Raw genomic sequence first — 144179 nt, 5'->3', positions numbered from 1 at the left:
TTGAACAGGGTTTGATGTCCTGTTATCAGACAAAACCTATTATGTTATCAGACGCACTGATGAATATAAAGAAATGTATATACCATAAACGCAATGGCACTATATGTAAATCAAATAAGCTAAGACAAATTACCTATAAACCTTGAGATCGTGGTCTGGAGCTGGTCACTCAAAAAAATAATAGACAAGCTGAGATCGATAACAGTAGGAGCAGAATGAAGGAACATAAAGATGTAGTTTCTTTGTTATGTTCCATATATAACAGATGCATTCATGATGACCGTTTTAACCAAGAAGGCCTGCTTAGATAATTAAATGGTCAGGAACATAAATTTAAAATTTAAATCTCTGGCTTAACCTTAATTCCCATCGCACTGACTCCATCGCTCGGTTGCTCATCTCTGATCCAGGGGTTGTTAGGTTAATGTAACCAAATGAAATGATCATGCAAATAGGCTTACGTTTCAGAATACGAAGAGCTATAAGATGCACGTTTCACAAACCTCAGGAAAACCGTCGCTCAGTTGTTCATCTTTGATGCACGCGTCGTTAGGTTAATGTAACGAAATGAAATGATCATGCATGTTTCATTATTTATTTTCATAAATTTTGCATTATTTATTTTCTTAAATTTTATTTGTTCTAATCTTTATACGTGTCCATAAATAATAAATACACGTGTCCATAAATAATAAATACAGTAAATTTTTAATCATGTTTTGTAAAAAATTAATTTAAGTATGGTTTAAGTATGTGTTCAGACATACAACGGTAGCAAATTTTATTCATTGATTTATTGATAACTACAAAAATACACTGGCATCTTTCAATTGAAAACCTCTGATCAAAAAAATTAATTAAAAAAATGGTTAACTTGCCGATTCTGATAGGGAGTCAGGCCTATCGGCTTAACTAGCCAGTACTAGAACCCTCTTCTCGAATTTATACTGTCTTTAAGTGATTAATACAAAAATCGCCGTACATATCCAATTAGGGATTTTAATATATTTTTCTCTAAAACTGTTGAGAATCCCATTAGGGTTATAGGAGCGGCCCCAGGCAAGAAAAAGTGGACTTCGGGCCACACGTAAATTTTACTGTATATTTCTTTTAAAGGAAAGGTTCTCTCCATTATCGTCAGTTCTTGCCTTCGGACTACGGAGTTTTCTTTGTAAATTGATTCTGGTTGAAATTTTCTTGCTTGTAGGTGGCTCTTTACATTGTACAACGCTTTACTTTGAAAAGAGTACTCCTTAAGAAGTGACTTCAATGTGGCCACTAGGTTCTAAAAGCATATTCTTATTTGCTTTACAGGATTCTTATCTGGTAGCTATGAAATAGGGTTAAATACTGTCATTTTACTTGGAAAATGAATCTTAAAGGTTTTCTTGTTTGATACAGAGGAAAATTAACTACCTATAGTTACAACCTTGCATTTGTTGTAAATGAATTTTTGTTTAAAATATAGTTCTGTCCTCACTTACTCTTTACAAGGATAAAACTTGGTCAGTCGGCCCTTTTAATAACAAATGAATCCTTTCAATATCAATACACGATGTCATTTTGGTTTAATGATTCCACGTGGACTATCGATGTGCCATTGTGGATGCAGTCGTTTCTTAGGTTATACAAATAATTTTTATTTTTTTTTGTAAATACATTAAATGATGCATCACCAACCTAACCAAATCTGCACACTATTTTCCAGACTACTAGACTGTCTTACAACCCCATTAGTTTCCTTGTTTATCTCACAGATTTCTATTGATATTTTGTCAATTTCACACTACGACATAGTTCTTGAAGATAAAGAAAGTTTGTTTATTCTTTTTGGTAGTTAATACCAAATTTTCGATTATCTATTCATACTCTCAACTTATAGGTAGTTGTATAAAATAACAAACAAAACTCTTTATCTTCTATATTAACCCACTACTTCTAAAAACGGTCTATAATCCCTTACGAGACCTGTCATGAGATCTGTGACCTGTCATGAGATTTGTAAGACTTTTCTGTATCAAAATTAACTAATGTCGGGGATTGTACCTGATGAATAGGTGTTTCTCACAATTCCTTACACGGTCTAACCCTAGTTTTTTTTTTTTCTTTTCACCTTTACTTTACAGTTTAATAATTTATTAACAAACAAGTATATTCTTTCTCGAAAACAGAGTTTGTTAAGAGTATATGTAACACAACTTGCTCTGTATTTTTGTGGGTCAGAAACCCACCGACCCTTTATTACTTGCCCCTTTTACTATATGGTTACCAACATTATCCCAAATTTGGTCTTATAACAGTCTTCCACAGACATAATCACTACCTACACACTTACACATTCACGTTGATATTTGTGTGGACACATATTTTCATGTTTCCTTTTCCTTTTTACACTAGTCATTTACAAAATTTGAACTCCTACACAAATTCATATTTTTTCGAATAAGATCTATCAAAAATTTGGGAAATATGCAAAGGGCTCTCACGATCTACCGAATCGTAAGCTGGCTTCTCTCCTAGATACACTCGAGCTTCATCTCTTATAGTCAAAAAATGAGTTTTCTAAGCAATTTAGTAAATATGTTTTTATAACCCCAAGTAGTGTGCTACTTTGGTTTGAGAGTTTCACCATTTACTCTTTCTTACTAGTGTTGTTTGGTAACTATTGTTTTTCTCTCATAATTATTCCAATTTGAAAAACGAGACTCATGGCATTTATCTCCAGTGATTTACTTTTGATTTCTATGTGATCTTTTAGACTAATGGCATTTATCTCTAATCATTTACTTCTAGTTTCTATATAATTTTTTGGAATTTATCTCTAGCCATTTAGCTCTGGTCTTTGTCTAATTTTAAAGACTATTGGGATTTATTTTTTGCTATTTTCTCTAGTTAGCAATTTCCTTAACTTTTCTAAGTTTTTCCACTATCTTCTCTTTTTGTCCATGAGAATAGGAAATAGGAGGATTTTTTTTTTTTTTTTTTTTGTCATTTCTCATTCTTGGGGTATAACTAATTCTGCAACAGCTTCTCTGACTATAAGGGATTAGTTATACCTGATATCCCTTTAGATATTCTCAAGAATATTAGCACAATAAAAAATAATTTATTTTTTCATTTATCAAAAAAATATAAATATTTAAGACAACCAATATTTTTATACATTTAAATTTTTAGTCATAATTAAAAAATAAAAGTCAACTGTGATTACCTATGGTTTAATATTAAACCTAATATTAAAAACATTATATTATAAACTCAATATTATAAACCATAATATTAAAACCAACAGTACAATATCATCATGGTTGGCTTTTTAAAAAATGACTATCAAGGTTGATTTTATTTCACTATGTTCGCTAATGTTGTTGAATATGTTTGACTATTAATATTAATTAATGTTAATGAGATGAGATTATGTTTGATGAAAAATGAGGAGTTTTGAGCTTATGTTTGAGAAAAAATGAGGAGTGTTGACCATCAAATATATTGAAACATAATTGAACATAACATACTTAACAACATTAGTAGATGTGGTTGACTATTTTTTTAATGTTGCAACACAACGTTGAATAAATTTCAATATGATGTAACATTGCGACAATGATTGTAACATTGCAACAATGATTGTCAAAATGTGACATTGGATAAGTTTTTGTACCATTCCAACATTGCGACGTGTCTGATTATTAAAACGTTAATATTAAAAAACAATATCAAAATTATATACTAAAAATATGGTAAACATAGGTAGACCATGTTTGACGATGATCAAATATTTAAACAACTATCAAGGTTGACTTGATTTGGCTATGTTGTTTGATGTGGATTACTATGTTTGACTATTAATATTATTAATAATAATGAGAGGAAATTTTGTTTGAATTGCATTGAGGGTGGAATGTTGAATAATATTATTATTATTATTATTATTAGTCAAACTTATTAACATTAGTATGGTGGTTACTACATATTTTTAAATCTTTATTGTGACTAACCAAGGATGGCCTAAGATCGCTTGGGTTGACAATGTTTTATTTCGGTGAACCATAGTTGACTATAATTGAATATGATTGAGTTATGTTGGATGGTGACGAATATGATTGAACAAGATTAACTTATTTTAAATATAGTAACCATAGATTTTACCAAATTTGATCATGGTCAGCGATTTAGACAATGATGATAAAAATTGACATTATTTAAGTTTATTATAAACCCAATATTAAAATATCTAATATTATAGGCATTGTATCATAAACCGTTAAAATAAACTCAATATTATAAACCCAAAAATTAAAAACCAAATATAATCCAATATTAAACCCCAATTTGGTAAACCCTAGTGCAAACCCTACATTATAAATATAAATATAAATATTAAAAAATCTAATATTAAATCTTAATATTATAAACTCAGTAATATAAACCTCACACCTCACAGTAAACTAATCTACAGCCATTTATATCCAACTGTAATTATATACTTCACTAAATATGCTATGTGATATTTAATATAAAATAAGTTTATATTAGATAAGCATAAAACCCTTACTCAACTTTATTTTGAGCATTCTAATTCGGAATAAGAAATAAGTGAAGTGAGTTTAGAGAAGTCAAGAAGATGTATCAAACATATAACTATAATGGAAGGATCCTTTTAAAGACCAATCATATAACTCTACTATATAACAATTATACCAGCCTTATGTGATAAGAGTAAACCCTCGAGCCATAATATATTAATTCTTTGAGACGGATGTACTCTACTATCTGGTGTAGTTTCATCGTATTTAAAATATCAACTTAAAATTCATTAATAAAAAGCACATATTCATCTAATTTATGTAATTAGAAATACTTTCTTATACATGTGCATTTTTGGGGATGTAGTTTGAACGTCTAATTTCAATATCTCGACCTGCTTCTTATCAATCTATATTATTTATGAGAGGAAGTTTCAATTGCAAATTACCATATTATACATCTAAATATATCGAATATAGATAGCTAATTTGAAGTTTTCCACACATATTGCTTTCCTTTAAAGAGAGTAATAAAATATTTCAAAATTTTATTTGAGAAAAGTAAAGTATGCGTGGTGTCATTTATGCTGATAGTCATTTAATGTTTAATTATATTATTTTTGTCGAAATAGTTAGCACCTGTTATTAGTTTATTAATTTACTGTTTAACATTTATTTTTATAGGTAAAATGAAACATAAACACGAGCATACTAATAAAGCAGTTCGAAGAATCGAACACGGAAAATTTAAGGCAAAGAAAGTGCAGAGTTCACTGAACATAATGTTGCACGGAGCAATATGGAATCTCTGTGAAGGTGTTTGTAATCAATTTTAACTATTTCTTAAAATACCTTTTAGAAATAGTTTTCTAAAGCTGATTGCAAATTTTAAGTGAGTAAATTAGTGACCTTAAATTTAAACACTTTCTTATACCTATAAATCACATGGGAAGACTTCAATAGCGAGCACAACGATCTATTACAGTAGAATCGGTATGCAAATCAGTTCTATTTCTTTTTACTTTTATTTTTGGGTAAATTTGATATTGGTGAAGCTATCTCATCTACGTCTAAGAATATCATATAATTGTTATGTCCGGGAGTAAAGCCAAAAATTAAATATCTACAGCATTCTATCTTAATAGTATTGCAGAGATTCTGTCCCACCAGTAATATGCAGATAGCTACAAGTATTCTAAGCTACCATCACTACACAAATAACTGTAGATACTTCAGGGTTTCGTTACTTACCTGGTCACTGCTGATAGGGTAATTCTTTAGCAATCCTCCTGCAAATTCCTGTGTCAAGCTCGTTAACCACCCATCCGTGAGACTTGTCCTCCGGGACCTGAGTCTCCCCCCGAGCTTCTTCTTACCAGATCACTATCCTCAGTAAGACAGCACCTGGTGCTCGACTATCTGGTCATTACCAGACTTAGTCCATACAGGGTTTTTCTATTTCCCCCCTTCTTTTCTCTCTCCCCCTTTTCTTTTTACCAAGATCCCCTTTTCTTGATTTCCCCAAATCAGTTATCAAGAATTAGTTACCAACTAATTCGTAACTTATTTTACGTTGAGTTAATTACGTGAGGGATATGACATACTCCCCCCCTTAACAAGAACACCGTCCTCGGTGTTCATCTTTCATCGAAACTTGATATTTTACTCGTGATATACCATCTAAACCCCACAAAATTTGATCCTTTCTCTTTGAAATCAATGATTTCATTCCAAGGAAGGACGACAAACAAAATAGTAATGATATAGTCATAAGAAATATCATTAGTTATAAGCATCAGTAGTCATAAGCGTTCGTAATTGCAAGAATATGCAACTTCTAATCGCCACCACTTGGCCTTTATTCATTCATAATAAACAATTCTCTATGTCAACTTACCATTACTTACCATCTATTCTTGGAAATCATGAATACTTTCATGTAAGCCTTTTAATAGTGGTTGGACAATTCTTCAACCCTCCATGGTAAGTAATTCCTGTAATATATGACTAACAAATTCAATTGCATTAGTCACTATATTTGAGTCAAATGAAATACTTTTGACTATCAATTCAACTGTGCAATGCTAGATGATTTCGAAATCACAGTACTTTTACAAGTACTTAAAGAGCATTAACACTAATCATCAAATGATAAACCACTGCTCACGTGCACACTGAACGAATTCTCACTAAAGACATCCGCAAAGTGCTTCTAGATGTACCAAAAGAGCACCTAGCTCTCTAATCATCAAAACAGTCTATCACTGCATCAAGCAAAAACTGTCTTAGCTCCCACTAAGATGTTCACAAAATTAATAATACAATAAAGGAATTAAAATTTCCAATTACTCCTTATCGAGCACTAAGCTCATTTCTTGTTAAATGTGCATAACATATTTTACACAACTATTTGTAAAATTCATTTCTAACATAACATATAGCTGATTAGTTAATTCCTTTAGCCATGAGACCACAATGGACTAAAGAATTCCCAACCCATGGGAACTGGTTTCCACAACCAAACCGAGTCATTTTCACATCCAGACAGTTTCTTTGATAGAGACCTTACCAGGTCTAACATGGAATTCCACTGGCCAACCAGCTCAAGAATTCCAGGGAGAGTAAATCTGGGCAGACAAGTACCATCAACCCCTCCGGGCAGGTAGCTGCCATCAACCCAAGGCATTCCAGCCTTTCACAATCCGGGCAGACAAGTACCATCAACCCCTCCGGCAGGTAACTGTCATCAACCCAAGGCATTCCAGCCTTTCACAATCCGGGCAAACAAGTACCATCAACCCCTCCGGGCAGGTAACTGTCATCAACCCAAGGCATTCAAGCCTTTCACAATCCGGGCAGACAAGTACCATCAACCCCTCCGGGCAGGTAACTGTCATCAACCCAAGGCATTCAAGCCTTTCACAATCCGGGCAGACAAGTACCATCAACCCCTCCGGGCAGGTAACTGTCATCAACCCAACTATCCGCAACTGTCTGGCATGTTAAATTTCTCTTTTATTATTCTTTCTCAAAGTAATTTACACAATGAACCATATGAACATTGTCATTAGCACAACAAACATGCATGTATACCATGCATCTACACTTAACCCTCAACATGGGTCCATAACATCTAGATTGATGGAAACATATCTATCATACACGTTGTATGCATGCAAATTTCCAAATAACATAATTCATGCATATCATATAACATCAGTCTTCCTCATTTATGATTGCAATCCACATTGCAGCAATTTATGTGATGAATTTTCTTGTTGCCATTAAGCTACCACTACTTAATCCCATCAGCAACATTAGTTATAAATATGCATCAATTAACACGTATTCAATTCCCAAGAATGTGCATGCATACAATATTGTCATGTATAAGAGCATATGCAAATACTCATTAATGTATAAATGTCAACAACAGTTGAGTTAATACTCTCAGCATTCCCAATTTTGCCATAGTCTGTTGTTCCAATTCAAATCATCATTAATGGAGTATTATCTCACGTTTACTATGGCTAGCTTGGGTCATGCATTGTTAATGTAATTAAACATAATCTCTCTAACATACAAAGATCATAACTCTATATCATAATGACTAATCTTTGTGCATACCATTGCTTATCATATAAACCTTATTTAATGTATGCAACACATATTCCCTTCACTAGAATACTACCATCATTTCATACAACAAACTACATACCTCTTTCTTAAAGGAAGTCATTTTAACCTCCTTCTTCCATCTTCCTATATGAGGGTTTCTCAAGATTCCCTTTCAAGAAATCATTAAAGATATGCATCTTTACGCATAAAAATCAAGATACAAAAACAAGGTTTACTTATCCTTTATGCATCAAAATCAAGCAATCAACACCACTCATCCAACAAGACAATCTCTCCAAGAGATTATTATTTTCAAGAAAGCTAACATGACCACTTTCTCTAAGTACACACAGACTCATACTACCCTTATGTGCATGCAACATGTGTTTTCTCCTACACAATTATTTTTACTTCAATGCACATAGTTCTTTTCATGAAACAAGTAAGGATTTTGTTTCTTGCATGAACACTATTCTAATGTGTCTTTAAGGAAAGAACCTCTATTTTTATTTTTAAGAGAACTCTCATAAAATCCTTCATCTTCATACATGAAGTATGCACACTCTTCTAGAATGAGACTATATTTATGTATATATGTAATATACTCTTTCCTCAAGAGGTTAGAAATGAATATCTATGTGCCTAGAAGCACATCCTTAGCTATCTTTTATCATGCCTATAATGCATAATCATTTCGCTAGAACTTAGAAACTAACTAGAATCATAATGCAATTGGCATATATATATATATATATATATATATTTCCAGGAAGCTTATATCAAATAAAGGTACATATTTTAATTCAAGAAAACTTGGCCACCTTCCATGCTATGTCCTCAGGACATTTATGTACCTCATCCTCTTTTCTCAAGAAGATACTTTGGCTACATTTAACAAGGATTTTATAGACAAGAGACAAGCATTTCACACACAAGACTCACGTGGAGTCTTTCTAATAGGTACATACAAAATAATCAATCTTTAACTGCATGCCTTAACACATTTTCTTTACCAAGAAAATTTATAAAAGAACCATTCTTTTATTGCATGCATTCAAATACTTTCTCTACTAAGAAATCATATAAAACATTCATACGTGCTCTTCAAGTAAGTGAACAAGACACTTATCTTATCCTTGGATCAACATGCATAACTAACAAGTTAAACCACTCTTACCGGAAGCAATTGCTCTACTTATGCAATTAGAAGCATAATCTCCTAAGTGTCACGCATGCACCAGAGTTACCGCTTGGTGCTATATGCAACAACTATCATAGCACTACTATGTGACCATTTCAGAATAATGAGTTCAAGGAGACATTATGAAAATTATTAACATCAACACACTATAGTTATCATTTTCCAACTCCTTAAGCATGGTCAAGGGAATACTCACATGCACATCGAGCGCTATCTAGTCATCCCCAGACTTAGAGTCTTCTTGCAAGATTCTGACACTCAAAGCTTGCGCTATCTGGTCACCACCAGACTTAGCGATTTCTTTTTTTTCCATCTCCGTCTATCCCTATAGTACGGTCTTCTTCCTTCTCCTTGCTTCCTTTTCCTTTGGAAGCATCTATAGTTGGGGAAGGTAGTTAGAGTTTACTGACAACTGCATTAGCACAAGTAGTCTACTTATGAATAATTATCACATATAATTATACCAGGAATGGGTCCTAGAAATGTTACCCACTGAACATGCCTCTCCAATTAAGTTCACACTGGAATGCAACATGCATAAGAAATCCATCATTCCCATAGTGGAGATAAATTCAACCATCATTAAATCGAGGCTCCAATGGTTTTTACCTCTCAACAAGTAATGATAAACACATACCATGCTAATGGATTTCACTTAATTAGAGGGTAATCATCATTAAATCTATTAAGACATAAGCATATACTATTCATCATGCATTCTCATGGTGAATAAAATCAAGAACTCTTCTCATGAACAACTGGACTATAGCACAGAGAGTGTAAAAATCTTCATACACACATTCCATGCATGTAACATCAATCAACCTTCACTTATTTTCGAATTTGTAATAATCTTAAGTCCAATTGAATTAATGCATATAAGTTCTATGGGTTAGTCATACAACACTAACCAATCTCAACTACCAATCGTCTTCATGCATCCATGACAAGACTGAATCAAAAGTTAGTTATGACAATCAAGTCTCGCTGCTTGACTCATTGCCTGTTTTCAATATCTAAAGGGGTTTTTTTTTTTTTTTTTTTAAAACAATTTTTCATCCTATTCAAGGATGTTCCCCTAATTTATATTCATGCATTGGCTCATTAAGTTTTGTTCATTGTAACTTCAATTTTGTTCATTAAATGCATCATTGTTATTGCCATATTTGCAAATCAAAACTTGGTAGTTGATTGTCACTTCCCTCAATGAGTGTTCAATATTGTTCATGAATGTAATGAGTACTCAATATTGTTCTTAGGTGTGACAAAAGTTTCATTGTCTTTTATCCTCATCAGGAATCTAACGTTATGAACGTAGTTATGCAACAACTTTATTACTTACTACTCAAAGCAGTTATAAATACGAATCACACATATCATGCCAAAATAGTGTACTATGTAAATCAATATGTGAATGATTAAACTCATACCTGAGTTAATGTCCACTAACAGCGTACCTCGATTTCTTTTCCGCTTACCAATTCCCAAAGGCGCCAGTACTGCAACCTTTAGCTCTGATGCCAATTGTCACATATCTCCCTGCATTTTATAGTATGTAAAAAAATTTTACGGTGACTGCATCATCTTTATATATTTACATAGACTATCGAAGAACTGATATGGATATTTCCATAACAAGTACCAATGGTTTGATTTAATGTATGGTTTAATTGTCAAATTCCAAATGGTGCATCTCTATATTGATACTATATCATTGATAACTTCAATATAAAGCTATCAAAGTGTTAAGGCTGACCCGCCCTTATTTGCTGGCGCCACCTCCACAGGACACTTGGACTGGGCATTAAACCCTGTCTGCCTGATCACGTGCTTGGGCATGGCTTCCAGGTTGGAACTTTCCCGCTCTCTGCACTTTGGTTTTACCGCCTTGATCTACGGCGTAAGGGCTCCGAGGAAGATCAAGGGTGGAGGTCGCTCCACGTTTTCAAGGCTGGAGCTTCGCGTTTATAATGTTGATACTCCGGATTGTTCGAGATTTCGCTGGCTCTATTCGGTGCTCCATAGCTCTTCACACCTTACCGCCACAACTGGGAGTCTGTCCCCTAACTCGGCGCTGAATCTCTTCCGGTGTGTTCCACCAGCATGCAACCTCGCCATGGCGCTACCGCTTCAAGGAGGTAAGTCATCGGCTGGCTTGGTAAGTTTTCTGTCTATTAAAGGTTTTTAATGTTACCTATGTTTATCTGAAGGAACGAACAACGTAACTGATTCCTCCATTGAATGGCAGGTTATGATTGTCTGCCACCGTGGTTCTTTCGGCGGTCTGCTCTTTCTCCAGAAGATAATTTGCCGAGTTTCCACAGGTACACATGTTGTTTCCCCTTGCATTCCGGGTGGACGTTCTTGGTTAAAATACTGTTCGTTTCTCGTCAGAGGGTTACTCTCTGAGCTTACTCTGAAACCCCAACCTTACTCCCTCACGGTTTGCGCAGATGGCGATGAATGGATGAATATGTTCACGTTCCATATTTATTGGGGTTTGATCGGTGAAGACTGGGTTTACCCCTTTTTGCCTACGGCGGTTTGGGTATAAGTCTTTGGTTCATGAGGCTGGGCTACCCGACCGCTGCCTATGTAGCTACTGTACAGCATTTGTTATGGTTTAACCGTATTCGTGATTTAAGTTAAGCACTTATTGTGATCTTTCCGACTTATAGAATCTGGGTCTGGACCCATATTAGAGTGACGGCCTTTTGCTGATACAGAGCTATATTAAACTACTCCTGTTGTTTATTATCATACTTCTTATCAAGTTTTCCCGTAAGGGTCGAATTCTAGACATTACCCAGATTGCATAATATAAATTATCGTTTTGGAAATCATTCGTGTTATTTATAGCTTTACAGAAGGTTTGGTTTATGGTTGCTTTCACTTCTTCCCAGCCGGTCTTGAAACTACCAGGAGAAACCGCTCCTGCATCTTGTCCAATGGATGTATGGTTGATTCGGCTTGGGTTCTTTGCAATAAGAGACCAATAGGTCCTACATGCTGGTTATGGATATAAGCTATGTTTCGCTCCTTTGCTGTCAAAAACGAGGGAATTACTCTGTCTGCTATATAATTGTCTGTTCTATAATTCTCTGTTGTGATAATCATGGTTTGCTGTGCGTTTATTCATTTACCATAGCAGTGCTTATTCTATTGCCTTTACAGCGTTTAGCAACATATCTTTCTGTTTGATAAAGATAATATTGTCGTGTACTCAGGTTTGATACTATAGATGTCTTTTCACAATCTTACTGTTCAGCTTTCTTGACTATTTAAATTTAAGGACCATGCATAGGATTTCAGTCCTGTATTCGACTTTGTTTATTTTCCAAGAAGAAAAAGAAACGAGCGGCGGCTATCAGGCTACTGCCTGCCGCAAGGTAACTTCCCGAACCTTACCTGCCACGGACTTGATCCGGTTCGAGACTTAGATGGACTCCTTTTAAGGTTATAAATCACCCGGATAGGGAGGTATTTGCTTTCTATGAGTATGTTGTGTTAGGGTATTAATGCTGCTACAGGATTCTGTTTACTCCGCATGATACCCAGCTCTTCATGTACAAACCCTAACTTCTGAGAACGTGTTTATACTGCATTGATAAATTATCTTTCCCGTTACAGGTATACTGTTTTACAGCTGTTACTCAGACAAACACGAAGGCATAGATTCCTAATATCACTTAAATATCTACAGCATTCTATCTTAATAGTATTGCAGAGATTCTGTCCCACCAGTAATATGCAGATAGCTACAAGTATTCTAAGCTACCATTACTACACAAATAACTGTAGATACTTCAGGGTTTCGTTACTTACCTGGTCACTGCTGATAGGGTAATTCTTTAGCAATCCTCCTGCAAATTCCTGTGTCAAGCTCGTTAACCACCCATCCGTGAGACTTGTCCTCCGGGACCTGAGTCTCCCCCCGAGCTTCTTCTTACCGGATCACTATCCTCAGCAAGACAGCACCTGGTGCTCGACTATCTGGTCATTACCAGACTTAGTCCATACAGGGTTTTTCTTTTCCCCCCCTTCTTTTCTCTCTCCCCCTTTTCTTTTTACCAAGATCCCCTTTTCTTGATTTCCCCAAATCAGTTATCAAGAATTAGTTACCAACTAATTCGTAACTTATTTTACGTTGAGTTAATTACGTGAGGGATATGACAATCCTTCACATTCATTGCTGGGGAATTACGTCGATCCATGGCGGAAACAACCAGAGGGGACCACGGGGTTGGAATTGTTTGAAAGATTGGTAGTTTGCCAGTGATAAATTAATTGCTGGATTGGTAGTTTGCTAGTGATAAATTGATGGCTGGAGGGAGGCTAATCTATGTTGACTCTCTACTATCCTGAGGGGCCTAAAACCCCATTGCCCATATTCATTCCGAAGATAATGTACCAAAATTCTTTTCATAACAACTATGAATTTTATTGCAGCTTACAGGTTTGATATCCTCCGTGCAGATTTCATCTAGTTATTGAAATTTATTGTGTCAAATTAGATAACATATTGTAGGTGTGATACCTGCCATCGAGATTTTTATTTATTTATTGCTTTTATAGATAACGTAATCATGATTAAAAAGTTCATCGATTTGCGCAATGAGCGAGTGAGTAGTGATGCTGGTGCTAATTTGTAAGATTTTTGAGATACACAGATCTAGATCTGCAAAACAATAAACAAGCTTGCAAGAGAAGGAAGGAAGCGAGCAAGAATTGAGAAAAGAATGAAAAATTGATTCTACAATATTAGTTTTAGAATAAATACATAAAAGCAACTAAGTTAATCTTATTTGTACATGCAATAACTAAAAGTAACTAAAGCTAAGTGTGCTTTATCCTATGTGAATGTGTATATGTGCCACATGCAAGCAATAAGTTAATCTTATTTGTACATGCAATAACTAAAGGTAACTAAAGCTAAGTGTGCTTTATCATATGTGAATGTGTACATGTGCCACATGCAAGCAATAAGTTAACTGGAGCTAATCTAGGTGCATGTACACCAACACAGCTAGTCTAAGTGCATATACACCAACACAACTAGTTTAAGTGCATGTACACCAACAAAAACCAAACATGAAGAATGTCGATCAAATTTGGGCGTCATCTGAATCAAATTGTGAAATAACTTGGCCACCGTTTCAGTGCATGAATATATATGTTAGTCCCACAAACTAATATTAAAGTAAAGTTACACCGTGGTTATAATATTACCTTTTAAGGAGATCAACTGGCAGTCCCTGCTCATTGAATCTCCAATCCATGTATGCTTTGGCCGAAATTTCCATAGAATACTTACCTCTCGTAAAGCATTGCTCGATTATGACTCCTGTATTTATCAACGATTGACGAGCAAATCGATTGATCTCCATAATATTGCGAAAGTGAGGGATAAGCAACTTGTCAAGTGGGTGCAGTTTGCTCAAATGTCTATGGGCAGAAATGATAAATGGCTCCACCACAGCATGAGTCCTGAGCCCTATGTATATTATCTGTTGTATCGCCGAAAGCCTCTTACATAGAGAAACTACGCAAAACCATTAAGTGGATCGATATAACAGACTTGAAAATTTATGCACGAAAGTTTTGGGTTATATCGGGTTCGGACTCATAATCGCATCGCACCATGGGAGCGGTGTATGACAAAAGGCCTAGACCCGACCTTTTGCGATTGCCGATTGGGACATATCGCATCGGGGTTTTGGAGTGGAGGCAGCATATTATAAAGTGGCATATTGCGATCACCGATAGCGATTAGCCATAATCGCATTGGACCCCACCAAAGGATAGTTCATTTTGAAAAATTCATAGTCGGGAGGACAATGTCAGTAAGGACTGCCTCCATACTGAAAGCTACAATCGTGCAGATGACCATAATAATTTCCCAGCGATTCTCTATAGCGATAATTAAGGTTCTGTCAACAGCGCTGAAATTGGCTGGGGTCATGGTACATTTGGCAGAACCTAGTAATATGGAGGATAGGCGTGTGAGATGGGTTCGGCATACGCGTACATAGGACTCATTTTGCAGCTTCAAAAAATCAAGTGGCACTTTGTCCGCTAAATTAGGGTTCAAAGAGCTGTAGCCTATTCTGAACAGCATAAAGACAAGGTTCTTTCCCAAATTTCTGACAAATTAACCAGAGACTGTACTTCTGAATCCTTGAATGCATTCTGGAGTAGAGAAAAGTATTAGGTCTCTCTCCCTTCTCCATGCGCTTTGTTACGGCACTAGTGAAACGCATTGGTCATGATTTTGATTTTGGAGCGTTTAGTACCAGCTCTGAAAATCGCAAATAAATTAATTCAAGTTAACATTTAACTTAAATTTAAAATTAATTAATTATTTACTATTTTTAAATATATTTTTATTCACATTCATTAACGAATGAACGATCAAATCTGTTCAGGTTAACATGCATACTTTGCATGAAAGGCTCACTAAACCATGCGATGATTAAATCTTTAACCGTAGCTGGTTAAATCTTTAATTACCTAATTTATAAATGGTCCTAGACTCCAAAATTTTTGAAAATTTATATATATGAGTCGCGGTATATAACAATAAATTAATATAACAAATAAAGGTGATATAACAATAAATTAATATAAATTTAAATGCGAACCTGCATAAAACCTACAATGCAACACAAAATAAGGTCCGTATGATCCCAGTTTGACTCTCCCTCTCCTACATTTCTTTGCACGCCCTCTAAATATATCTAGTATCAATGCTTCTAAATTCCAGAGATAGTTATAATAATCCGAGCACCAAAGATAGAAGAAAAATAAGATGAATATAAATTCAAACTCATGATAGCCAAATAATTCTAATAAATAAAAATAAATCAATCCTACACACCTATACGCAAATGTATACGATGAAAACCTGCAAATGTGATGAAATGAATCTGAATCTGTGTAAAATCTATAATGAATCTGAATCTGTGTAAAATCTATATTGATGAAGAGAAGAAAAAAAAAGAAAATATATACCTAAATTAATTCATTCAAGAACAACGAGTCGAACATGAAGTTGAGCTGATTAAATATAAATTTACGAAGGTCGATCTCATGCATAGAATTTAAGTAAACATATAAATCTGTCCAAACCAACAAATCTATCCGGTGAGGAGAAATACACCTAAATTAATTCATCCCTGAGGAGAAGAGGGCATGAGCAGACGATTAAATACATCTATCAATCTCTCTCCGTGTAAAGATTATGCTACTGTTACTTATTGAACAGGGTTTGATGTCCTGTTATCAGACAAAACCTATTATGTTATCAGACGCACTGATGAATATAAAGAAATGTATATACCATAAACGCAATGGCACTATATGTAAATCAAATAAGCTAAGACAAATTACCTATAAACCTTGAGATTGCGGTCTGGAGCTGGTCACTCAAAAAAATAATAGATAAGCTGAGATCGATAACAGTAGGAATAGAATGAAGGAACATGAAGATGTAGTTTCTTTGTTATATTCCATATATAACAGATGCATTCATGATGACCGTTTTAACCAAGAAGGCCTGCTCAAATAATTAAATGGTCGGCAACATAAATTTAAAATTTAAATCCCTGGCTTAACCTTAATTCCCATCGCACCGACTCCATCGCTCGGTTGTTCATCTTTGATCCAGGCGTCGTTAGGTTAATGTAACCAAATGAAATGATCATGCGAATAGGCTTACGTTTCAGAATACGAAGAGCTATAAGATGCACGTTTCACAAACCTGAGGAAAACCGTCGCTCAGTTGTTCATCTTTGATGCACGCGTCGTTAGGTTAATGTAACGAAATGAAATGATCATGCATGTTTCATTATTTATTTTCTTAAATTTTGCATTATTTATTTTCTTAAATTTTATTTGTCCTAATCCTTATACGTGTCCATAAATAATAAGTACACGTGTCCATAAATAATAAGCACAGTAAATTTTTAATCATGTTTTGTAAAAAATTAATTTAAGTATGGTTTAAGTATGTGTTCAGACATGCAAAAAAATTACGGTAGCAAATTTTATTCATTGATTTAATGATGACTACAAAAATATACTGGCATCTTTCAATTGAAAACCTCTGATCAAAAAAATTAATTAAAAAAATGATTAACTTGCCGATTCTGATAGGGAGTCAGGCCTATCGGCTTAACTAGCCAGTACTAGAACCCTCTTCTCGAATTTATACTGTCTTTAAGTGATTAATACAAAAATCGCCGTACATATCCAATTAGGGATTTTAATATATTTTTCTCTAAAACTGTTGAGAATCCCATTAGGGTTATAGGAGCGGCCCCAGGCAAGAAAAAGTGGACTTCGGGCCACACGTAAATTTTACTGTATATTTCTTTTAAAGGAAAGGTTCTCTCCATTATCGTCAGTTCTTGCCTTCGGACTACGGAGTTTTCTTTGTAAATTGATTCTGGTTGAAATTTTCTTGCTTGTAGGTGGCTCTTTACATTGTACAACGCTTTACTTTGAAAAGAGTACTCCTTAAGAAGTGACTTCAATGTGGCCACTAGGTTCTAAAAGCATATTCTTATTTGCTTTACAGGATTCTTATCTGGTAGCTATGAAATAGGGTTAAATACTGTCATTTTACTTGGAAAATGAATCTTAAAGGTTTTCTTGTTTGATACAGAGGAAAATTAACTACCTATAGTTACAACCTTGCATTTGTTGTAAATGAATTTTTGTTTAAAATATAGTTCTGTCCTCACTTACTCTTTACAAGGATAAAACTTGGTCAGTCGGCCCTTTTAATAACAAATGAATCCTTTCAATATCAATACACGATGTCATTTTGGTTTAATGATTCCACGTGGACTATCGATGTGCCATTGTGGATGCAGTCGTTTCTTAGGTTATACAAATAATTTTTATTTTTTTTTGTAAATACATTAAATGATGCATCACCAACCTAACCAAATCTGCACACTATTTTCCAGACTACTAGACTGTCTTACAACCCCATTAGTTTCCTTGTTTATCTCACAGATTTCTATTGATATTTTGTCAATTTCACACTACGACATAGTTCTTGAAGATAAAGAAAGTTTGTTTATTCTTTTTGGTAGTTAATACCAAATTTTCGATTATCTATTCATACTCTCAACTTATAGGTAGTTGTATAAAATAACAAACAAAACTCTTTATCTTCTATATTAACCCACTACTTCTAAAAACGGTCTATAATCCCTTACGAGACCTGTCATGAGATCTGTGACCTGTCATGAGATTTGTAAGACTTTTCTGTATCAAAATTAACTAATGTCGGGGATTGTACCTGATGAATAGGTGTTTCTCACAATTCCTTACACGGTCTAACCCTAGTTTTTTTTTTTTCTTTTCACCTTTACTTTACAGTTTAATAATTTATTAACAAACAAGTATATTCTTTCTCGAAAACAGAGTTTGTTAAGAGTATATGTAACACAACTTGCTCTGTATTTTTGTGGGTCAGAAACCCACCGACCCTTTATTACTTGCCCCTTTTACTATATGGTTACCAACATTATCCCAAATTTGGTCTTATAACAGTCTTCCACAGACATAATCACTACCTACACACTTACACATTCACGTTGATATTTGTGTGGACACATATTTTCATGTTTCCTTTTCCTTTTTACACTAGTCATTTACAAAATTTGAACTCCTACACAAATTCATATTTTTTCGAATAAGATCTATCAAAAATTTGGGAAATATGCAAAGGGCTCTCACGATCTACCGAATCGTAAGCTGGCTTCTCTCCTAGATACACTCGAGCTTCATCTCTTATAGTCAAAAAATGAGTTTTCTAAGCAATTTAGTAAATATGTTTTTATAACCCCAAGTAGTGTGCTACTTTGGTTTGAGAGTTTCACCATTTACTCTTTCTTACTAGTGTTGTTTGGTAACTATTGTTTTTCTCTCATAATTATTCCAATTTGAAAAACGAGACTCATGGCATTTATCTCCAGTGATTTACTTTTGATTTCTATGTGATCTTTTAGACTAATGGCATTTATCTCTAATCATTTACTTCTAGTTTCTATATAATTTTTTGGAATTTATCTCTAGCCATTTAGCTCTGGTCTTTGTCTAATTTTAAAGACTATTGGGATTTATTTTTTGCTATTTTCTCTAGTTAGCAATTTCCTTAACTTTTCTAAGTTTTTCCACTATCTTCTCTTTTTGTCCATGAGAATAGGAAATAGGAGGATTTTTTTTTTTTTTTTTTTTGTCATTTCTCATTCTTGGGGTATAACTAATTCTGCAACAGCTTCTCTGACTATAAGGGATTAGTTATACCTGATATCCCTTTAGATATTCTCAAGAATATTAGCACAATAAAAAATAATTTATTTTTTCATTTATCAAAAAAATATAAATATTTAAGACAACCAATATTTTTATACATTTAAATTTTTAGTCATAATTAAAAAATAAAAGTCAACTGTGATTACCTATGGTTTAATATTAAACCTAATATTAAAAACATTATATTATAAACTCAATATTATAAACCATAATATTAAAACCAACAGTACAATATCATCATGGTTGGCTTTTTAAAAAATGACTATCAAGGTTGATTTTATTTCACTATGTTCGCTAATGTTGTTGAATATGTTTGACTATTAATATTAATTAATGTTAATGAGATGAGATTATGTTTGATGAAAAATGAGGAGTTTTGAGCTTATGTTTGAGAAAAAATGAGGAGTGTTGACCATCAAATATATTGAAACATAATTGAACATAACATACTTAACAACATTAGTAGATGTGGTTGACTATTTTTTTAATGTTGCAACACAACGTTGAATAAATTTCAATATGATGTAACATTGCGACAATGATTGTAACATTGCAACAATGATTGTCAAAATGTGACATTGGATAAGTTTTTGTACCATTCCAACATTGCGACGTGTCTGATTATTAAAACGTTAATATTAAAAAACAATATCAAAATTATATACTAAAAATATGGTAAACATAGGTAGACCATGTTTGACGATGATCAAATATTTAAACAACTATCAAGGTTGACTTGATTTGGCTATGTTGTTTGATGTGGATTACTATGTTTGACTATTAATATTATTAATAATAATGAGAGGAAATTTTGTTTGAATTGCATTGAGGGTGGAATGTTGAATAATATTATTATTATTATTATTATTAGTCAAACTTATTAACATTAGTATGGTGGTTACTACATATTTTTAAATCTTTATTGTGACTAACCAAGGATGGCCTAAGATCGCTTGGGTTGACAATGTTTTATTTCGGTGAACCATAGTTGACTATAATTGAATATGATTGAGTTATGTTGGATGGTGACGAATATGATTGAACAAGATTAACTTATTTTAAATATAGTAACCATAGATTTTACCAAATTTGATCATGGTCAGCGATTTAGACAATGATGATAAAAATTGACATTATTTAAGTTTATTATAAACCCAATATTAAAATATCTAATATTATAGGCATTGTATCATAAACCGTTAAAATAAACTCAATATTATAAACCCAAAAATTAAAAACCAAATATAATCCAATATTAAACCCCAATTTGGTAAACCCTAGTGCAAACCCTACATTATAAATATAAATATAAATATTAAAAAATCTAATATTAAATCTTAATATTATAAACTCAGTAATATAAACCTCACACCTCACAGTAAACTAATCTACAGCCATTTATATCCAACTGTAATTATATACTTCACTAAATATGCTATGTGATATTTAATATAAAATAAGTTTATATTAGATAAGCATAAAACCCTTACTCAACTTTATTTTGAGCATTCTAATTCGGAATAAGAAATAAGTGAAGTGAGTTTAGAGAAGTCAAGAAGATGTATCAAACATATAACTATAATGGAAGGATCCTTTTAAAGACCAATCATATAACTCTACTATAACAATTATACCAGCCTTATGTGATAAGAGTAAACCCTCGAGCCATCATATATTAATTCTTTCATATGGATGTACTCTACGATCTGGTGTAGTTTCATCGTATTTAAAATATCAACTTAAAAGTCATTAATAAAAAGCACATATTCATCTAATTTATGTAATTAGAATGACTTTCTTATACATGTGCATTTTTGGGATGTAGTTTGATCGTCTAATTTCAATATCTCGACCTGCTTTTAACCAATCTATATTATTTACGAGAGGAAGTTTCAATTACAAATTACCATATTATACATCTAAATATATCGAATATAGATAGCTAATTTGAAGTTTTCCACACATATTGCTTTCCTTTAAAGAGAGTAATAAAATATTTCAAAATTTTATTTGAGAAAAGTAAAGTATGCGTGGTGTCATTTATGCTGACAGTCATTTAATGTTTAATTATATTATTTTTGTCGAAATAGTTAGCACCTGTTATTAGTTTATTAATTTACTGTTTAACATTTATTTTTATAGGTAAAATGAAACATAAACACGAGCATACTAATAAAGCAGTTCGAAGAATCGAACACGGAAAATTTAAGGCAAAGAAAGTGCAGAGTTCACTGAACATAATGTTGCACGGAGCAATATGGAATCTCTGTGAAGGTGTTTGTAATCAATTTTAACTATTTCTTAAAATACCTTTTAGAAATAGTTTTCTAAAGCTGATTGCAAATTTTAAGTGAGTAAATTAGTGACCTTAAATTTAAACACTTTCTTATACCTATAAATCACATGGGAAGACTTCAATAGCGAGCACAACGATCTATTACAGTAGAATCGGTATGCAAATCAGTTCTATTTCTTTTTACTTTTATTTTTGGGTAAATTTGATATTGGTGAAGCTATCTCATCTACGTCTAAGAATATCATATAATTGTTATGTCCGGGAGTAAAGCCAAAAATTAAACCTGTATGTGTAAGCCTGTAAGGTCAGGACTCCTGATCGAAGCTATTCTAGACACCTCTCTATTTCGGGTGCAACTATAAAATCCATGCTGCAACGGTGGGAACAAAAATCCTTCGACTATATTGATGCATCATAATCTTTAATTTCTTAATCATTTGTGACAATGAATCAAATGTGGCCGCTAACACGCGTCGCTCGCTACTGAAAAGGCTGACGAGCATCGGTCTCGTTGGCTTCCCAGAAATGGATCCATACAGTGTTCCCAAGTATGTCCACTCATTTCCGTCCGTGCAAGAGTCGGCGCCGTGGCCATCAGATCCATGTTAATCAGCGCAGCATTACAAGACTCCAAAGCCTCCGAACCACTGGGAATTGTTTTTGGCAAAACCACCAATGAAATCTCCCAACTCCCACATCAAGTTATCATTGGCCTGTAACACTCACAGGTACAAATTTTTGGTTTCTGAGGTGCCATCAGATCCATGTTGATGAGTGCACCACTACAAGACTCCAAAGCCTCGGAACAACTAGGAATTTTTTTTTGGCAAAGCCACCAATGAAATCTCCCCAACTCCCACATCAAGTTATCATTGCCCTGTAACACTCAAAGGTAGAATTTTTTGGTTTATGAGGTTGTGGTACAATAGTCACTTGTGGAGGTTTAGTCTTCACAATTCTTACTATTCAATTTTGAGGAGGACTAGGGAAGGGATGCCATTACCTGTGAGTCCTCTTGTCCACTTCACCTGCTGACGTGGAGACACCATAGGTGTTGTACGACAGCTGGCCAGTACGACATGTGGCCAGTGGTTCCCGCCACGTGTTGCAGTAGGTAAGTGCATTGAATACTTGTAGTTAACTCGGGTTTAGGGTTTCGTCTATCGTGTTTTACCCCATGTCTTCGCAGAGCTGTGTTATTTCTCTCGGGTCCGGTCTCTGGGCAATCCGCTACATCGACGATGGCTTCTCTCGGCGCTAATACTGGATCGCTTTGTCCACCATTTTGGTGCTTCTCACTAGGCGAGTTTGCAGGGGTTCTTTAGTCGTTTAGGGTTTATTTTGTGGTTGCTTGACCGTGCCTGGCATTGTTGTTTGCAGTGGTTCGTTTGTGGTTTACGGTTGCTGGTGTGGTTGCTTGACCTAGTTCAAGGGGGGTTTATGGTTACCACTGTTGTTGTTTGTTCTACACTGTCGGGGGTTTACAAATACCTGCCATGTTGTTTCATCCTCGCGGCCTGTTGTTTGGGAAGGAGCCAGTTGGAGATTCTATGCAGTTTGGTGGTCGACATGCAGGTTTCGAGGTCAATGAAGGTAACTTTGCAAAATCATGGGTTTTTTTTCAATTTTTTTTAGGTTTTTTCCCTGTGTTTGCAAGTTTGTGTTGCAGGTGGTTGTTGTAGAAGAGGTGTGGCGAGGTCTGGGGGATGTTTGGACATGCTGGTGGCTTCTGCAGCTCTCCCGGTAGGATTCTAAATCCTACCAGCCACTGTGTTCTTCAACACTTAAATTCGCTGTCTAGAATTTGGGAATTTAGCTATTGTGTTCTTCAACACTTAAATTTGTTGTCTGGAATTTGTGAATTTAGCTCTGGTTGCACTGTTGTTGTCTGGAATTTGGGAATTTAGCTATTGTGTTCTTCAACACTTAAATTTGTTGTCTAGAATTTGTGAATTTAGCTCTGGTTGCACTATTTCTGTTTGGAATTTGGGAATTTAGCTATTATGTTCTTCAACAATTAAATTTATTATCTAGAATTTGTGAATTTAGCTCTGGTTTCAATGTTGTTATCTGGAATTTGCGAATTTAGCTATTGTGTTCTTCGACCATTAAATTTGTTGCATGGAATGCGTGAATTTAACTCTGCTTGTGTTGTTGCTATATGGAATTTCGGAATTTGGGAATTTGAAAGTTTTCCCCTGTCTAGAATTTGGGAATTTGAAAGTTTTCCCCTATTTTGAATTTGGGAATTTGAAGGTTTTCCCCTAGATTAATCAAGAAACATTTAAATTTTCTGTGAATTTCTGTGAATTTTTTTCCCTTTGTTACGATTTCTTTGCTTGCTTGTAGCTTATAAAGTCTTGCTTGTAGGGTTTAGGTTTTGTTCCTTTGTTCCTTAGGGTTTAGGGTTTGTTCCTTTAGTATAGTTTATTAAGATGTTTACCTCACATTTCCTCGATACTATACCCTAGCTATTTTCATTTCCAGAAACTCTTTTCTTGTTGTTTCCTGTTTCCTGTAATTGGAGACAATGTTGTAGATGTATCTCTCTTATTTGGGGGTACATTGACCTAGAGCCTCTTTATAGCGTGAGTTATTTACATGTTCTCTTTGCATAGAAAAATAAGTTTGAGCTAAGTTTGATTATTAATTTTACATGCCTGGTATGATAGGCATCGAGATGTCCTTAATACATATCATTATTGGTATCTCTTTATAAAAGTTACATCCAAGCTATCTACATGTTTTCTGTGCAGAGCAAAAGATGTTTGAGCTAAGTTTGATTAGTAATTTTACATGCCTCGTATGATAGGCATCTAGATGTCCTTAATAAATATAGTTATTGGTATCTCTTTATAAAGGTTACATTCGACTTATCTACATGTTCTCTTTGTAGAGTAAAAGATGTTTGAGCTATGTTTGATTACTAATTTTACATGCCTCATATGATAGGCATCTAGATGTCCATAATACATATATTTATTGGTATCTCTTTATAAAAATTACATCCCTTTCATAAGGCTTGTTCATTTCAAATTATTTATATTTTAATTAGTAATGTTTATGCCCTTTGGTGTGGGCTCTTTGCAGCCTTTTCACTTCTTGAAATTTTGTCCTTGAAATTAACTCAGGGGTGGCAAGTTGTCTCTACCCCCCTTCTTCCTGGGGGAATATTGTAATTTGTCAGGGAGCATTGAGCCCCTTTCTATGTACCCTCATGCAAGGCATCCCCCTACAGATCATGTTTGTAGCAAGGTAGTGGCAGTAGCAAGTGGATCAGTGAGCTTGTTGATGATATTTGATGGCTTAGTTTACAAGTTGTAGATTCATGCTTATAGAGTTATTTGTGAAACTTATAGGCAAGTGAGAGCTGGGTGGAGTTAACAAGTAGCTTATAGTGTGGCCAATGGGTGAAGTCTTTGCTGGAGTGCATACCAAGATAATGGGGGTTATTGTCTATGTTGGTCAAATGTCACAAACCAAAGATGTAGGATGTTTTTTAATGTAATAAAAGTTTTTCCTATATTAAAAAAATATATTAGTGCATTGAGAGAAGTGAACTGGTCTTGCAATGCAAGGTGGATGAACCTTCGTGTCTGTATGACATATGTGGCTAAGCTAATTAAAAAAATAACATCCAACATGTAATATTTCAAAATAAATAAAGAAATGACCTTCCTTGTTCAGAAAGGCACTGCCAAGGATCTATAGAGTCAACCCCTCATCTATTATTTTCTATTTGGTTTTCTTAAAGTATTGTTTATCTCTTAGGAATTAACACAAGTTGTTTCAATCAATAAGTGAACTAACAATCATGTCTTTTATGTTATTGAGAGCGAACTAACAATCATGTCTTTTATATGTTATTGAGAAACAAAATCATTTATCAAGTTTCTTTTATGTTATTGAGAAACAACATCATTTATCAGGTTTAAGTAATCCTCTAAAAACATTGTTTTGAAAAGGCACCAACTCGTATTATGAAGTAAGTTATGTTGTTTTTTAATCCTCCAATTGAGTTCTTGCATACCCAAAGCCTTCCTTGGCCATTGGGGCACTCTACTTTGTTTACACTCATATTTAATCACAAGCATGACTTAGGAGAATGTCATCAATCTTATCTACATAACTATTTTATAAACATAATTTATTCATTATCAATTTAATTCATGGATCACACAACAGATTACAAGCATCAAGAATTCCATACAAAGATGAATATGAATACCATTTAAAATCAAAAGAAGTCTTCCAAACCAGTTACTGAGTGTTTCACTGCCCAACTGTTAGAATCAACAATGGATTGCACCTCCAATCAAGACTCTGATGTCTAGTGCAAAGGCAGTTACTGAGTGTTTCACTACCCAACTGTAGGAATCAGCAATGGATTGCACCTCCAAACCATGCTTTGATGCCACAAGTGAAAAGGAAAGCTACTATACATATTTAATCTCATTATTCATTGCAATACATCTTTAAGCTCATTATTCAGTGCAATTCATTTCTCATGATTAAGCCAATCTACTCTACATAAATTCTTTTAGCCCTTGTCCAACCATCTAATAGATATGGCACTCTTTTCCATTACCCTACACAACAAGAACTATTCTCTCTATTTAAAGGTTCCTTATGAATCTCCTTACCTTCTAGTGTTGTCAACCATATCAGCAAGAAGCATCATTGACTGTGCTTGCATCATGTATCATCAACTCCAAATGATGGGTTCATGTCACAGTCAACGTTTATACATGATTTGGTTGACAATGATGCAAGAACAATTTATACATTTTTTTACATGAAAAGCTTTAAAGAAGCAGGAAGCACATGCACTATGTTTTTCTTCTAAGTTAGCTTGAAGTAAATGAAATTTCATATGTGGTGTGAGGTTAGGTACTTTTACAGTTCACTATTTTATGGACTTTTCATATTTAAATAAGTGACTTGTTCAGGATTTCATTGTTCATTTGTTCGTCATCATATTTACAACTCAATTATAAATGTGTTATAAATCATTTGGTGTGTAGAGGTAATACAAAGCTTGAAAGAAGCAATATTTGTTTTGTCTTATGTTCTTGTTTTGAACATGCAAAGCTTTAAAGAAGAAAGAAGAAAGAAGGACATGCACTCTGTTTGTCTTCTAAGTTAAATTGCAATAAATGAGGTTTCATATGTCGTGTGAGGTTAGGTTCTTTTATAGTTCACCATTTTATGGGATTTTCATATTTAAATAAGTGACTTGTTCAAGATTTCATTGTTCATTTGTTTGTCATCATATTTACAACTCAGTTGTAAATGTGTTGTAAATCATTTGGTGTGTAGAGGTAATACAAAGCTTTAAAGAAGCAATATTTGTTATCTCTTATTTTCTTTTCCTGAACATGCAATGCTTTAAAGAAGTAAGAAGAAAGAAGCACATGCACTCTGTTTCTCTTCTAATTTAGCTTGCAGTAAATGAGGTTTGATATGTTGTGTGAGGTTAGGTACTTTTTTAGTTCACTATTTTATGGAATTTTCATATTTAAATAAGTGGCTTCTTCAAGATTTCATTGTTCATTTGTTTTTCATCATATTTACAACTGAGTTATAAATGTGTTGTAAATAATTTTGGGTGTAGAGGTAATACAAAGATTTAAAGAAGCAATATTTGTTAGTTATTATTTGCTTTTTTTGAACATGCAAAGCTTTAAATAAGCAAGAAGGAAGAAGCACATGCACTCTGTTTGTATTCTAAGTTAACTTGCAGTAAATGAGGTTTCATATGTGGTGTGAGGTTAGGTAGCTTTATAGTTCATTGTTTTATGGAATTTTCATATTTAAACAAGTGACTTGTTAAAGATTTCATTGTTCATTTGTTTGTCATCATATTTACAACTCAGTTATAAATGTGTTGTAAATCATTTGGTGTGTAGAGGTAATACAAAGCTTTAAAGAAGCAATATTTGGTAGCTCTTATTCATTTTTTTTAACATTCAAAGCTGTAAAGAAACAAGAAGAAAGAAGCGCATGCACTCTATTTGTCTTCTAAGTTAACTTGCAATAAATGAGGCTTCATATGTGGTGTGAAGTTAGTTACTTTTACAGTTTGCTCTTTTATGTAATTTTCATATTTAAATAAGTGACTTGTTCAATATTTCATTATTCATTTGTTTTTAATCATATTTACAACTCAATTATAAATGTGTTGTAAATTAGTTGGTGTGTAGAGGCATAACATAAAATCTGATTTGCAGTCTCAAGTAATATTTCTACATTATAATAGACTCTAGATGTTCTTTCTAAAATGGATTTTGGTTACAATGCCACAAACAATATGAAATAAAACAACATAGGTTGTAAGCCAAATCTTCTTGTGACAAGAAAGAGAGACAATCCATCCAAAATCCACACCATAATGTGGTTACAAGCAAACACATATGACACCCCTATTATTTATGGCATTGAGAATATTCAGTGCCAAAATTCCTTGAGTTACCTTCTTGAGCCAAGTAGGTTGGCCTACCTAAAAAGGGTTTATTAGGAAATGGTTGGTTTCTTCCATATGATTGAGCCCAATTTGCACCTTCCAGCCATGGCAGAATTGAGTACCCATACCTCACATTTGTACTACTAACCCCTGCATTAAGTGGAGTTGTGTGATGAGCATACATAGAATTCACACCTCCTCTGGTAGGAATAAGACAAGTGGGTAATCACTCATTTTGATAGTGAGGAACTTGAATGTTTATGAGGTCTTGGAATAATGGTGTATTATCTGCAATATTGTGTAATGTGTTTGACATAATTCTGGTTTCATCAGTTGTGCTTGCATAATTGTTAACCATATTTATCATCCCTTGTTCCTTTTTAAGCATTTGTTGTTCCTTTCTTGATTCATTTTCTTATCTTTCCATTTATTTTTATTGGTCCTTCTCTTGCCTTGCTTTATCTCTTTCAAGCCTTTCATGTGCTCGACATTTTATTGCAACAATCCTTGTTGCCTTCTTCTCTTTGGCTAGATCCTTCTTTTTCTGTTTTAATTCCTGCATTTCAAATTTCTTTTTGTTCAGAATCCAATAACATGTTTATATAGTCTTCTCACGTGAGTAACTGTAAACTTTGGTTCAAACGAAGACTATCCAGTGTACCTTGTTTTTTCTTCATTGATACTCTCTCTACTGGTAGCTTTAGGAACTGACCAACTATCTTTTCCACCCCTCCCACTTGTATGTCATTGCTTGGTACCTCCATTTAAGTATCTAAGACAATTAATTGAGTTAAATTGTTATCTTCATTTGATGCCTCATTATGTGCTTCATCTTCATCCATTGATCTATTGTCCACAAAAAATGAATAATTTCACTGTTCAATTCTACTGGTTGTGAAGGTAGGTTCATGATTTTTTCATTGGTTATTGAGACACTATGTTCATTAAAATTAATCATGGCTTCTTCCAACCATGATGGTGGGTTTGCATGGCTTGCAATGTCAATTGGTCATTGTCAACTACATGCTCAACAATGTTGTTAACAATATCAACAACAAAAGTTTCATGTTCTTAAGTTGGTAGAACAACCTCCATGTTACTGTGAATTTGTTCATTATTATAATTTGTTTCACATACAGTTTCATCATCTTCACCATATAAGTGTCATTGAGAGAGTGAAATCATATTTCCAGCTGCAACCACATCATCTTGTTCATTTTCAACTTGCACTTCAACCCTTGTTTGGACATGCCCTTCTTCTTAGCCATCCACATGAAGCACCTGGATAGAACTAGTATCATGCATAAGAACATCATAATTCAGTGGCCAAATTCCTATCCTCCTAAATCCAACCTTGATATTTAATGGTGTTAAAGCCTTTTTAAATGATTTACTTGGAAGCTCTGCTAGTTCGAACCTTTTCACCTCAACCCTTGGATTCTTTTCCATCCATGCATCACACTCTAACTTGAAATAGTTCTTGAAAGGGCCAAACACACTAACATCAAGGGGTTTCAATCCATGAGTGGTATGAGCAGGAAATGTCAATAGGTCGATGCCAATTTTTTTTCTTCCTCAATTATTTGTACAACCATGTAGTTTCCATGGCCATCTAATATCAATAGGTGTATTTTATTAGGTTAGACACCACCTGGTGCATATGCAGCAAAGTGGTGGAGCCAATTTAAAAATAGTTCTTTAGTCATCCATGCATGGGGATGTGCAACCATGCATGCACATGGTTCACAATGTTGTATATAGTTTTTCAGTTGAACTTTACCTTTGAATAGATAAAATCCTGGGATTGAAGTACCAATTGGATTGACACAACATAAAATAGTTATTCACTCCTTGCTCTTAGGCAACCTATTTGGCACATTTCAACTCCCTCTCTTGGAAATTACGTGCATGCCACAGTTTCTCCTTGCTTATAAACTTGTTTCATCATAGTTCCATATATAGTCTGCACCATAAGAATGTTTATCCTAAGCACTAGAAAGAGTGTCATAGAACTTACATACAAATGCAGGGCGAAAATTTAATTCTTTGTCTTTGTCAAGGCCCTCAACTATATGCAATACAAGGTCTGGATGCCTTTTTTTAAACCCAAACCACCATGGTTTACGAGGAAACCCATCTATGGACGAGTTTGGCCTCCCTTAATAGATTTGAGAAACTATGGATTTGAGTTGTATCAACTCTAGCCCATGTCCCAATTGGGCCATCTCTTTACACCAATCAACCACCTCGACCTCCTCCTCTTTAGTCATAACTGTAAGAGGCCCTCTACATTTTGTATGATTCAGTCCATTTATCCAATAATGTAATGATGAGAGAGGAATATCATGTTTTTTTGCAGATGCCTGAACTCAGTATCCATTAAACTTTATGTCTTCAATTGCAACTAACATTTATTCTTTTTTTTTCGATCCTCTTATAGCACTGTTATTTTTAGTCGAAATTTCCCCTTGGACTGTTATTGACGATGGCTCTATGGGTGATGGTTTGACAACATTAGCTTCAGTCGCATGGTCATCCTCAACAATAGTTCTTCGATCATTGCTGAAATTTACATCACCTATCTTGTCCTCATCTGACGATGAGAATTGCATCTGGGCATCCCTTGTCACTCTCCTGCCACTTCTCCTTATACGAGAAACATAACTAACTCTGCCATAGATGCAACCTGTAGAATTATTTCATGCATTTAGTTAATAATATTTGAAAATTATGCTTTCATACAAGGCAAAAAAACTTATGCTTTATTACAGGCAATTATCAACATGTAGTTAGTATCCTTGAAAATCAAATCTACAGAATGAATTTGTTGTATGTATTCAAAATTATCAGTGATTGTTGTTTTGATAAGTTTTTTTACACTTAAAATACCATGACATTATTTGTACTTGGAGAACTACTTTCAGTTTCCAACTTCTTCTGTTACTATGAAAATTCCCCTCTACTTATTGTTGACTCTAATGCTTCATAAACTTCTGAGTGAGGCTTGTTTTCTATTAGCACTATCCTAATTAATTTTCTGGTTAAGATGTTGATCTAGTAGTTATTGTTGTTTGAATTTATTTGTTTCACCTCATGTTTGTGATTATTGTTATTCATAGTGACCACAAACATCCTAGTTTTGGATTGGGAAGACATGGTAATTCTGTAGGTTGTTTGGCTGTTGAGGGTACCCTTAGCTATGTTCTTGGACCTAGCTATAAAGTGCATTGGCTTACTATTTTTTCAATTAAATTTAATCCTTAAATGTTGAAAAATGTAAAGTCTGACACTTTTGGAGACACTCACATACATCCTAGGAATTTCAACTATTATTTTATAAACAATTAGTTTAGTTCTTTTTTTATAAATTTTTATTTAAATTAAATTGTTTAGCCTCATGTTTGTCAATATTGTTTAGTTTCATTAGGTCTCTAAGTACCATGTCTGCCTCTATGCACATATTTGTATTCTTTTAGTATCGAATTTTCCCAAAAGATCGTTTGGGTTTCTTCATTCTTGTCATTTGAGCAAACCCATCTATTTATTGTTGATTGTAATGCTTCATAAACTTCTACATTTCTTGTTTTCCATACGTTTCCACCTTCTGGTACTATGAGCAGTCCTCTCTACTTATTTTTTACTGTAATGCTTCAGGTACTTCTGCGTTGCTTCTTTTCATTGGGGCTATCCTTGAATGCTCATTTGTGTTCTTTGGAAACTTAGATACATAATGTCAATACTATTGTTATTCCTATAGATAAAACTCTTTAGACAAGAAGGAAGCTCTAAAAGGAATTTGAACTATAAAAAGTGTCACCCATTCATTTTTTGGTTAAGGTGTCGATCTGGTAGTTACTATTGTTTGAATTAATGTTTTTTTACTCATGTTTGTCATTATTGTTATTCGTTGTGACCACATACATCCTAGGTTTGGATTGGGAAGAGATGGTAATTTTGCAAGTTGTTTGCCCGTTGAGGGTAGCCTTAGTTGTGTTCTTGGACCTAGTTATAATGTGCATTGGCTTACTATTGTTTCAATTAAAATTAATCCTTAAATGTTGAAAACTGTAAAGTCTGCTACTTTTGGAGACACTCACAGACAACCTAGGAATTTCAACTAAACAAAGTATTCTTTTTGGTTAAGATGTTGATCTGGTTTAATTATTTTTTATAAATTGTTTTTCTTTTTCCTTGGATATTTGTAAAGGTAAACCACATAAACATTCATTTCTTTGAAATGATGTAGCGTTGAAACTGTCAAACTGTGTTCCTAGTGGGATTATTCTATAGAGTTCATTAGATGAAACATCCAAATAACCAACACTTAAAACACTTAATTCATTCAAAGTTGCAAGGTAGCTAGGTAGCTGATCCGTTAATCTATTTTTTCTTAAATGTAGCAGTTGAAGTTGGGTACATTGGGCCAAATAAGTTATTAGAATAAGCAGAAAGAACTTCCATAGAAATTGAAAATATTATTTCTAGATTTACACTTAGTTTTTTTTTTACACCTTTAACCTTTGTAAAATAGTACATTTAGTTAAAGTTGGTGGTAATATCTGAGACAAGATGTTTTGGTGCAGTAACAAATTCCTCATAGATTTAAAATTGCCTAAAGATAAAGGAATATTTCCATTGAACTTGTTTTTTGACAAATCTAACATTTATAATCCCACACATTAGCCAATATAATCTAGGATTGGTCCCTCTAAATTGTTTTCAAATATATCTAATTGTTGAAGTGAAACCAAATCTCCAATACTTTTAGGAATGCTCCTAGAAATATTGTTTGAATTCAAAACTAATTTTGTAAGAGAATGAAGCTTTCCTATGCCTTTTAGAATTGTAGATGTAAAATGATTGCCCTTTAGAAAACGTTGTTGAAGATGGTTCAAAGTGGAAATGTCGTCTGGTATTTTTCCAATTAGATTCTTTTCCCCTAAATTTAAGGTGCCCACCTGTCTCAATTTTGTTATGGTTTCATGTTTGCTATAAGTAAAGTTATTTTGAGAAAGATTTAGGTAGATGAGCCCAGTCAAATTGCCAATAGCTTTAGGGATGGTATCAATCATGCTATTTTTATCCATATTTAAGGTAGAGAGGGGATTGGACCAGTGAGATCATTGTATCCAATGGATAACACCTGGAGAGAAGTATAGTTGCTCAGAGAAGTTAGAATAATTCCACTATGATTATTGTTTCTCATGCGGAGTTGTTCTATTATTTTTCATCTATATTTAGCCATACTAGCCAATACTCTTCATTATGGTTGTATCATATTTTCTAATCAACTTTAAAATTATTTAAAATATAGAAAAATAGAAAAAATATATATTTTCATGGAAATGAAAGTGTAAGAACTGAAATAAAAACTATGAGAAATGAAAATAAAACTGTAAGAAAAATGTGTTGTAATTGAAATAACTAACCTAAATACACTATCAAATGTTCTCTGATGGTTTGTCTCGAGGGCTCGTGAAGAATTTGAATGTTAAACATGCAACTTCAATAGTGGTTGAAATTCTTTTATAGTTTTCTACACTTGAATTTATGTAGTGGTAAGGATGGACATGGATTTCAATGGCTTCATTTTGAATGTGTGATCTGGATTTAATTGGATGTGATCCAATGATTGCGAATTTGTTTTTTGTTGATCCATGTGCTTTGATCTATTTTAATGAGAAATAGAATGGATTGGGTGCCATTTATTTAATTTGTTGCGTTGAGTGTCATTTATTGAGCACAGTGGGTTTAAATATTGAAAAACACATCATTTATGTCTGACATACATTCAATTTTATTATGTGCAGGTATGCATATTTATTTGTACTACATAGCTTCAGTTCTGATGAGTGGAGGTTGAAGTGATTGCTACTTTGTACTTCTAGAATATACCATTCTCGAAGGATTTATGGTTTTATCTGTTTTCTAGTTGGTTCAATATGATTTGTACTCTTAAGTATTAAGATACTATTTATGGACAATTGTGGGCTGAGTCAATTTTTGAGAAATTTTAGACATAAAATAAAACATATTTGCACTTAATGTTATTTATTTTTGTTTAAATATTTGTCACACAGAATAAGTCGATCTTGCGGACAAGATAGACCTTCCTAGAATCTAAAGAAGACCTAATGATAAGCAAACCAACCAGACACTATCTTTCTCTAAATATGCTTTTATAAACAAAGGCAAACAAGTGTTTTAGGGCCTACCTTAGGTCCAACGCAAGTTTGTGGATGCCCTCGCTCCTTCGATCCAAATGAGCTCCTTTATCGCGAATCTGCAAACACAAACAAGCAAACAAATTAAATAGCACCTGAAAAGCCAATATAATAAAACATATTTAACATGAAATTCAAGGAGTTCATGAAACAAATAACATGAGATACTTGTTGAGAAAAATGAGTTTGATTGTATTAATTCAAAAGAAGAAGAACTTTACAACCTGTGCCTTGACGCTGTACAAGCTCCTCCCAGGGTCCAGCAAGAAGTCTCCTCTACTTTGACAAGTTTCACTCACTTCCCAATGAAGCCAAAAAGGTATGTGATCTCTCCTCTTAAGATCAACTAGGAAGTCTTAATTTCACCAGCATTTACCCTCAAAAATGTTCAACTTCTAACCTCCTTAGCAACCAGCCCAATCCCTGAATTTATAGTGCAATGGAGGGAAGTTACTAGGTCCTCCTTCAAAGGGATAAATCCCTCCTTCAAAGGGATAGCTCCTCTCATCAAGGGATTAGCTCCTTCTCTTTTGGGATGCATGAACCACCTAAGAGCGGCAAATTGACGTCAAAATTTCTTCTAGAATCATCTAGAATTAACCCAAAGTGAGTTTTTTAGAATAAACTTGCGCCTTTTTGACTTTCACAGGGGTCCGCACCGACACCTTTAGGGACAGAGCGAGCAGGTCCGCAGTTTTTGTAAACAGAAGGTGCGGGACCACAGGTAACAGTGAGAGAAAGTGCAGAACTAGAGTTTCATTGATTTTTAATGTCTTTCTCTTATTTTCAAAGCTTGACTTGAAGAGATGAGGTCCGAGACTTGGCTAGGAGGACAGTACAAGTGATGATAGACCCATACTGACTGCAAATAATCATGGTGACGATATTTTTGTTTAACAGATTGCCCCCTAAAGTGCGAAGTCTGTAATAGATGAGGATTTCATTTATCATTTAGGAAGAGTGAAGTACTTTATCATTTCGAGGATCATCTTGTGGAGAGCCCGGTTGGAACCTGTAAAAACATTTAATGCAAGACATATATATGAGATCATATCATCGCTGAGGTAGGCATTCCCATACTCAGATCAAACTGACTTAGAAAACTAACTACTGCTCTGATACAGGAATGATCTTGTAAAACATCACAAGTATAGACTCATGTGGACACAGTATGGATGCAGCCATCTGTTTATGAATAGTCCATTATATAATGAATACAAAATTCCTCACAACCTGCATTGTGGAAACTAGATCCAGGGTCTTCATTTCTACTTCCTGAAACAGTACAATTCTATCCATGCGAATGAATGTGTTGATGTCGAACATGGTAGAAACCACTTTATTACCAGTCAATGATGTAAATTGTTAACAAGTGTGAGAGAAACCACCAGTGATGTCAATGGCTCTCAAAGTACCCAGTACAATCCATGAGATGTGAATAAAAGTGTTGATGTTGAACATGTCACGAAATCCTTTGATCGAAGGTCAATGACGCAACATGTCGTCAAAGGCGAGAAACCTTCCATTGAGGCATGCAGATCCCAAGGTATTGACGATTTCTAGATCATCTTTCTAGGTAATGAGTTGAAGTCGATAGAAAGCGATCCGTCACAGGCAAGCCCACAACATGAAATCATAGATCAAGTTGAAGAAATTTAGTTGCAATGACTGACTCAGGGATGGTCAAGATGGATGACAGATATTTTGTAGATGAATGGCTTATTGGCAGTGACCTCTTGAACACATAACGACACGACAAATGGCTTGGTGACAATTGACCCAAAGTTAATACCCAAAAACTGGCTGAAGACTTTCAATGTGGTTTGATCAACTATTAGGCAAAGGATTTCCCAACCCAGGTGAATAAAAGTGTCATGTTCAAGAGTGGTTACAAAGTATGACAAGCAGGCTCATTTTTCTCTCTTTTCCCCCACCATTTCTGGCAAGTACCTCTTTATTTTTGACAAGCTTGAGGAGGATAACATTTGCTTGGTTATAAGCTCATCCTTCGGATGAGTCCAACTTAGTTTAAATTCGAACCCTAAGAAGGAGTGGTTCGTTCCTGTTTGTAATTGAACAGGTCCTTTACTGTGAAATTTTAACGAGTCCAGTATAGGAGAAACTCGGCGTTTTTCAATTTTAGAGAGTCTGAAAAAACTTAAGAAAACTCCAAGGTTGACCTTTTTCGTAAATTTGTGTCTCCCAAGCCCGAAAAAGTATAAAATAATACTTGAGAGAACTGATTGATATTTTACGACCAAGGAGTACTTTCCGTCATTAGTGCCCTTGACCCGAAAAACTAAAAAAACGATCAACGACATGTCGTTTTATAACCAATATCGAATTTGAAACGACAAAAATCCGGCAATCTTTTCATGTTTTTACGGTCAGAAAAGAGTTGTAAGTAGACCGTCTTTTAATTCTGTTTTAATGAGTTTAAAAGAAAAACTCGGCAATATTTTCATGTTTCAGGAGTCAGAAAAGAGCTTAAAGGTGACTCTAAATGTTTTTTCGTCGAAAATGATAGATTTCGCCTGAATAATCTGTTATCCTGAACAAAACGCAAACATTACTCATACTTGTTTGAAATGGATAAAAATGTCGCAAAAATACCTTTTCAAAGTGAAACATAAACAAATTTGCAATTTATTTACTCAAAAAACTTATAAAAAAGGCCTTTGTCAATTCATTTTTACCATTTGAGTTTTGGGTGAGAAAATAGTGCTTTTGTTCAGAAAACTTCCCGTGAAGATTGCAGAAAATCCAACCGTCGGAATCGAACGCCGTCTTCTCCAGGTAATGCACATCATCCTACTCTTCATTTTTAACCATTTCATTTTTTGTTTTAGGCATTCATTTCATTTTTGGGAGGGTTTTTAGGCTTAAAACCTGCGCACGGGGGCCCGCAAGTGTACCACTGCTGGCCTGCGGACCTCGACTTTTTCTCCATTGGGAAAAAGTCAGGGGTCCGCACCTTCCATGTAGACAAGGTGCGGTCCCACGCACTATGTCTAACCCGGAGGGTGCGGTCCCCACCGCAAGGGTTTCTAACCCAAAAATTCTCAAAATTGGACCAAACAAAATAATTTCTAACATTTTAATTTATCTTTTTACTTGATGCAGAGAGTACATCATGCTAGATTGGTGTGAACGAGAGCATGAGGATGTGGATGCTGCCGCATGGAACCATCAACCTTCACTTGATGCTTTAAGGGTGTGCGGCTTGTACAAATTCTAGGCCATTCCTGGAATGAGGGCTCAGGTGGATTTCTTACAGTGGCTGGTTGACAGATGGAGCATACAGGACCAGTGCTTCTTCATTGGTGGCCACCAACTCGAAATTGAGCCGGCGGACATATATTTCTTGACTGGTTTGCCTAAGAGAGGTGAAGACTTGACTCTGTTTGGCGCTAGGCCAGGTGGCCAGTCTGTCGATAGCCTCCAGCTAGAGTTCTGCAACAGCCAGGCTAGAGACAAAGGGATAGACATAAATACCATATCCCGTCCTGAACTCATGGTGATCGCATTTACTGTCACCAGACTTTGCAGGAGTGCCGCATTACATATTTCCACCGGATCCCAGATGCGTATGGCAGTTGATTGCTTTCGAGGCACCATCTTCAACTGGTGCGATGCTGTGTTGGCCAATGTGAAAGGCCAACTGACCAGGGCCAAGAACGGACAACTAAATACCTTTGGTTATGGGGCTTTGGTTGTGAGTTTTGGTCTGGAGAGGGTTCCCATGTTGATCCCGCAGCACCTTACTGTTGGAGCTGGGCTTCCTCGAGAGCCCAAACTGATGCGATGGGTCGCAGTTATGGCCCGTCACCCGGACGAGAGGATAGAGGTTGCTCGATTCAAACCTGAGTATTTCCAATGGTTGGAAAACTAGGTCTTTTCTATTCAGGACTTCCCTTACGCTGGGGTAGATTTTCGTGGTGACCCAGACATGGCTCTTCCACCAGGAGAGTAGTGGGATGACTCAGGTAAAATCATTTTCAACATTTTTCCTATTTTATTTTTTTTTATTATTTTTCCATCGTCCCAAAACTGATAGCAAAAGTTTCAAATGTAGATGTGGGTCCACAGCGACCAGCCGCTCTCCGGCCTTACGAAAGGAAACAACCAGTTGCAGCTGTGCCAGCCCCACAGGACGAATCAACAGAGGTTTTGGCCGAGTTGGAGGGCCATCTCGAGCACTTGACAGGAGATATTTCAGAGACCACTATAGATGACATTCCTCGTCGACTTCAGCACTATGTGATTGGGGTCCTAGGACATTTTAGGAGGTTCCTTTGCAAGGTGGCCCGTGCAGTGGTTTCTTATCGAGATCATCACCAGTGATAAGATGATCGCCTATTGTGGGCACATATGACATTTTTGTTTTTTGTACTTATCATTTTTGCCGATCATAAGGTGTTTTTCAACCTATGATCGAGGACGATGTATTTTTTGACACACTCCTATATATATATATATATATATATATATATATCACTATTACTGACTTATCTTGTAAATCATGTTATGGAATGGTTTTAAATTTACATGTATGATTATTGCAAATGTCTACTTAACATTCGAGAAGCAATTGCATCTGCTAATGTATTTAAAGATCTTGGAATATGCTGACATTCAATATAATCAAATTCACGTTCCAAGAGACGCACTCTCAAAAATAATCTTAATAACACTGGATTTCTAATGGCATACACTCTATTAAGCTGTAATACAACGAGTTTAGAATCTAACCTCACTATCAAACTCCGAATCCCAAATGAAATAGATTCAGATAATAACTCAATCACTGCACTATACTCGTCAATGTTGTTCATTGTTTAACCGAGGCTTACCCCATGCATAGATACTAACTCGTCAGAGGGCAAATAAATAACCCAAGCTGCGGAAGAAATGTTCCGTGTATTACGACAAGCACCATCAGCGAAACCAATGTATGTTCGGAGAGGCATCAACATTTGCAATATCAAGAGTAAAACCAAGATAAGCAGGAATAATGACGAAAAAAAACTCTCTAAGCTAAGCACACTTTTTAAACTAAAACACACTAGCTAGAAAGAAAAGCTATCCTAACTAAAAATCTCCGTACCCATTCTTTAAGAATAATACCTCTTCAAGTAAAGACCATTTCTGGGTTTACCCAAAGAGTCCCCGTCAAAGTCTACCAATTCATAGGCCCCTTTTGCTAGCTTTCGCTTGAGAACATAGCGACCATGCCACATAGGAACGAATTTTCCAGCACCTAATTTATCATTAGCTTGATCGTAAACTAAGACTAGATCTCCTTACGAAAAATTTCAAGGGGTCACATTTCGATCATACAGAGCTTTCATACGTTTTGCGTGAGTTTCGATCGCCAATGCAGCATCATTTCGATTCTCATCTAATTGGGCCAAGTATAACAAACGCTTTTCCTCTTCGGAAGTGGCTGGAAGTAACTCGATGGCCATTTGTAGTGACAGGATTTCGCATTCAATGGGTAGCATAGCTTCCAGACCATAGACTAGTTGGAAAGGAGTGAACCCTGTTGATGTTTTTACTGAAGTTCGGTACGCCCAAAGCGCTGAAAATAGCATGTTATTCCAATTCGACCGATGAATCCCAATGATTCGTCGGATCATGATGACTAAAACTTTGTTAATGGATTCAACCAGACCATTAGCTTGTGGATAATAAGGGGTTGAACTATCGTGACGCAAACCAAGCTGGCTTGTAAGTTCGGTCATCATAACTATTCGAAAATGATGCCCATGATCAGTGATTATCGCTTGCGGGACACCAAACCTAGCAATTATATGATTGAACACGAAAATTGCAGCTTTCTTGCCGTCTGCCTCAAATGTAGGCATCGCCTCGGCCCACTTGGTAAAATAATCCACCGCAAGGATGATATACGCATGCCCCCCAGCCGAGTGAGGGTTACATGTAATAAAATCGATACCCCATTTGGCAAAAGGACCAACGACAATCATAGGGTGGAGAGGAGTAGGTGGAGCGCGCATCTTTCGATCAAATATTTGGCAGTTGTGGCATTTTCAGACCGCAGTAATACAATCTTTAAATAAAGACGACCAGAAGTAGCGAGCGCACAATATCTTTTGGGTTGTGGCATACCCAGACATATGACCGCCACATGCTCCAGAGTGACAGTCATTTAGAACCCTTTCAGCTTCCTCGTGACTTATGCAACGTCAGAAAACAGAGTCCGCCCCATGGAGATAAAGAGTGTCTCCAATAATCCTGTATTGTTGGGACTGGAATCGTATTTTCCGACGTTCTGACCTTGAAAATTCCGTCCGAAAGGATTGGGTCTGGAGATAAACGATGATATCCCCATACCATGGATCTAAAGTACTGATTAGAAACAAAGATTCGTCCGCAATGGGCTCCTCCGCCACAGTTTCCGTATCAATACGTGGGAAATCACACATTAACTCCGCAAAGACTAAAGATTTCTTAGACTTAGATTTCTCAAATTCCAAGTCGAACTTCTGCAGGATAACAATCCATTTAGAGTACTTGCCCCCTAGCAATTGTTTGGTCAAAATGTAGATCATAGGGTTGCAATTTGAAATTACTGTAGTTTTACGTAGTAAAATGTAGTGACAAAAACGTTGGACAGCTTGAACAGCTGCCAATGCCAACTTCTCCACATGTGAGTATTTGAGCTCAGTTGGATTTAAAGTTTGACTAAGGTAATATATCACATGCTCAGTACCGAATTCATCTTCCTGAACTAATACCATTCCAATGGTGGAATGAGAGGCGACGAGATACAAGAAGTAATCCTGGTTGTAGTTTGGAGGATGCAATAATGGTGCATGGGTCAACGCGTGTTTGAGTGCATCAAAAGATTTCTGAGCTATCTCATCCCAATAGAATGGAGTATTCTATTTCAACAACTGGGTAAAACCCTTTGTAACCTCGGCGTAGTTAGGAATGAATCATCGTAAAAAGTTTGCTTTCCCTTGCAAACTTTGGAGTTGGCGAAGACACGAAGGAGGAGGCAATTTGACAATAGCTTCAACCTTCGAGGGATCGACGCGAATGCCGGCTTTCGAAACTACAAACCCCAGCAATCGAATCGTTTCTATACAAAAGACACATTTGTGTGGGTTCAACCGAATCTGATAATGGCTACACCTCATAAAGATTGCTCGTAAATGGACGAGGTGATCAGCTCGATGTAATGAATGAGCAGGCAAGTCATCGAGATAGGGTTGCACAATGTGCTTGATGTCATGAAACGCATAAGACATGGCCCTTTGAAAAGTTGCTTCGGCATTCTTGAGCCCAAAAGGTAACTTGCAATAAGCAAATGTCCCCCATGGACAAATGAAAGCCGTTTTTGGTTGATCGGCAGGTAGAATATTGATTTTATTGTATCCGAAAAAACCATCCATGAAGGAGAATATTTCGCTGCCGGCACAATCATCAATGATTTGATCGATATAGGGAGTTGGGTAATTGTCCTTTGGACAGGCTCGATTGATGTCCCTATAATCGATGCATATTCTTATTGTTCCCTGCTTTTTGTTAACCAGAACAATATTCGATACCCAATCCGTTAACGGGATCGGATAAATGAAACCTGCTTTGAGTAATTTTTCAACTTCTTCTTTAATTGCAGCAACTTTTCCTGGGTGAATCTGATGCAAACGTTTCCAGACGGGTTTAGCGTCCGAGTAAGTCTTAATCTCATGAAAAACAATCGTGGGATCAATTCCTGGAATTTCCTCATAGTAGCAGGCAAACACGTCGCGGAATTCTTGAAATAGGGCCTTATATATTTGAATTTCGTCATCCATACACGAGGCACCTATATGAATGTTCTCAACAATTCCAGGCTTAACCGAAATGTCAATAGGAAAAGTTTGAGAGATGTTTCCCAAATTTAACTCTGAATCTAGATGTTTCAGTGGATTCTGAGGTTCCTTGACATATTCAGTCGTAAAAATTGATGAAAAATCATTTTCAAAACGATCATTCTCGGGTAAAAACGAAGATCTGTGATGGAGATCTTCCCATGGTAAATCATCTACACATAGGATTTCACAAATTTGCTCATCAGAGTGAACAAGTTCAGAAAATGTGATTAAATCCGAGCTTGATGTGAAAAGTGATTCCTCATGGACCACATTCATGAAGTCATTTTCGGTTGAAGATGGGTCGGTAAACAATTGCACGGCCTCATACGCAATTTCATATGGACTCAAAGGCATGACATCACCAAATGAGTCTATCACAGATTCAGAAGGAATGATACAAGGATCATCATAAACAATGGTGTCTGACGTAATCATATGAATGGTTGCAAATGAAGACGATGCGTTGATCGGAGGAAAAGGAAAAGTTCCCAGTAAACCAACATCTTTAACTAGTCCTACTCCAACATCCTTATACGGGATAGTAGTTTTACCGACATGCTGAATACTTTCAGAAGAGGCTGGGTCGGATGAAAAGTAAGCCAGCTGGTCTATTGTTACGATCTTTCCATTATGAGGGAACTTTATAACCCGAAAGACCGATGAAACGACCGCTGTCATAGCGTAAGAGCAACTTCGACCCAAGAGAAGGTTGTAATCTAGAGGGGCATCAACCACCTCCACATCTAGATTAACGGTTTTTCCTTCAACCCCTATAGGAAAATCCTGTAGAATGCCAAAAGGATGAAACCCATGGCCATCAAAGGCCTTTAGAATCGTCGGGGATTGATTTAGTGAAGGAGAACCAAGCGATCTCCAACATTGTATCGACATAATACACGTTGAGGCTCCCTCATCAATTACAGTCTGGTGAATAGGCCTGTTTTTGACAATCACTGGAATTTGGAAAGCCATTTGATGAGGTAAGCACGGTGTACTATTTTCTAGATCGAAAATTATTAGGTTCGAGTCCTGAACGTCAACAACTCCTATAGCCGACAAAAGTAATTTACGTTGTGCTGGACATGACTGCAGCACTTCCAAAGCCAACATTGCTGAGGGTGAAACAACTAAATCCTCAACAATGTTATAATTCTGAGCCGCTCTCGCTTGTGGATTGAAAGCTGACTTTCGAAGTATACCCTTGGCGGGCGGTTTGATTACCAAGTCTGGATTAGGTTTCTCGATCTGTAGTGGATCGGAACCAGGAGCTGAGGTTGATGGATTAGAATGAGAAGATTCTGCTTCTTTACCATCAACAGGACTTTTACTACCATAATCTTGCGATCGAGTCACAATCCTAACATGGGACATCATCAGTATGGGTTCTTCATTGGCACTCGAGGAAGAACCTATCATCTTACTGTCTTGAGCTGGAAAAGGATCCTTCAAAACAGTAGGAGTTTGGGAACATTCGACAATCTTCGCAACCTCTGCACGATGAGGGCAGTCTCTTGTAAAATGTTCATCATCACAAATGAGACAAGGATAACGAGGTTTGCGCTTTTCATCATTGGATTCCGATTTTTCAGGTTTCTCCTTTGAATTTTTGTCCGTTTTATTCTTCTTCTTTCCTTTCTTCTTCCCACCGGATTTTGATTTGGCTGCAGATGACTCTGCAACGTGAATATCGGCGAAAATCTCTGCAGAAGAATGTCCTGTTGGGGAATCAGGCAAGGTTATGATAGGAGAAGAATTCTTGGAAGACTTCTTCTTACTTTTAGTGTTAACCATACCAATCATACCATCGGCAGCATGAGATCCCGAAGGAGCTACAGTGATTTGATTTCTCTTGGGAAGATCGGGGATTTTCTCGTGTAACGTACCTGACTGAGTATAGACCAAGTCAAGGTACTATGCTTGAGCAATTACTTGCTCCTCATAAACAACTCCGGCTTTAGCTACATCTTTAGTGATCTTTGGCAACAGAGATTTTACAAACCACTCAGCCAAGATCTGATCCGGAATAAAAACCTTCACTAAACGCTGTCGACATCTCCACTCATGAATATGGTCTGAAATGTAAGTGGACGTCGATTGTTTTAACGAAGTTAACAATTCCGTGCCATTTTCATATCGAACTGGCAACTGAAAATGAGTTAAAAACGAGGTAGCTAACTGACTAAAATTATAAAAAGTGCCTCGTGGTAACTCAATGTACCATTTGGCCGCAAGCCCAATTAGAGTGTTCTGGAAAAGTCTAAGACGGATCGAATCATCTGAAATGGAGTTAGACGCACACCAGAGGTGGTAAGTCATCACATGGTTCGACAGGTCCTCTCCTGATTTACCTTTGAACTTAGGAATGTCACTAGGCAACTTATTCGGCATTGGCGGCCAAAACAGAAGATAATTAATGGGATCATTCGTTAGGCGCGACAAGTCAAGTAAGTCCAAAGTTGTGATAAACGGTAACTGACGATTAGGGTGCCTAAAACTCTAGGTCATGAGACCAGCCCCAGGAGGAGGATATCGAGGATAACTAGGAATAGGAATTGCATTTGGGATATTGAATCCTCCCAGAAAACCAGGATTAACTGGACCGTATTGGGGTTGTTGATAAGTGTACCCAGGGTACGGTTGATACTGATAGACTGGCTGCTGCACAGCAGGACCGAATTGGTACTGTCCCTGGTACGGTTGATAAGTAAATTGTGGTTGACTTGTGACAACCATACTTGAACTAGGTTGTCCTACAAGCATCTGAACCGAAGTTTGAATCGTGGATCCAGACGGTGGTAAAGATGTCTGAGGAGTAGATACAGGAACAGTAGAAACCGGAGCTGTCGATACTCCAGAAGTAGGTGGGGTAGATTGAATAAATGTTGCGGCAGTTGTAGCAGTCGTTTGAGGCGGAGTACGAGGTGTACTAGGCCAAGGCTGAGAAACTACCGAAGGTACAGAAGTTTGAATGTTAGACTGGACTGGTTGCTGGGGTGTACCAGAAACTAAGGGTTGTCTAGTTTGAGATGACAACTATACATTTGGCTGCAACACCTGTTGAGTTTGCAATGGATCCCACACTATATTCATTTCGGGGTACGGACCCATAACAGGTTGAGAATATTGAGGACCATAACCGGGTTGAGGGTAGGATTGATAATTTAAAGGTACATTTCCCATTCCTTGAACATATGTTTGACCGGAGGGTGGTTGGAAACCTTGGTTCGAGTACTGACCTTGGGGTTGATATCCTTGAGGCACGTACTGATACCGGAGTTGACCTTGAGGTATAAATTGATACTGGGGTTGACCTTGGGGTACGTATTGAGTCTGGGGTTAACCTTGAGGAACGTACTGTCCCATAGGTATGTACTGTCCTTGAGGTTGCCCCCCAGACGCAAATTGGGTACCTTGAGGTTGCCCCCCAGGCGATAATTGAGGCTGCCCCCCAGGCGGTAACTGGCCACCTTGAGGTTGAGGATTGGGAATAGAACCTGACATCATGAGAATGTCTTCTACGCTCAATGGCTTAGTACCATTGCTTCCAGTTAATAACCCTTGCTCAATGGGTTGAGGAGATGCTCCCGAAAAAGTACCAGAAAGTGACTGATACCCAGAGGGAACAGAAGGACCACCGTACAATAAGGATTCGGGCGATTGAGTAAACATGGACGATTGTCTTGACATATTTAACGGAGGGTAATAACCTCTAGGTGTTGGGTGATAAGGAACGCGAGGTGGTGAGAAACTTAACCCTGGGTTTTCTAATAAATTAGTCAAAGAAAGATACCAAGTACTGCTCCTATGTGGACTGTAAAAAATTGATTCACGCTCCCTTAGCTCAATAACAGGTTGATTTTCAGGGATAGGGATGCCTACTTCTTCTTCTGGAGTAGCAAGTTCTTCAATAGCTATAAGTCCAGAAGGAAGATCTTGGGTGATTACTCTTTCTACCCTAGGTGAACCAGGACCACTAGAAGTTGGAGAAGCAAACCCCGATGTTGGAGTAGCAGAAAATTCACTTTCAGGCTCGGATATTTTAGGTTCTTCACCTATATCACTAGTAGATGAAAAGCTACCAGTAACTTCGGAAACAGACACTGACTGTGGATTATAATCTGCTACTAACACTTGAAAATCAGGATGTACTATTAAAGAAGACTCTCCTTCTTCAGGTGACCCAACTCTACTCTCTCTAGGAGTTACGAGGACTTTCAAGCCTTCAAGCTGGCTCGGTGAAAACTTAGGAGGTTGGCCCCGAAGTCTACGAGACTTCCTCGGTAATTTAGCCACGGTTAAAAACTTTTAACTACTTCACACGCAAACAAAGTAAAATCTCAATGAAAACCACCTAAAGCCTCTAAAGAACCAGACAAATTTGAATCACACGCCTAAAGAATCTAGGAGATCAAACACACACAAACAGTAACTTTCTGTACTGAAAACACTAGTTGGTGATGCAATCCAACGTCGCAGAATTCAATACAGAAATGGCTGTTGGAACAGTTACCCCGGCAACCTGCTTAATGAATAGACTGGCACAAGTTCCTCCACTTAACCGTCTCGAGTGAAGAGAACCCCCCAGAAAATCCAAGTGAGTCTAGCCGACGTCTACTCCAGGTACAGTGGGATCTTCCCACCACTGTCACCTCAGGAAGAATCCTAAAGAATATGGCCACTAAGGTTACCAACTAAAACAAATATACCTGGGGGAACAGTCTACGATCCGATACGCACGCAAGGGCAGAGTAGCAAGCTCAATCCCCTTGAAGGCTCCTTGACATAATCTAAGGTTTACCAACAAGTGACCCCAGGCTCCTCGACAATGGTTAATCCGAGGTTTACCATTTTTAATACGTGAATATCTGGCATCGTTCCCAATGAGGAAGGATTGATTCCCACATTGGTTCGAACACGATCTCGTGCTTCTCCTTTAAGAGGAGCTTTCCCAGAGCATAAATGCAACAATTGGATTTCTTCCCTACCACAAGATATAGCTACTTGTTTGTTTTTACTGTCTTGGAGAGTTAATTACTCTCCTACTCCAAGACACTAGCCTAAGCTAATTTGGTGTATCAGAGCCCTAGAAATAAAAATGTTGCTAGATGAATTTTACTTTAAGCGTTATCTTAATTGGTTTTTGTTTAAGTCAAAAGGTGCGGAGATGAAACTCCTGGTATGAAGACTCGGCTCAAAATCACTAAAAATGCACCTAAGATGATTTAAACAATCTTTTCTCTTCGATGAACTTCTAAACTAAGAAAGAGTTTGAGAATGCAAATACTTTGTAAACACAAATCGTTCTTAATCAATCAAATTAAAAGAAGATCTTTTGTCCTTTCCAATGCACTCAAAACGAGACAACTAGTTATTTCACAAAAATTTCCCTTTTTCGTTTCAAAGCACTCAACCACTACAAAAAACAAACTTTTTTCAAAAGAGATTTTTTATTTTTTATTTTTTATAAAACACTCAAAACTATGCAAAGAACTAACTTTGAGATCTATAAACTATAAAAACCTATTTAAAGTCAAAGCCTACAAGATGTCTTTTTTAAGGATGTTTTACTTAGCTAGATGTAAGCTAAGGACCAATTTATGTAGAATCACAAATCAGTCAAGAACAACCAATTTTGTTTTCTTATTAAAAATGAAAATCCAAACTTTTAAACACAAGCTTTTCGAAGTTTTGTAAAGAGAAAACTCAAAGCAGATTCCTCAATAAGGGGAGATTTCATAAATGGTCAGACTCATAAGAAGGCTGGTAGACACCAAGGTGATCTGAGGTCCCTACAGCTTCTAAGCTCAGAGCCACTACACAACCAAAATGAAAAACAAACCCAACAAGCAAAACTCCTAGGAATTTCACCTAAAACCCTGACACTAATGAAATCAACCTAAGGAAAGCTTCTGACAAGTTATATGCAGGTCTGGGCAGTAGATATTAACTTCTAAACAAAAAGTAAGCTGACTAACAGAGGAAACCTTAGGTTTTTCAAAATTTTGACAGGGTCCGCAGGCCCACAGTTAACACAGGTGCGGTTATGCTCTGTGCTAAAAGCAAAGGTGCAGATAGGTACGCACTATGTCAAAAGGCTAGGGTGCAATCCTCTCCCAAAGCTATGAAAAACAAAAAATAACCGTGGATCTACAAACTCTACACAATTTTACACACAACAAGCCAAAAACAGAAACAAAAACACAGTTTCTCAGGTCAAAGTAGAAACAAGGAAAACAATCAATTCCCCAGTGGAGTCGCCATTTTGTCACACGAAATAAGTCGATCTTGCGGACAAGATAGACCTTCCTAGAATCTAAAGAAGACCTAATGACAAGCAAACCAACCAGACACTATCTTTCTCTAAATATGCTTTTATAAACAAAGGAAAACAAGTGTTTTAGGGCCTACCTTAGGTCCAACGCAAGTTTGTGGATGCCCTCGCTCCTTCGATCCAAATGAGCTCCTTTGTCGCGAATCTGCAAACACAAACAAGCAAACAAATTAAATAGCACCTGAAAAGCCAATATCATAAAACATATTTAACATGAAAGTCAAGGAGTTCATGAAACAAATAACATGAGATACTTGTTGAGAAAAATGAGTTTGATTGTATTAATTCAAAAGAAGAAGAACTTTACAACCTGTGCCTTGACGCTGTACAAGCTCCTCCCAGGGTCTAGTAAGAAGTCTCCTCTACTTTGACAAGTTTCACTCACTTCCCAATGAAGCCAAAAAGGTATGTGATCTCTCCTCTTAAGCTCAACTAGGAAGTCTTAATTTCACCAGCATTTACCCTCAGAAATGTTCAGCTTCTAACCTCCTTAGCAACCAGCCCAATGCCTGAATTTATAGTGTAATGGAGGGAAGTTACTAGGTCCTCCTTCAAAGGGATAGCTCCTCTCATCAAGGGATTAGCTCCTTCTCTTTTGGGATGCATGAACCACCTAAGAGCGGCAAATTGACATCAAAATTCCTTCTAGAATCATCTAGAATTAACCCAAAGTGAGTTTTTTAGAATAAACTTGTGCCTTTTTGACTTTCACAGGGGTCCGCACCCACACCTTTAGGGACAGAGTGGGCAGGTCCGCAGTTTTTGTAAACAGAAGGTGCGGGAACGCAGGGAACAGTGAGAGAAAGTGCGGAACCAGAGTTTTATTGATTTTTAATGTCTTTCTCTTATTTTCAAAGCTTGACTTGAAGAGCTGAGGTCTGAGACTTGCCTAGGAGGACAGTACAAGTGATGATAGACCCATACTGACTGCAAATAATCATGGTGATGATATTTTTGTGTAACAATATTGGTTTCACAAGTCTCAACTTTTGGTGGTTTGGTGGGACTAGTACTATAAAAATCACTGGTCCCTGCACAACATTAGACAACTCTCCCCTATATATGCCTGAAAAGTACTCCATGGTGAAAAAAAATCTTGAGGAATGAAATAGCATGGATTTCTATTTGTTGAACATTTTTTCTCTCTTGGTTTTAGAGCAAGATCAAGGGAGCTTTGTCAAATCGCTATAGCAATTGCGCTTGGTGGCAGAGAGCCCATGGAAGAATAATCTTGGGTTTAGAACACTGCATCTTAGTGTGCTAATTCATTTCCCTACGGGATTTATAGATGCCACTAGACAGAGACGAATGCATGAAACTCATGAATTGAATAAACATACACAAAATCAATAAGATGTTGTTCAGGTTGTTTTAAGCTCTTCATTAAAATTTTACCTCAATTAAAAATGCTCAATATCTTAGTTTTTGAACAAATATCAACCCTGGATCCTGTAATACGGCGATACCTATGTTACACTGCTGAAGGGAAGAAATGCGTGGTATGGTCAACGGATTGCAAAGGGAGAAATTAAGCCAGACATGGGGGACAACATACAAGGAAAAGGAATGATACAGGTTTAAATCCAATTTTGAGCTCAGGCCATATTTTTATTTTTCTCTTTTATTTATTGCCGCAATACATGTTTCATAGTTTAAATGAGACATAGCAACCACAAAGTGGGAAAACTGCTTTTGGAAAGCTTCCAAGGAGACCCATAAGCTTTTTAGCAGTCCTTGGCATGCTTTAAAAGTAAGTTCATAATCCAAAGATGGCAGAGTATTTATGGTTGGAAATGCAGTATCAAATACCATATTGCAGAAACATACTTTTTGTTTTTGATAATATAGGGTGTATCAGTGGTGGAAGCATTCTATGAATTGCTTTGGATGCTTAGTCATATTGATTTGTGGAGTGGCACTTCTCCAAGTAACAGATATTAGTCTCATCTACCATTTTATCAGAGGACAAGGCCATTTCAGTGAAATATATGGAGGCAGTTCTCTGCGAAGCACAACATCAGTTGGAAATGATAAAAAGAGACAGAGGGTTTACAATACAATGTTCCATGTTCCCTGGAGATGTGAATTGCTTATTGATGTAGTATTTTTTGTGTGCCTTGATTCCTTTCTATCATTATTGACTATCATGCCAGCAAAGATATTGGCATTCACATGGAGATGCTTGATGGTCAGTTCCAGAGGCCGTGTGCTAATGAGCTTTCTGACATAGGATGCTTAGTCATATTAATTTGTGGAGTGGCACTTCTCCAAGTAACATATATTAGCCTCATCTACCATTTTATCAGAGGACAAGGCACTGTCAAACTTTATGTGGTGTTTAATGTAATAGAGATATTTGATAAACTCTACCAGTCATTTGGAGGGGATGTGCTTCAAGTGTTATTCAATTCAGTAGAGGGAGTTGCAAGTAGCTCTAAAGAATCTATGGCATTTGAGACTGCACGTTTCATTATGGACCAAATGATAGTTGTTGTTGCATTCATCCTCTGTCATTTTAGCCCAAGCAATTACTCTATCAGCTGCAATCATATCTCACAACAATGTCTTGTTGGCACTACTTGTGTCAAATAATTTTGTGGAGATTAAGAGCAATGTTTTCAAACGTGTCAGCAAAGAGAATCTGCACAAGATGGCATATTATGATACTGTGGAGAGGTTCCATATCACGGCATACATCATATTTGTATTGGCTCAAAACATTTCACAGGCAGAAAATGCATGGGTTTGGAGTTTCACAATGAACGCATGCATGATTTGGTGTTGTGAAATTCTCGTGGATGTTATCAAGCATGCATTTCTTGAAAAATTTAATGAGATAAAACCGTCTGCTTATTTCATGTTTGTAATTTTCTTTTAAACCATTAAATAATGATGAATTAGTGTTTCCATGTTCATGTTCAAACTATGTTAATACTTTTTAGTTCCTGTACAGGCATGGTTGCAGCTTTGACAAATGAGAGTGCTACAAGCAAGTCTGTCTATTTTTCTCACTGCACATCAGAGATGATCTATATAACGCATTTTTTGGCAGAAGAGCCTGAGAAATTGACAAGCCCACTTCTGGATGATACATATGTTACACTGCTGAAGGGAAGAAATGTGTGGTATGGTCAACGGATTGCAAAGGGAGAAATTAGGCCAGACATGGGGGACAACATACAAGGAAGAGGAATGATACAGGTTTAAATCCAATTTTGAGCTCAGACAATGTTTTTCTTTTTCTCTTTTATTCATTTCCGCAATACATGTTTCATAGTTTAAATGAGACATAGCAACCATAAAGTAGGAAAACCGCTTTTGGAAAGCTTCCAAGGAGACCCATCAGATTTTTAGCAGTCCTTGGCATGCTCTAAAAGTAAGTTCATAATCCAAAGATGGCAGAGTATTTATGGTTGGAAATGCAGTATCAAATTCCATATTGCAGAAACATGAATGACTACTTTCTGTTTTTTATAATATAGGGTGTATCAGCCATGGAAACATTCTATGAATTGCTTTGGATGCTTAGTCATATTGATTTGTGGAGTGGCACTTCTCCAAGTAACAGATATTAGTCTCATTTACCATTTTATCAGAGAACAAGGCACTTTCAAACTTTATGTGGTGTTTAATGTACTAGAGATATTTGATAAACTTTGTCAGTCATTTGGAGGGGATGTGCTTCAAGTGCTATTCAATTCAGCAGAGGGAGTTGCAAGTAGCTCTAAAGAATCTATGGAATTTGAGACTACACATTTCGTTTTGGACCAAATGATAGTTGCTTTTTCATTCATCCTCTGTCATTTTAGCCCAAGCAATTATTCTATCAACTGCAATCATATCTCACAACAATGCCTTGTTGGCACTACTTGTGTCAAATAATTTTGCGGAGATTAAGAGCAATGTTTTCAAACAAACAATGCAAACTTTGAAACGGGAACTATAAACTCAAAACGGGAACTCTGGCCAAAAAACCCCAAGAAAACATCAAAATCAGTGCTAAAAACGAAAAGTGTGTATACTGGAATGATGTTTTTTTTTTAGGTGTCAATTTTGAACGTGTTTTAAAAATGGCAGTGACTACGAAATTTACTATGAAATTTTCGTGCAAAATATAGCTTCAAAATGAAAGTGATGCTACTGGAATAACGTTTTTTTTTTTTAGGGTCAATTTTCAAACTTTTTAAAAAAATGCTAATAAAACCAAATTTTTATGTCTCAAACAAAGTTAATTTTTAAGGAAAAAGCACATTAATGTTTCTAGTAGAATATCATTTTTCTTTCCTAAGTATAAATTTAACATGTTTTCGACCACACCATGCTAGATACAAAAGAAATTGAAATTTTTTCAACTATAAAATTAAAAAACCATGACATTATGAACAAAGTATATCACTGAATGAAATCAAAAGTCTTTATTTGTATATTGAATAAAACAGACATTATATCTCTAATTTGATATTGCATTGTAGATATTTAAACAATAAAATTTATCATACTTAAGACATAATCCAACAACATAAAAATGCTTCATAACTTCTCATTTAACAACATATGTAAAACATTAATTTTATTTGAAAATATGATGCATACATGAGTTATATAATCTGTCTTAAACAATTATTCAAAATCACTCATATTTTCTTGCACACCATGACAATTCACATCTTCAGATGAGTGACTGGATGCTGACGAAGATGTTCCATATTCTTCTCTTTCATCAACTAGTGCCCCATCTGAGTCCACATGCATGCCCAACATTCTAGGTTTCAAAAGTCTTCTAGATCTACGACTGGTTTCAGCAGACTCCTGTCAACACTATTCCTTCTGGTAACAACCTTTTCAGAATCTCTATCGTCTTGAAGCAAAGAGTTCCTCTCTTTGTTAAATTGAAGTCATAAACAAGTATGTCAACATCATCCAATTGTAATATGTCTGTGCCGCGGCGATTTATATTTGTACGCTTTCTTTTTCTTTTTCCACCATTTTTTTTGTCAACTACCATCTCTGGATTATACACACCATTGAATGGGTGTGTATTTGTGGCATACCAATGTACTTCAACACTTGTAACATCCTCATTTTCTGTAAAGACCTTTATAGCTTTAGCAACCCAAAATGGATAGCATTTGGGATCTCCATCTGCTAGCACTGCAATCATGCAACCCTCCTTAATATCATGTACTGAACCCCTATAAAGGTCTTCCATGGCTTCACATTGTGCACGAGATCTTCTGGAACCAATATACATCTCTCTTTCCATTGCCTGTGAAGAATTAATAATACCTTGAGTTTGTTGCTGTTCAACAATGTTTACTTCCTCTTGTTCATTCGACACATTTTGTGGCCAAATAAATGGATTTTTCAAAGGTATATCTTCATTGGTTGTTGTTGAAATGATATCACTTTGATTATTGAAAAATGACTCCCACCAAACTGAATTAGCAATGTCAAAGTACTCATATGTATATCTAATACATTTTTTAATTTCTTCTAGGCAATCATAATAATTTATATGTCTATTCTGTCTGTGTGCATTTTGAACTTCACCAACTGATTGTAATAACAATATTTTTGATGCAAATATTGGACGATCTGGAATGAACTTCAAAAATTACAAACCTGATGATGGTGCCCATTCTGTAGTAGTTGAAAACTTCTTGCCCCATATTAGTGTTTTCCCATCAATTTTTTTCATACGAAATTGATGTTGGAAGCTAATATCATTAAGTTGTTCAATGCATTTCCCCTCACCATATGATCCTAGAATAAACCTTCGCATGTCAACAGTTTCTTCCAACACTTCAAAAGCAGGATCTGGCATGTATGATTTCTTAATACATTCAATTAGTGATGGCAAGCTCCCAACTTCTTTCCTCCTCAATGTGACTGAAAAACGACTAAACATCTGATCAATATGGTCATGAGTGTGCCCAACAAGAAGGAAACCAACCTTTACCTTTTGAAAAATTCTCAATTCAACAAGCATGTTCAGATACCCAAAAACAACCTGATTTTTCTTTTCATGGCAAGTGTTGTCCAATTGTAGATACAAAACTTCAGGAAGATTACCAGACCAATGAGAAATCACATCATGAATTATGGTTATGGTCAGATTTGCATCATTATGAATATTTGGAGCTGTGATGTACACCCTTGGAAACATTTTCCCATTGAAGACCATACAACCGACCAAGTGAAACTGAATAAAATTTTCCTCTTGTAGATTTTTGGGTGTGCGAACAAAATGTGGTAAAAGTGTTTTCTTCTGGTCCATACCATCAATTATCAAACCCAAATATTTATTTGGATTATCATAACACTTCTTTCGATGCTTGTACAACTTCTTCCTTTCATTTGTTTGTTGTTCGCGATGCTCCTGAAGTTCTTTGACAATTAAATCTACACAACATAAAAGAAATTCATTAAGAAATATGTTTTCATAGTTGATGACTATACAATTTTGAAAGTAAAAGTTATGAACACTTACCTCTTTCTGAGCCTTCACATTTGTCCCTTTTTTATTTAAGAGAAGCACATGTACTGCAAATCCCCATCCTTGTCTTCTTAGGAATACGAACATTATTGAATTCTTTCTTCCATATCTTCACAAAATATTGATATGTAATAAATTGGCCCTGTCCCTCAGCACTTTCTGCATATTCTTTGTATAAGTTTTAGATTTCTCGTCTTGAAAAATTATCTGGAATATGTATTGTCTCTCTATTTGGCATACACTCTCCATGCTTTGAAAAGAAATCTTTCATCCATGACATTGCAGTATTTGATAATGGCCCAAACTGTCTTTTATAACGTACTTCTGAATAAAATGTGGGATCCTTTTCCAAATTTTCTTGAATTCTCGAGAGACGAAAATTCCCAATTGAATGAAACATTTTGAAAGCTTTTCTACACAATAATAAATTCCTAATATGATAATCATAACCTGACAATGTAGATTGCATGCAGCCAACTAAATATGAGTTTTGCATGCTTTTATTCATTGACAAATATCTCTTCCTGCTTTCTAATGCAAATGTGAAATCCATACGTTTCAAGCAATTTTTTTGGCAACATTCACTTGAAATGAGAGCGCTGATAGAACTTCTTCTCGTCAGATATTCTGCTCTACCCCTTGTATAACTAGAATAGTTTGCATTGATACGAAAAGGTCTGCTCCTACTCCTCGATACAATATTTGCTGGCAACATCTCCATCATTGGATCATCACTGCTGCTCTCATCCTGCTCTTCATCATTGCTTCTCTCATAGTCCTTAGAATCAGGACTAAGAGGACATTGTGATACTCCAATCTTTTGAAAATCATCATCCCGCGCTTCATCACTGCTGCTCTCATAGTCCTTAGAATCAGGACTAAGAGGACATTGTGATACCCCAATCTTTTGAAAATCATCATCCCGCATCACTGCTGCTCTCATAGTCCTTAGAATCAGGACTAAGAGGACATTGTGATACTCCAATCTTTTGAAAATCATCATCCCGCGCTTCATCACTGCTGCTCTCATAGTCCTTAGAATCAGGACTAAGAGGACATTGTGATACTCCAATCTTTTGAAAATCATCATCCCGTGCTTCATCGCTGCTACTCTCATAGTCCTTAGAATCAGGACTAAGAGGACATTGTGATACTCCAATCTTTTGAAAATCATCATCCCGCGCTTCATCACCGCTGCTCTCATAGTCCTTAGAATTAGGACTAACTGGACACTTTGACACTCCATTCTTTTGAAATTCATTATCACACAAATCATCACTGCTGCTCTCATAGTCCTTAGAATTAGGACTAAGTGGACACTTTGACACTCCATTTTTTTGAAATTCATTATCACACTTTTCATCACTACTGCTCTCATAGTCCTTAGAATTAGGACTAAGTGGACACCGTGACACTCCATTATTTTGAAATTCACCATCATGCACGTCAAAACTGCTGCTCTCATAGTCTTCAGAATTAGGACTGAGTGGACATCGTGACCCTCCATTCTTTTGAACTTCACCATCACACTTTTCAAAACTGCTACTGTCATAGTCCTCAGAATTAGGACTAAGTGGACATCGTGACACTCCATTCTTTTGAACTTCACCATCATGCTCTTCATCACCGCTGCTTTCATAGTCCTTAGAATCGGGACTAACTAGAAGAATTGACTTTCTATTCATAGTGGAAGAATTCCCGCTATATTCGTCAATATGAATAGAGTTGTTACGCGATGAAGATGTTGATGGTGTATAAATCGAAACCTCACCATTAGAACAATCCATCACTTTCAAATAGAAGATGTTGAATGATACAAATGGAGTCTCCTAAGAATATTATATAGCTTAAAGAATGAAATATTCCCTCCAAAATTATTCCCTCCAAAAATTTTCGCGAAAATATTTCCCTCCAAAAATTTTCGCGAAAATATTTCCCTCCAAAAGTTTGTTAGATTTATTTACCTTTATTATTTTATTCTACAATTCATTGAAAAACATAAACTAAATTTTTTTATGAAATCAATCACTGAAATTCAAATTGTAAACTACAACTTCTATATTAATTATTCTAATAGTTAAAGTATATAATATTTACTAAACAACTAATTTTTTTTTTTTAATTTTTATAATATATTCTAAAACAAATTAATCCCACATTCAATCCATTGTAAAATAACTCTACAATATTTGCTCTATAATAATTTAAAACAAATTATCCCACATTAATCGTACAGAAAAACATCTTCGTAATTTCACTTATATATTAAATTTCGTTATCACTATTACTTACCTCACATCCAGGTTTTCTGAAGTTCGTTGAAAGACGTGAATTTGTGGAGCAGCTATATTGCTATCAAAAACATATTCAACAAAGAATTATCGCAATTGAAAGGTAAGTTCAATTTTTTTTTCAAAATTTTCATATTAAATTAATTTAACGTCGAAGAAGATTTTTTTTTTTAAATTAATAATTTTTCCAAGCCAAAATAACAATTATGTCAATCGTGAGCATGGTGGGCCCAATCAAACTCAATCACCCAATAACCGTGGGTAGGCCGTCGGCGTGCCCCCTTCCCCTAACCCATTACCGATCTTTCCCATTCACCCATGCCCTCTTCCCCCTTCTACCCTACCCATGCGCCAGCCCTTGCCACCCCTAACTCACCCAACTATGCACCCTTTCCCCAACTCTTCCTTCCCTACCCCACAACTCTCCTCCCCATAAGCCCACCCCCTAACTCCCATTCCCCTCCAATCTCAACTCCTCCCCCCCTTCCTTAACGCCGGCCCCATGGGCCCCACCCCCTAACTCCTTCCCCGTGCCCCATCTCCCTCCACCCCCTTCTGCCCCTACCCATACTCCCTAACCCCTACCCTTACCCTGCCCCCCCCCCCCCCCCCCCTACCCCCCCCGCCCTACCCTACCCTACCCTAACCCCCCTACCCCCCCTAACCCCCCACCCTACCCTACCCTACCCTACCCCCCCTAACCCCCCACCCTACCCTACCCTACCCTACCCTACCCCATCCCCCTACCCCCCCATTTCCCCCCCTACCCTACCCTACCCTACCCTACCCCCCTACCCCCGCCCCCCATTTCCCCCCCCCGCCCTACCCTACCCTAACACCCCTACCCCCCCCGCCCCCTACCCTACCCACGCCGCCCACCCCTCCCCGGCTGGCCCCTCCCCTACCCCTCCCCGGCCCCTCCCCCTCCCCCGCCCCCTCCCCGGCCCCTCCGCCCACCCCTCCGCCGCCACCTCCCCTGCCCCTCCCCGGCCCCCTCCGCCCACCCATCCACCTCCCCCGCCGCTCCACGACCCCCTCCCCCCCACCCCGCCCTCCCCTCCCCCTCCGCCGCCCCCTCCCCGACCCCTTCGCCCACCCCGCTCTCCCCTCCCCTCCCCCTCCCCCGCCCCCTGCCCGGCCCCTCCGCCCACCCCGCCCCCTCCCCGGCACCCTCCGCCCACGCAGGGCCACCCCTGGGCCGCCCCGCCCCGCCCGACCGACGGCGGGTCGATTCCCGGGCGGGGCGGGGCGGCCCGAGGGTGGCGCTGCGCACGCGGAGGGGGCGGAGGAGTGGGAGGTGTGGGCGGAGGGGGCTGGGGAGGGGCCGGGGAGGGGGAGGGGCGGCGGAGGGGGCCGGGGAGGGGCGGCGGAGGGGGAGGCGAAGGAGTGGGAGGTGTGGGCGGAGGGGGCCAGGGAGGAGCCGGGGAGGGGGAGGGGGAGGGGTAGGGGTGGCGGAGGGGGCCGGGGAGGGGCAGGGGAGGGGGAGCGGCAGGGCGGGGTCGGCCGTGTGGGCGGGGTGGGCCGGTTAGGGGCGGTGCGCCGGGTGGGTGGGGTGGACCAGGGAGGGGCGGGGCGGGGGAGGCGGAGGGGGAGGGGGAGGCGGAGGGGCGGGGGAGGGGGAGCGGCGGGGCGGGGTCGGCCGTGTGGGCGGGGTGGGCCGGTTAGGGGCGGTGCGCCGGGTGGGTGGGGTTGGCCGGGTAGGGGCGGGGCGCCGGGTGGGCGGAGTGGGCCGGGTGGGCTGGGTGGGCCGGGTAGGGGCGGGGCACCGGGTGGGCCGGGTGGGCGGGGTAGGCCGGGTGGGGATGGGGTGGGCCGGGTGCGGGGGAGGGGATGGGGTGGGCCGGGTGGGGATGGGGTAGGATAGGGGGCGGGGGGGTGGGGGAATGGGGTTGGGTAGGGGGCGGGGGGCGGGGTAGGGTAGGGGACGGAGGGGGGAATGGGGGGGTAGGGGTAGGGCAGGGGGGGGTAGGGAAGGGGTAGGGTAGGGTAGGGTAGGGGGGGGGGAATGGGGTAGGGTGCGGGTGGGGAATAGGGGGGGTACGGGGGGAGGGTAAGGGTAGGGCGCGGGTAGGGTGTAGGGGTGGGGATAAGGGATGGGGGGGGTAGGGGGGGTAAGGGATAGGGTGGGGGGGGGGGGGGGGGGGGGGGGATGGGGGAGGGGGGGGCGCGGGGTGTGGGGAGTGGTGGGTGCAGTGGGGAGGGGCGGCCGCGGGGAGGTGTTGGGGGGTGTAGGGGGTTTGTGGGCGGGGTATGGGGGGGAGGGGGTTTTGGGGGCGGGGTGTGGGGGACGGTAGGGGGTAGGGTGGGGGGGGGGAGGGGGGGGGGCTTAGGGGGTTGTGGGGGGCACGTGGGTAGGGGCTCGCCCATACTTGCCTAAATGTCTACTTAGCCTCATTATCCCTCACCTGACCTCCCGCTCGCCCATCGACCCGCCTGCCCGTTAGAGGTGGCTGGGCAATTCTGATTATACAAATAAAAAATTTATGGTATATTTTTGTTATTAATTTAAGTTAATATGTTTTTTTATTTACTAATTTATGTGTTTTTTTTAGGAAAATGGCATCAAGAAAAATTTCTCTGAATCTTTCTGGACCAAAGAGTCTTAAAGGTGTATCTTCAAAAAACATTCGTGAACGAACTCCACCTGAGCTCATGCCTACAAATATTTCAAGTGCTTCAAGTGATAAGAAGCTAATCTCAGATTGGAAAAGTTCAAAAGAGGTGAAATTTCCATCAAGAGTCTGGTATGTGAAAGAAAGAGAGAGCACAACTGTGAATATATATCTATACATTGATATACCCCAAAATAATGAAAATTTGGAGGTGATGGGAAGAGTCATAGATATGTGTTCGGTACCAAACACTGAAGTTGTTTACGTACTTACAAAAGCTCGCAAGTCACATGAAAGGATTAAATACCGACTATCATATTCATTATATGACACGAGAGAGGTATCTACAAAGTTGTGTAAACAAATCGTAAATGAGATGACACAAAACATCGTAAGTATTGTTATTTGTATTTTTATTTTGCGTTTTGAAAGTGTCTCGCTATATTTTTTAACTTTGTTTATATTAACATATGATATTTTGTTTGGCAAAATTTTTTTGAAAGCTGTTCAATTAGGTTGGGAGGCATTCATTTCATAGAGCATGATATCATGAAAGTTGTCAGCCATTTTTACTCAGTGTCAGAAGAAGATATGGAAAACATGGAAAATGTAGTAATTGATGATGCTACAAAACTACATCCAAAGAATCAGAAAAAAAGGCCTCTGGTGGATAAATCTAGCAAGGGTAAACAAGTTACTTTTGAGGACGATGAAGTTGAAATTGACAATGAAGCATATGTTGCCATTACTGAAGATGACATTGGAACTGAAGAAGGTCGTAAAAGACCAAAAGTAACAATGCCCAAGAATAGATCTCTTGAGAATGTTATGACGAAAAAAAGTAGAGTTGAAGATCTTGAAGTAGTCATTACCAGCAGTCAAGAACCTAGTGAAACTTGAAAAGAAAGCAGAGAAATCATTACAGCAGGAGTTGATTTAGATGATGGCATAATCAAAACAAAACAAAATGCCATTCGACAAAATTTGACAAAGAGAAACTTAATTGATGGTGGTCGTACATTTCAGTTAAATGTCAGACAAACCTATAAGGCAAGTGAAGGACAATGCCAATATCAAATTAGAAAGCCACATCATCTGCATGTTCACAACTTGAAGACATTGATGAGGTACAATCCATATGCTCATGTGGTTAGTTATGTGCTTCTTGTTGATCCACTTCAATTTCCCAACAAAGAAGCATTTGATAAGTCAAAATGTTTTGAATACAATTATTATGTGCTTGGGGGGAACCATTCTGTTGAAGCTCAAAGACAATTGATGGAGGAATATCCTAATAACCCACGTTTTGAAACAATGAAATGTATCATTTATGCTGGTTTAAATGAAACAGAAGCAAAGTTAGTGGCATTGGATCATAATTCAGATAATGAATATAGGATGTCTATGACTTTGATCCATAATGTTAGATTTATTCATAGTGAATTCCTAGAAAAATGTGGTGGGGATAAGATAAATATTACTGCAGATTTCCGAAAGGAATGTTGTATGGAAATAGGCTATCAAATTGAAGAGAAAACCAATTCAAAAGGTGGAAAAGACAGCAGATATAGCGATTTATTCAGAGGTATTGATAACATTTTCCAATTAGCATTTAGAACTGGAGATATTTGGAATTTGATTGATGACATTTTTAGCATGTGGGAAGACATTGGCATTAAAACCAGAGGGTCAAAAAGTCTAAGCCATTGATATGTAGCAACAATAAATCAGCTCCTGAACTAAAGCAACTTCCAGATGATATGACCATCACGCCTTGGAGGGCGATGCAAGGAGTGAAAGATGAAAAAATTGTCAAAACAATATTATCTCGTGTGAGGTCAGGGGAATTATCATTGGGAGAAATGTCTGAAAAATTTCAAAAGTAAGTTTGCTGAATTATTTTTACTTATTTCCAGGATTATAGTTATCTTTTAAATAAAACATGTTGTTATTGGTAGTATTTGTTATACATAACATTATATTAACTTTTTCTTACTTTATCTATGCAGTCACAAAGTTTACATGAAAATTCAGGAACAAATGGTTAAACTGTTGAATGAAGATAGTTGGGATGATGTTGTACGCAACTATCCAGATTCAAGTTCTACATCAACATTAAAAGCTTTTTATCTTGCATTTAAAAAGGTAACTTGATTTATACATTCAGTTTTAATCATCTGTGTACTATTTTTAATTTAAAACTTACACATACATTTGTTTGTTTGGTAAAAGATGAAGAAAGAAGATAATGGAGCACCAGACAGTTTCAAGACTTTTATTGAAAAAATAAAGATTGAAAGACTGAGAAAGCAACGTATTAAGAATGTTGTACTTGATCCAACTCTTAATCATTTCATTTGGAATGGGCTAGACACTATTCAATATCAAGTAATACAAGGCGACTGTGAAGACATTGCTAAACTCGTACCAAAAAGGGATTATGCCCTGGTTATTGCAGATATTCCCCATGGTTTCAATATTCCAAACATTTACTATGATAGTGACCCTTATACTTATCAAGCTTTTAATAAAGTGGTGGCGGGATTTATGGAAGTGACGTCATCACCATTATGGAGATTTGTGACATTTCATTCAGACACACAATTGGCAATGGTATTGTCAAGCTTCAAGGGGAAAACAAATTCAAGGATGCAGCTTACATGGTAAGATGTTTAAAGGTATATTTGATTAATGTTAAAAAATTCATTTATGTACAAGTTAATTGAACTTTTACTATTTTATGTTACAGGCAAAAGTCAAATCTTCTTAACAATGAAGATCAACAATTTATAAATGACTGTGAGTTCATTCATATTGATAGTTGGGCAAAAGATGATAGCCATATGTCTATGATTTTTAATCAGGTGGAGAGAAAGAGTCATAGCCAAATACTGACTTATGATGCTGTTGTGAGAAAACTAACATATGAAGACAAAGAAACGAAAGGAGAGATAGTTAGCATTTATCATAAACCACAATTATTGATTAACTATCTTATAGACATATGTTCAAATGAAGGAGATTGGGTTCTGGATTTATTTTCTGGCTCAGGTAGGTTTTGCCACATGGAATTGAATTTCAATATGTTGTTTTTTTTAATTAATATGTCATTGTACTAATTTACTTCATTATTTTTTTGTGCTTGATAATTAGGTACAACACTAGTATGCTGCCTTCAAAAAGGAAGAAATTGCATTGCAATTGAGAAAGATCCATTACAATGCAATTTCATTCAGCAAAGAATTAATGCTCTTCAATTTCTTCCAGATGAAATGCAAGAAATTGGGTTGAGGAAAGGGGACTTTAGTGAATCACGTGTGGCAAAAAGGCAAAGGAACCCCAACCACCATTACATGGAATGTTTGGAAAGACATATATTGGGAGATTTGCAGACATCAAAGACCCATTAGAAGAGGAAATTGCGCAAAAGGAAGCAGAAAATATTGTGGAAGATGACAATGATGAAACTCTAGAGGACGAAGAGTTTGGATTACGTGACATTGTTGATTAAATTTAAGTTATACCTAGAAATCAAGCTTTTCAATGTTTTGACTCTGACATTTCATGAAAAGAATAATCAATGAATTAAAGTTTTTATGTGTTCAATATTTGTAATTTTTGATTTTCGCATTGATTTTTAAGTTAATTATTATTTTTTGAAAAAAAAAATTGTTATTATTATTTTTTTGACATGAAATTCATAAAAAAAACTATTATTTGACCATTTTTAGTTAATATTTTTGTATAAAAATTGTGATTTTGACATGTTAATTCTAGCAAAAAATTATCAAAACGTTTAGTTTTTTTGTTATATTTATGTTAAAAATGGTTATTTTTATGTCCATTGTTAAAAAATGTTGTTTTTTAGAAACAATTATTTCATGTGGATTGAAAAATTAATTAAGGATGTATAAATATGTAGATTATCTAAAATTCAAACTATCGACTTTCTAATTTAAAAACGCAAAACAATAAAAACCCCCCTAAAAAAAAAAAAAAAAATTAAGATAGAGAACAAGAAAATATGAATAAAATGACGACTTCAAAAACTATCAAATTTAGAAAATAATTTTTTACATTTCACACACTAGAAAATTAAAAGTAAAAAAATAGGTCTTTTAAAAAAAGGGTGTGATGCAGAATACTCACTTTTTAAAATCAGCATGAAAATCACTACCATTCTAAAACTTGATTTCATCCTTGAACATGAAAAAAATTAAAGTTCCAAAAACCATGTTCTAAAAAAAACGTGTATTCTGCATCACCACTTTTGAAAATCGGGTCATTTTTTTGCTATCTCTACGAAACGGGTAACAGTATCTGTTCCCGTTTCAAAGTTTACATTGTTAACATGTGAGCAAAGAGAATCTACATAACATGGCATATTATGATACTATGGAGAGGTTCCATATCATGGCATACATCATATTTGTATTGGCTCAAAACATTTTGGAGGCAGAAAATACATGGGTTTGGAGTTTTGCAATGAACACATGCATGATTTGGTGCTGTGAAATTCTCATGGATGTTATCAAGCATGCATTTCTTGCAAAATTTAATGAGATAAAACCATCTGCTTATTTCCTGTTTGTAATTTTCTCTTAAACCATTAAATAATGATGAATTAATGTTTCCCTGTTCATGCTCAAATTATGTTAATACTTTTTAGTTCCTGTACAGGCATGGTTGCAGCTTTGACAAATGAGAGTGCTACAAGCAAGTCTGTCTATTTTGCTCACTGCACATCATAGATGATCTATATAACACATTTCTTGGCGGAAGAGCCTGAGAAATTGACAGGCCCACTTCTGGCTGATACATATGTTACACTGCTGAAGGGAAGAAATGTGTGGTATGATCAACAGATTGCAAAGGGAGAAATTAGGCCAGACATGGGGGACAGCATAAAAGGAAAAGGAATGATACAGGTTTAAATCCAATTTTGAGCTCAGGAAATATTTTTCTTTTTCTCTTTTATTTATTGCCGCAATACATGTTTCATAGTTTAAATGAGACATAGCAACCACAAAGTGGGAAAACTGATTTGGAAAGCTTCCAAGGAGACCCATAAGCTTTTTAGCAGTCCTTGGCATGCTTTAAAAGCAAGTTCATAATCCAAAGATGGCAGAGTATTTATGGTTGGAAATGCAGTATCAAATTCCATATTGTGGAAACTTGAATGACTACTTTCTGTTTTTTATAATATAGGGTGTATCAACAGTGGAAACATTCTATGAATTGCTTTGGATGCTTAGTCATATTGATTTGTGGAGTGGCACTTCTCCAAGTAACAGATATTAGTCTCATCTACCATTTTATCAGAGGACAAGGCACTTTCAAACTTTATGTGGTGTTTAATGTACTAGAGATATTTGATAAACTTTGTCAGTCATTTGGAGGGGATGTGCTTCAAGTGTTATTCAATTCAGCAGAGGGAGTTGCAAGTAGCTCTAAAGAATCTATGGAATTTGAGACTGCACGTTTCATTCTGGACCAAATGATAGTTGTTGTTGCATTCATCCTCTGTCATTTTAGCCCAAGCAATTACTCTATCAGCTGCAATCATATCTCACAACAATGCCTTGTTGGCACTACTTGTGTCAAATAATTTTGCGGAGATTAAGAGCAATGTTTTCAAACGTGTGAGCTAAGAGAATCTGCACAAGATGGCATATTATGATACTATGGAGAGGTTCCATATCACGAAATACATCATATTTGTATTGGCTCAAAACATTTTGGAGGCAGAAAATGAATGGGTTTGGAGTTTTGCAATGAACGCATGCATGATTTGGTGTTGTGAAATTCTCGTGGATGTTATCAAGCATGCATTTCTTGCAAAATTTAACGAGATAAAACCGTCTGCTTATTTCCTGTTTGTAATTTTCTCTTAAACCATTAAATAACGATGAATTAATGTTTCCATGTTCATGTTCAAACTATGTTAATACTTTTTAGTTCCTGTACAGGCATGGTTGCAGCTTTGACAAATGAGAATGCTACAAGAAAGTCTGTCTATTTTGCTCATTGCACATCAGAGATGATCTATATAACACATTTGTTGGCGGAAGAGCCTGAGAAATTGACAAGCCCACTTCTGGCTGATACATATGTTACACTGTTGAAGGGAAGAAATGCGTGGTATGGTCAACGGATTGCAAAGGGAGAAATTAAGCCAAACATGGGGGACAACATCCAAGGAAAAGGAATGATACAGTTTTAAATCCAATTTTGAGCTCAGGCAATATTTTTCTTTTTCTCTTTTATTTATTGCCGCAATACATGTTTCATAGTTCAAATGAGACATAGCAACCACAAAGTGGGAAAGCTTCCAAGGAGACCCATAAGATTTTTAGCAGTCCTTGGCATGCTTTAAAAGTAAGTTCATAATCCAAAGATGGTATAGTATTTATGGTTGGAAATGCAATATCAAATTCCATATTGCAGAAACACGAATGACTACTTTCTGTCTTTTATAATATAGGGTGTATCAGCCGTGGAAGCATTCTATGAATTTCTTTGCCAACAGGCATAGAAACTAAATTTCAAGAATCTGAATTTTAATCTTGATCTTAATGAGTTTAATTACGGTGTTTTTGATCACAGAAACCAAATCTCAAGAACACCCGAGTTTGATTTTTATCTTAGTGAGCTTCATTATGGCATTGTCAGGGGAATGGGTCTGTGGGGGATACATTGGGGATTCTCCTGTTCTTTATTTTGGGTTCCCACTCTGCCCCCAGTTTTGAGCAAGGTGCCCATTCTGTCTACCACTTGGCCTATCCTGAGGCAAAACTTTTTAAAAATTCCAATAGATAGAAGGTGCGGAACACCTGGTTCAAACCATGATAAATCAGATTTGTTTCAGAAATATCACTGTTGTCTATATTCTGTGTGTTGATTTCTTGCCTGCAAATTTGATTCTGTTGTAAATATTCCTGAAAATCTCCACAGTTATAACTCGAACCCTCACGTTCTCCGCGGCGTTCAGCGCCTTCACGAACGAGGTCATCTGGCTGATCGTCATTTCTTTTTTCTTTGCATGTGGCTTTGTGAAGACAGGGTTAGGCGATCGAATCGCCACATATTTTGTCAAATGGCTGGGGAAGAGCACTCTAGGGCTTTCCTACGGGTTGACTATAAGCGAAGCTCTCATTGCCCCAGCAATGCCCAGTACGACTGCTAGAGCCGGGGGAGTGTTCTTGCCCATTATCCAGTCCTTGTCTCTCTCCGGAGGTAGTTTGCCCAACAATAAGTCGTCGAAGAAACTCGGTTCCTATCTCATTCAGTCGCAATTCCAGGTAATTATTTTCGTTGCCTATGATCTTTTGGAGCATAATGATGGCATTTTCAATCACAGAAACACACTGTTTAAAACGGGATGCTTTCGATTAAATTTTGATTTTGATTTTAATGAGCTTTATTATGGTGTTTTCTATCACAACAACGAAACCTTAACATCCCCATGCTTTTGATTTTGATCTAATTAACTTCGTTATAGCGTTTTCAATAACAGAAACCAAATCTTGCGTTTGATTAAAGTATGGTTTTGATCTTAATGAGCTTAGTTATACCATTTTCAATCACAGAAACAGAATCTCAAAACCCCACTTTTGATTAAATTTTGATTTTGATCTTATTGAGCTTAATTATGGCGTTTTTAATCACAGAAACAAAATCTTTTTCTATTAAATTTTGATTTTGTTTGTAACAAGGTTAATTATGGCATTTTCAATCACAGAAACGAAACCTTAAGAACCCCATGCTTTTGATCAAGCTTTGATTTTCATTCCAATGAGCTTAATTATGGCATTTCCAACCACAGAAATGGAATCAAACGCCTGCTGTTGTTTCAGTTTTGATTTTGATCTTAACGAGCTTCATTATGGCATTTTCAATCACAGGAATGAAACTTTAAGAATCCCATGTTTTTTATTAAACTCTAATTTTTTTTTTTATCTTAATGAGATTAGTTATGGCGATTACAGGCATAGAAACTAAATTTCAAGAATCTGAATTTTAATCTTGATCTTAATGAGTTTAATTACGGTGTTTTTGATCACAACAACCAAATCTCAAGAACACCCAAGTTTGATTTTTATCTTAGTGAGCTTCATTATGGCATTGTCAGTCACAAAATCAGAACATCAAGAACCTCATGTCTTTGATGAAATTTTTGTTATGATCTTAATGAGCTTATTTATGGTGTTTTAAATCAGAGAAACGAAATCTAAGAACCTGATGCTTTTGATTTCAATGTGGACACACAACATGCACATCTACTCCCTTCTGCATCAGCATCATAGAAAGAAAATCTTAAAACCCGATTATTTTTTATTATAACAACCAGATATTTTTATTTGTATTAAATTTGATATTTGATTATGGGAGAATAGGCTCTTTTGAAACAGTTGCAACGTAAAGTTTATTTCAATTACCTTTGAGGCTTCGTTCTTAATGAGTTCCGTTATGTTGCTTTCAATCACAGAAGAGGCTCTTTTGAAACAGTTGCAATGTAAGTTTTATCTCAATTACCTTTGAGGCTTCGTTCTTAATGAGTTCTATTATGTTGCTTTCAATCAAAGAAGAGATTTAAAAGACCTGAGATTTTGTTTAAAATTATTTTGGAATAGGCTCTTTTGAAACAGTTGCAATGTAAGTTTTATTTCAATTACCTTTGAGGCTTCGTTCTTAATGAGTTCAGTTATATTGCTTTCAATCACAGAAGAGATTTAAAAGACTCGACGTTTTGTTTAAAATTATTTTGATTTTATTGAGCTTAACTACGGTGTTTTCAATCACAGAAATGAAATCTTAAAATCCCCATGCTTTTGGTTAAATTTTGATTTTATCTCAATGAACTTAATTATGTTGTCAGATATGGAATCCTAGGAACTCTAGGCTTTTGATTGATTTGATTTTGACCCTAATGAGCTCAGGTATGACATTTTCAATCATAGAAACAAAATCTTGAAAACACATTGTTTTTTATTAGATTTTGATAAAAACCTCATGTTCTTTATTGCATTTTGATTTTTTAATCTGGGAGAATAGGCATTTTGATATAATTGCAATCTGAGGTTTATTTCAATTACCTTAGGACACTTCGATCATAATGAGCTCCATGCTTTCTTTCAATCACAGAGAAGAAAACTCAAAATCCTGATGCTTTTGAGTAATTTTTGGTGAAAAGCCATATTTAAATATTTTTTATTAAACACAATATTTGATTCTAGGAGAATAGGCTTTTTGTTTTGTTTCAATCACAATTCCAGGTTTGTTTCAATTATAGCTCTGACCTTAAGGCAGTTTCAATGACAGGAATGTTACACACGGAGATATAAAATAGAAATGGGTAATATTTGTATTAGAAAAAAGCCACAGCTGAGCTGGGCAGCTTAGTGCAATACAAAAAAAAAGATGCTGTTAACAAAAACCACCATATCTATCTAGCTGTATGTGTTGGGTATAGAATATCCAAATCATCATTTCATAGAGTATTTAAAAAAGTTTTTGCTAGGATGAACTCTATAAAAGACACCTAAAATTGACATTGTTTTACATAATATGAAACACTAATGAAAAACATGCTTGCTAAGAGCTTCATCTTGACCGGTATTAGTGGGGTGAGATTCCTAATAATCGAAGTCCATCTCTTTGATAAGAGCACCTAATTCACTCACTCTTGATCTCAAGTTAACTCCACTGTCCTCTCTGCCTTATTTAAACTTATATGAAGACATTGACATTATGAACACTCACTTAGCCTTCTTTTGGAATTAAATTGGCTAGGGAATCATGTGGTTTGGTGAAGGAAATGCTTGCGGACAACAATCTCTTGATATTGCATGCGATCTTTCCCTTTACCTTCGACAATGTACTATATTCTGTTAGTTGATTTCTTGCTGGAAATACTATTCTATAAGAATACTTGGTACAACCCAGTGTTATCTGTCTAATTATGTAGTCTGAAACAACATCATTCATAAACAACATTGTGCTTCCTTGTGCTGTTTGGCTCTTGACCTCCTTCTCATGTTCGCCACAAATGCCTCTTGATAGTCTAAGGAGTCTCAGACGGAGAATCCTCTGCATTTGCATTTGTATTTACATTTGCAATTACATTCGTATTTGTATTTCTCTCAGCTTGCTTTGCTTTGGGATTGGATTTGATTACCACAAGGTCATGTGAAACGCCATGTAGAACTCATCCTCATTGTGATCAACCATTAAAACCAACAAAAAAAATAAGAAAACTCTGACAAAATTCTCATTATCTGCCTCCAAAATGCACACGTCTTGACCTGCTAAGACCTAGTCTTGAATAGTCCGATCAGATTGATAGCCTTTAAGATTTTAATACCTTGGATACCTTGGATTTTATTTGTATCGAAGTGTTTGTTTGGATTTATTTAGAATGGAGTTGTGTTGAATGCAACTGACATTTCGTGCTAAATTTCTTGATGTCTTCCTTATTCTCAGGCATTAATGCTCAAAATATACAATGAAACTATCAGAGATCTTTTGGTTACCACTAAATTTGGTAGTGTAGTAGTTCTTGTTTTGCAACGAGTGCCCTAGCTACATCTTTCCCTAACTAGGTTTTTGAGGCCACCCTTTCAGGACACTGATTAAAAAGAATAAGAAATGCAGATCCCTTCATGGAAGGGTGCAAAACTACACCATCATATGGTTGGTTGAATGTCCTTAGACGATGAGAATGGGATGGTGCACAAAGTTCCCCCACACTAGGCACACCACACCAAGGCAGTTCAATTTACTAGCACAAGAGCACCTGATTCACTCACTCGTTGATCTCAAGTTAACTCCACCATTATCTTTGCCTTATTTAAACTTATATGAAGACATTGACATTATGGACACTGACTTAGCCTTCTTTTGGAATTAAATTGGCTAGGGAATCATGTGGTTTGGTGAAGGAAATGCTTGCGGACAACAATCTCTTGATATTGCATGCGATCTTTCCCTTTACCTTTGACAATGTACTATATTCTGTTAGTTGATTTCTTGCTGGAAATACTAATCTATAAGAATACTTGATACAACCCACTTTTATTTGTCTAATTATGTAGTCTCAAACAACGTCATTCATAAAAAAACATGGTGCTTCCTTGTGCTGTTTGGTTCTTGACCTCCTTCTCATGTTCGCCACAAATGCCTCTTGATAGTCTAAGGAGTCTCAGACGGAGAATCCTCTGCATTTGCATTTGTATTTAAAGAATGCTTTGTCCTCAAAGCATAGTAAATTGGATGCTTAGTAGTTAAGAATATTTTTTGGTGGTATCATCTTTTTCTGGTTGTAGGGTTTTGATTTGAGTGTTACCAAGGTTCATTTGTTGTGTGTGCATCATAGTCTGAAGTCTTTTGACCTGGTTATTTAACGTGAAACCTTGATACCCGTTAAAATATTTTCCCTATTTCCATCATTCTATGTTTCTCTGTGTATCTTGCTCCTTTTTTAGTAATTGTAAATCAATTCTTTGAGACTGGAACTTTCAATGCCATGTTATTTATAACACTCTCCTTACCAATCAAATCCCATGAATTGTTCTTTGCGGTTGGAGGTACAAGTGCCAGTTGAATCAAAGATTCAACACTCAGTACCGTACCCATCTAATTGATAAAGCATCCAACCCTATTTGTAATTTCAATTTTTGTATCTGAATAATGATTTTAGGACATCTTCATACTTTTTTGACATTCTATTGGTGATCATAACCATGAGATCCTTGATGGGATACACAAAATAATTAAGTTACTTAGCAAAATTGATGCTTAGACAATTATGAATACCACTGTAATCTACAAGTATATACTATAAATACATCACTATCCTTTTATGATTCCTTTAAAGTTTAAACTTTATTAGTGTTTTAGGTTGTAATTTCCATGGTATATTTACAAGTGAACTATAAGTTTGCTTCTCCTTTTTGGGTACGTGTTGATGAGTGGGGTATATTTTGTAGTGTATTGACGAGGGTTTAAAATAATCTCATACATCTATAGATATAATTTATGCTTCAGGTTTTTTATGGATAAAACTTAATATGGATATATATTTTACCGTTCTGGTTTTTTATGGATATATATTTTATAAAAATTAGTCTAGTGGCCCACATTTTTAAGAAATATTTTTTTGACTTTATCTAAAAACGAGGGAAATTGTTCTGCTGGTACCTATAACTTCATGGCCAATTTTACAGATATTATCACTTCACATTTGGCTTTCCAAAAATTCAGGAAGGTTATATTATAGAGGACATTATCAAAGGAAAAAAGCATAGATAAGAGTGTGGAAAAATAAAGAAGAAAAGTTTAAAAAAGCAGAAGAGTATTGTGAAGATACCTGCTGTTCATAAAAGGTAATATTCAATGAATCGATTTCTCTGTTGAATCCTTTGAAAAGGATCCATCCAATTTGCAGACCATTATAGGATGATCCACATAAGCTGTGTTAATTAGTTGACAATTTTTTTGGTACTACCGTTATTTGGACAAAATAGGATGCACCGAGAACTTGTTTTTGATCTGTGTATTCTGACTGCAATTTTGATAGGCAGCAGGAGGAAGCTGACCTAAGGGTGTGAGGAATGACCAGTGGAAATTAACAATCAATTACTGCCTCTGTTCCTCTTCATGGGCATCTACGTTAGACTGTGACATGACTGCAATAAATGTGGTCCTCGTCCATTCTGCTAGCTCCTTTGGGCTGCCCTTAATAAGATTTCACATTTCCATTTTTAGAATTGTGCTGTACGAGGTAACAGTCATCGTTAATCTAGATTATGGTTCACCAGTCTCAACCTGACACACTTTGCGGCGAATCAAAATCCATTCCAAATGATAAAATTTTATAAGGTCTAGGGTAAAGAATCATGATTGTCTTAAATGGGAATAAGTTCTAGAATTAAGTGCATTTTGAAAATTGAAACAGGTATGAGAGCTCAGGTGTTATGTTTAATTTTCATAAGGGAGGTTGACTAATATTCATAAGAGAAGAGGTAGTAAGGGAAAAGAATTGTGTAGCTACCTACTTGGAAGTTGTTAAATAAATTTGAAAATTGAAAAGAAGTGAGAGTTCGAGAGCTTATCAAGTGATAATGGAAATACAGTAAATTAAATAAGAGTATGAAGGGGTGATGGAAGGAAATTAAGTAAAGTTAGATAGGAGGTGAGGATATTTATATATTGAGTGTGACCCATTATAGTTAATCAAGTAATTTAATGAAAGAGGTAGGAAAGTTGGGCTTAAAAAGTGGGGACTTGTGCTGAGGTGACAGTGGGCACTTGTCCTGTATGGTGTCACTTGGTGCTTCGTGAGGACCTTGACAAAACCAGTAAACCGGTTGGCATTAGATTCTTTAGGGTACAAAGCTAGGGCAAGAACAGGGCTCAAAGTTGTTACAACAAAATATTCATTGTGAGTTCAACATGTCACTCAGGAAAACAAACCTTGGGTTTGTAGGATAACTTACATTCCACAACCAGTTGGGTAAACCCAATTGAGAAAGTAGTGTTTTATATGGAACAATCAAAACTATATTTTTTCAAGATTAAAGTTCTGAGACTTCTCAGGACATGTTTAATTTTGATAGGAGCATGTTCAAATTTGCAGAGTCATACCCCTCTCAAAGTTGTCATCTATGAGCTAGGGCAAAGTTATGATCTTGGCATGAAATTGGGAGTGCTTTGCCTTTAGTTTTGAGTAAATTTAGTTTCCAACCAAATGGCCGTGCTCCTAGTAACAGTTTAGCAAGCTGCATGTTTCTTACAAAGTGCCAACCAACGTTACTAGCAAGGTGTGGAAACTGCATTTTCCTAACAAAGTACGTCGTAAACATTACTAACATGGTGTCTCAACTATATTCTGACTATCACACGACTTGTCTTTTTATACATCCAGAATAGAGCACCCATCTCTTATTCTATGGTTATCAAGGGTTTAGAACCTTTAAAATCCAGAAAATAAATTGGTCTTGTCGCAACAAAAAAAACTTATAATGAGGATGTGACTCCTACCTCCAATCTTCTCGTTTTGAATGGAGCAACCAGCTCTTATTCTATGGTTATTAAGGTTGGGTTTAGAACCTCTAGAACCCAGATAATAAATTGGTCGTTTTGCAACAAAGAAAACTTACAATAAGGATATGACTTGTGCGTCCAATTTTCTTGACTTTGAATGGTTCTTCATGCCTTTCTTAACTGTCAGACATCTTTATTTCTTTCAATTTTTCCTCTATTGCTTCAAACAATGTTATTATCACCTCACATTTATGATATGCCATATTCAGTAAGTTACTAATGGCATCAAAATTTGGATGTTAATGTTGGTAAGTTGTGATTGTGGCAATAGTTTAGGATTATGTGTGAAAATTTCTGGAGCTCATACTAGCATAAGAGCACCTGATTCACTCACTCATTGATCTCAAGTTAACTCCACCATTATCTCTGCCTTATTTAAACTTATATGAAGACATTGACATTATGAAAATGCTTGCAGACAACAATCTCTTGATATTGCATGCCAACATTTGTTGTCGTAGATTTTCCCAAATATATCGGGCCTCCTTGGGATGAAAGAAACCCCACTCACTTGCCTAATCCAGCAATAAAAAGAAATGGACGTGCACAAATTCCACTGAAGATGGCTTGGGCTTTAACCATACATAAATCTCAAGGTATGACACTTCCAAAAGCAACAATTGACATTGGAAAAACAGAACTTCAAGGTCACAGCAATTTCAAGAGTACCTTCTCTACAAGATCTCTGGATTAGCCTCGCATTCAGTTTCGAATGTTACAGTAAAATGAAGGACAACAAAAACATTACTCGCAGAAAACACACGGAAGAAATTCTCTGTTCAATGCCACCTCCAGATAATCTGCTCCAACCCATACTTTAACAACACCAAAAGGTTTCCTCTATTTATTTAGCTCATTCTATTTCATAACATACCTTTCATATCTTTCAACAACAACCAAATTTAATCATTATTAATAATTATGCAAATATTAGAATGTCCTTATATTATCTGTACATCTCATTCTAACATTTTCTTTCTTTTGCAATAGGACATATGGACTCAGAAAAAGCACACCTATGCAACTACGAGCAGAATAGCAAGCAAGAAATATGCGTCTCCAACTACGCATAAATCTCCAGTGGTGTTCAGTTTGCCATCATTCACCATGCATTTTCCACTAACAATATATAAATCCCCATGGCAAAGGTAACTTCATTTCCATTCATTCCAAATTCATTTTAACACAACTCACCTGCAAAGTATTACTAATAAATTTCCACAACTGATTTACATATTACAACTTCTAACAAAATATACATTTTGCAGGTTCATTACTACTTCTTCAGGTCTTCGATGCCTCCAACAAGTTTTGATACAACTTCAAATATGGAATGACAAGCACAATGTTCTTTAGAATATTATATTCACTATTTCTATTTTCCATTTGAAACTTGAAAAAGGATGTTTCAAGATCAAATACCATTTTGATAGTTTATGTCTTCACAACCGATTCATTATCAATGGGTTTTAACATATTTTGTTAACAAAATCAATTTATTTCAATGAATATAATACATGTTTTAAATATGTCTTCATATTAATTAAATTTCCCGTTTGAATAATGATTTCTTAAATAACCCCATCCAAATCGATATGGATACCCAGTTCTTGTTCGTGTTTCGTGTGAATTCATTCCTTTACCTTCACCTTCAACTACACAATTTTAATCCAGATACGAAGGTGTCTAAACAAGTTCAATGGAGATTTAAGACTACTTGCATTCCATTTTGTAGCCACTTTAACCCCCAAATACGCTTTTCGACATGGCTTCCTCAAATTAAAACTCAAATACATCGACCCTTGCTTTCAAAAAAGCCCGTAAAAGCCCATTCACATTTCAATATTCTTCCACACACTATACCTTACGGCGTTTCCTTTACAACATTAAGTGCAAATGCTAGTTCATTTCCCAACGGGATTTATAGATGCCACTAGACAGAGAGGAATGCATGAAACTCATGAATTGAATAAACGGACACAAAATGAATAAGATGTTGTTCAGGTTATTTTAAGCTCTTCATTAAAATTTTACCTCAATTTAAAATGCTCAATATCTTAGTTTTTGAACAAATATCAACCCTGGATCCTGTAATACGACGAAATATATTCAACTAAAGTGATATCTCAACCCTCCATTTAATTTTTAAGCCTACATTTAATATCTTAATAACAAAATTAAAATTCTTCGAGGCACATCCCCGAATTGACCATGCCTTGTAAGAATGGATTTATTTTTGTTTAGGTTTAAAGAAGATTCAAATTCCATTTTTTTTATTATAATTGGAAGAATATTCAAATTATAATGTTTATAAATATGTCTTTTCTATATACGTATAAATATTTGCATAATTATATTTTAAAATTTTAATTTATTAAAAAAATAATAATATGCATTTACATTAAATAAATTATAAATACATATATTAAATAAATTATAAATACATATATTTGAGTATACAAATTATATTTTTTTTATTTAATTTTATTTAATTTATTTATTTTCTAATTATTTTTATTTTTAAATTTTTATAATATATATTTTTAAATATTTTATTTTCATGTCTTTTTTACATAATTATCTTTGAATTTTATTTGTTTGGTTATTTTTTTATAAATAATAATAATAATATTTTTTTAATAATTTTTAAAATTTATCTATATTTTTTTTTATTTTAAATTTATTCTTAAATTTATTTTTTTTTCTAAATCATTTATTATTTTTGGAAAATATTTTATTATTATTATTTGCATTACATTTTTTAAGGGTGTTTTTCATGTTTTTATGTACATTAATGTTGATTATATACACAATAGTTAAAAACATTGCAATTTTGGTGCCCAGTTTAAAACGAGCCAAGTTGTATTCAGATTAAATGTCAAAAGAACTATAATTTTAACCTTTCAAAAAATATGGATTTTAATAGAGTTATTCTTTTATTTAGGTGTTTAATTTAAAGGTTATTTTAGTCATGATATTTGGTTTGTAACGCTATGATTGAAAAATGTTGAAACTTTAATATTTTTTGTACTCATAATATTTGGTTTCAATTTGATGGTTGAAAACTATCAAAATTTTAAGGGTTTTGGAATGATGACATTTTATCTTTAATGTCATGACTGAAAATAATGGGGTTTTAAGTTTTTTCATGATAGTGATTTTGGTTTCTAATGTCACCACCCAAGAATGTTGGAATTTTAAACCTAAAAGAAAAGGTGATGCAACATCCACACATTTTATTTTGGGGTGTTTTTCATGTTTTTGCATAAAAATGGGGCCTTTTTTGGGCTACAGATCATATTTTGAGGTCACATTTCTTGTTAGTTGGTAGCATTGTCATTATGTAGCAAAATCAACACTGATATTAAAGTTTAATTTTCACCATTTTGTTACCTTAGTCATTGTGTCCTAATTTACACACATCCCAATAGATATGGGCTAGGAAGATCTTGAACCCTTATTCATTGTTTATTTACAAGTTCTATTGTAATGAGATTCACCTATGATATGGAGTTCAATAGAACATATATTTTTGTTTCCTTCACCTATATGTTTATTTTGAAGGGTTTGATCATATCTTATCTTCTTATTGTTGAAGACTAGTCAAATCCATCCCCCTAAGGCATAGGTTTCTAGACAATATTATCATCCATGTCAAAGTTGCTTTCAACTTGATTTCTCAGATATGTGGCTATTGTTGGAGATAATGGAGAAAGCTAAAATTAGATTACTGTTATAGTGATGATAGGATTGAGACTCTAATTTTAGATCTCGGATCCTAATATCCAAGGAGTGGTTCAAACCACCCTGATTTTGAGAAAGCCTATATATACTAGGTTGTTCTTTTGATTGTACACAATGTGTATGTGTGAAGTGCTTGGGCACTCTCCAGGTATCTTACCTAGAGAGCCACTTAATTAATAGTATATCAATTTTTATCATGGTATCCGAGCTGCAGGAAGGAGAGGCCTATACACTGAGTTTTGAGCTGCAGGAAGGAGAGGCCTGTACACTAAGTTTTGAGGAACGTGACATCATCACTTTGGAGCTGAAGAGTAGTTGCGCCTTTGTCAAAGAGATTTGATCCTGTGTATTTTTTCATTTTTTGCATCATCGTAGAATTTTGGTGTACCTCCGCGACTAGTCGCGGATCCGAGGTAAATCACTGTGACGACTATGCTAACTGCATTTTTCTGGCTGCGTATGCCTCGAAGCTGCGTACATGTGCCTAGTAGCTGTGCGGAGACTCACTGCATGGTGACGGGTTGCTTGGTAGACTCACCAGCAATGCTGCGTGGAAAAAGGCTGCACATTACCACCACATGAATACCTGAAGAGAGAGCATGTTAGTTTGACAACGAATTAGTAAACTTAGGTAAATGTAAATAGACAGTTTTGTATACCGAATAAATCAGTTATGTAACGATAGTTGGGGATATAAAAAACATTCAAATGCCCATGATTCACGATGCGGAGAATCATTGTTAAATAAATTTCATTCAATTCAGTTTTGTGATTCAGTTTCTCATCTTGGTCATTTCTTTTTTCTATTTTTCCTCCCATTCTATCACCAATTGGTATCAGAGCTCGAGGGCCGAGCGATTGGGCGCGTGACCTTTGCTGAGTAGAACGTTGAAAAAACTCCAGACCTGCGCTGAGCCCTGCGTAAATGGGCGTGACCTTTGCTGAGTAGAACGCTGAAAAAAGTCCAGACCTGCGCTGAGAAGAGTCCAAACCCTGAGCGTAAGGTAGAGTCCAAAACCTGAGCGTAAGGTATCTGATGCGTGCTCCTGCGTGAAGAAGAGTCCAAAACCTGAGCGTAAGGCTGTATCTGCGTGCTGGCCGGTGGTGCTGTATCTGATACGTGTTGGCTGGTGGTGCTGGGGGCGTGTGGCTGTATCTGCTGCGTGCTGGCCGGTGGTGCTGGGCGTGTGGCTGAATCTACATGAGACCAGTGAGGCGTGAAGGGCTGTAATTGCTCTGCGTCAAGGCCGAATCTTGCTGCGTGTATCAGTGTGAGCCTGCGTGGAGGAAGGGTGGTCTGCAGTGGCTGCCAGAACCTCGTCGTGTTCGCTGCCAGTTGCTGCAAGTAGGATCTGCGTGCTGGATCCGGGTATTATTTTTTTTAAAAGGAAATTTTGTTTCAAAATTTTTTTTTTTGAATAAAGTGGTGAATGTGAGAAAGTCAGGAAAAAGAAGACAGTTTTTTTTTAAGGAAAGGAGAACAAAAGTTTTTTTTTAAAAGGGTTTTCTTTGAGTTGAAAAAAACAAAGGTTTTTCTCTAAAAAATTCAGCAATTTTTTTTTTAAAGATTGACGTAGGGAGAGTTAAAACTTGGAAATCCTTTGTTGGCATTGGAAACTTTTTTAAACCCTAGACTGAAGATTGAAAGTCTTAGAAAATGGCCAAGATGTCAAATGCAAGATTCGAGGTGGAGAAATTCACCGGAAAGAGCAATTTTTCTCTTTGGAAACTGAAGGTTAAGGATCTTCTTGTGCAACAAGGGTTGCACAAGGCATTGGATGGGGTAACTAAGAAACCTACAACCATGACTACTTCAGACTGGGAGGACTTGGATGCCCGAGCTCTCAGTACCATCCGGTTATGCCTAGCGGATGAAGTTCTCTTCAACATTGTTGAAGAAACTACGACGTCAGGATTGTGGGAAAAACTTGAAAACCTCTATATGACAAAATCATTAACCAATAGAATTTATCTGAAACGACAGTTATACAGTCTTCGAATGAAAGAAGGTTCAAATGTTGCAGAACATTTGAATGTTTTTAATACACTAATTTGTCAATTAACAGATATGGAAGTCAAGATACAGGAAGAAGATAAAGCCATAACCTTGCTGTGTTCTCTGCCTGAATCATGGGATCACTTCGTAACTACAATCAGCTTCAGCTCTGTTGATTCTTTGAAGTTTGAATCAGTCGTGGGAGCTCTTCTGTCTGAAGAAGTACGAAGGAAATCCAGCACTGAAACAGTTGCATCAGAAGCCATGGTCGCTAGAGGACGCTCAAAGTAAAGAGGAGAAAAGCCAAGGGGATCTTCCAGGTCGAAATCAAAGGGCAAGAAGTGTAAGGCAAAGTGTTGGAACTACGGTAAAGTTGGACACTTGAAGAAGGACTGTTGGAAATGGAAGGAATCCGAAAACCAGAGGAACGAAGCGAATCAGGTCGATTCAGGTATGGTAGACGAAGTTTTATCTGCTGAAGAATTGTGTATGATAGATGAAACTTCACCTGAATGTAATGTCTCTCAGAGTTTTGATAGTTGGCTGTTAGACTCTGGTGCTTCGCATCACATGTGCCCACATAGGAATTGGTTTACTTCGTATGAAAATGTAAATGGTAGTTCTGTGTTTATGGGTAACAATATGTCATGTCAGACTGTTGGGATGGGAGATATCAGGATTAAGATGTATGATAACACAGTTAGGATATTAACTAGTGTTAGACATGTACCTGATTTGAAGAAAAAATTAATCTCTTTGGGAGTGTTGGATTCAAATGGTTATAAGTTTACAGGTCAGGATGGCGTCTTGAAAGTCTTCAAAGGTGCTCTTATGGTTATGAAGGCAGAAAAGGTCGGAAATCTTTACAGGTTAAAAGGAAGTACTCAGGTCGGTGAAGCATCGGTTGCGTCAGAAAAGGAAGAAGCAGGTACTCGTCTGTGGCATCAGCGTTTGGGTCATATGAGTGAGAAAGGTCTTCACATACTGATGAAACGTAAATCTCTTCCCGGTCTGAAATCCTTGAATTTAGATTTCTGTAAACATTGTGTGTATGGAAAACAGTGTAAACAGAGATTTAAAGTTGGCAATCATAATAGTAAAGATGTTTTAGACTACATTCATTCTGATCTGTGGGGGCCTTCCCCTATTATGTCATATGGAGGTGCATTGTATTTTTTAACGTTCATTGATGATTACTCTCGTAGAGTTTGGGTCTATATGCTAAAAAGGAAAGCTGATGTATTAAATGTCTTTAAACAATTTAAAGTAATGGTAGAGAAAAGAACAGGCAAATCTATTAAATGTCTAAGAACTGACAATGGTGGTGAGTTCACTTCTGTTGAATTTGAACAATACTGTAAGGATAAGGGCATTGTTAGACACAAAACTGCTGTTTATACTCCTCAGCAAAATGGTGTTTCTGAGCGTATGAATCGGACTCTTATGGAAAGAGCCAGAAGCATGATCAGCAATGCTAACTTTCAAAAGGAGTTGTGGGCAGAAGCGGTATCTACTGCTTGTTATTTAGTTAACAGATCACCTTCAGTAGCAATTGATTGTAAAATTCCTGAAGAAGTTTGGACAGGTCAGTCTTGTGACTATTCTCATTTGAGGATATTTGGCTGTGATGCTTATTCTCTTATTCCGAAAAATCAGTGTTCAAAATTAGATCCAAAGTCGAAATGTTATGTCTTTTTTGGGTATGACTATGCAGTGAAAGGATATAGGTTGTGGGATCCTACGTTGCGGAAGATAGTCATTAGTAGAGATGTAACATTTGATGAATCCTCTTTGTTAAAATCAAATGTTGAAAGAATTGAACAGGAATAGGTATCGCCGAGTCAACGAGTTCAGTTGAAGGCTAGATCTTTCGGTGACAATCGAAAGGAAGGAGAGACTTCTGGAGACAAAGGTGTTGAAGACACAAAGGAAGCTGTTGAAGCTTCTGAACCAGTACAAGTTTCTGAACCAGTTCAGCAACCAGTCGCTCTGAGAAGGTCTACAAGGGAAAGGAAAACTCCCAAAAGGTATGAAGATTCTGCTTCATCTATTGCTTTGGTTACTGAAGATGGAGAACCTTCGTGTTATCAGAAAGCAGTAGATGATACAGATAGCGAGAAATGGAAAATGGCTATGGAAGAAGAAATGGACTCCTTAGCCAAGAACTATACCTGGGATCTTGTAGAGCTTCCTGAAGGGAGAAGTGTTGTTGGATGTAAATGGGTATTCAAGCTGAAACGGAAAGTTGATGGGAGTATTGAAAGGTATAAGGCGTGACTGGTAGCAAAAGGGTATTCTTAGGTTGAAGGTATAGACTTTCATGAGATTTTTTCTCCAGTTGTAAAACTTGTTTCTATACGTACTGTGTTGGCACTAATTGCGTTGCTTAATCTTGAGTTAGAACAGTTAGATGTTAAAACAACTTTTCTACATGGTGATTTGAACGAAGAGATATATATGGAACAACCAGAAGGTTTTGTACGAGGTCACAGCAGAAGATTAGTTTGCAAGCTCAGGAAATCATTGTATGGTCTGAGGCAGTCTCCCAGACAATGGTACAAGAAGTTTGATTCCTTCATGGTGAGCCAGAACTTTATAAGAAGTGAGTATGATCATTGTGTGTACTTCAAAAGTTTCAATGGCATATTCATTATCTTAGCTTTGTATGTTGACGATATGCTTATTGCAAGCAAAAGCATGGAAGAGATCAACAGGTTAAAGGTTCAACCCTCTAGGACGTTTGATATGAAGGATCTTGGAGCAGCAAAACATATCTTGGGCATGGAGATACACAGAGATAGGAAAAATGGTAAGCTTTGGTTGTCACAGCAGAAGTATGTGGAGAAGGTACTTGAAAAGTTCTCTATGAATAATGTGAAACCTGTTAATGTTCCTTTAGCTTCCCATTTTAAGCTTTCTTCGGTTTTGAGTCCTAGAGATGATGAAGAAAAGCAGTATATGTCTCGTGTACCATATGCAAACGCTATAGGCAACTTAATGTATGCGATGGTATCTACAAGACCTGACATTTCACATGCAGTTGGAGTTGTCAGCAGGTTCATGGCAAATCCAGGTAAAGAACATTGGCAAGCAGTGAAATGGGTGCTTCGATATCTAAGAGGCACAACTGATCATTGCATCGTCTTTAATGGTAGTGAAGGATCAGTTTGCGGATATGTAGATGCTGACTATGCAGGTGATTTGGACAAAAGAAGATCTACTACAGGTTACGTCTTTACTCTTGCAGGTGGAGCAATTAGTTGGATGTCAAAGCTTCAAGACACGGTTGCATTGTCCACTACCGAAGCTGAATATATAGCTGCTTCAGATGCCAGTAAAGAAGCAATCTGGTTAAAGGGTCTGCTCGATGAGATTGGAAGGACGCAAGAGAAAGTGAATGTACTTTGTGACAGTCAAAGCGCTATTCACTTGGCTACAAACCCTACCTATCATAGTAGAACCAAGCACATTGATGTAAGGTATCATTTTCTGAGACATGTGATCGATGGCGAAAAAGTAGCTCTTAAAAAGGTCCATACACGAGAAAATTGTGCAGACATATTCACAAAGCCAGTTACAGTAGAGAAGCTACGGTGGTGTTTAGCTTCTCTTGGCTTGCAGGAAAGATGATGAATGGGAAAATTGTTGTCAAGGTGGAGTTTGTTAGTTTGACAACGAATTAGTAAACTTAGGTAAATGTAAATAGACAGTTTTGTATACCGAATAAATCAGTTATGTAACGATAGTTGGGGATATAAAAAACATTCAAATGCCCATGATTCACGACGCGGAGAATCATTGTTAAATAAATTTCATTCAATTCAGTTTTGTGATTCAGTTTCTCGTCTTGGTCATTTCTTTTTTCTGTTTTTCCTCCCATTCTATCAACAGAGCATGCCTGCCATTTTATTTTTAATACATCCTCTATCTGGCTAGTGACTTTGTTCTTTGTAGCTCCATCCTTCCACTGGGTTGTTGGGTTAGGGAATTTTGAGAGTCAGATTTATGCTAGGAACCGCTGAATCTTTCAGACCCAGTACTCAATTTTTTCAGTTCAATTCTCGTTGCAAATTTTTCCATTTCAATGAATCCAATCCCATCACCCTCCATGCAGATATTTTAACCATAAATCCAGCGAAGTACCCATTTGTAATGGCAGAGTAAACCTTGCGAGATCATATGCCCGAGAGAAGTAGCATCCCCTCTCTCTGCTTGAAGTCGCGGTGGGGTAACTTTTGCTTGTGAGTAGCTGGTTGCGCGCCTTATTTGAGCAGTACCCTGCGAGAGGAAGGGTATGAGTAAAATATGCAAAGTGAACATTGGAGCAAGGCTGCACATGCTCTGGTAAAGATGGATTGCGGTAGAAGGTATATTGCCTGATGTCATGTCTATGTATTCTCCTTCCTTTATATTTCCATCATTAAGCAATGGAGTGAATGAATTGAATGCACAGCCAAACAGATGGTCCTGTCAGTACATTTCTAATCCCTCACACCCTTCTTATCACTAGAAATGAGGCGTTGTATCTCGTACGCCTGGAGGAGGTCACAGTGAGGAGGCCCCAAGGAGGTGCAGGCAATTGTCACCAGATCGGAGGAGCCGGTGGTGCGTTGTTTGCAACGAAGGGACATCAACATATGGCAATACTGTACCAGAAGATTTAGATTTTCTAGATGTTGTCTCAAACTCCAAATTTCCATCATAAGCTTTGGCCCAAAACCTAGAAGAATTGCCACACTTGTTCGTCAAGCCCAAATTTATTCTCCTTTCCATGCATATGTTTTGTGATCCTCACACTAAAGATTTCAAACCAATTGCACCCTTTCGAAATTTTAGCCGAATGTCCCTTTGTCACCGCCAAATTTAGTGGCCTGGCCGATGATCTTCTACAAAATGTTCTCCATCCCTGGACTCGATTGCGCCCATCCAAAGGTGATAAAATTGAGTGCATCGAGCTGTGTGTGTAGTGTATTGAAGATTGTTTTCGAGAGAGGCAGCTAGTAGGTGCTATTGAGATGAGGCCAATAGCAAATTAGTTGCATGTATCTAGTTGTGAAGTTGAGTAGAGTCGGCTGACTAGTGGAGGTTTGACTAGATTTGAGCTCAGTTGGAGAACATGGACCTGCAAAAGTGTGTTGGATCTATGTACTGGTTGTGAAAACATGGAGAGTTGTCATCCTGTGAGTTGAGAGCTTTTGTGCTAGTGTGAATCGAGTTGTTTATGAGCCTTTATTGGAAGGCTGTGATATCGCGCTTTGGATCATCATTGGATTGCGACATTCAAATCAGCTGGACCTACATCAAGGAGAAGCAGGCCTGATCATAGGTGGAGGCTGATCAAGGTTGCGTGGACATGGTCGGTTAGACTTGTGTTGAGAGGGAACCTAGATCCTGTGTGGAAGTTGAGGGTCTGCATCAAGAAGGAGGTTGGACATCCGTAAGGAGGAGTGAATTGACAACTGGAGTGTGAGGTCGACACACTGCGCTGAAGGTCATTGAAGCTAGTTTGCCCGGAGGCTGTGAGAGGAAGCAGTTGTTGATTTCTCTCCATCCTCAACGGAGGATTGCATCCAAATGCCATTAATGGTGCATCGTATTGATTGTTGGGTTATTCAATTGTATTTGGGTTATTCAGTTGTCAGATTTTTTTTTTTGTTGATCTCGGCATGAGATTGATCGACTACTCTTGATAATTGCTGCACTGTTAAACATTGGCCCTCCCGGTTTGGTTCATGGCTTAGTAATACACAGAACATTTTGTTCATGTGCCATTGTGGAATAGTATGTTGATACATCTTTGACATGGATCAATTCGATGATGTATTTTTTATGTGGCCATTTGGAGGCATTTCTGGCTTGGGTAGTATGTTTGAGTCAGAAGGAATTTCAGAAAAATGTGGTTCTATTAATGGCCACAATAATCAAGAGGCACAGTCTGTTGTGCAAGATTCACGAGTTGATCTTCGGGAAGGGTGTGAAGAGGAACATATTATTGAAGATCAATGGGATGAGCCAGATGAAGCTAATTTCAAAGATTTTGCAGAAGAAAAAAAAGCTCAAGAAATTTTAAATTGTGATGATCTCATTAATATTTCTGTGTGTGCATATGTTACCAACAACAACAAGGAAAAAGTAACAAAGTTTGAAGAAGAATTGAAGTTTCCTGAAGCATGGATTGAAACACCATGTCTTTATGAAGTTAACACAAAAGTTGCATCAATGAATGATGAAGAGGGAAAATTCTTCATCCAACCTGTCATAATTCTGAAAAGGGTAAGAATAAGAATTCAAGTTATTCTTCATAGGGGAAGAAATGAGGTGAAGATACAACACTACCTCATGGCAAAGAAAGTGAAGATGAAGCCTCATCCACAAATGAGCAAGTATAGGCTCTCCTACAAGAACACTAAAATGAAAACTCTGTTACCAAGTTTTTTTTCATGTTTTTAATTGTAAGCCTAGCTGAGACTAGACCAGCAGGCATATGTTATTGTTCAGTACCCTTTCTCCATTAAGGGGGAGTGTTGGAGATATTGGAGAAAGCTAAAATTTGATTACTGTTATAGTGATGATAGGATTGAGACTCTAATTTTAGATCTCAAATCCTAATATCTAGGGAGTGGTTCAAACCACCCTGATTGTGAGAAAGCCTATATATACTAGGCTATTCTCTTAATTGTATACAATATGTATGTGTAAAGTTCTTGGGCACTCTCCAGGTATCTTACTTGGAGAGCCACTTAATTAATAAAACATCCATTTTTATCAGCTAGGAGATTTATCTTCTTCTCATCCTTCTTTTGGTTCTTCAGGTTGAATTATGGATGTTATTTCCAACACTTCTCTGTGTTACCATTAATGTTATAGTCGTGGCTAGGATCTTTGCAGTTGCATGATAGTAGGGTTGTCTTCTTATTATTCACCCCTTTCTATTTCTTTTTTCCCTCTTGTGGAAGCTTCTTGGTGTTCTTTCTTCTTTGAAGCACATGAATTATTGTTCTTTTGGACTATCTTTTTAAAGTATTTTAGTTGCCCAAAAGCATTATGTACCATTCTATGTTTAAACAAAATTAGTTTATTTCACTGATTATTGTGAAGAAACCTGAGATACTTGAGAAGTATGTTTGGATTTTTGGAAGAGATAACCAACATTATTGCCATGTTTCTAATTTCTATGGTGTAATCCCATACACTCTTCCCTTGTCTTTACTTAGTGTAATTCCATTCGATCCACTTGTTATCTTCATATCTAAAAGGTTAGAATTAAGAATTTATAAGAGTTTTAAAATATCCCCACTTAGTTAATATATGATCCCCCTCAATCCTTAGATTTTATATTTTTCTTTCCCCTGAGTCAATGCATGGAATTCTAATTTCAAACAAGTAAATGAAATTTTGTATTACTCTTTTATGTGGAGAACACTAAAGTAAACTTCTAACTGTTGTAACCTACAATTTAATTACAACGAATCAATATCAACCTAATACAACTTAATTTCCACTTTTTCTTTCATCTTGAAGACATATTGTGAACAATTTATAGTTCTTGAACTCACCTTCTCTTTTGCATGTTCCCTCGGCTCCTTCTTTGCTTCTTCCTAATTCCCAAACTTTCTCTCTAATGTGACCTATACATTGGAACCTTCATCCTCTTCAGATATATTAAGCTTATTATTTAGGGTCAAATCTCTACATTGTAACCTCCTTCTTCTCCAAATATATTAATCTTATTCGGTAGGGCCATGTAACATTCCTCGGTATACCTCATACAAAATACATAGGATCAGTTTTTTTACATGCTTTACTAGCATGTAACATTCCACAAATAAATTATCACATACGCAGCTAATCATCAAATGATATAATCATAATCATCAAAAGAAGCTCCCATAGAAAGTGGATAGAAAATTACGTAAAGGAATTAATCATTAATGCAACTTATTACCACAATGTAGTTTGTTGCACCTTTGCATCATTAACATCATTTAGTTAACCAAGATTATTATAAATATGATGAATGATACAATTTTCAATGTCATGCAAGGTGAAAATATCATCAAGTTAACAAATTAGGAAAAACATAAATGAAAACCTATATTACCCTATAAACAACAGAGTGAAAAATGAACAAACATTTATGTTATTATATGTTTCATGAGGGATTTCACCCCCCCATTCAATGGAAATAAAGTGATTCCATCCTTTTCCATTGTTGAAATTCTATGAAAGAAACATAATCATTCATTGAAGAATTATTAATTAAAGTCCTTTATGTTAGACATGATGTTTCTCAAGCACGTTATCTCAACAATTCTTAGAGAACAATGTCTTTGAAGCATGATTGTTTACCACAATAACCTTCTTCCCCCATCATGCATCACCATTGTTAGATCATAACAAGTTAACAATATAACTTAGTAAACTAAGTTTCTCGTTGTGACGTACACATGATGATCTTTCACTCTCCATGTAAAAATAGTTGTCTATAATTACATCATCTCCTACATTAATATTAGTTATAATCCATATTTCAATTTCTGCAAAAGATATTAGTTTAGAAACTATCACTCAGTTCTTTGGGAAAATCATGATTCTTCACCGCAAACACTATTGTTATAAAACACTCTAATGCTATGTTTCTCTATAATTCCTGAAATATCAAAAAGTCCAAACCCAAAATATTATGGATTTTTCATCCAATATAATGTGAGAGAATCTAAATATCCCCGTATCAGATATTCAATCACTATCATTTAGCATTTTTATGTCACAATTACTAATAATATGCTACACATTATACATCTTTGCATGCAAACATTTTCTTGCATATGAATAAATAAAATAAGAATTCATCTCCATAAATAACCTTTTATTTTTACATGTACATCACGAAGTGAAAAACCACAACTACTTTGCACATGTAATACATTAACTAATATCTTAAAAAAACATAATTTCAATTCATTTAATCCAAATACAAAACCATGTATATTTGCACAACCATGGTATTGTTTTTTAATTATATGTCTTGTTGCAAAATTATAGGTAACAATCTACTTATTTATTCTAATACAAAACCATTCTTGTTATTAACCTTGTAACAATGTATGAAAATAATATATAACACACCCATCTTTTTAAATGCATCATACAAATGCATACAATTATAAAAATTTACCTAATTACTCATATTCCAAATGAGTTAATTAATTGCATACAATTATATACATACGCCTATTTATCCATATTTCACATGAATTAAATAAATTCATTCAATTATAAAGTCGTTATTTATGAATATTTCATATCCATTAAATAAATGCAACAGATTTATAAAACCATGGTTATTTTATTGATGTAAATGCACAACCATATGTATTAAGATAAACACCTATTTATTATTTAGGTTAAAGCAAAGTTAGTTTCTTTACCCACTGTGAAGCCATTGCTTCCTTTTATTACCAATGCAATGGCATATGCATTATCACAAGTCACCTTCTATTTGTGAGTGTAAAAATAATTATAACTTATTGCTATACTGACATCTTGGTTGGTTCTTGGATATGAAGTGATATTGGTAACATTCCATATGTTACGATTCTGCGTCTTCCCATGAAATCATAAACCAAATTTCCACCAACACTTTAATTCCTCTAATAAATTTCCTTTGTAATCTATTCACAACCAAAAAGTGTAAGACTTTAAAATTCTAATCAACTAATAATAATAATGTTAACCAAGCATCATATATTCCACATGTGAGTCGAGTACCACCATTTTTGTGGACACATGCAAAATTGGTAAACTCTCGTCTAATGAGAGAGCTAGTGTAGAATTCCTTAAAGCATAGATGTGGGTACCCATGAATTCTCCTCAGTCACTTCAACAATTCAATCTCATCCCTCACTTCCTTCCAAAGCTATTGCGATTAGTGCACTACTGTTAAGACTCCATCCCCATTGTCGGAAAAAAATGAAGGAACAAGATCCAACGAATATTAATGTAATGAAAGTGAGTAAAACATGAAATCCCAACTCCAGCAAGGGCATCCTTCCTTCCTCAGACATTCCTTTACCGGTAGTTACAAACTGTTATAGCACCAAGCAAGGATTTCTTCAACTAATTCTTGATACCAACTAAATGGAAACAAAAGTCGGGTGCATATGATGGATGGCTAGAGATTTGACTCTCGATTTATAGAACATAAGTGCTTTATCCAATAATATTTTTTGTTTCCAATTAGGTGTTCATGGATGAAAAATTTTCCTCTAATTCACATTTCAACTGAGGAGATATTTATTCCCAATGGCAGTGGAATTGGAATTCTTAACATAAGGCAGGAATCTCTAAGTTTATGATTAAAGGATGCCAAAAAAAATCAAACTGAATAAATATTACATTTCTGAGCTCGTCATTTTGGATGGAATTATCTTGTAGGGATATTACAATCCACCATGAGGAAGCTCACACTATGGACTATATATGTGACTTGTATTTCTAGTTGTGCAAATCTCTCCTCTAATTAATATTGATGGCTATGATAAATTAATTAATTTTTCATAGTTGGGGTTTTATGTCTTTCTTGTTAAAGCTTATTTTATCCCTCTCATATTGCCAAAAAATCCCTAAAGAAACCAACTATGGGACCAATATGGTTTGAAAATTTCCATGGATATTACATTGGATAGTTCATTAGAATAATTATAATAAAATAAAATGAAATCTACACTACAAAGGTTAAATTCCATTAGAAGCTAGATCTATTAGTGTTTATTTTTTTTATTTATGCATGGAATAGATAAAACCAAAAAATAGACAAAAACAAAATAAAATCACTTAAAATACACAATCATTGATCAACAACAAGATATGCTTTAAGAAACCCTTTCGAGAGAAAACATAGTTGCAAGGCCAGTCCACTCTGATATCTTTTCGCTAAATGGAAATAATGAAAATATAAAGAGGTATCCATTCTCTATAGAGATTCTTGAGACAAGTGACCTATGAGTTTCTACTCAACACAAATACTATATGTTTTTATATCTCTTTCTCCACTCTCAGCTACTCTTCTCTATGATGAAACAAGATGAATTTGAATAGAATATAACCCTTTTTTTTCTTATAGGGTCAGTTATAACATAGCCCCATAACCAACTAGGGGTTAAATTTGAGCCATTCAACACTGAAAATGAGCTAAAACTTAACACTTATAGAGTCTTATCCATAGTTCACACATATATAGCTCCTTTTCCATCAATAACAAGGGTTGACCTTGTAACCTCTCAAATTATCATGTTCAATCACGATATGTAAATTTATGGAAAGCATACCTTCTACACCTGAACTCCCAACGACATGATTCTTACACTATTGGAAGGGTATTCTAGTATATAATAGTATTATCTGAGGTGTTGTTCATAAGATACAAGTATTTTCCTAAAAATTGTCATTTAAGACCTCAAACTCACCCGAAAATTTTTATGACGCTAATTCTCCAAATTGTGGTACGACACTAAAAATTCTCCCATAACCAAAGTTCCTTTTTATTTCCAAAATGAAAGCATCGAGATGGATTGTAAAAAATATAATGAGTCAAGTAATTATTCCATGATGACTTTCATGAAGAAACAAAACCATAGATTCATATGCTCTAATACCAAATTTTATGAACCTTGTTCCATCAAAATGATAAGAAGTCAATGAATATAATCCATCACAAGGGTGGATCCTCATTTTACAATGAATACAATACCATAAAAGGTATGATGATGTTAGGTCCCTATAATACTAGTGTATTCCCTTATTAGTATTGTCATTGTAGCCTTTATTGTTATTGATGTTCCCATGTTCTCCCCATATTGTTATTATTGTGCCCCATAGAAGTCCAGTATTTTTATTGTTGTGCCCTTACATTATTATTGTTATGTTGGCTCTGATTATATTGTGACTCCTTAGACTCCTATATATAGAAAGGAGGCCTTTTCATTTACATATCATCCAAGAATTGTTCATTTGTGTAAAGGAGGTTTTCCCCTCGAGAAGGCTTATTTTGAAGTCATTGATCTATCTTTTTTTCTATTTTGTGAGTTGATTGCATAACATTTGGTATCACAGCTTTGGAATCTAGGGTTTCACTACTCCAAATATGTCATCCTAGAATTTTTGCTATAAATTTCTTTGTACAACATTTCAGAAGCTGAAATTAAAATCCATTTGATCCGAAATGGTGATGAACCTCAGGTCCAAATTTTAGACCTTTTCTCTCTATCATTTCAGAGATATCATCCACGGAAGTTAGGGTTTTTGCAGGCTCCTGAATTACATCCCAAACAAGTGACCTTCGGAAAATCATCATAACTTTGTCTACTAGAATCAGATTGAAATTTCATAAGAAGTTACAGAAAGAGGACAAACTATAGTTTTCTTTATTGCTTTCAGGATTGAATGTTGAAACAATGATAATTGAGTTGTTGTACAAGTCCGCTCTAGTGAACCCGCCTATAATCAGGTCATCGTGAGAGATTTGGCATAAATGTTTCTTAAAGAATCCAATATTTTTCAAATTGGCGAGGTTATAAAGAGAAATTAGAGGGATACGAAAGGACGCAATGTTAGACCTTCGAGATCCAAAATTACAAACATAGAACATATTCAATATCAAGCTCCTATAAAGCGAAAAACGCTGTGCAGTTTTTAAAATTTTTTCCATAAGTTTGGTTTGAAAAATTAGTTTGAAGCCATTCAAAAGGCATAGTGAGGCATAATTTTCATTAATCAATGCTCCAAAAAAAGAAAATGGAAACAACTAGTAAGAAACTGGAAAGCTCTACCATGACTTAGGAAGAAGAGGAAGAAATTCAACATGATATATCAAAATTACGAGACGAAGTGCCACAATTTTCACTCTCACAAAAAGTAACGAAAGCTAATCTGGATGGTTTAAAGAAATGCATGGAAGCTAAGATGAATTTCGTGGAAGCTAATATGGATGGAGTGGAAGCCAAGGTGGCTGTCATGGAAGCTAAGATGGATGGTATAGAAGCAAAACTTAAAGGCAACATGGAAGATTTGAAGATAAATTTGACAAAGTTGCTACAAGAAATGCTTACTAATAGTGAAAGGATAATAAAAGAAACTCATGATCAGAACAAAAGAAATGTTAATCATGATTTCATATACTCTAATGTTGGATTAAACACCCACCATGTTCCAAATCTTGATATGAAGAAATTTGATGGCAAGGATCTCGTAACATGGATACTACATATGGAGCAATATTTCGATCTCCATAATGTGAAAAACACACAAAAAGTATGCATTGCAACTTTATATTTTGGACCTAATCAGTTTGTATGGTATCAATGGATTTTATCTTGTAAACAAATTGTCAATTGGGCAATTTTTACGGAAGAAATTATAACATAAGATGAGGATACAAAAAGCAAAACCTTTTTTATCCAATTGATAAATCTCAAACAAAAGGGTCTAATCATGGACCACATTGAGGACTTCCAAAAATTGAATATAAGGGTAAAATATATTCCAGAGGATCATAGGATTGATGTGTTCATAGAGACTTTAAAGGCTAACATCCAACATGAGGTTTGCCTTTGGGAACCTAATTCATTGGAGAAGGCATTCAGGTTGGAAGGAAAAATTGAAAGAAAAATTATGGCGATAAGGAAGCCTACCACTCACAACAACCTAAAAGGTTGACACAACAACAATTGGAAGAAAAAAGAGCAAAAGGGCTTTGTTACAATTGTGATAGAAAATACACTAAAGGTCATAAGTGTGTTGAGAAGAAATTATTTTACATAGATTGTGAAGAGGAGGAAGAAAAGGAACAAGAAACCTTAAAATAAGAGGATATAGACCATGAACAAATCCTAAAGAAAGAAGAAATGAATCCAACCATATCTTATAATGCATTAGCCGGAACTACCACTCAAATTCTCAAGATAGAAGGACATATCATGAAGAAAAAGGTAATAGTGTTGATTGATTTAGGAAGTACCCATAATTTTATTCATTGTAAGATAGCGAAAGAATTGAATTTCTTCCTATATCTAGCACCAGAATGTTAAGTGATGGTTGCAATGGAGGAACCATAAATTTCTCTAGAAAGTGCCATAATATCAAACTATCCATGGGAGAATATTTATTGAGCAGTCCAATGCTTTCCATTACAATAGGTGCTGCTAATGTTGTACGAGGAGTCCAATGGCTACAATATTTGGGTACGATAGATTTTAATTTTCAAGAAGGTTTCTTGAAATTTTTTTTGAAAGGAAAGGAAGTTGAATTAAGGGGTATCATAGGGAAAGCGGGAAAGATAATCAACTCTAACGACATGACAAAGCTTCTAAAGAAAGAACAACGAGGCATAATTTCACAATCATGTTCGCTAGAGGTTCCCAGATTGAAATCATATATTTATCCAGATATTGAAAAAGCCTTCAACAATCATTCCAAGGTATTTGAGACCCCCAAAGGCCTCCCACCTATTCGTAATCATGATCATGCTGTCATATATCCCTATTCCCAAAAGAGTGGAATTGAACATATGGTTGCAGAAATGATAGAGGCTGGTATAATTCAACCTAGTCAAAGTTCTTTCTTTGCTCCAGCAGTATTGGTGCACAAGAAGAATGGATCATGGCACATGTGTCCAGAATATAGGGACCTCAAAAAGCTCACTATTAAAGATAAATTTCCCATTCCTATCAACGATGAATTATTGGATGAATTGCATGGATCAATTTACTGCACCAAGTTGGATCTTCGTTCGGGATATAATCAAATCATAATGAAGACTGAAGGCATTCTGAAAACATCATCTAGAACTCATGAGGCTCATTATGAATTTTGGTCATACCTTTTGGCCTTACTAATGCACCTTCTACATTTCAAGTTTTGATGAATTCCATCTTCAAACCCACCCTTAGAAAATTTGTGTTAGTATTTTCTTATGATACACTAATCTACAACAAGTCTTGGAAGGATCAAGTTCAACATGTTGATAGGTTGCTCAAACTATTGGAGGAGAAAAAATTATATGCAAAAACATCCAAATATTTCTTTGGAGTACAAGAGGTGGAATATCTGGGTCATATTGTATCTCATGAAGGTGTTAAGGTAGATGCTATATAAATTAAAGCCCTTAAGGAAAGGAAAATATCCACATCCCTAAAGCATATACGAGGATTTCTTGGGTTGATAGGGTATTACCACAAGTTTGTTAAGAATTATGGAAGAATAGGAGCACCTATAACAGCTTTTTTGAAGAAATATGCATTTTCATGGACTCTGGAAGCAATGAAGGCCTTTCAACATGTTAAAGAAGAAATGTGCCAAGCATTGGACTTAGTTATGCCACACTTCACAAAAAACTTTATTGTGGAAAATGATGACTTAAGAAATGGAATTGGTGTTGTTTTAATGCAAGAATAAAGACCATTTCTTTCGAAAGTCGTCTAATAAAATGAAAGTATTTACAAAAAGCTATTTATGAGAAAGAAATGTGTGCAACACTACATGCACTTAAGAAATGGCCACCTTACCTAATGGGAAGACACTTCAAGGTAAAAATGGACCATAATAGTCTTAAATACATTTTAGAACAAATATTATCTTTATAGAGTAGAAAAAATGGGTCACAAAAATGTTGGGTTATGACTTTGAAATAATCTACAAAAAAGGGAATCAAAATGTTGTTGCAGATGCACTCTCAAGATTTCTTTTTTCCATTTCTATTATCCAATCAGATTGGATAAATGAAGCAAGGGATGAATGGAAGAATGATGAAGAAGTGTGGGCACTCATTCAAAAGTTACAATAAGATCCCATCACATCTGATACATTTAGCTGGAAAAATGATTCGTTATGTTATAAAGATTTCTTATACCTCTCTAAGAATTCCCAACTCAAACAAAAGATTCTTATGGAATTTCACACCTCTCCCTTAGGAGGGAACTCATGACTTTTAAATCTGATATTCAAAAATTTGTCGTGGAATGTTTGGTTTACCAACAAAATAAAGTTGAGACAATTAAGACCCTAGGCCTATTACAATATTTATCCATTCCAGGTCAATGTTGGGAGGATGTTGTTGAAAATGGCAACAAGAAATGCTAAAAATAGAAGTGCTAAAAATAGCACTGCTAAAAATAGCAGTTTGGGTACCAGTGATGGATTGGGCAACAGGGAGTGAAAAATGGAAGTGCTAAAAATAGCATCCTATTTTTAGCAGTTCAGGATGGATTCCTATTTTAGTCAGTCCCTGGACTAAAAATAGGAAGTAAAATTTGAATTTGATATTAACAGTAGTTTGTAAATTAATTAATTAATTCATCTTGAGTTAATTAGTTAAGGAAAAACAAACTTGAAGTCTATGTGAGGACATGCAACAGTTTATCTATTAATTGAAGAATTTATCCATTAGTTAAAGAGATAAGGATGATGTTGAGCCTTGAACTTGCATCTTTCCTATACACCTTCCTAGACTTTTTCCATTCACGTGGACCTCCTAAGCTATCAACATCATTGGATTTTAATCATAAAAGAGCACTTAAAGTGGTTTTTAACTATGTTTTGTGTCTGCTGTTTGAACTAGATTTTTTCTCATTAAGCTGCAGAATCCTGTCACTTTCTGCAGTTGCTTCAACTTTCCACAGCTTTTTTTGTTAAAGTCTACATTACAGGTGTCTTCAGGCAAGTCGAGCCACATGGGAAAGTTGGAAATGACTTGGACATGGACCGAGTCCTATTGGCTTAGTCGGATTCATCAGAGGAGGCTGTGCTCAACGGTGGTCAAGCAATGGTCAAACAGAAGAGTCCTACGGCAACAGGACTCTGTTTCCAAGCACGTGAAAGATTTTCGTGGCCGTTTCTAGATTTCTGGAGGCACGCTGACACCTGTAGGCTGCCCACGATGTAAATCCAACAAGCCACTTTCAATAGATTGCATCATCTCGGCAGCCATGATGCTAGATCCATGGACATTGTCATTCATGTGTCCTCTGTCAGCGTAGTTTATAAGAAAACAGTTATGTAGCCTTTTGTTATAAATAATGCGTTCCTATACGCATAGGAGTTAGTCTTTTGGAATGTAATTTTGCTGTTAAAAAGCCCACTGTGCCATGACACTAGTTTCGTTGTTGTGACTGCGTTCTGAAATATATGAGAAGACTCTATTTTCGAGCATAATTCTTGATTGATAGCTGTTGCCCGAGGTTGTGCAGAGGGCCTCTGCACATGCCGAGGTTTTGATTCTTATTTGCTATACAGTTTCATGCTGTGTTTCTTTATGTTTATTATGCCATAGTTATTCACTTATGTATATTTCATTTACTATGGTACTAACGTTTCATTTTTGTTCATAGCACGCTCGCCACCCGTGCTGTAAGAATTTCGGATGAGGAGAGCCTGGAAACAGAAAAGGCTCATCTCCTAGATGTCTTTGAGAAGAATGGTTACAGTAGGCACCTTGGTCGTAGAGCCTTCCTTAGGGCCAAGAAGGAGCCTTCAATCCGAAAGGTTCCTAAAGATCTTATCATGGGTGTGAACCTTCCTTACATCCAGGGGACCACAGATAGGATTGCGAGAATTCTGAGGAGGTACGATGTGCCCGCTAGTTTTAGACCTCTCAACACTATCCGTGGCTCCCTCAGGTCTGTAAAAGACCTGATTGACCCTAAGGACATGAAGGGCGTCTATGTCATTCCCTGTTCCTGTGGGACCCCTTATATTGGTGAGACTGGTCGCTCTATCAATCAACGGATTAGTGAGCATTCGGCTGACTTGAGACATGGTAGGACCAAGTCCTCCGCCCTGGCTGAACATGCGGGGAAGACTATGCATCATGTGTGTATAGAGGAGGCTCAAGTCATTGCCAAAGTTGCGCAGTTTCACCATCGCAAGTTTAGAGAGGCCCTGGAGATTGAAAAAAGGCCGAATAATCTTAATAGGGATGATGGCTGGAAGATTAGCAGCTGTTGGGTTCCAGCCTTGTCTTCCTAGCCTCCTCATTCCCCTTGTGTTTAGTCTTAGGGTTTCCATCTTTCCCCTCCTTTAGTTTCGTTTTTGGCAGGTTAGTCCTAGTAAGTTTCAGGATATTAACCTTGTCCCGCTTATGATACTATTGGATACATTATTATTGGATTAGATTTTTTGGTTCCATTATTCTGATTAAATATGCTTCCTTTACTAATGTCTTAATAAAAAACCCCTTTTAAAGCTTATAGTAATATTATATTTACCTAATGACATAATTAACTTTAATAATGGAATAACAGATTATTGAGTATATATTGAGTATTTAATAAATATAAATCAGTAATTTAAATATTAAAGGAGACCTAGTTTACCAAATGACCATTAAGTTTAAAAGATAATTAGATAGTAGTATAAATAAATATATATATGATATGAGAATAATATTAGTTATTCTGGTATTAATAAACATGAACATTATTTTATTCTAATAATTATAATATTTATTAAGAATTCCATTTGTTTGTTTTTAATATTATTAGAATTATGAATTATTAAATATATATGATTTATTAATAAACGTATATTATTATTTTTCGAATGGCCATTATACTTAAATAATAAGTAATAAAATGGTAACATTTATTTACATTTAAATATTATTAGAATAATAACAATTATAGATTATTATACTTAAATAATAAACATGGATATTAGATTATTCAATGATTGTAATCTTAGATATAATTAACAAATTTACCTATTTAGAGGTTTGAATTACAGCTATATATTAATAAACATATTATTCTTGAATGGACCATCATATTTAAATAATAAATAATAAAATGGTATATTTTACCTAAGATAACTATATTCTAAGAGTAACATTTATTTATCCTTAAGTAATATTACTAGAATAATAATAATTATAGATTATTTAACAAACTTATGACCATTATATTTAAATAATAAATATGGATATTGTATTATTAAATGATCTTATGTATAATTAACATATTTACCTGTTTTAGCTATTTATAGAAATGTTAATAATTGAATTATTGGTTTGACCAAGAGCATTAGGTCAAATTAGCCGTTGGAATATAGCCGTTGGAATCTCTGCACACTCTATTTAATCAGCTAAACCGGATTGGTTCTTCAACTTGTCCTGACGATGAACCACACTGGTTGGTTCGAAACGCGTCGACAAAAGATTGGTTATGTGATTTTGCCGAAGATTATCTAAACAATGCTTTACATTTCTGTTAACGCTGATCAGTGTGTATGTTCAAGGTTACAGTAGGCAGCCCGGGCATTTGCATATAATTTTTAGAATGACTAATGACATGGAATCAGTCTTTCTACTAACTTACTTTTCTTAGCTTTTAATTCCAGTTCTGTTTTGTTTATTTCAGTTTTGTTCATTGGCTTTATTAGTTAGCTTAGATATTAAATTGCTCATATCATTGTCAGTTACCTCCGAAAGCCATAGCGAGACTAATGGTGAGGGATTGAAGTATGAGTGTGTAATTTGATATTAGTTTTATTTTTCTGCAATTAGATATCAGATTGCTCAAGTTGTTGATGATTACCTCCGAAAGCCATAGCGAGACTAACTGGCGAGGGGTTAGACTATGAATTGATGTGATTTGATTTTAAGTTTACTTTTCTGCAATTAGATATCAGATTGTTCAAGTTGTTTATGATTACCTCCAAAAGCCATAGCGAGACTAACTGGTGGACGGTCAGAATATGAATTGATGTAATTTGATTTTAGATTTACTTTACTCGCAATTTTTTTTGGATTTCTTTGAGTACAGTAGCTTAATTCATTTCTTTTGTATTTAGATAGCAGCAGGGATAATGGTTTCATGATCAATAGTTCACTGTTTGTTTGATTAGAATAGTGACACATTTTCATTTTCTTTTAGGAATTAATTTCATCATTAGCATGTTCTAAGACCTTCTGAATTTTAATGTTTTGGAAACCATTATAAAGGACATAATTGCCTTGAACATTTATATCCATACTTGTCTTTTAGAATTTTGATTTCACATTAGGAGATAAACAAAGATAAAAACCCCCAAAACAAAATAAAAAATCAAAAATGACAAAAAGTAAGAAATAGGTTATCTTGCACATATAGTGTGCCACACTTCAACAGTTTACAACTCCCGGATTGACAATTAATATAGCAATTTAGGACACTCTAAATTGACCAAACAGATGATTTCTAATATTGAGTTGTAATTAGTTGGCTCAGTTAACTGAGTCAAGTCTAGTTAGATTAATTTAACAGGTTGTTAAATTAATGAGAGTTCAGTTAGTTAATGCTTGCATGCATGTAACTACTGTATTTCAGATAATTGAGTATTCACTCATGGATAACTCATGCATGTCAGTTCAGATAGAGACCCAGTTGAGACCAAAGAAGGGATGGTGTACTATCAGTTGGATGAATGTTTTTCCTATAAAGGAAGCTCATCCATGATGAGGATTTATCTCCTTCTGGACTGCATAGTTGGAGTAGAGGTTGGTCAGTGTGTGAAGAGGATAATTCACACAAGTGGCTGCACTAGACCCTAATCAGAATTGCGCAAAGAAATAGGAGGCTTGGAGTGAAGACCAGAGGTTAGATAGAGGCCTTTGACTGTTTATGAGCAGCAAAGGTATTATAGAGAGAACATGATAACTTTTGAGTTGATTCTTTTTGTAATACTAGTTATATTTCCACTTGTATGATAATATAGAGATGGGGTTTTAGGCTGGTGCTTTCCCCAGGTATATTTTTTTGTGTTATGTGTGATTAATTCCTTCTTATCAGTTATATGTGTTCTTATTGATGTTGTTCATGTTCGATTAAGCTTCTGCTAAATTTTTTGTAGAAGTAGATCAAGTGTTTTTCTTTAGTACATTGCATTACCAGGTGATCTATAGTGGGAAAATCTACATGGTATCATAGCACAGGTGATCAAGGAAGAGCAATATACAAGAAGGGAGAAGTTGAAGTTTGTGATTTCTAAATATTAAATTGACTTCTTATCACATCTATTTCGTTGATGGCGTTCATTGGTTTGAGACTCGAATATGCCCTTGATGGAAGTTCAAATTATATAGTGGACGGATTGCATGGAGGTAGTATTAGAAGATAACGGTCTAAAGGACTTCATTGATCAAGAATTCTAGAAGCTGACTAATGCTACTCAACTCGCTGAATGGACAAAGTGTGTAGCTAGAGCAAGGAGAATCATGCTGGAGGGAGTTCGAGATCACATTGTCTCGAGCCTCCATGGGAAGGAGACTCCGTTTTCGATGTGGAAAACATTGATAGATCTTTATTAGAATAGCAGTGATCAGAGGAAGCTGGCACTAAAGGATAAACTTCGACAGATCAAGTGTGAAAAAAGCGACATGATCTTTATGTATCTGAACAAGCTCACCAGATGCAGGGATGAGCTTGGAAGTGTAGGGATCGTGACAGCTGATGATGACATGGTGAGTCTTACACTCCTTGGTCTTCCTAAGAGCTGGCATAGCTACTAGGACTCGGTTAATGGAAGAGAGAAACTGCCAGATTGGGAATGACTTTGGTCGGATTTGATGCAGGAGGAGATAAGAAGAAGCACCAAAGATGGTTCTTCATCCATGGAGGATGAAGAAAAGTGTCCTTAGCGAGTAAGGAGAAGAAGGGGAAGGATAAGGTTTCTCTTTCAGAATTCGGTTCTTCCGATGGTGGGAAGAAGTTTGACAAATTGAAAGTGCGATGCTTTCGTTGTCACGAGGTGGAAAATTTTTCTACAAATTGTCCAGAGAGGAAATCCAAGAAGGGATCCAGGGAAGGATCCTAAGGTGAGGCATCTGATTCACAGTTTGAGTTGGATTTATCACTCTTCGCATGCATGGTTTCATCCATGGTGGCAAGTGGCTGGTTTCTTGATAGTGGAGCTTCTTTCCACATGACCAGCGACAATAGTTTATTCAGTAATTTGGAGGAGAAAGATCTCCAGATACTCATAGCGATGGGTAATGATTAAAAGTACAATGTCTCAGGTGTAGGCATGGTTATTTTTTAGAGGGAGCATGGAGCTCGCCTTACCTTGACTGATGTCAAGTATGTACTAGGACTGAAGAGAAACTTGGTGTCGATCATGATGCTGGAAGACAGAGGCTATGATGTAGTCTTCAGTAAGGGAAAGGTTTTCCTTAGACACATCATCACAAGACAGGTGAAGCAGATTGGTTTACGAGACAAGAACCTATATGCTCTTGAGGTTCAAGATGCATGCAAAGCCTTGAGAAGTAATGCAACTGATGGAGACTTGGTGGTTGAGAGGGACAACATATTACCTCTCAACATGCAGCGCCAGAAGAAGTCTCAGATGATTCTAGACGAACCACGATTGGTGCAGGAGCTTCAGGAGGTTGTGGAGTAGCCACAATTGGGGAAGCTGAGAGGAGATCGAGTAGAGACATCTACTGATGCAAAGATCTCCAGTAGGAGGGAACTTCGAGCTAGGTGGGCTGAGGGATCACATGCAACCATAACTCCAAGTAGGAGGTGGGGTGATGTGGAGTGATTGTCCCAAGGAGGAGGGCTAGGATCATTGAAGTACCCAACCTCTTTGATTTGACTTTGCTACGGGAGCCCCGATGAGGAGTAGCAAGACTGACTGCTTGGGTAGAGATAGATGCGAATTGAGCAGCAGGTAGAGCTACAGTGCAAGAATCCCAAGACAACGCAGAGGTAGAAGGCTACAGCAATGTGAGAGGCACAAGTGTGTTGCACCAGTGCAGGATGGCAGAGAGAGGTGTGTAACGGTGCGAGATGGATGGAGATGTTGTAGTAGCGCAGAGGTCAGAAAGGGAGCACTTGTCAGCAGCAGGTAGAGCTTCAGCATCAAAGTATGTTTCTAGCCCAACAGAGAGGTCAGTTGGGAATTTTTTTGTTCCGAGAGTTGCTGGAGTAACCACACTTGGTAGAAGTGTTGCATGCAGAACATTCCGGAGGTATAGGATTGGGTTCGAGACGAAGCCTTTCTTGTTGAGAGGGAGTGTTGAAAATGGCAACAAGAAATGCTAAAAATGCAAGTGCTAAAAATAACAGTTTGGGTACCAGTGCTGGATTGGGCAACTGGGAATGAAAAATGGAAGTGCAAAAAATAGAATGCTATTTTTAGCAGTTCAAGATGGATTCTTGTTTTAGTCAGTCCCTAGACTAAAAATAGGAAGTAAAATTCGAATTTGATATTAACAGCAGTTTGTAAATTAATTAATTAATTCATTTTGAGTTAATTAGTCAAGGAAAAACAAACTTGAAGTCTATGTGAGGACATGCAACAGTTCATCTATTGATTGAGGAATTTATCCATCAGTTAAAGAGATAAGGACGAGTTCTAATATTGAGTTGTAATTATTTTGCTCAGTGAACTGAGTCAATTCCAGTTAGATTAATTTAACAAGTTGTTAAATTAATGAGAGTTCAGTTAGTTAATGCTTGCATGCATGTAACTACTGTATTTCAGACAATTGAGTATTCACTCATGGATAACTCATGCATGTCAGTTCAGACATAGACCCAGTTGAGATCAAAGAAGGGACAATGTATTATCAGTTGGATGAATGTTTTTCCTATAAAGGAAGCTCATCCATGATGAGGATTTATCTCCTTCAGGATTGTGCAGTTGGATCAGAGGTTGGTGAGTGTATGAAGAGGCCAATTCGCACAAGTGGCTGCACTAGACCCCAACCAGAATTGTGCAAAGAAATAGAAGGCTTAGAGGGCAGACCAATGGTTAGATAGAGGCCTTTGACTTTCTATGAGCAACAGAGGTATTACAGAGAGCGTAGGATAGCTTTTGAGCTTATTCTTTTTGTAATATTGGTTATATCTCCACTTGTATGATAATACATAAATGGGGTTTTATGCTGGTGCTTTTCACGGGTAAATTCTTCTGTGTTATGTGTGATTGATTTCTTCCTATTAGTTATATGTGTTCTTATTGATGTTGCTTATGTTAGATTAAGCTTCCGCTAAATTGTTTGTAGAAGTAGATCATGTGTTTTGCTTTAGTACATTGCATTATCAGGTGATCTACAGTGGGAAAATCTAGAGATGTTTCAGTGGGTTTTATCACAATTTTACTGAAGTCGGAAGGAAATAGTGTCATCATGGTGGAAGTTGATAGACTTACGAAGTATGCATACTTTTTTTCATTATCTCATCCATTTAAAGTCAGTATAGTTACTGTTGTACCTATGCGATAGTAGTAGGTCAGCTACCAATGACAAAGCATCTAAAATAATTGTTTTGGGGTTTTTGGTTTTAGTTTTGGAAGACCAATGAATGAAGACAAATGTAGAATTGAAATACTTAGTCCTTTGGATAATATTAATATTTCAGCAAAGGGCTGCTATAAATATTTACACAGTGATATAGATCAAAATAGTGGTGAGAAGAAGATAGAGAATAATATGATTATCACAGTTTCGAGACTGTAAAACAGAACAATCATAAGTGTGAAAACATTCTAAATTACGTTAGAAAGGTTCAAAGCAATATAATTAAGCTTACATAAGATGTTGATGATTTGTTGATTACAGGGGATTAGCTAAACAGACATTTCATTAATCCATTCACTTAATAGATGATCACTTCAGGAGCTTTTAGGAATTAATTGAGACACAATTGTTCCTACCTAGATATCTCTATAAGTCATAAGAATATGAAGAAAGACATAATGATTGATAACTGGAAAAACTTACAGGATAACACAAACTGTGTAAAACCAAATTTAGAATCCTCTACTTTGTATTAAGGTTCCAGAAAGACTGATTACATCAAGTGTCTACAAAAGCTTCCTTCACAGGTGCTACTAGGTTCAAAGTAGAATGAACAGTCACAACTTAACACAAAATGAATAATAATTCTTGAACTTCGAACCCATAACAACTCGAGAAGAGAGTTATTTATACAATAATGAAACTAAGGAAATATCCTAAATCTCATTAAGATCTATTCTAGGAAAGGAAAGATCTTCATACAAGAAGCAGCTATTGAACTGCGTCTTGTTGTCCCTTTTATTCAGGTTGTGTCGCCTTTGTTGTTTGATATTTTTCCCCTTTAATTTTCTTGATTGTTTGTATCCTTTACACTGGTTAATTTCTTCATTTTATCTTTCATTCGGAACTCTTTTTAAACTCTGTGAGTATCCTTTGACCCTGCTGAGTAACCTTTACTATGTTCCTTTTTACCTTTACTGTGCATTTCAGGTTTTTACTCTATTTTTCAATAGTAAATCATTTTAGATTTTATTTCACATGGTGAAGTAATTTGATATGATCTTCATATTTGTCTTTAAATTGTATGCAGGCTTTTTTTTTGTAAGCTTGGAATAGGAGTTCTTATCTGCAAAACACAAAAATTGTTAAGAAAACATGGGTGATAGAGGAGGACATTAATAGCTTTATTGAGCTTGAAAGGATATTCGAAGGAGTCCAGAATGTATTAGAAGGTAAAATAATGGCTTTAGTGGTCGCAGATACTTATGGAGGGTTTACTGTGAAAATAGGCGAAACAAAGGCAAAATGGTGATTTTAGTGTTTAAATGGAGAAACGACTTTCTTTTTGAAATATAAGGCAAAGTGAATAGTGGTCATTTTGTCATTATGCAGGAGGTGGTTTTGGTTTTCATCACACCGCTTTATGAGGCACGGGCGGTTTTGGGAGGGGTCACCCGAAATGATCTAAGCCTGACACGTAGGAAGGGGAGGTCAGTGGAATACCACTTTTCAGGCGGGTAATGCTCGTACTGAGAGCCAACCCGAAATCACTGAGGGTCGTTGGATTTGAATGGACGTGATCAGATGGTGGTGGAGCAAAAGAGCAGCGTGGAGGGAAGAGGAAAGAGAAATGGAGGGGCCCAAGAGTTAATCATGGCAGTACGGGCTTTATTATGGTTAAAAACCAAGATTAGTAGCGTTTTATGGTTAAATAAAGGTTTTAGGTTGGTTTTTTGTTTAAACCATCAAAACGATTTAACAACAAAATCCTTTGTAAAACACGGTATGGTAGACTTGAAATTGTATAAATTCGAGGGGATAAATGATATTGGGTCCGGGTTCATATTGCATATCACAATCACAGTTTAGTGAAGGAAGGCCTATCGCAAAGGAACGCGATAGGGGCCAGACGCAATGTCGAAATAAAACATGGTTAATACTGCGTCGAATCCTGGTTCCCGTCGCATATTGGAGATCACAATGGCAGAGGGAAATTCTTCAGCCGGGACTTGCGATGGAGTTTGATGTGAAATGGCAATGAAATATGAAATATATTGCATCGGGTCTAGGTTCCCGTCGCAATCGCATGTTGCAATGTGGAGGGCTATATTTTGGCCGAGACTTGGCGATAAGGGCAGATGCAAAATGGGTATTGAGTTATAATATATATTGTGTCAGGTCCAGGTCTATCGTGCATCACATATTGTAATGGCGGAGGGTGCATATACATTGAAAGGCTTGCGATGCGATATTTCATGGAATACATAGTTTTATTATAAAACTTATGGTTTCGGGGTATTTTATAAAGGGAGTTAATTTATATGGGAAAGGATTTTTAGGGGTTTAATACATTGAGTTAGTGTTAATATGAAATATGTGTGGAAAGGGAAAATAGACTAAATATAATGCTTTTTATAAGTTATATACATTAATACTTAGGCTAAACAACTTTTTGTGGGTTTTTGGGTAAAAGGGGATTTAGCATGGGGCTTTCACTTTTCCTAGGCAAAAAGGATTTTGACATTAGGAAAAGGGGTTTTAATGGAAAATGGATGAATATGAATTGTATGAAGGTGGGAAGGGGAAATTAGTAAATGTAGGGATGAATGGGGATGAGGGAAGTTAATTAATTAATCTTGTAGACCTTCATTTGCTTTGTGTAATTGCCTCATGGACATAGAAACATATGGTAAAACATGATAAATGTACATTTTGTCCAATCAATCAACAAACTTCTCCAAACTTTCTCTACTTACCCTTTGCTTATCCTATCATTGTTTCTTCACTTAATGGGTGCATTTAAGCTAGCAAAAACGTTTCCTGTCTTCTTATTTTAAAAAGAAAACTATCTAATTCTAAACTCATAACCTCCAAGGCCTCAGATTAAACTGCTGAGCACCTTACTATTCTCTACCTAGCTATTGATCTTCCAAGATTAAACAATTTGGCCAGATCTTTATTTTCTAACTATAACATCAAATTTAAAGCATGAAGCAGTCAATATTAAACAATTTGACTGTCATGGGTTGTGGCATTCAAGACAAGCTGCACACAACCATTATTTTGTGGAAGCAATAGTAGTGGCATTTAGACTTGCTCACTTTTAGAGTTTATTTGTTTTCTTTTCTTTCTAACCTAACATTTTTTCTTTTGTCTTGATTTTTTAGGACATCTAACCTAACATTTTCATTGATATAGACATCATCATCAAGATATTTTTTCAAAAACATTTTATTCAATATTGTTATATCCATATCCTAACTTAACATTTTTCAAAATATTTTTATGTATTTTTTGACTAATTTATTCTATCTTATCAAAACCAAAAAATGCTACAACATTGGCTCCAATTGGGGACTGCTTTCTCCTGTAGAATGCAGAGAACCTGCAGATCCATGTGCCTTCTCCTCGGCCTATGGATTCCTTGTTGTAAGAAAAGTCACACTGATATCTTGAAAAGTAAAAGAAAGCTAGAATATTTACAATGAAAACTCTTTCAACTTCTTAGTACTAAATGTAATGTTTGAGAAACCTTCCATTTACAGGATAAGTGGAATATAGCCCATTAAGATTCTGCAGCACAAAAATGTTGTTACCCTTCACTTCAGCAATTGCTAAAGGTCCAAACCATAGATTGTGAAATTTTCCATGCTTTCCTTTCTCTTCTCTCCTGGCATCCCATCTTAGAACTACCTTCCTTAAATTCCCTCTCCCTGGCTCTTCTGTCAAATAGGGCCTTCATCTTATTCTAATATTTATTCAATTTGCATTGAACTTCATCTCTGTTTTCATTAAGTTCAATAATCTGATTTATTCTTCTTGAAAAATCATCAGGTTCATCAGTTGAACCCTGCAGGAATTTTAAAATAGGGAGGGCCAAATTGGTAGGGAAAACTGCATCTTTCCCATAGACTAACTGAAATGGAGATTGCCCAATTGATCTCTTTGGAGTAATTATGTTTGCCCATACCGCATAAATTAGATGTGCATCCTATCTCTTCTTATGATCACCTAGAGTCTTTTTGATTACCTTTACCAGACTTTTGTTTGATGACTCTGCAAGGCCATTACCTTGAGGGTAGTATGGAGTTGAATTATGTAATAGAATCTGATATTTCTGGCAAAATTCAATCATTTTAACACTAGCAAAAGCTGTTGCATTATCAGTGACAATTTGTGTTGGGCAACCAAATCTAGATAAGATATTCTCCTCAATAAACTTAATTACTATTGAATCTGTAGCATTTCTAACTGGAATTGCTTCCACCCATTTAGTAAAGTAGTCTATTGTAGTGAGTATTTATCTATGCTGATTACTTGAATTGGGGTGAATCTCTCCAACAAAATCGAATCCCCATTGAGAAAAAGGTGCTGAAACTATTGATGGAACGAGTGGAAGAGCTGCTAATTTTTGTTTACCAGCAAACATTTGACAAGGAACACAACCTCTAACCTTTGCCCCTACTTGTAAAAATAATGTGGGCCAATAAAATCCTCCCCTCAGAATCTTGTATGCTGTTGCTCTCCAAGCATAATGTCCCCCACAAAATCCTGTATGAAACTGATCAATGATTTCTTCAGTTTCTGATTTTGTTTAACATAATAACAAAATATTCAGTGGATATTTCGAGTATAAATTTTCATTGATAATGCAGTACTTGACTAATTTTAACTTAAGGGTTTTACACTAGGTTTTGGAGAATGATGTTGGACACTCAAAATGGATCAAGAAATTTACAGTATCTTGATACCAGTTTGACAACAAGAATTTTTCATCAATGTGTATAGGACTGATCTGCTCTGAAGGTAGAGTTTCGTGTGGATTCTCCCCTTCTTTAGGATGAAGGGAAGGTTCTTGTTGATTCTCCCCTTCTTTAGGATGAAGGGAAGGTTCTTGTGGATTCTCCCCTTTTGGAATGAAGGGAGGGTTCTTGTAGATTCCCCCTTCTGCAAGGAAAGAAGGATCTTGTTTATTCTCCCATTTTATTTCTAAAACAGAATTGATTCCAAGTACTTTGTAGTTGGATTCAGCTAGAAGCTTGGCTAATCCTTGACCTTTTACTAGCTTGGTAGTCTTGATAGTTAGATCAAACTCCAGAATTTGAGTGATCCATCTACCTCTTTTCCCATGAGTGTCTGGTTGGGTTAGGACAATTTTCACAGCACTATTAGGGACATAAGCAGGAATAGGTGAATGTAAGACATACATCCTGAATGATTTCAGGGCTTGATTGAGGGCATAGGCTTGCTTCTTAATGATTTCATACTTAAGATCATCATCTCTCATAACCTTTCTGAAAAAGGCTATAGTTTGGTTATGGGAATCTTCTTTTTTTATGTAATAGAATGGTAGCAAGGGTTGTTTCAGAGGCAAAAGAGAAAATACTAAATGGTTTAGTATAATCAGGGCTGGCTAAGGTGGGAGCTTTAGAGATAGCCTTTTTATTTTTTCAAATGCATTCCTAGAAGTGGGAGTCTATTTTTCTTCATGGTCCTTTCGGAGCATGTCAGTTATATCTTTTCCAATCTCTGCATAATTTGGAATAAACCTCCTTAGAAAATTAATCTTGCCAAGAAAAGCTTGAATCTCCTTCTTGTTTCTAGGTAAGGTCAATGTTTCAATGGAAGATACTCGTTTGAGGTCAATTACTACTCCATCATTTGAAATTATATTTCCCAATAGTTTTACTTCATTGACAACAAGTAAGCACTTCTTAGGGTTTAATAATATTCCAAATTTTCTACACCTGTCAAAAACATTCATCAAGTGCTTTAGATGTTTCTAATCAGATTTAGAAAAAACGGTTATGTCATCAAGATAAATAACCACAAATTTATTTACCTGGCCTATAAAAGCTATGTCCATAGCTCTCTAAAATGTTGCTCTAGCATTGGTTAAGCCAAATAGCATCCTAGCATACATGAATGTACCCCAGGGTATAGTAAAGGTTGTCTTCTCTCCGTCTGCTGTATCAACATTCACCTGATTGTAACTTGAAAAACCATCAAGCATAGAAAGTCTTTGTGCTCCTGAAACCATTTGAAGTAACTGATCCATTTTGGGCAAAGGATAATTATCTTTTAATGATGCTTTGTTGAAATTTCTAAACTCCACACAGAGTCTTATTTCTCAATTTTTCTTTCTAACAGGAACTAGCTTTGCAACCCAATTACAATATCTAAGAGGGAGGATGATATGAGCATCTAGCATTTTCTTAATCTCCCTTTCTACAGTTGGTAGAAGGGCTAGATTTATCCTTCTAAGTTTCTATTGATAAGGTTTTGCTTCTGGCTTCAAAGGAATCTTATACTGTATTAATGAAGTATCATAGGTCTTTAGATCAGCATAAGTCCAAGCAAAAACACCCTTGTAATTTTGCAGTAACTTAAGATATTGAGCTTTGATCTCAGGGTCTAGAGATGGACATATTTTGATGTTTTTTATATCTTCATCAGTTCCAATGTTAATCTCTTCTATGTCATGTTTTGAAGAAATGGACTGAGGGTTTCAGAGGACATCATTTTGATCAAACAATTTCTCTAAAGGAATGAGTCCTTTTTGAATAAAATTATTAGATAATTTAATAATGTCATGATTATAAATTTGGGCTTTAAAATCTAAAGTATCATTTCCATCTGTATTGTCATTTATTTAAGTTCCATCTTCATCAATTTTTAGAAGTGAAAAAACATTTATTACCTGCAAAAATGATTTCAAATGTTTATCATCTCTGAATATTTGCCAATGTTTCAAATTATCTGGGATAGATGGCCTATATTTGACTTGTATGTAATAGAGTACATCAATATGATCAGGAATTTTAAAAGAGATAGCAGAGACAGCTAAGGCATATGCATGAATACTATGATCTCTGGGAATATGAGTCAAATTAAAAGCATCAAAGAAGTTTTCAACTGAATCCCATACTTCATTTCGGTAAGATCTAAGTCTAGGGTGCTTGGTCTGGCAAGCATTTCTTACTTTCTTAACAATAAGTTCTGAATCAATAAAAACACTTAAGTTTCGAACTTTTAAGCTTTTGGCTAATTGTAGTCCTAAAAGGAAAGCTTCATATTTAGCCACATTATTTGTAACTTCGAAGTCTAATTTACATGATTGCGTTATATTTTCTTTTTCAGGTGAAATTAAAACTATTCCACCTCCTGCCCCATCTTTTGTGCAAGAGCCATCAAAGAACAATTTCCAAATATCAGTTTGGTTTGGTTCAAGACTTTCAACTACCTCTTCAATTTTGACTTGAGTTTTATTTTGTTTTGAAGTGAGTTGACAACCAAAGTATTGATCTATTGCATAAATTGGATGGTTCCTTGGCTGGTCAGTCTTACAAATAGTATGTACAAATCTTACCTCTCTATACAATCTTAATTGCTCTCCTCCATAAACAGGAATAGTAGCATATGACATATCCATCTGTAGAGTTCCCCCTAATTTGGCATAACAAGACCTAGAAAGGAGCATTCGAAATTTGGGAGGAATATCTATGACAACAATATCAAGTACTACACTTTTCACTGGAATTTGGGCAAGGGTGACCACTAGATCCTTGATCAATCCTAAACAAGGCACCCTTTTAGAATCAAAGGTGTACAAGTCATGTTAGGATTTAGTTATGTCGAGCTTCAAATGGTTCATGATGGATTTTGGTATAAATTTGTGTGATGCTCCTAAATCAAGCATACAATTATACAACATGGAATCATTTGTTTTAAGAGTTGCATAGAAAGGAGGCACTATCTCATCTCTCATGTCTGAACTAGGTCCAAAAACTGATGTTGGTTTTTCATCTTGCAGACTTATGACATCACCTTCAGCATTAACCAAGGTATTTTGTATCCATTTTGTGACTGTTCTTTTCTAACCATGGTTTTTAGAAAGTTTTGATAGTGGAATTGGAATCTTAACCTTCTCTAATTCTTTTTCAACATTAAATGTAGTCAAAATGTTTTTACTAGTTTGGGTAGTATCAATTGACATATCTAAGGGTTGAATAAGAGTTGTTTGAGCTTCAATAGTTTTGGTATATGGTTAAATTAATGGAGTTTCCTTTGGAGGTCTCCCATGACCAGGCCTAGGCCTAAGATCATATCTCTTTTTTAACTCTGCAATTAAAAATTTCAGAGAAAGCATGATATTTAGAGGCCTGTGAAGCTTCCTGATCTTCTTGAACTTGATTTTGTTGTGAGAGAGGAATGATGGTTATTTGATTGGAAGAAGAATCCATACTATTAATATCTTCAGTAATTTTCATAGTATTATCATCAGGTTGTTGGTCATCTATCAATAGAGTAAGAACCTGTTGATCATTGCTAGGTCTCTGAAGAATATGTAGTGGTGTATTTCTTTTATATTGACCTTGATTTTGGTTTTGGGGTCTAGTAACTACTTTTTTGTATTGTTCTAGGTTGGGTATCAATCTTTGAAGTCCTATTTGATAGGTTTCTAAGAAGAGATGTTATTTCATCTATTTTTGAGTATTTTGATTTAGTCTTAGAGGAACTAGAGGCTTCTCAAATAGATTTGAGTTTTCTTTGGGCCTTTTCTTCCTTAAGTTTTAAAGAAGTTGAGGTTGCCCTATTTGCTTCTACTTATATAGAATTTTTCTGGATATATTCAAGAGTTCTTGAAGTTCTCTCTCATAGCATAACATCAAAGTCATCATCAAAAGCTTTAGAAAATCTAGACTTAGTTGCTGCTACAGGGGGCTTAAAATTAGCAAGTATTTTGTGATAGAGTTTATTGAATCTTTTGATAAAATCTGATACTGGTTCACTGAAGTTCCTTTTAATGTCTTCAAATTCTATGAGGAAGTAAAGAGGATCCTTTTTCACACCCCATTGATTTTTAAATATGGTTGTATGCTCTTCCCAATTTCTAATGGAAGTTGTTGGTAACTGTCTAAACCAAATCCTCACATTTCCTTCAAGTGACTCTACAAACAATCTCATATAAATGTTTTCTTGTTCAATATTCATGTTGTCTACAAAGTCTAGGAAAGCTTGAATATGGTCCTCAGCTGAGGGACCAATTTCTCCATTGTACTTGGGAAGGTATTTTAAGTATCCAGCTGGGAATGCATCAAGGTTATTAGGTAAGACTAAGGCAAAATATCTATCCTATACAATAGGTCGGAAAACCATGAAAGTAGGTGGTGTATGAGGTGCTCGAGGTGTATGAGGTTGTCCAGGTGGAGTATGTGGTGTTTTTGTGGATGTAGAGGATGAAGAAGAAGTAGAGGAAGAAGATGGTGTTTCAGGGGTTGATGAACTCATTAGATGTAAAGGAGGAGGAGATCTCCTGAAAGACTTCAAAGGAGTCCTAAGAACTAACTTTGAGACCTGTAAAGGAATACCTTATTTTGTTTCAAAGAGAGCATTGGAATATATAGAAAAGGTCTCCTCAGGTTGTTTAGAAGAAGAAGCTTCAGGTCTGTCAAAAATGGAAGGAAAATGATAAGTGGTAGGGGATTTGAAATCTATGGGTTTATATTCTTGTAGAATAACACCAAAATCAGATTCAGTTTTAGGTGATCCTGGTGGTACTGTGGGTATTGGATGAGATTCTAATGACTAAATAAGGTAGGCTGACTTAAAATCAACTCCTTTATCTAGAAGTTTAGCAACCCTAGGTGATAAATGGGAATAATCAGGATCAGCTAGGATATTACTATAGGAGTCAAATGATTCGAATTCTTTATACTATAGGACTGAAGAGGAAGAAGATGAAAGTTGGTGCCCCCTTTTAGAATTGGCCTTTCTTAGAAGCCTTTCAGGATCTGACAGAGGTTTAACTATGTCAGCTTCTGAACGAGATCTAGGCTATTTAAAAGGTGCCGCTTGCGAGTGCAGAGTCCCCTAGGTGAATGATTTTAACCTTTCTAAACCTTTAATCACCTTAAAGGAAAGGAATGAATGAATATCATTGTCCCAGGGGAAACTTAAATGAAATTCGAATACCCGGCAACAATGCCAGTCTGATGTTGTACCTCTAAGATAGTAGTAGGTCAGCTGCCAATGCCAGAGCATCTAAAATAATTGTTTTGGGGTTTTTGGTTTTAGTTTTCAAATACCAATGAATGAATACAAATGTAGAATTGAAATACTTAATCCTTTGGATAATATTAATATTTCAGCAAAGAGCTGCTATAAATCTTTACACAGTGATATAGATCAAAATAGTGGTGAGAAGAAGACAGAAAATAAAATGATTATCACAGTTTCCACACTATAAAACAGAACAATCATAAGTATGAAAACCTCTAAACTACGTTCCAAAGGTTCAAGGCAATATACTTAAGCTTACATAAGATGCTGATGATTTATTGATAGAGGGGATTAGCTAAATAGATAGTTCGTTAATCCATTTTCTTAATAGATGATCACTTCAGGAGCTTACAGGAATTAATTGAGACACAATTATTCGTACCTAGATATCTCTATAAGTCATAAGCATATGAAGAAAGACATAATGATTGATAACTGGAAAAACTTACAGGATAACACAATTTACAGGATAACACAAATTGTGTAAAACCAAATTCAGGATCCTCTCCTTTGTATTAAGGTTCCAGAAAGACTGAGTACATCAAGTGTCTACAAAAGCTTCGTTCACAGGTGCAACCAGGTTCAAAGTAGAATGAATAGTGACAACTTAATAAGAAATGAATAATGGTTCTTGAACTTCAAACCCATAACAACTCGAGAAGAGAGTTATTTATACAATAATGAAACTAAGGAAATATCCTAAAACTGGTTAAGATCTATTCCAGGAAAGGAAAAATCTTCATACAAGAAGATAGGGGCAGCTATTGAACTGCTTCTTGTTGTCCCTTTTATTCATGTTGTGCTGGCTTTGTTGTTTGATATTTTGCCCCTTTAAGTTGCTTGATTGTTTGTATCCTTTACGCTGGTTAATTTCTTCATTTGATCTTTCATCTGATTCTCTTTAAACTCTGTGAATATCCTTTGACCCTACTGAGTAACCTTTACTGTGTTCCTTTTTACCTTTACTATGCATTTTAGGTTTTTACTGTATTTTTCAATAGTAAATCCTTTTAGATTTTATGTCACATGGTGAAGTAATTTGATATGATCTTCATATTTGTCTTCAAACTGTATGCAGGCTTTTTCTTTGTAAGGCTGGAACAGTATTTCCTACCTGCAAAACACAGAAATTGTTAAGAAAACATGGGTGACATAGGAGGACATTAATAGGTTTATTGAGCTTGAAATGATATTGGAAGGAGTCCAAAACACATCGGAAGGTAAAATAAAATCTTTATTGGTCACAAAGGCTTATGGAGGGTTTACTGTGAAAACAGGCGAAACAAAGGCAAAATGGTGATTTTTGTGTTTAAACGGAGAAATGGCTTTCTTTTTTAAATATAGGGCAAAGTGAACAATGGTAATTTTGTCGTTATACGGGAGGTGGTTTTGGTTTTCATCGGACCGCTTTATGAGGCGCGGGCGGTTTTGGGAAGGGTCACTTGAAATGATCTGAGCTTGACATGTAGCAAGGGGAGGTCAGTGGAATACCACTTTTTGGGTAGGTAATGCTCGTACAGATAGCCAACCTGAAATCACTGAGGGTCATTGGATTTGAATGGACATGATCGAACAGTGGTGGAGCAAAAGAGTAGCATGGAGGGAAGAGGAAAGAGCAATGGAGGGGCCCAACAATTAATCATGGCGGTATGGGCTTTATTATGGTTAAAAACTGAGATTAGCAAGGTTTTAAGATTAAACAAAGGTTTTAGGTTGGTTTTTTGTTTAAACCATAAAAATGATTTAACAAAGAAATCCTTTGCAAAACACGGTATGGCGGACTTGAAATTGTATAAATTTGAGCGGATAAATGATATCGGGTCCGGGTTCATATCGCATATCGCAATCGCAGTTTGCGGAGGAAGGCCTATCGCAAAGGAATGAGATAGGGGCTAGATGTGATGTGGAAATAAAACATGGTTAATCTGTGTCGGGTCTGGGTTCCCGTCACATATGGGAGATCGCAATGGCAGAGGGAAATGCTTTAGTCAGGACTTGCGATGGAGGCGGATGCGAAATGGGAATGAAATATGAAATATACTGCATTGGGTCCGGGTTCTCATCACAATCACATATCGCAATGCGAAGGGTTATATTTCAACTGGGACTTGGCGATAATGGTGGATGCGAAATGGGTATTGAGTTATGATATATATTGCGCCGGGTCCAGGTCTATCGCGCATCGCATATTGCAATGGTGGAGGATGCATATACATTGAAAGGCTTATGATGCGATATTTCATGGAATACATAGTTTTATTATAAAACTTATGGTTTCAGGGTATTTTATAAACGGAGTTAATATATACGGGAAAGGATTTTTATGGGTTTAATACATTAATTTAGTGTTAATATGAAATATGAGCAAAAAGGGAAAATAGACAAAGTATAATTCTTTTTATGACTTATATATATTAATACTTAGGTTAAACAACTTTTTTGTGGGTTTTTGGGTAAAAGGGGATTTAGCATGGGATTTCACTTTTCCTAGGCAAAAAGGATTTTGACCTTAGGAAAAGGGGTTTTTATGGAAAATGGATGAATATAAACTGTATGAAGGTGGGAAGGGGAAATTAGTAAATGTAGGGATGAATGGCGATGAGGGAAGTTAATTAATTGATCTTGTAGACCTCCATTTACTTTGTGTAATTGCCTCATGGACATAGAAACATATGGTAAAACATGATAAATGCACATTTTATCCAATCAATCAACAAACTTCTGCAACCTTTCTCTACTTACTCTTTTCTTATCCTACCATTTTTTCTTCACTTAATGGGTCCATTTAAGCTAGCAAACCCTTTTCCTTTCTTCTTATTTTAAAAAGAAAACTATCTAATTCTAATCTTATAACCTCCAAGGGCTTAGATTAAATTATTGAGCACCTTATTATTCTCTACCTAACTATTGATTTTCCAAGATTAAACAGTTTGGCAAGATCTTTATTTTCTAACTATAACATCAAATTTAAATCATGAAGTAGTCAAGATTAAACAGTTCGACTGTTATGGGTTGTGGCATTTAAGAAAAGCTACACACAACCATTATTTTGTAGAAACAATAGTAGTGGCATTTAGACTTGCTCACTTCCAAAGTTTATTTGTTTTCTTTTCTTTCTAACCTAACATTTTCTTTTTGTCTTGATTTTTATAGGACATCTAACCTAACATTTTCTTTGATATAGACATCATTATCAAGATATTTTTTAAAAAACATTCTATTCAATATTGTTATGTCCATATCTTAACTTAACATTTTTTCAAAATATTTTTATGTATTTTTTGACTAATTTATTCTATCTTATCAAAACCAAAAAATATTACAATAATTACCACTGCATTTATGGAAACAATTCAAAAGCTACATGGAAACCCAAAGATTATTGTAAGTGACACAGATCCCATTTTCACTGGAAATTTTTGGACATAATTATTTTCTTATATGGGTACTCAATTAGCTCATATCTCATCTTATCATCCTCAATCTGGTGGGAAAACTGAGATAGTAAACAAATGTTTGGAAGGATATATTTGTTTCTTTGTATATGATAAACAAACATATTGGGCCAAATGGTTGCCTCTGGAAGAATGGTGGTATAACACTTCCTTCCATACTACAGAAAAATGACCCCATTTATGGCACTTTATGGATGTCATCCACCGTCCATCTCATCATATTTAAGAGAAAATTCTAAGGTTGAAGCAATGGAAGACCAAATCAAGCGTCAATGATTTGAAATGGGGCTAAAGGCTTCTTGTTAGCGTTCAAGAACCTCTCCCACCCTAAAGCTTATGTATATTCCCCAGATCTATTCTAATGATTGATAATTGTGGAATCAAAAGTGCTTGAAAGAGGTGTATGTTTGTGTTTGTTTTTAAACTGTTGAAGTTATTTTGTATATTTTCTTATGCTGATATTTAAACACACATAACAGTAAATAAAGTAACGAATCAACAAACACCTAAGACAACAATATAATTAGGAGTTCACCCAAACCTCTTGGGCTACGTCTCCGTGAGCTCTAGTCAACTTGACTGGGCTCTCTGGGATTATGGTAATATTTCTTTTACAGGTTCCACACTCAACTCCATTGGTTTACAATTGAACCTATGGGCTTAGAATACCATCTTATCCCTGACTGTCCATACTCTCTAGATAGATCTAGGCTTCTCCGGACTAGACTCCTTCAATCAGTGCTCTGAGCTATCTTGAGCTCTAGCTTGCACCAACTCCCTCACAGTTCTTTTAACTGTCTTTGGAACTCCTTCTTCTGTCTTCAACACACTTTGGACATCAGCTATAGCTTGATCATTTGGTCTCTTTGTTGCTCTAAAACTTCATTACTACTCGATGGCTCTTAGAAGTCTTCGGGATTTTCTGAACTCCATCTCAGTGGATTTAGCTGTCCCCTACAGCCACCCCGACTATTAGAACCTTGAGAATGAACATTGGCTCTATTCTCTGCAACTACCTCCAACCTCTGGTGGCCTCTTCTCCTGCTCTCGGCTCTGGCTCTTGGCTCTAGCTCTCATGAGCTTCTCGGTTCACTCGACCTCCAAGTGACTCTTCGTCAATTGAACTCTTTGGTTTCGCTCAACCTCCAAGCGACTCGAAAAATCTCCTTGTCAATTGTGCTCTCTTGCTTTTGTGAGGCATGCTTCCTGCTTTGCGACTTCCTATCCATTTCTCTCTTTGTAATCATTCCTTTGCCTCTATGTTTCTTCAACTAGCCCTCTCGCTCTCTAGCTTTGTGGCTCTGCGACTGGCCATCTGGCTCACTGGCTCCGTGGCTCTCCGTATTACATAATGCATCATTGTTATAGAAACGCCCACTCATAGCATGGCATAGGTGTGATGGTTGTTTCCAAATGGAAATGAACCGACGGGCACTTTCCAGGACAAAATCCACAAAATAACGCATTCTTGTTTGTAATGGAAATACACAGGAAAACTCACAAAAACACATCATGAGCCTTTAACCCGGACTTCAAATAATATGTAGCCACATTTATAAACCCTTCGGGTCCGTCCCTTTATTGCAATATCACAATCACATTGTGTCGGCCAAAACACCTAATACATGGGAAAATAAAAATAAATCCCGTAAATCCGGATTTCAAATGGTATGAAATCGTGCTTATACGCCTATCAAGTTTGCGCCCTAATTGCAAATCACAATCGCATATGTCAACGGTCCTTTATATTAGGGATCCACTGATCTCCGATCATTGATCACTGATATCGGTGCATCGCATATCGCTTTTGGCCCCATCACATCGGCGTATCGTTATCGGCCCCCTCACAATAGTGCTATCGCTGATGGGTACCATCACATATCGCAATCCCAACGTCCCCCTGCAAGGCCTTTATCCCTTCAAAGATCCGATCCGATATGTCTTACGGATCTGATAAGGGTTTTAGGCTATGAAATATAGTATTTTGGGTCCGCTTCCATATCACTCCATCACCGATGGCTTTATCGCACATCAAAATATCGACATATCGCCAATTAGCCTACCCAGGGGTTTCGATATCATATATAAGCCTTTCTCCAATTGTGATATGTCGCAGATCGCTCATCGAGGATCCTTAAGGACTGTTGGTCTGCCCTTTAACATTACAATGCGATGTTTGCCTATAAAGCCTTAAGCCCATTTTTAATCAGCATTTGCCTCCTTTTTCTAAGGATAATTGGCAAACTTCTTTTTGCGATAACTCCTTCATCTGGAGTCCATTTTGACCCATTAAAATTGCAGTAGATTTAGATTGAAAAGATCTACGCAATTAGACTATTCCCAAGAGCATCCTTTGACTTTCATTTTCCTCTATGAGGAATATTTTTAGACTTAGAAGTCTATACAAGATCCATTTTGGATCATGCCTTCCCACTAAAAAGCTTTTGGTCTCCAAAAGACTGATATACTGATCTGAATAGTAAATGAGAGTAGCTCACCCTCTTCTTTCAGCCTCCATACACTTGCCTTGCATAGTGCCTTTGAACCAAAGCCTTTGAACACTTTCCTTCCTGGATGTGCTGGTCCTCGTAGGAAGAATTTTTTCCTCCTTGACTTCATGCAGAAATCTTCCTGAGAAGGTTACAAAGGTAGTTTAAACTTCTCTTCCCTGATCATTGATCCAAGGTGGCTCAAACCAATGTGAAGTTACATCTGCTTCACAAAAGTTTCATTTGTACCTATCTGACATATTGTCAACAACAACTATTAACAACAATGGAATTACAGACAACAACTAGATGGCCTAAACTCTTGCTTCATCAAAATAAATAGATTTCACATCTTGTGAAATACCTCCATGTCTTACATCTACATACAAATGATTGACTAGATAACAAGCCAATAAAACATGCCTTTAAAACAATTGACATTTCAAGTCAAGCATGTAGAAAAAGAAACAATTGACCCTAAAGTTCTTTTCCAAATATGAAACAATTCATCATTATCTCCATCTTTTAGACCAAATCAACTTTTCTCAAGTAAACATTGCATTACACGCATGTTTAAAAAAAAAAGAAATAAACCCTTCAAGTTAATCACGCATACATGTTTAAATACAAGGAAGTTATCAACATCCCTGTGTTCATGCACATCATTCTCATGCATACATTTCATCCTTCAACTTTCTCTTAAGTACACTTTACTTTCAAAGATGAAATGAACATAATGTTGCATCCTTCAACTTTCGCTTAAGTACACCATAATTTTGAAGCTGAAATGAACATGATGTTGTAACAATAAAGTGAGTATCCTACTCAACTTTTCCATTCATCTTGTTGGTAAAACCCTGCAACTTGCATCTCATTAACAAACAAATGCAAATAGATGCATTATATCAATAGACATGCAATCTTAATTGGATAAGAACTCTAACCATTTCTTACCAATCCATGTCAAAGGCGCTTCCTTTGTCTACACATCAACATCAACATGTGAATCATTTTGAAACACATCATTCATGGAATCTTTCTTTCCATTCCTACCATTTTGTCTTTCCACCCTCTTCATGTTTTGTGGAAGCATTGTTGGATTCAAAGTCCAACACTTTTTAGCAATGTGTCCTTGCTTATGGCAGTAAGTGCAATGCAAGTGCATCTTCTTGACAACATGATTTGCCTTGTCCAATGGACCTTTGGCTTCTTTCTTCCTTTCCTTCAAAAGTTTCCTATATGTCGCCATTCTCTTCCAACATTTAGAAACATTATGGTTATTCAAACCACAAAAGGAACATGAAATTATTTTCCCATACTTATATGGAGATTTACCATGCTTCACATAATCAAAAGGAATATGATTAGAGCAATATTTATAGCTTTCTCTTTCACCTTTATTACCTTCATGAGGAGGTGAATTGAATGAAGAAGTAGGTCCCTTTGGAACACCATCAACTTCTTCAATGGTTTCAGAGTTTCCACAATTCTCTCGTTCAAGTGTATGCTTATGAACACCTTATTCGTGAAAATGATGTTTCAAGCAATTGCATTACCCATGAATACAATCTTTACACTTTTGAGGTAGAAGACCTTAAATGAAACTCCTCCTTCGAACTATTTCAATTGCCTTCATGGCAGCTTTGGAAATTTCTCCATAAGATTGTCCATAGCCAAGACCCAAGTACTTAGGCCTTTCCTCAACTGTTATTGGCTCAAAAATACCCTGTGAATGTTTTCCCAAGCCTTTTCCTTCATAGCCTGTCTTGGACATTAACTTGCAACCTATGCCTCTGGTATGTTTTTCAAAAGAACCAATATAAAATTTCTTATAGGGATTTGAAGAAAAAATGGAATTTATTACCTCTTCTTCAAGCTGATACTTGACTAAGGCTTCTTTGGCAACAAAGAGATGTGTCTCCAACTCATGCATCCTTTTCAAGTTCATATTTGCAATATGAAGTTGCCTCTCCATTTCTTGCAATTTGTCAGAAAGCAACTCCTTCTCTTCCTTAATGGAATTCAACTACTCTCTAAGTATCATACTCTTCCTTCCATCCTCATACATTTCTCTCACCATATCCATCATGGTGAACAAGTCTTGCTTCATGTCTTCATCAAAGAATCTTTTGAAGAAAGAAGAATTTGAGGACTCACTTGTAGAAGTTGTCATTATCAAAATGAACAAAAGAACTTCAAACAAGATTAACAAAGAGATTATTCAAGCAACCTTTTGCAACAAACCTCTTGTGCTTCCAGGATTTCTTTGAGGTCCTTTGCGATAAGAAGAATTCTTTCAGCCCTTCTTCCTTCTTGTCCTCTCTTGGACTTAGGTAACAATAGCTTTCACCTCTGCAAACTCACACAATAGTCAGTTTACAAACAATCAAACAATCAATCCTTGACTGTTTAAACACCTTTCAAGTTAAACACGAAATTATATTGCTCTGTCAATCAAGCATCCTAATCTGATACCAATTGCATCATGATATAACCTGCTTCATGATACACCCTGCTCTGGTATAACTTAGTCTGATATAACCAGTTCTGATATCACCTTCTTTGAAGGTGGGGTTAATCAACCTGATGCTATGATACCACCTGATCTAAAATGGGGCCTAAAGGCTTCTTGTTATCTTACAAGAACCTATCCCACTCCAAAGCTTATGTATATTCCCCAGATCTATGCTTATGATTGATAATTGCGGAATTAAATGTGCTTGAAAGAGGTGTATTTATGTGTCTGTTTTTAAACTGTTCAAGTGCTTATGTATATTTTCTTATGTTGATATTTAAACACACATAACCGTAAATAAATCAGCGAATCAGCAAACACATAAGACAACAATATAATTAGGAGTTCACCCAAACCTCTTGGGCTATGTCTCCATGAGCTCTAGTCAACTCGACTAGGCTCTCTGGGATTATGGTAATATTTATTTTACAAGTTTCACACTCAACTCCATTGGTTTACAACTGAACCTATGGGCTTAGAATACCATCTTATCCCTGGTTGTCCATACTCTGCAGACAGATCTAGGCTTCTCTGGACTAGACTCCTTCAATCAGCGCTCTGAGCTATCTTGAGCTCTAGCTTGCACCAACTCCCTCAGAGTTCTTTTAACTATCTCTAGAACTCCTTCTTCTATCTTCAGCACACTTTGGACATCAGCAATAGCTTGATCATTTGATCTCTTCACTGTTCTGAAACTCCATTACCACTCCATGGCTCTTAGAAGTCTTCAGGATTTTTTGAACTCCATCTCGGTGTATTCAGCGGTCCCCTACAGTCACCTCGACTATTGGAACCTTGAGAATGAATGCTGGCTCTATTCTCTACAACTGCCTCCAACCTCTGGCAGCCTCTACTTTTGCTCTCGACTCTGGCTCTCGCGAGCTTCTGGGTTTGCTCGACCTCTAAGCAACTCTTTGTCAATTGAGCTCTCTAGTTTTGCTTGACCTCCAAGCAACTCCAAAACTCTCCCTGTCAATTGTTCTCTCTAGCTTTTGTGAAGCATCCTGTTGGCTTTGCGACTTCCTCGCCATTTCTTTGTGTGTAATCATTCCTCTGCCTCTTGGTTTCTTCGACTGTCGCTCTGACTCTCTGGCTCTGCGACTGGCCATCTGGCTTGCTGGCTCTGTGGCTCTACATATTACATAATGCATCAATGTTATAGAACTACCCACTCATAGCGTGGCATAGGGGTGATGGTTATTTCCAAATGGAAATGAACTGGCGGGCACTTTCGAGGATGAAATCCACGAAATAACACATTCCTGTTTGTAATGGAAATACACAGGAAAACTCACGAAAACACATCACCAGCATTTAACCCGGACTTCGAATAATATGTAGCCATGTTTATAAACCCTTCAGGTCCATCCAAAAACACAGGAAAATACAAAGAAATCTTGTAAATCCAGATTTCAAATGATATGAAATCGCACTTATAGGCCTATCGGGTCCACACCCTAATCAAAAATTGCAATCGCATATGTCAATGGCCCATTATATTGGGGATCCACCAATCGCCGATTACTGATCGCTGATATCAGCACATCGCATATTGTTATCGTCCCCATCGCATCAGCGTATCGCTATCAGCCCCCTTGCATCGGTGCTATCTCTAATCGGCGTCATCGCATATCGCAATCGAAACATGCCCCAACCACGCCCTTATCCCTTCAAAGCTCCGATCGGATATGTCTTATGTACCCAATAAGGGTTTTAGGCTGTGGAATATAGTATTTCAGGTCCGCTTCCATATAACTCCATCACTGATCGCTTTATCGCACATCGCAAAATCAACGGCCTATGCAAGGATTTTGATATCATATGTTAGGCCCCTATACTACTAGTGTAACCCCTTATTGTTATTAGTACAACCCCCTTATTATATTGATGTACCCCTGTAGTGCCCATATTGTTACTATTGTGCCCCATAGAAGCCCACTATTGTTATTATTGTGCCCTTACATTATTATTGTTATGTCGGCTCTGATTATATTAAGACCCCTTAGACTCCTATATATAGAAAGGATGTCTTTTCATTTGTATCATCTAAGAATTGTTCATTTATGTAATGTAAAGGAGGTTGCCCCCTCGAAGAGGCTTATTTATAAGACGTTCATCTTCTTCTCTATCTTTTTGTGAGCTGGTATTAGAGCTTTGGATTCTAGGGTTTCGCTGCTCCAAATAGGTCCTCATGGAATTTACGCTATAAATTTTTTTTCTGCGACGTTTCAGATGCTACAAAAAAACCCTTTGAGAAGAAATCACGTTGAACCTCAGGTGCAAATTTCAAAGATTTTGGTGCAATATTTGCGGAGATATGATCTGAGGAAGTCGGTCTTTTTGAAGACTCCTGAATTAAATTCCAAACAGATCCTAAGGTCGAAAGAGTGTTTTATGGCACTTCCTAGAAGTTTGCTCTTCTGTAAAGGTATATAATGAGGTCATCTTGGGAGATTGTGCATAACTCTTTCTTGGAGAATCTAAATTTGATCAGACTGGTGGCATTAGAAAGAGGACACAGAGGGCTACTGCAGGTCAGAATTTCAGAACTGGAAGAGCAGAAATTACAGAGTTATAGTCATTTCAATATCGAGCTCCTAAAATCAAGAAAAGGAAATATGAGGAAGTTTGATGGTAAGGATCCAGTAAATTGGATACTTCAGATGGAGCAATATTTTGATCTACATGGTGTACCACTATTACAAAAGGTATGTATTGCATCTTCATATTTAGAACTAGATCAATATTTATGGTATAAAGGGTTTTGTTCTTGTAAATGACTTGTTACGTGGTCAACTTTCATGGAGGAAATGATAGCACATTATGAAGATACAAAGAGAAACAACTTCTTTAGAGCAACACCACAACAATTGGAAAAAGTAAAAGGGCTTTGTTACATAGTGGAAAGTAAAATTATGGAAACAAGGAAGTATACCCCTCACAACTATAAGTATGGAAATGTTGTTTCTCATAGATTTTCACAACCTACAAGGGTTACACCACAACAATTGGAAGAAAAAAGAGAAAAAGGGCTTTGTTACAATTGTGATAGCAAATGCACTAAAGGTCATAAGTGTGATGAGAAGAAATTATTTTACATAGAGTATGAAGATGAGGAAGAAAAGGATCAAGAAACATTAAAAGAAGAGGATATACACTGGGACCCAACCCTAGAGAAAGAAGAAATGAATCAGACCATATCTTGTAAAGCATTGGCAAGAATTACCACTCCTCAAACTCTCAAGATAGAAGGACATATCAAGAAGAAAAAGGTGCAAGAAGTCAAAGATCACATCGAGAAAGAAGAAACAGATCCAACCATATCTTGTAATTCATTGGTAAGAATTACCACTCCTCAAACTATCAAGATAGAAGGACATATCAAGAAGAAAAATGTTCAAAAAGTGAATGATCACATTGAGCATCAAGAAATGAATCTGACCATATCTTGTAAAGGATTGGAAGAAATTACCACTCCTCAAACTCTAAAGATAAAAGGACATATCAAGAAGAAAAAGGTTCAAGCAGTGAAAGATCACATCGAGCATCAACAACAAGTTCTCCAACTTTTAAAGGATAACGCCACTTTGGTGCAAAATCAAATGAAACAATAGGTAGATCAACATCATAGTGAAAAATGTTTTGATGTAGGTGATTGGGTATTTTTATTGCTACATCTCAAGCAAGCTATTTATGAGAAGGAAATGTTGGCAATACTACATGCACTTAAGAAATGGCAACCTTATCGAATGGGAAGACACTTCATGGTAAAAATGGATCATGATAGTCTTAAATACTTTTTAGAACAACTATTATCTATATAAGAATAGAAAAAATGTGTCACAAATATGTTGGGTTATGACTTTGACATCATCTATAGAAAATGGAAGCAAAATTTTGTTGTAGATGCACTCTCAAGAAAGGATGAGGATGTGGAAGCATTGTTTTGTGCTATTTCTATTATCCAACTAGATTGGATAAATGAAGCAAGGGATGAATGGAAGAAGGACGAAGAAGTATGGCCACTTACTCAAAAGTTGCAAAAGTTCCCAATTCAAACAATATTGCCAGAAATTGAAGAAGGAAAAATCATATTGGAATCTGGAGCAGTCATAGAAACAAGAACCCGATAGCTATGAAATTGATCAATTTCAAAGTATCTCATCAAGTGGAAGAACTTACCCGTTGAAGATTCCACATGGGAGGACAAGAATTTATAGAGAAGCATCAAGAACTACTCAAGCGTTGAGGACAACACTTTTTGAAGGAGAGGGGCATGTTAGACCCCTATATTACTAGTGTAACCCCTTATTGTTATTAGTACAACCCCCTTATTATATTAATGTACCCCTGTAGTGCCCATATTGTTACTATTGTGCCCCATAGAAGCCCACTATTGTTATTATTGTGCCCTTACATTACTATTGTTATGTCGGCTCTGATTATATTAAGACCCCTTAGATTCCTATATATAGAAAGGAGGTATTTTCATTGTTCAGATTATCTTTCGGATACATCGCATAAGGATTCTTCTTCATCGACGTTTCGAACCAGCAACGATGGTTCATCTTCAGGATGTGAGAGAATATTGAAAGACTGGTCTTATTTTTCATAATTAAAATAGATATGAACATAATAATTAAAATAGATAAATAATTAAAATTAAATAATTAAAATAAATAAAAAATAAATAAAAATAAATATATAAATATAATTAAAAAATCATATAAATATAAGATTAATTAAAATAAATAAATAATTAAAACTAATTATCAGTAATTAAAAGAATCTTAATTATAATAATTAAATTAAAATAAAAATAATAAAAATTAAATTAAAATAATTATATAACTAGATAATTAGAAAATCATATAAATATTAGATTAACTAAAATAAATAATTAAAAACAAATTATCAGTAGAATAATTAAAATAGAGATAATTAATTAAAAATAAATTAAATTAATTAAAATAAAAATAATTAATCAAAATTAAATTAAAAAAAGAGAATTATATAATTAGATAATTAAAACAAATATAATTAACCATAAACCTAAGGGAAAAAGAATAATTAAATCAATTACATCTGTCGGCTAAGCATCTCCATATATATAAGTGAAAAATAAGACCAGTCTTTCAATATTCTCTCACATCCTGAAGATGAACCATCGTTGCTGGTTCGAAACGTCGATGAAAAAGAATCCTTATGCGATGTATCCGAAAGATAATCTGAACAATGATGAAACTCGCAGAAACCTCAAAGACAAGGTATTTTCATTTGTATCATCTAAGAATTGTTCATTTATGTAATGTAAAGGAGGTCGCCCCCTTGAAGAGGCTTATTTCTAAGACGTTCATCTATCTTTTCTATCTTTTTGTGAGCCGATTTCATAACATCATATGTAAGCCTTTCTCTGATTGCGATATGTCAGAGATTGCTAATCGAGGATCCTTAAGGACTGTTGCTCCGCCCTTTAACATTGCAATGTGATATTTGCATATAAAGCCTTAAGCCCCTTTTAATAAGGATTTGCCTCTTTTTCTAAGCATAATGGGCAAACTTCTTTTTGAGATAACTCCTTCATTCGGAGTCCAATTTCGCCCATTCAAATTGCAGTAGGTTCAGATTGAAAATATCTCTGCAATGAGACTATTCCCAAGAGCATACTTTGACTTTATTTTTCCTCTGTGAGGAATATTTTTAGATTTAGAAGTCTATACTAGATCCATTTTGGATCAATCAACAACAAGTTATCCAACTCTTAAAGGGTAGCCTTACTTTGGTGCAAAATAGAATGAACAAAAGGTAGATCAACATCACATCGAAAGATGTTTTGATGTAGGTGACTAGGTATCTCTACAGCTATAATCATACAAACAAATGTCCCTCAAGCAAGCTAAGAAGGATAATAAATTATCACCAAAGTATTATGGTTCGTGCAAGGTATCACAAAATATTTCTACTATGCCCTACAAATCGGAGCTTCCTGCACCTTCTCGAGTGCACCCAATTTTCATGTTTCATGCTTAAAGAATGTTATAGGTGACAAGTTCCTAGTTCAAACAATATTTCCAGAACTCAATGAGAAAGGAAAAATCATATTGGAACCTGAAGCAGTCATAGAAACAAGAACTCAACAGGTATGAAATCGATCAATTTCAGAATATCTTATCAATTGGAAGAACTTACCATTGGAGATTCCACATGAGAGGATGAGAATTTTGTACAGAAGTATCCAGAACTACCCAAGTGTTGAGGACAACAATTTTTGAATGATAGGGGCATGCCAGGTCCCTATAATACTAGTGTATTCGCTTATTAGTATTGTCATTGTATCCCTCATTTTTATTGTTGTTCCCATGTTGTCACCATATTGTTATTATTGTGCCCCATAGAATCCCACTATTGCTATTTTTGTGCCCTTACATTATTATTGTTATGCCAGCTCTGATTATATTGTGACCCCTTAGACTCTGATATATAGAAAGGAGGTCTTGTCATTTGTATCATCCAAGAATTTTTCATTTGTTTAATGCAATGGAGGCTGCCCCTTGAAGAGGCTTATTTTGAAGTCATTGATCTATTTTTTTTTCTATTTTGTGGGCTCGTTGCATAACAGATGATCCTAAGACTAGGTATTCTTTCTATATAAATGCTAGATAAATGATACAATTATAATGATAGGGTATAATGAAAATTTCTAGCCTACACAATAATATAACAATATAAATTTATTAACCTGCATCTTGAGCTTAATAACAAGTTCTATGGATAAAGTGGGGTCTATTTAGGGATTAATGACTTGAATACCCACCACTAATAAGTGATTCCATGATGTTAAACAAAGACAAACTTGAATCAGAATTGGGTATCCTGAATGTTTCATGAGGTAGTGAGTTTGACAGTCTCTCTAACTTCCTCGAAGTAGAAATCAATAAATATTTGGTTAAATTTGTGAATGATATTGAAGACCATGTGGTGAAATTATAAGATTTAAATTTCCCATGAAAAGTTATTGAATGTGAGTCATTCATTCTGTCACATACCTCCTTCACAAAATACTACCAAGTATCTACTATGCTCTAGTAACAAAAAAAAAAAACTTCGAATTAAAGTATACTTAGTAGTGACGAAATGTATAAGTATTCAATCCATCTTCTAAATAAGGATATGGCATACAGCTACACTCTTATGCTTAAAAATTCGACAACATAGAGAGTAAGGAGCCAACATACAAAACATACCATGCCATTGAATCAAACCATATTATATGAAATCTTGTCACATGGAAACTGGAGCACTGCCACCCAACCTATAATTAACTTCCTCCAGTTCACCCCTGAGCTGAGAGTCCTTGTCATGGATTAGCTGCCTCTTGTTGATCTCTTGAATGGGTATTTAATGCCCTCTTTCATGATATGGTTTCCTTTAGTGGCTTACGTCTTTTGGGTGGATATTTTTATCCATTTTCCTGGGCTTTTCCTAGAAAATCTCCCATTCCTCTCCCACGAGGCTTTTCTCATCAAATCTTACCTTTCCCTCCTACAAGGCTTTTATGTTTTTCTTGCTAGCCTCTCTCTCCAGTGAGGTTTTTCCCGTAAAATCTTGTCTTTCTCTCCTACAAGGATTTTATGTTTTTCTTAAACTTAGCATCCTTCTCTAGCTAAGAAACTTAATGGATATTTATCTCCCATTCCATTAAGCTTATATAGAATTTGTTCTAGAAGTCTTATCATGAAAGAATTATCCATTCCAATTCACTAATGTGATTTTATTTGGAAAGAATTTCATCTCTTGGTGTCTCATTTTCCAAACGATTAATTTATCTTTATTTATGTAATAATAAAATTTTTACTTTCATTGTTACACCTTAGACCTATATTTTCTATTACAACTCAATCTTATCTTAGGTTCGACATGATATCAATAAAGAGTTAAACATAACGAAGGGGTGTTTGTTATGAAACCAGCTCGCAATAAGATACAAAAGATAGATGAACGCCTTAGAAAGAAGCCTCTTCGAGGAGGAAACCTCCTTTACATTACACAAATGAACAATTCTTAGATGATACAAATGACAAGACCTCCTTTCTATATATAGGAGTCTGAGGGGTCATAATATAATCATATTCGACATAATAATAATAATGTAAGGGCACAATATTAACAATAGTGGATTCTATGCGGCATAATGATAACAATATGGGGACTACATGGGCACAACAATATAATAAGGGGGTTGTACTAATAACAATAAGGGGTTACACTAGTAGTATAGGGACCTAACATGCCCCTCTCCTTCAAAACGTGTTGTCGTCAATGCTTGAGTAGTTATTGATGCTTCTGTATAAATTCTTGTCCTCCCATGTGGAATCTTTAGCAGGTAGGTTCTTCCACTTGATGAGATACTCTGAAACTAATCTATTTCGTAGCTGTCAATTTCTCAGTTCTGTGACTACTTCAAGTTCCAATATGATTTTTCCTTCCTTGTCAGGTTCTCACAATACTGTTTGAACTAGGATCTTCTGCAACTTTTGAATGAGTTCCCACTCTTTTGGGCATATGGATATCTATAATGCCTAATGTTTGGAGGAACACTTCCTAGAAGCAAATGAATAGCATGATCATGATCACGAATAGGTGGGAGGCCTTTGGAAGTCTCAAATACCTTGGAATGATTGTTCAAAACGTTTTGGAGAACTGGATAAATACATGATTATGATGTGGGATCCTCTAGTAAACATAATTGTGCAATTACGCCATGTTGTTCTTTATTTAGAAGACTCTTCATGCTATTAGAGTTGATTATCTTTCCAGGTTTCCCTTCGATACCCCTCAATTCAACTTCATTTCCTTCCCAAAAAAATTTCAAGAAAAGTTCTTGAAAATTAAAAGCTATCGTACCCAAAGATTCTAGCCATTGGACTCCTAGTAAAACATTAGCACCACCCATTGGAATGGAAAGAATTGGGCTATTCAATACATATTCTCCCATGTATAGCTTGATATTATGGCACTTTATAGAGCGATTAATGGTTCCTCCACTTGCAACCATCACATGACACTCTAGTGTTGGACATAGGAAGAAATTCAATTCCTTGGCTTTCTTAGTATGAATAAAATTATCAGTACTCCCTGAATCAATCAACACTATTAGCTTTTTCTTCCTCATATGTCCTTCTATATTGATAGTTTGAGGAGTGGTAATTTCTTCCAATGCATTACAAGATATGGTCAGATTCATTTCTTGATGCTCGATGTGATCTTTCAATTCTTGAACATTTTTCTTCTTGATTTGTCCTTCTATATTGATAGTTTGAGGAGTGGTAATTCCAGCCAATGCATTACAAGATATGGTTGGATTCATTTCTTATTTCCTGATGTGATCTTTCACTTCTTGAACCTTTTTCTTCTTGATATGTCCTTCTATCTTGAGAGTTTGAGGAGTGGTAATTCTTTCCAATGCTTTACAAGATATGGTTGGATTCATTTCTTCTTTCTCTGGGGTGGGTTCCTAGTGTATATCTTCTTCTTTTGATGTTTCTTGATCCTTTTCTTCCTCCTCTTCATAATCTATGTAAAATAATTTCCTCTCAACACACTTATGACCTTTAGTGTATTTTCTATCACAATTGTAACAAAGCCCTTTTTCTCCTTTTTCTTCCAATTGTTGTGGTGTAAGCCTTGTAGGTTGTGAAAAGATAGGAGAAAAAAAACTTCCATAATTATAGTCATGAGTGGTGGGATTCCTTCTTTCAATAATTTCACTTTCATTTTTTCTTACCAACCTGAATGCCTTCTCCAATGAATCAGGTTCCCAAAGATGAACCTAGTGTTGAATGTAATCCTTTAAAGTCCCTATGAAGACATCAAACATTTTCTTCTCTCGAATATCATTTACTCTTATTTTCAAATTTTGGAAGTCCTCAATGTGCTCTGCCATTGAAGCCTTTTGTTTGAGATTTATCAATCGGCTAAAGGAGGTGTTTCTCTTTGTATCCTCATAATGTGATATCGTTTCCTCCATGAAAATTGACCATGTGACAAGTGGTTTATGAGAATAGATCCCTTTATACCATAAAAAATGATTATGTTCTAAATAATTAGATGCAATACATACCTTTTGTAACAGTGGTACACTGTGTAGATCAAAATATTTCTCCATCTGTAATGTCCAATTTACCAGATCCTTGCCATCAAACTTCCTCATCTCGCTTTTTCTTGATTTTAGGAGCTCAATATTGAAATGACTGTAACTATGTACTTTCAGATATTTAAGTTCTCAAATTTTGGCCTGTAATAGCCCTCTGAGTCCTCTTTCTAACTCTTCAAGTATGAGCACAATTGGATTCCTGAAGAAAGATATATTCCCAATCTCATGTGATGACCTAATTATAGAACAATTCAGTAGAGTGAACTTGTACGACATGCCACATATCACTGTTTCAACTTTAGGTTTTCAAAACTTATACCCAAACAAAATATAGTCTGTCCTATTTCTATAACTTATGAAATTTCAATCTCATGCTCAGAGAGAACCTTATGATGATTTTCCCAAGGTGACCTGTTCGGAATGTAATTCGGGGGTCTGCAAAAACCCTAACTTTCTCAGATTATATCTCTGAAAATATAGCATGATAGGATTTGAAATTTGGAGTCGAGGTTCAGACTGGTTTCTTCTCAAACATCCTCTTTTTATCTTCTGAAACTTTGTAGTGAAAGAGTTATGGCGAAAATTCCATGATGACCTGTTTTAGGTGAAATTCCGGAGCTTGTAAAAACCCTAACTTTCTTAGATCATATCTCTGAAAACATAGCGATGAAAAATTTGAAATTCAGACCCCATGTTTAGCACCATATATTCTCAAATGGGTTTTTTTCTTAGCTTTTGAACCATCACTGAAAAAAATGTTATAGCGAAAATTCTACGATGACCTGTTTGGAGCAGCGAAACCCTAGAATCTAAAGCACTGATACCAAATGTTATGAAACCAGCTCACAAAAAGATACAAAAGATAGATGGGCGCCTTAGAAATAAGCCTCTTTGAGGGGGAAACCTCCTTTACATTACACAAACGAATAATTCTTAGATGATACAAATTACAAGACCTCCTTTCTATATATAGGAGTCTAAGGGGTCATAATGTAATTACAGCCGACATAGCAATAATAATGTAAGGACACAATAATAACAATAGTGGCTTCTATGGGGCATAATAATAACAATATTGGGACTACATGGGCACAACAATATAATAAGGGGGTTGTACTAACAACAATAAGGGGTTAGACTAGTAGTATAGGGACCTAACAGTGTTACATACTTCCCCCCCTTAAATTTACACTATCCTCAGTGTATTACTACAACTTACAATTTATTTCCTTGTTCACAAGTAGTTGATTCTGAATTTACATGTTCCCATGTCCTTCACACCTAAATAAAATATTCTAATATATAGGTTACAAAGGAGTTCTATCAGCAAATATCCTTCCATTCCTACCCGTAGCATTTGTTTCAATCAATTTTGTGATAGACTTTAGATGCATAAAACATACTTTTGGTTACCACAGTTAATTTCATAACCTGATATAACATTACTATTATTTGAGTAACTATGGGTTAATATTGCCCGCCATTTAACTATGATTCCCCATTTTCATTGTTTTTAAATAATATGATGAAATGCATGTTATTCCAATGCATTTGTGTCCTTTTCGAACACTTGCTTCTTACAATATCCATTCATTAGTCACAACAAGTCAAAATAGAACATTTAACCAATCAACATGTATAAAAATATCACACCACGTTAGCTCAAAACATAACCATTGAAACCATAAATCATATATAACCATCAATCATAGTTTACATGTAATCATCATAGACTAGAATCATAAATCACATGCATACAAAACTTAAATAAAACACTAATACTTATCCTTTAATCAATCCATAGAATCCATCTTTATATTTATTCTATATACCCTTTGGATCGGTTGGCACACCAGACAAAAACTTAATGCGTTCTCCTCAACCATGTGCTCATACACATAGTGTGCATCACCCACATACAACTATACACATACTCCAACATGATGCAATACCTACATCCACACCAGTAGCATCTGTACCACATGTACACAATACTACCTATACAATGTGTACACAATACTTAATGTCCATAGCATCATATGAAGGACATATACATGATCCTTATGTTTTCGAACAATGTTAATATTATAACCTTAGGTCAATGCCAGCATTTCGTTTATTTATTCACACTACCTTTAGGCATGTCCAATCAAACCGTGATCGGTGTGTCAATTACATAATAAGGAATTCATTGACATGTTCAACTTCTGCAACCACAACATAACTGGAAATTTCTATGTCAAAATATTCAAGTGCTTTTATTTAGCTAACCCTTTTCATGGCTGCAGGAAAATTTCAGAAAAATGATATCGTAGAGATAATCATGCATAATAAAAATTTACAATACCAATAACTTTGAGTTTTTCAATTCAATCTGTCACTAGACAAGGTCTTAATAACAATAGAATATGACCTTTTTCCAATCATAAAGCAAGCTATTGACTATGATAGTTAGTCTAGTATGAACTCCAATGTTATATTTGATATTTAATAATAATCTTAACCTTGCTATTAGCGAGGAAAATAATTGTTTGGCACTCAAAAGTACTCTACATATAATCTAGTTATACCATTTGATTTCATGTTTTCTCTTTTTACCACTACACCCAACACCTTGTTGGCCATGAATAATTCAATGTATATTAAAAAATCGAACAAATGGTATGTAAGTACATACAACTCCTATACATGAGTCATAAATGAAGGTTACAATGTTCTCACACTCCCCAATCTCTTAATTTCTAGGGTACTATGTGTACCAGGGTGTGAACCTAGGTCATTAACATGTTGATACCCCACCTTAACACTAGACCATGACCTGGTAGAATATAATTCATTTCTTGGAAACCAAATCAATTATCAAATTCTTTAACATAAATAGTTTATGCAATAATTGTTATGTTGTCATATTCAGAACCAAACAACACTATCAATGCAATCTAAGAGACATACTTATCCAATATTTCTTAATAGGAAATAGTGGTACAAAATATGCATGTCAGATTGTACAATTTTCAATTAATTTGAATAGATTGCTAGATATCATTTTATCGAAACCAATTATCTTTGTACACTAAAATATCAATTACCGGTAGCACTTAGCCATCCAATATGGTTGAAGCATCCTATTGAATTAACAATTAGTTGTTGTATGGTTGGTTATCCTCTCTCTTCATCACCTAGAACCTTATATATGTCATACCTTACTTGGTGCATGTATTCTTTTACTACTTGCATAGGATCCTTTGATCATCATAAGTTGTATTAATGTGAAACCTTTTGGTTTAGCAAAACTCGTTTATCAATTTGGAGAAGTCATGTTTTGAATCTAGTGTACAATTCTTGTTAGTCATTAGGCTGCTCTAAATTGCTCTATTTCTACTTCAATTGCCTTCTGCATGACCATATCTAATATATTTGTCATTTATGTTTTCATAAAGCATGTATACTTTGTTATATATAGTAGAAGCATACAAATCATTTCAATCTTATCATTTTCAATGAGAATTACATTTGTAAGATATCACACTAATAGAAACCCATCTATATCTGGATTGATATGCATATCAAGGTTGTGGAGTTTTAGGTTGCATAATACTTGACACATTGAAATTGAGTGCACTTGAGAATGTGTCCTTGATCTTGTATTAAATATTATCTTTCTACTATTAATCGAGAGGCACTAGGAACACTCCCATTAAGTATTTACACTAGATGTACTTTTGGGTGTCAGTCCCATTGACCTTCTTATTAGAGTCATAAATTATTAATGTATGATGTCTTCTCCAACATGCATATAGTGAGTTGTATTTCATTTGTGCATTCACTTCACAACTCTGACCCTAGTTCTGTCTAGATTGGAATATAATTTGTGCCTCTTATCTATCTTAGTTACAATTATTTAGATATTTCTTTACTCAAAAGAAACCTGTAGGTTCCAAAGTGTGCATGTCTAATTAAATATGCATGTTGCTACTGAATATCTGAATAATGACCTAGTAAGGTTTAGTTTCCTCAATAGTGTATATTTGGAGCATTTTCCCAATAAGGTGAATTAAATGACTCAACTAACAACAAAACCACATTCCAAAATGGATTTCATCATTACATGTAGATGCACCAATCAAAAAAATATTAAATTGAAAGACAATTTTAAATAATAAAAATACTTAGTCTCATACCACGTACAAAGACTTGTCTTTCATGGCTTAATGATATTTCATGGGAAACTTCATGAAAAGAAAACCTTCATAATCTGTTCTAAGATGGAAACCAATTAATTAACCATCAATTTCAGATACTTTTGATAGAATGTCATGAACTTATTTCCTATGACTTATATAGATTCCATTTATATGCTTTTATTTTGATCTTTCCTTGTGTTGGCCATGATCTATGGAAAGGGGCACTTGTCATGTTTTCTATTTTTGTTTTCCAGTTACCTCATAAGAGTTCAACATTTCTTCCCTTAAGATCTCTTATAAGTATAAAATTCATTCTATTAAGTTATGTCCTTGACTAGACTATCTTTACCGACATTAGTTTGTATTTTATTAAGTTATGTCCTTGCATAGCAATCATACAACTCATAATTTAATTTTAATATGAGTAAAATAATATGATGACCATATCACTAAAATCCATCATCCCAAATTTTTAATACAATAATCATACTTTAAAATATTACAAATTTGTTCATTCATCAAGCTTGACTATTAATCCAATTTTAAATCATGGTAATAGTGAAAATGTGAGCTCTCCATGCATGTAAACACACAAATGCAACTCATCGCGAGCACATAATAAGATCTACATGCATGTACACACATAATTGAGTTTGAACCTTACCCTCGTTCATCCACACACTCACCATATGAAAAATGAGAAAGATAACATACAACCTTCAAAGCTTAATGTAAATCAAGCAACTCAAAAGGTATTCCTATTTTTATGGGATGCTTTATGCATAAAAAAAATATCTCATATAACTATACTCACCCATCTATGTAGTTTTTTTATACACATTTTGTATATCCGTCATCTATCACCAATTCTAGATGTTAAACAAAGTGCCCAATGTCATTTAATCTTGTGTTTATGTAACGATTTATTAATATTAAATATGTTGAACGATCAGAAAACAATATCGTTGCGGGATTTTAGAGAAGCGAAAGTTTAACAAGGGTTAAGAATTCTGGAGATTCTACTTGGGGTATACCAAGAACACAACATTATGCCTCAACTCTACTGGAAATAGAGGAATAAGCCATTCAGTCGACAATGGAGCGTGGTCAACATTTTGGTCACACCATTTTGCTGTCCACATTCCCATCACCTTGTTGGAGAAATAGTGGCTACACTCATACAGGTTACCTCATTGCCAAAAACAGTCCTCCATTTGGAGGTTGAGAATGATTTGACATTTTTCGGTTGACATCCTTCATGAATATTTGACTAATAAATATTTTAAATTATGCTTCCCTCCTTTGCATTCACTATCACGATGTATCAGCCTTCACTAGTTTAACTATTCACTAGCGATAACTATTGTCAATACAATTTGCTGGGCTCGAGGTAAAAGCACCAAATCCTCATTAGCACTACTAAGCTCCTTCTACACTCAAGGTGATTGTTAAGCAGTCTTCTGCTTACAAATCATTCGCATGGTCAGTTTTCCCCAACTACATTAATATGTTAAGCCACAATATAAGCATGGTACGGGCCATGATGCCATATATATTGATGGGATTGGATAAAATAAAAATCGATAAAACACTGTGGTGTAGTGAACAGGGCATGAATTCCTAAAAACAAACACTCATCACTTCCACTTCCTACTTTTGCAAATGTAGGAAGGCAACTTACATGCAAGGATGATCAGCTTTGGCTTTGGTGCGTATAAACCATCCATTGAAGAATTTGAAAGCATAAGACCCACAATACATAATAGAAGACACTTAATACCAAATAATGGGTATGGGGAGTATTTATATTGAGAAACTATAAATTGATCAAGGTGATTGAGTAGACAACACTCAACCTTCACGCATGGAGAAGATGAGATTAACGAGCCTTTCTCAGTGTGACTTGTCCACGTGCAAGTAAGGATAAACACTATCCAACTTAAATGCTTTTATGGGTGTGACCATAAGGATAACAATTATCCACCAAATGCTTTTGCGAAGTAGAATATTCCACAACAAAGGGTATTCTCAGTATTTGTACAAGTGCGCAACTCGAAACATCTCTTGATCAATGGATAAGGCAAGCGGAAAAAGAAATATTGTAGATTGAAAAGGAAAACAACAACCTTAATGTGATTTTCTCCAAATGGGAAGGTGCAGTCATGCCTTAAAGCTACATACTTCCTAAAACTACCATAACCGAGCGTGCCACCAAGTTTAATGTAGTTGATTAACAAAGCTCATGAGCACATGTCTACAGAACTTCCCTGTCTCTGGACTGACAATCATAACTGAGGTTCGAGTAAAACCCACCTCTGGATTCCACAGTAAAAGGTAGAGATTAATTGTCATTTTCCACCTCATTGTGATTTCGTTGGGCCCTATTTTATGTTTTGTAGTTCAATTAACCTGCTAATGACTATCTTAATCATCCATTCTATCATCTAAAAGCCAGGCTCCACATTACGAAAACTTCTTTCAATATTACAATCCATATCACTAAACCACTTGTCATGTCCAGTACTAGCCCAAGCCAAACCAATGGCACGATCCTTCAAGTAGCATTGATCGAATGGGTGTTCTCAGGGAGTAACAATTGTGCAAGCAATTCATCCATATCATGGGTTGGGACTCCATGATTGTTCATGTAACCAAGAATTTTCACTTCATCTTTCCGTCATGTGGTGACCGACTTCTTCAGATTCATGACTACTACAGACACTTTATTAGCATTCTGTACTAAACAGTCTAGTGTAATTTCCGAGTGCATGTCACTGGGAATAGAGATCATGGAATCATCCCCCAACACCCTATAGTATGAAGGAAGTACTCTGAATGCCTTGATAATTTTTTTTTATTATTTTAGCATTCCAAATAAAATCAATGAGATGTGTGAACATAGAACCAGGAGGAACACCAAAATGATTACGTCACAATTGACGACCATCTGGGGTATTCACATGACCATGTAAGAAGTTATTCACTACCTGCTTCCAGAGACAATCGAGTTTCTTAGGCTTTGGAATCTTATTCATGGGTTGATCACCATGTGCACAGTACTGGCTAAAGTTCATATAACCTCTCAAGATATCAAAAGCAATAGAGATTAGACTATGCTGAATAAACCTGTCAAACTTCGTCCACAATAACCTTTGCACCCAATGATAATCCCTTGGGCACTGCTCCTTGTTTTATTTTCCTAGGATTTTGACTCGGTCCATGAACCCTTGATTTATTGAAGCACAAAAATAACTAGTTACCACTTATTCATAAGGAATATTTATCTAAGAAAACTCCATATGATCTCTCTAAAGCTAGCTTGGATTTCTAACTAGTTAGTTTGGTTTGTCAATAATGATGTACAATGTCTTGGTAGTAAGGAGAGAAGTCCAAGGTTTGATCGGTATATCTAGTGAAAAAAATATTAGTAAATAATAAGTTTTTGCCACTGATAGTATCTCTATCATTCTTTTTCATGGACACAGTTAACTATGATGTGAGTGAAGGTTTTCTTAGGAATTACTATTTATTCGAAGTGAATACAAATGCACCAGTGACATGACCTTACTTACCTCATTCAAATCAGCCATAAGCCTTCTGGAAATTTTCATAAAATGAGAAGGTTTAAATGAAAGTAAAGGAATAATTTGTTGGAAAAGTGTGAGAAACGTTCACTCTTCCTTGCATGCATTGATGGCCTATGCCTTGGATTTTAAAATATTAAATTCACATACATTCTAATGTAATAGAGACTACGTTGACCTACAACCACGAATTCCTTGGTGGTTATGAAACACAGTTTATAAACCATTCCATATGTACCATAAAATCTTCTTGCCACATGATTAATAACATGATGGAAGATTAATATTTGTGATAACAATTTTTCTTTCGCATCAATCATTGTTTCTAAGTCTCTCTTCTTTGCCGACATTTCCTAACAAATTTGAGAGATATAAAAAACATAGAATACTGCAACTTAAGTGAAACCACTTTTCTAATTATATGTAAATGTGGCCATTCTTATTTGAGATAAATGATAGATAACCCATACCTTGGGCTCTTACGTGTTGATTTCTTCATACATACTTCACAATTACTACATATTTCATTACTAATATTATCTAAATAGATAATTAGATTGTCGAAGCAGAGTTGTAATACTTAATTACAACTAAAGAAAGAAATCCACAATCTATTTTATCACCATGCATTCTTTACAAACTCCAAAATCATTAGCAATTATAAGAATAAAATTTTCATTGGAATATATAAATATTGCTTGGGAAGAACTCAGTATAAGCATGTAAACTGATTCTACCCTTCTTTCTTATAGAAATTTTATAACCAAACTATTCAATGAAACGTCTTATTTGCTTAGGACCTAGTTTAGGACCTACAACTCATTCATATCTTACCAATGGGGGTTGGTAAATAGGACTCAAAATTTGAACCTAGAGCTCTGATACCATTTGTCACATACCTCCTTGACACAATACTACCAACTACCTACTATGCTCCAGTAACAAAAAATTAAACTTCGAATTAAAGTATATTTAGTAGTTACCACATGCATAAGTATTCAATCCATCTTCTAAACAAGGATATCGCATGCAATTATACTCCTATGATTAAATATTTGACAACATAAAGAGTAAGAAGATAACATACAGAACATCCCATGCCATTGAATCAAACCAGATTAGATGAAAGCCTGTCACTTGGAAAATCGAGCACCGCCAACCAACCTAGAACTAACTTCCTCCAGTTCACCCCCGAGCCGAGAGTTCTTTCCATGGATCAACTGCCTCTTGTTGATCTCTTCAATGGGTATTTAATGCCCTCTTTCATGATATGGTTTCCTTTAGCAACGTCATGGTTTTCGGTGGATATTTTTATCCATTTGCCTAGGCTTCTCCTAGAAAATCACATCTTTCTCTCTTGCGAGGCTTTTGCCATAAAATCTTTCCTTTCTCTCCTGCAAGGCCTTTATAGTTTTCTTTCTCGTCTTTCTCTCACGTGAGGCTTTTCCCATAAATGTTTGCCTTTCTCTCCTACAAGGCTTTTATGTTTTTCTTAAACTTAGCATCCTTCTCCATCTAAGAAAGTTAATGGATATTATCTCCCATTCCATTAAAGTTATCTAGAAATTGATCTAGAAGTCATATCATGAAAGAATTATCCATTCCTATTCACCAATGAGATTTTATTTGGCAAGAATCTCATCTCTTGGTGTCTCATTCTCCAAGCGATTAATTTATCTTTAAGGATTTAATAATAAAGTATTTACTTTCATTGTTACACCTCAGACCTATCTTTTCTATTACAATTCAGTGTTACCTTAGGTCTTGCATGATAGCAACAAAGTGTTACATAAAATGAAAAGGTGTTACACATCCTATATAACTGTGTCATAAAGAAAAATATCAATTTTTTTTTTATTTCTCATCTATAAAATTTAGTATACATTTTTTTTATCAAATTATAATTTCAAATTGATAAAATTATTATTTTTAATATAAAAATTAATTTAGCACCCCTGAATACTAATACTACAACTATATTATCCAATATTAACATTTTGTATACATTTGCATGAACCCAAATTATTGTGATCAAATTGCTAATTATTTTTATTTTACTCTTAGTTATTTTGAGAGGGTTATAGGTTAATTTTGAACTACGATCATGTATCATTTCGTAATCCTAATTAACTAAACTAAATTAATTAAAAAAAAAAAATCTAATGAAAAAAATTATGATAATAATTATTAAATTATATAATAAAATAAATTAATATAGATTCATAATAATGTTATATATCTCAAAAAAATAAATATAAAATAAAATATATATAGTTCTTAAATTTAGGCTTAAGATTCATATATATTTTCGTGGTCTGGATAGAAGTTATGTCATTATAAATTCTCTATCGAATTCTTCTTTCAACGCTGTACCTTCCCTTCCCTTCCCTTCTTTGTTACCTTCCTCTATAATATATATGTATTCATGAATTATATATTGCATTTGACTTTAGCATAAAATGTTTCTATTATATATATGTAATTATAGTATCGAATCCAATCATGAATGTACATTCCAGGATGAATTATATGTGTGATTACGGTCCTGATCGATTTCATGACGATACAATTCCATTGAAGGTTTAAAAATTGTCCAACATTTTTTTTTTGGGATAATTTGCAAAAAATATTACAAATTGATTTATAAATGAGACAACTTTGTTTCTAAGACAGATGATTTAAGTAATTCATCTAAATACACTTATCCTAACCCTTCTTTCTATCGAAACATTTACTCTCCAATCAAAAAGCACCTGCAGATTTTGTTAGTGAAATAGAAGAAAAATAGGAAAGAATTACACACATTCAGTTATATATTGACCAAGAAAACACCATAACTAACTGGAAACCAAACACACAAATAGACACAGGATTTACGTGGTAAAACCTCGACAATGTGTCAAGGAAACATCCACGGGGCAAGGGATTGGAATATATTAAATCAACAATGATTCTCCTCACTTACATTTCATGGGCATTCACCAGTTTTATATCATCGACCTCCGTTACATAACTGACAATTCGGTATAAAACTGACTAATTACATTTTACCCAAAATTACTAATTTGTTGTCAAACTAACAAACTCCACCTTGACAACAATTTTCCTAATCCCTTGCCCATGCCCATTCATCATCTTTTCTGCAAGCCAAGAGAAGCTAATCACCATCGCAACTTCTCTATTGTAACTGCCTTTGTGAACATGTCTGCACAATTCTCTCGCGTATGGACCTTTTGAAGAGTTACTTTTCCGCCATCGATCACATGTCTCAGAAAATGATACCTTACATCAATGTGCTTGGTTCTGCTGTGATAAGCAGGATTTGTAGCCAAGTGAATAGCGCTTTG

Source organism: Pinus tabuliformis, chromosome X (genome assembly GCF_031772625.1).
Source record: "Pinus tabuliformis cultivar Carrire ecotype Pingquan chromosome X, CPIR1, whole genome shotgun sequence".
Taxonomy (NCBI): Eukaryota; Viridiplantae; Streptophyta; class Pinopsida; order Pinales; family Pinaceae; genus Pinus; species Pinus tabuliformis.
The sequence above is the reverse complement of the archived record's forward strand: the minus strand, read 5'-3'. Positions refer to the sequence as shown.